The 118,916-nt window shown below is 30.6% G+C and overlaps 15 protein-coding genes and 1 long non-coding RNA gene across 18 annotated transcripts; 8 read left to right on the top strand and 8 right to left on the bottom strand.

Moving 5' to 3' along the window:
- Positions 1-6,732: 6,732 nt before the first annotated feature.
- On the bottom strand, positions 6,733-7,959 carry LOC130981728 (uncharacterized). The gene has a single exon (XM_057905384.1). The coding sequence runs from the start codon at positions 7,531-7,533 to the stop codon at positions 6,913-6,915; it is 621 nt and encodes a 206-aa protein (XP_057761367.1). The 5' UTR covers positions 7,534-7,959; the 3' UTR covers positions 6,733-6,912.
- Positions 7,960-23,665: 15,706 nt separating this feature from the next.
- Positions 23,666-25,072, top strand: LOC130981537 (uncharacterized). Its single transcript, XM_057905122.1, has 2 exons — positions 23,666-24,278; positions 24,360-25,072. The coding sequence occupies exons 1-2, from the start codon at positions 23,666-23,668 to the stop codon at positions 25,070-25,072; spliced, it is 1,326 nt and encodes a 441-aa protein (XP_057761105.1).
- Positions 25,073-25,791: 719 nt separating this feature from the next.
- Positions 25,792-27,102, bottom strand: LOC130981538 (serine/threonine-protein phosphatase 7 long form homolog). The gene is made up of 3 exons (XM_057905123.1): positions 26,486-27,102; positions 26,320-26,401; positions 25,792-26,241 (listed from the first exon to the last, which is right to left on the bottom strand). The coding sequence occupies exons 1-3, from the start codon at positions 27,100-27,102 to the stop codon at positions 25,792-25,794; spliced, it is 1,149 nt and encodes a 382-aa protein (XP_057761106.1).
- Positions 27,103-28,920: 1,818 nt separating this feature from the next.
- On the top strand, positions 28,921-31,410 carry LOC130979709 (septum site-determining protein minD homolog, chloroplastic). 2 transcript variants are annotated; one of them, XR_009086714.1, is made up of 2 exons: positions 28,921-30,200; positions 30,373-31,410. XR_009086714.1 is itself a non-coding variant. In XM_057903235.1 (1 exon), exon 1 carries the CDS (start codon positions 28,994-28,996, stop codon positions 29,999-30,001), a length of 1,008 nt encoding a protein of 335 aa, XP_057759218.1. In that variant the 5' UTR covers positions 28,921-28,993; the 3' UTR covers positions 30,002-30,358. The 2 variants fall into 2 exon arrangements, 1 of the variants encoding a protein (XP_057759218.1); XM_057903235.1 differs by lacking the exon at positions 30,373-31,410 and having other exon boundaries at positions 28,921-30,358.
- Positions 31,411-36,773: 5,363 nt separating this feature from the next.
- LOC130982039 (beta-carotene 3-hydroxylase 1, chloroplastic-like) lies at positions 36,774-39,478 on the bottom strand. Its single transcript, XM_057905872.1, has 7 exons — positions 39,009-39,478; positions 38,694-38,753; positions 38,518-38,589; positions 37,955-38,089; positions 37,514-37,639; positions 37,094-37,150; positions 36,774-36,988 (listed from the first exon to the last, which is right to left on the bottom strand). Exons 1-7 carry the CDS (start codon positions 39,402-39,404, stop codon positions 36,887-36,889), a joined length of 948 nt encoding a protein of 315 aa, XP_057761855.1. The 5' UTR covers positions 39,405-39,478; the 3' UTR covers positions 36,774-36,886.
- Positions 39,479-50,011: 10,533 nt separating this feature from the next.
- LOC130982912 (probable polygalacturonase) lies at positions 50,012-53,951 on the top strand. Its single transcript, XM_057907047.1, has 6 exons — positions 50,012-50,124; positions 50,290-50,613; positions 51,080-51,200; positions 51,316-51,490; positions 51,778-51,848; positions 53,254-53,951. The coding sequence occupies exons 1-6, from the start codon at positions 50,083-50,085 to the stop codon at positions 53,949-53,951; spliced, it is 1,431 nt and encodes a 476-aa protein (XP_057763030.1). The 5' UTR covers positions 50,012-50,082.
- Positions 53,952-54,359: 408 nt separating this feature from the next.
- Positions 54,360-55,232, bottom strand: LOC130979853 (probable serine/threonine-protein kinase At1g01540). Of its 2 annotated transcripts, XM_057903398.1 has the most exons (4): positions 55,159-55,221; positions 54,940-55,039; positions 54,638-54,844; positions 54,360-54,551 (listed from the first exon to the last, which is right to left on the bottom strand). In XM_057903398.1, exons 1-4 carry the CDS (start codon positions 55,161-55,163, stop codon positions 54,501-54,503), a joined length of 363 nt encoding a protein of 120 aa, XP_057759381.1. In that variant the 5' UTR covers positions 55,164-55,221; the 3' UTR covers positions 54,360-54,500. The 2 variants fall into 2 exon arrangements, with proteins under 2 accessions (XP_057759381.1, XP_057759380.1); XM_057903397.1 differs by having other exon boundaries at positions 54,940-55,232.
- A 58-nt stretch (positions 55,233-55,290) lies between these two features.
- Positions 55,291-56,283, bottom strand: LOC130981539 (probable serine/threonine-protein kinase At1g01540). Its single transcript, XM_057905124.1, has 3 exons — positions 55,933-56,283; positions 55,639-55,743; positions 55,291-55,528 (listed from the first exon to the last, which is right to left on the bottom strand). Exons 1-3 carry the CDS (start codon positions 56,280-56,282, stop codon positions 55,291-55,293), a joined length of 693 nt encoding a protein of 230 aa, XP_057761107.1. The 5' UTR covers position 56,283.
- A 641-nt stretch (positions 56,284-56,924) lies between these two features.
- On the bottom strand, positions 56,925-60,647 carry LOC130983069 (glutaminyl-peptide cyclotransferase). Its single transcript, XM_057907244.1, has 11 exons — positions 60,231-60,647; positions 59,703-59,759; positions 59,574-59,609; positions 59,064-59,128; positions 58,715-58,778; positions 58,352-58,469; positions 58,122-58,219; positions 57,925-57,995; positions 57,657-57,684; positions 57,407-57,461; positions 56,925-57,252 (listed from the first exon to the last, which is right to left on the bottom strand). The coding sequence occupies exons 1-11, from the start codon at positions 60,507-60,509 to the stop codon at positions 57,137-57,139; spliced, it is 987 nt and encodes a 328-aa protein (XP_057763227.1). The 5' UTR covers positions 60,510-60,647; the 3' UTR covers positions 56,925-57,136.
- A 4,921-nt stretch (positions 60,648-65,568) lies between these two features.
- LOC130983068 (heat shock protein 83) lies at positions 65,569-68,617 on the top strand. Its single transcript, XM_057907242.1, has 3 exons — positions 65,569-66,012; positions 66,105-66,385; positions 66,866-68,617. Exons 1-3 carry the CDS (start codon positions 65,733-65,735, stop codon positions 68,417-68,419), a joined length of 2,115 nt encoding a protein of 704 aa, XP_057763225.1. The 5' UTR covers positions 65,569-65,732; the 3' UTR covers positions 68,420-68,617.
- A 2,393-nt stretch (positions 68,618-71,010) lies between these two features.
- LOC130981540 (putative F-box protein At5g55150) lies at positions 71,011-72,222 on the top strand. The gene has a single exon (XM_057905125.1). The coding sequence runs from the start codon at positions 71,011-71,013 to the stop codon at positions 72,220-72,222; it is 1,212 nt and encodes a 403-aa protein (XP_057761108.1).
- Positions 72,223-80,270: 8,048 nt separating this feature from the next.
- On the bottom strand, positions 80,271-84,018 carry LOC130979123 (protein REVEILLE 6-like). The gene is made up of 8 exons (XM_057902487.1): positions 83,666-84,018; positions 82,674-82,731; positions 82,146-82,269; positions 81,871-82,038; positions 81,598-81,699; positions 81,182-81,291; positions 80,997-81,056; positions 80,271-80,752 (listed from the first exon to the last, which is right to left on the bottom strand). Exons 1-8 carry the CDS (start codon positions 83,893-83,895, stop codon positions 80,654-80,656), a joined length of 951 nt encoding a protein of 316 aa, XP_057758470.1. The 5' UTR covers positions 83,896-84,018; the 3' UTR covers positions 80,271-80,653.
- A 4,949-nt stretch (positions 84,019-88,967) lies between these two features.
- On the top strand, positions 88,968-105,626 carry LOC130981541 (heavy metal-associated isoprenylated plant protein 39-like). Its single transcript, XM_057905126.1, has 3 exons — positions 88,968-89,166; positions 89,529-89,604; positions 105,358-105,626. Exons 1-3 carry the CDS (start codon positions 89,161-89,163, stop codon positions 105,624-105,626), a joined length of 351 nt encoding a protein of 116 aa, XP_057761109.1. The 5' UTR covers positions 88,968-89,160.
- Positions 93,159-104,281, bottom strand: LOC130980017 (uncharacterized). Its single transcript, XR_009086852.1, has 7 exons — positions 103,967-104,281; positions 103,764-103,846; positions 103,168-103,270; positions 102,260-102,413; positions 102,035-102,131; positions 101,329-101,436; positions 93,159-99,970 (listed from the first exon to the last, which is right to left on the bottom strand). It is a non-coding gene; the product is annotated as an uncharacterized LOC130980017 (long non-coding RNA).
- Positions 105,627-107,428: 1,802 nt separating the features above from the next.
- LOC130979450 (heavy metal-associated isoprenylated plant protein 12-like) lies at positions 107,429-108,515 on the top strand. The gene is made up of 3 exons (XM_057902897.1): positions 107,429-107,665; positions 107,799-107,874; positions 107,988-108,515. Exons 1-3 carry the CDS (start codon positions 107,660-107,662, stop codon positions 108,305-108,307), a joined length of 402 nt encoding a protein of 133 aa, XP_057758880.1. The 5' UTR covers positions 107,429-107,659; the 3' UTR covers positions 108,308-108,515.
- A 5,684-nt stretch (positions 108,516-114,199) lies between these two features.
- On the top strand, positions 114,200-115,598 carry LOC130982732 (heavy metal-associated isoprenylated plant protein 12-like). The gene is made up of 3 exons (XM_057906807.1): positions 114,200-114,401; positions 114,878-114,953; positions 115,065-115,598. Exons 1-3 carry the CDS (start codon positions 114,396-114,398, stop codon positions 115,403-115,405), a joined length of 423 nt encoding a protein of 140 aa, XP_057762790.1. The 5' UTR covers positions 114,200-114,395; the 3' UTR covers positions 115,406-115,598.
- Positions 115,599-118,916: the final 3,318 nt, after the last annotated feature.

The raw sequence follows: 118,916 nt of genomic DNA on the forward strand, positions 1-118,916 counted from the left end.
ATAAATTATAATATCAACTAAACAATTAAAATAAATAAAATTTAAAATTATTAATTAATTAAAATTTATAAACAAATTTAATAATTTTAATAGCTTATATACCAATAGAACAAGTTAAATTTTTAATAATAAATCATAAAAAAATTTTAATAATAATTATAATTGCTATTTTATTAAAAATATATTTTAGAGATTATAATTAATATATTTGTAATTTAAAAAAAAATATATTAATTACTTAACGACCTTATCAATATGCATTAAAAACTTTACAAATAAAAAAATATCTTTTAAATAATAGTAGTTTTTTATCTTTAATTAATGTAATATCCGCTTTGACAAGGAAAGATGAGCATGTTTCTTTTAGGAATTCAAAACGTATACACCTTTTTCATATATGTTAACCTATGAATTTTGCAATATAAATTTAAGTTGCTTAAATTTGGAAAAGTTACACTAATAGTATCATTCCGCAATTTGACATGATTCTTAACTTGTTATATATTATATAAATGTCCATTTTATATTACTTGATTTTTTATTGGAGTATACAAAATATATACAAATAAATTATATTTAACAAAAAAAAATTAATTATAAATTAAAAAATTATTATTTTCTAAAAAAATAAAAATTTATTTTTATGTACTCTCATGTACTCTTATATATTTATATAAAAAATTAAATAGTATAAGATAGACATCTATATAATATATTACAAGTTAAAAATCATATCAAATTATAGAATGATACTGTTAATATAATTTTTCTAAATTTAAACAACTTAAATCAACAGTGTAAAATTCATACGTGTTAATATACTTGATGAAAGCATATAAGTTTTGAATACATGCTCATCTTTCTTTGCCAATGAAGATATCACCGTAATCAAATGTAAGAAACTACTATAGATAGCCGGTGGATATTACGATATTTTTACATTATTTGGAGTTTCAAAATTTTTTTATATTATTTATATTATAAAATTATTAAATAATTAATGTATTTTTTTATAAAATTACAAACACGTTAATTATAATTTTTAAAATATATTTTTAATAAGATAGTAATTAAAATTATTATTGAGATTTTTTTATGATTTATTATTGAAAATTTAAGGAAATAAATATTTTTAATTTTTTTTAATAAAAGAGAGAGTAAAGTATAATCTTTATATACTATTATTTTTTAGATGAAGTTTGTTAGTTTGACATTAATTTAAAGAGGTATTAAATTTAGGATTCAATTTAGTAAGCAACATTATATAAAAGACATTTTATCTTTTTATTAATATTTAATTACAAACTAAAAAATTATTTTTTTTAAAAAAAAATATAACTTATTTCTATGTATTTTTATGTACTCTTATATACTCCTATAAAAAAATTAAATAGTATAAAATAGACATCTATATAGTATATTATAAATTAAGGTTATCAATAGTAGTTTCTCACATTTGATTATTGTGATGAGCATGTTTCAGATTAAAAAATTATATACCTTCTACATGAATGTTAACACGTATGAATTTTGCACTATTGATTTAAGTTGCTTAAATTTAGAAAAGTTATACTAATAGTATTATCCTGCAATTTGATATAATTTGGTGGATGTTATATACTCCTATTGTTTAGGATTTTAAAATTTTTTTACATTATTAATATTATAACAATACAGTAGCACATTGTTATAAAGGGTATTATTTTATTAGTAGAACTTTTAACGCATATTGATAAGATTATTAAGTAATTAATACATTTTTCTTGTAAAATTACATAAACGTTAATTATAATTTTTAAAATATATTTTTAATAAAATGGCAATTATAATTATTATTGAAATTTTTTTATGATTTGCTGTTGGAAATTTAAGGAGATAGGTTTTTTTAAATTTTTTTAATAATTGAAAGAGTAGAGTGTGATCCTTTACCATTAATTTTATAAGTAGAACCAAGAATAAATATAAAAGAGAGAGCAGCGAAGAGTTAAAGACCACACTTTACACTTTCAATTTTTTTTAACAATTAAAAAGATCCATTCCCAAAATTTAACATGTTCGATTGGTATATAAATTATTAAAATTATTAAATTCGTTTATAAATTCTAATTAATTAATAATTTTAAATTTTATTTATTTTAATTATTTATTTGATATTATAATTTATCTCATAAAACTTGTCTTATATACTATTTTTTTCATTTGTAGCATTGTGATTTTAAAATTATATACCAATAGAACAGGTTAAATTAGCGATAATAACTAAAATTATATTTTGCTTAACTTTATAAATTATAATAAATAAATTTGATCACATAAATAATTATATTTTTGTCAATATATTATTGTTAACATTTTTTGTTTTATCTATTCGTCATATTAATTTTGATCTGAAGTGAACTTTACTAATTTAACATATTATAAGATATCAAACAGTTAAAAGAAGTTAACAATTTTGATTTTTTTTTTCTCAATTAACAAGTAATTTGAGATGAAGTTTGTTAGTTTGACATTAATCCAAAGAAGTATTAAATTTAGGATTCAATCCAGTAAGCAACATTATATAAACGAGATTTTGCCTTTTTATTAATTTTTAAATAAATATTTTAGCATTTTAAAATTAATTTTTAAAAGAGATTATTTATCTTTTTAAATTCAAATATAAATGTGTAATCTTTAAAATAATTAAACTCTAATCCTAAAATGGTATACTTTGTCTTTTTATAATTAAACTAATTTTAAAATTAAATTAAATAGTAATTCATGCATATAAAATAAACTCAGTTTAAAATTATAACAATGTCTTAAATTGAATTGGGTTATATGTATATCTTATTTACAATTTTATGTAAATCGAATTATTCTAATTTAATAACACAATAACTTTAATAATTTCACTCTCGTTACTTGCCCAAAATGCATGCTAAAAGATGAATCAATTTTTCATGTTTTGTTCCAATATCCTCTGTCTTCAATAATATGGAGTCTAAACTTAATAATGCCTGACTTATGGCGGAGAGAAGAGGAGACTTTCATCAATTGGTGACAACGAGCCTTATTTTGGGCAGCGACTCAAATCGAAGGTAGACAAAAGATCCTCTTCATCGCAGTACTGTGTTGGAGCACTTAGAAAGCGATGAATATGTGTGTCTTTGAGAAGCTAATAAACCCAGCGTCAGAAATAATGTAAGGAATCAGCAGTCTAGTGCGTGAACTCAATAGCTATACTGATGGATGCTGCTAATTTCTCTTTATTCTTACTTTACTCTTTCTTAATTTTTTTGCCTTCTAATCACATTTGGTGATAATTGGGAATACCTAACTTTTTTTATATTTTTTTATAGAAACAACTTTATTTTATTATAATAAATAATATTTATCTTTTTGAAAAAAAAAAACACAATAACTTTAATTGTATATTGAATATTTTTTCATCTTATAGTTACTTAAAAATTAGGAATGTGAAACAATTTTTTTTCGTTAATATTTACTTAAAAGACAAAGCAGGTTGATTGTCAAACGAACTTAAAAATTAAAATATTAATTTATCTTATTTTATGACGAGCTAACATGCTAGTCTATTTATCTCTCGGAAAAATGTAATTAAAATTAATCTAATAAAAATTATTAAAAATAAAAAATCAATCATTATTTAAATACAAATTTTTCATAATCTTTTAAATTTTCAACGTTAATAAAATTGTTTATCATAATACAGGAATGGACCCACGCATAAAGAAGAGGGGGCATTTGCCCCACAAAGAAAAACTAATACTTATATATATATATATAACTTATTATATTATGTTTATTTTAAAATAAAATATAAATAATTTTTTTGTAGTTTATATTAAAAAATATTTTATTAAATTTAATTTAGTATAAAAATAAATAAATAAACTCAAAAAATAGTGATAATTAATTTTATTATATTAGTTAATTAATTGATAATTAAATTAAAATTTAATTTTTTAATTAAATATAATTTAAATTATTAGTGATTTTTTAAAAATTATTTAAGATAAAAAAATTACTTATATGTTAATATACTGTAATTATTTTAGTTAAAAAATTTATTTATACCATAAAGATTATAATAAGTAAATTTGACAATTAAATATAAGATAATAAAAAGTAAAATAATTATTTAAGTAAATATATAAAAAAAATAATATTTAGTCATGTTAAAAATAAAAAAAGTTGTTATAAATTATTTTTTTATTATTTTGAATATTATATTGTATGTATAAAATCATATTTTTATTGTTAAATGGAATTCAAATTCATGATGAATTAGTCCTTAACTTGTTGGGTATCGTAAAAAGCTAAAAAAAAAATCTATACCTAAATTTTATTATATTTTTGCCCTCACTACTAAATTTTTCTGGATCCGTCACTGCCATAATACCTATTCTCAAATTACTACAAATAATAAAAAATTATTGATTTTAAATTAATTTTTCACAACTAACAACTTTAAAACAATCACAACATTTACTATACAATATAACACAAAAACAGAAACATAGTTTTGTGATAAAAAAAAAGTATTTATTTAAGAAACAAGACCACATATATGTGGAAGTGCTAAAAAAATTAATAAAAAATAAAAAATAAAATAAATAAAACAAATAATCAAAAAAATAAAACAAAAAAAGAAAGGCGTGTGTTTGTATATCATAATTTTATTTTTGTGTGTATATATCACTAGTGTTTTATTAAAAAAAACTCTGATCCGACGCTTGGTTCATCCCATTCAATCTCGATAAAATTTTATAAATTTTACAATGTGGCTTGCTGAATTTTTTTTAATTTAACAAGCATCATCTTTTAGTGATTTGTTTCGACTTATTTTAATATCCTTATTAAAATTATATTTTAGTTATTTAAAATCAAAATTTAATTTTAAACATTTTAATTCCATTAAATAATATTTGTTCTAAAAGAGTCTTAACAACATATATCCTAAATAGGATATTTTAAATGCCTTTTAAACACATTAATATTAAAAAAATTTCTATGTCTCTTTAATTAATCTTTAAATATATATTTTAAAGTTATTCCTCAAAAGTGGTAATTTTATTATTCTAAATTCAAATATAAATTTTTAATATTTAAAACAATCAAACAACTTTAATTTTAAAAGGACATTTGTGTATTTTAAAAATTAACTAAAAATACGTTACTTTATTAACATAAATCATATTTTTAATTCAAATTAAATAATCTTAATTTTAAATGATATTTTACTTTTTTAAAATTAACAGTAAAAAGATATTCTTATTTTTTTTATTTTTTTTATTTTTTATGTTTTCATTATAATAGTTCAATATCAATTTTAAAATAAAATAGCCCAAAACGAAAATAATAAAAAATTCTTAATCCAAACAAATTTTAAATAAAAAATTATAAAATTATTTTTTCTTTGATTTATTACTACTACCGTCTTTAATTTTATCCCACTATAATTTTAAATAAAAAAATAATTCCAACTTAAAATGGGTTTGCGACAAAAAAAAAAAAAGTATTTTGATGGTTCAATGTTAAAACACTATTGGATTTAGCTCAACATAAAACAAAAATCAATAAAAGAAAAAAATTTTTTCTTTCTCACATTTAAGAGTTTTTTAAAACTATTCTTAAAAAAAAAAGAGTTTTTAAAACTTGAAAGACAAACTCTTACTCTTTCTTTTACTCACGGAGTTTCCATTTATTTTTGGAGCACTAAATCGCATTCTAATATTAATACTGGTTTGAATAGGTTTATAAGTTATGTTTTATTTTTAATTTATGAAAAGATATAGTGTTAGTGTCTGATATAATTTTTAAAATCGAATTACAGCTTTATAAAAAATTATTTTAGTGCTTATGAAAAAGTTAAAAGATTTACTTTTCTCAAATAAATTTTTTTTATCATTTCTCTCTTAAAATAAACACTTTTAGAACTAAAAACTCAAACACAAAATAACTTATTTATAAATTACTCTTAATATAAATATTTATTGTTTAAATTATTTTTTTAAAAATAATTTAATTAAACTGGTTATCCAAATTGAGGCTAAGTACACTCCTTCTAACTCAAAATTATGTTGGCAAATATCGAAGTTAATTGAGTGATTCTTTTGAAAAATGTGACCATTTATTGTTCTAGATGGAAAGTGCTTACGATTCAACACTTATAAGTTGTAGAAATAAAACAAAGATTCAATTGCTATAGCGTTATATATATCATTACAAACCTTTCATAACAAGTAACAAAATCCACAAATGATAACATAATCCAAGAGACGAGGAGGGTAAATATAAAGGTGGATATTCCAATAAAGTTTTTATAATTATCTTTATATAAAAATATTTTATTTTAATTATTAAATGATAGATAAGAATTTAGAATTTGATTTTTGTATACTATATAAAAATGTCATTTTTGTTTAAAGTATGACAAAATAAATAAATCATACTTTTTAAACCAAAATCATGATAAAAAAATACATTTTTGTTTAAAGTATGGCAAAATAAATAAATCATACTTTTTAAACCAAAATCATGATAAAAAAATATTTTTGATATCTTCGTTGAAATAAAAACATAATCTTTATTGGAGTAGTTGTCAAATATAAATTGGAGGGTCCATTTGTGTCTATAGCTTCACTATTTTAGAAGTAACTCCACACGGTAAATTAGGAGGCATCGAATTACAGTTAAAAGATAAACAATCAATAACAAAAAACAAGGTGACAAAGCAAAGCAACATGTTAAGCGTTCAAACACAACTGAAGCAAGAAATGTTCTGACAAGACTCTCATAGTATAGTCATAATATATACACACATCTCCAGCAAAATAAAAAAAGCACAAAAACACAACAACACGGTTAATATTATCACCATCTCAGTCTCAGCATTCCCTTCTTTCCTCAGAAGATAATCCTTTCCTCATCAGCCTCAGCAATCTGCAGCGACGAAACTGCTTGTGCGGCGATAAGATCAGCGGAGAAACCGGCGCGCCCCCATCCTGTTGCATCTTCATATAGTGGTTTTTCATGTGCATTCCTCCCGAGAGGCTCTGATGAGAATGTCCACCCTCCATTTTCAGCAGCTCCCCACTTGCAACCATATCTGTATGCATCAGTGACCCAACCCCTTGTTTCCACAGACCATGTGCCGCCGTATAGATGAGGGAAGCAAGCTCTCTCTCCACCCACGAAGATGTCAAGATTACGATCGCAGTTCCAGGTCTTGCATGTTTCATCGTTGATAACAACCTTGCACGAATCCTCCGAGTCTTCACCGAGCAGAACATGCAGAGCAACGGCCTCGGCAATTGCAGCGCCCTCCTCATCTAGTCTTTGTTGTTCCTCTTTCTTCTTCTGTTTCTTCTTCTCCAATTCGGAAATGATGGCGGCAGACGTCGCGAGAGCTTTCTCCAAGCGCCTTTTTTTCTTCTCAGCCTGCTTGAGACGATCCAACTCGTCTTTCACCTGCTTCTTCTTGGCCTTCCTCACATGTTGCCCTTTATTACATGCCATGGTATCCATAGAATATAACTGCGTCTAAATACTAAATTAACTTTTCTGAACTCCTTTTCCTTCAAGATAAATTCTTTAGTGCTGTATACATATTTCTATAACTTTTTTCCCTCTTTCCCTAAATTGTAATGCTAAATATATTCTAATTAGTTGAAGTATTTAGACTAATGCTACACAGTTGATGCAAACGAAACAACTACACCCACTCAGGCCTATATGAGTACCTCATCTTGCGAACAATGCAATCCCAAACAGAAACAACAGGAGACAACAGAAGAGAAAATTCATAAGCACTCATAGATCCATCCCTTGGTCTCATTCTTCCTAACTTCCCACAGCCCTTGCACTTGCCCATCCTGAAAAGGCCAACAGCTCTACAAGACTAATGAAATATCTGCACGCTGCTGTGACACTCCGGTTCAGGTACACCCTTCCCGACTGCAGTTAAGTAAACACACATAATGCAATCCATCAAAATCAGAAGATGATAGAAGTGCTTTAAGAAATAGAGAAACATGATTCATTCACAGATCAAGTAAGACAACTAGATGGATAAAGACTAAAAAAGGCTAACATCAAATAGTACATCAAGCTCTTATTTGTAAGCCAAATCTTTGTTGAGGACTGGGAGAAAGGCGGCATAAAATGCAATCTAAATGTTTAGATCTATATCAGTCCTAAATAAATAAATAAATAATTCAAATCTGGTAGCAATCTTTCCCTTTCACATGAAACAACAAAAGGCAAAGATGAATACAAGTCAAACAGACAACTGGTGTCCATAGTGCTTCAACTACCTAAATCCTCTATCGATTCATTCTAAAGTCACAAGCCACCAATAACATGTCGGCCTAACAACCTATGTCCCCAAAGAACAAAATAAGAATCACTTAAAATAACATTATTTATTGTGAGTGTGTCCTTTAATGACTTATATATAATGTAAAAGCATGACGAATTATTGGCCAAAACAAAAATCTGACCAAACCTCAGGCCAATTATTCATGTTCTCTGTGATTGATTTGATGATTTTCCCAAAAAAAAACTCCAACACCACAATTCCCCCAATCTGATTTAGCACAAATCCAAAACAGAATAAATCATTTACACCTCTAAGGAGATCAGATCCACCCAATTAAGAAGCAAAACATGAAGAAATTCACTTTCTACTAAAATTTAAACACAGCTCATATATTAAAAAAATACAAGATCTAAACAACCCATAATTCAAGGCACCTGTTTCATCAAAATCAATAGCACAAGCAAATAGTACAGACCTAGATCCAAAATTACCCAAAAATGTTCAAGTATCACAGCCCGAAAGGGGAAAAAAACCAACCGATGAGATCAAAATCAGAAGAAAAAGAACAAAAAACGGCAAATTTGAATGAGAAAAAGAGAAATCAAACCTGAGGGAATGGCATAGAGAGCAAAAGGGGGGTGAACCTATCAGAGTGGTTGAAGACGGAAGTAAGAAGAAATGTTGTTGGTGGTGGTGGTGGTGGTGATGGTGATCTAAATTGTGGTTGGATCTGAAGAAAACGTAGACGGGTAGGAAAAGAAAGTGAGAAGTTATGTGCTTGAAAGAGAAAAGAGAGAGAAAGAGCGAAGAAAGAGAGAGAAAGCGTGGGTGTCTGAGGAGAGAGATATATGAATGAATTAGCGATAACGTGAGGTGAGACGGGAGAAGGAGAGGGTAATCGTGTGAAGGGCCAATAGGAAGTAGACACGTGGCGGGGTTAAAAAGGAGAGGCAAGTGTATTATAGTATGTGACTTTTGTTGGAACGACACGTCGTGTTTGTTGGGCTTTGGAATGGACACCCCCACCCTACTGGGCCCATGCTCTCTCACTGACAACTTGGACCACGTGGCGTAATCATCTACCATTATTGGCAAATTAGTCTATTAGTTAATAGAAGATTTAACTAATTTAAGTTGGTCGAACTGCTTAGACAAGCGTTAGAATTTAGATCCCATCTTATATATGCAGCAAATTTATTAACTATTGACAGACATTTAAATAAAATTTAAATCCACGATATATAATTATTAATTTATCGATATCGTAAAGTTATATAAAACCAAAAAATATATAATAGAAGATTTAATTATATTATGTAAATTTTAATTTTTAATAAAATATTTCTTATAATATTCTTAAAATGTAATTTTAAAATACATATTAATAATATCCATTAATAAATACTAATTTGTTTATTAATTCTTTATGATATTAATAATAAATTTAAAGTTTACTAGAATTGTAATTTTTTATAACTTAATTGAGTTTTCAATTTAAATTTTAAAGAAAAGAAATCTAATTTTTTTATTAATTATATGTAATAAAAAATATTTTCAGAAGACTATATATCTAATTTTTCATATCTTCTTTATATATGAACATTCTATAATTGTAAATTTGTAAGATCTCTTTTTTTTAAATGAAAAAAAATTATGCAAGTTTATCTACTTCAACAATTTATTCATCTATAGATAAAATGTATTCCAATATCTACTAATTTTTTTTCCACCACTTATAACAATTGTTCAATTATTTTTTCGATGTAATATAAGAAATGGGCTTTTTTATATAAATAAATAACAGAAATATTTTATTTTTCAAAATATACATAAAGAGAAATGCTTTCGAAAATGCGTAGAGTCATTTCAGGGGAACACATGCGAATTGGATTTATACTCCAATTCATGTGTGACGACCACGAATTGAAATTGGCATGGCAGGTTGAAAAGCTGCGGCTCTAATACGTTGCTGGCATGCACGAAATGGCTCACATCACCACTAGCGCACACGAATTGGTCGACTTCAGGGGCAGCGGCAACAAAGTGGACCAATGCACTGACGGCGTCCACGAAATGAGTATTTCGTTCTTGGAGGCCACGAAGTGGGTGGTCAAAGCTACCAATTTTCAGCAAACACCAGTATCCGTACGAGACAGGCATTGGTTATGTTGGATGACAAAGGACACTTGGGAAGGAAGCTGGGATACATATAAAAGGGTGAAGGGGAGGGGACCTTATGCATTCGGTTTAAAGGAAAAAGGGGTTTTAAAAAAAAGTGGTGGTGGTAAAAAAAAATTGTGTTGTGGTTTTAATCTTTTGTGTTGTGTTTGAAAAGAAAAAAAATTAACATGAGTGGGGGTGGGGTTAATGTGGAAGAGAACCTTAATCGGTTAGACGAATTTCATATTGCGGCACATTTGCTTCATAAGGTTAGTTTAACTGTTTAAGTAAAATTTTTTAATTATATTCTTGTTTTTGTCGACAAATAAAATTGGTTAAAGTATTTTTTATTATATTCTTATTTTTTTTTCTTCTTTTGCAGCCCACACGTGTTCTCACTCCTCATGGCATATTTGTTGACGTTTTCATGTCAGATTCTGCAGATCTAAGCATGGAAATTAGGTAGCAGAGGCTTGAGTTTTATTTTAGATGAACATGATTTTACCATGCTTCCTTAATAAAGCGCTTCAAGTATGACAATCCACTTATAAGCGCTTTTGTCGAACGATGGCATCCTTAAACTAACACATTTCACCCCCTTGGGGTGAGTGTACCATAACCCTGGAGAATGTTGTAATGCAATTAGGTCTACCTGTTGATGGCGAGCCTGTCAGTGGTACTTTGAGGTCATAGAACAAGTTCCACTAAAAAGATCTTTAGGAATAGTATCAAAAACTTCTTGATGAAGTTCCAGCTGGCCACGTAAGGACAACAAAATTCAACATAAAGTTGAAGTGGCTCAAGAATCGTCTTCAGCAGATGCCGCTTGATTTACGAGACAATGCCCTCATGCAGTATGCACATTGTTACATACTGTACTTGTTGGGAGGCGTGCTACTACTGGACAAGGCCAACAATATGGTCCATGTTTAATATCTTCCGTTATTGGTAGATTATGATGCCATCAGTACCTACAGTTGGGGTAGTACCGTTCTTTGTTGGTTATATCGAGCTATGTGCTTAACGTCGTTCTTTGTTCGTTATTCGACAGGTTTGACCATTTCATCCCTCAGCAATCATCCCTACATACCCCAACAGATATTGATCTTGTCCTCAACCGCTCTGATACCATCACTCAGCCTGCTGTGGCGGGGAGAAGGTCCGTCTCAATTGGTGACACCGCCGGATCTGTGCTCCGACCGTACGATGCTACGCAGATGTAAGGCCGACGTCTTTCTTAAGCCGGGGCTGATGCTAACGTGGACGATGACGAGGGTCATGATGGTCGTCCTCACCGTGACATTCGAGCTCCTGCTTGTGGGACAAGTGGCAAATTGGGACACGACCACCATTAGTTGTGTGGCTTATATATTTAGTATTCTGTTGTAACACTTAGTTCATTTACTTTTCCTTCGCTTGAGTATCGACTTCATCCTATTGTGTTAGTCATTCGATGTTATGCTATTTCTTTCCATTCTATCCATATGTCGGTTCCACCGTTTGTTGTTGAATTTTATGTTGTGTTCCTATCTTTATGTGATGTATGTACGTAGTTTTAGTAACGATGGTTCCCCATGTACTGCCAACTATGCAATAAATACAACAATGTGGTAAATTAAACAACAACGCGACATAACATGAAATAAAGCAACAATAACGAGTTTACATAATTCAATAGAAACATGCTCAAATATTGCACTAAACTGATACATTAAACAGAAATGGTGGTATATTAAGTGGCAGAAATATGCGGACAGTGTCGCCTAGTATGCCTTGGTGTCTTGCAAAGTCCGTAACGCTTACCTGGGCCCGACTCAATCTCGTCCATCTCATTACGAATCCTTATAGACATCGGACGTCCTTCCATTATACATCGTAGGTGGGGGTTGGGACGTACACGTTGTACTTCGTATGGGGGCCACATCTTCTCGTCCGACATTAGTTGGAATTCCATCTCTTAGACCTAGAACACATTCTCAACCCGAAAACTCCCTCGACATATTGCTGCCATTCGAGTCTTGCAAATGTGCATGCGGCTAAAGCATGAGCACAGGGGTAGTGCAACACTTGGAAGTAACCACAGCACACCTCCGATGCTCAAGGTAAACGCGAAACCAAGACTGCACCCCTACAGCTACTGTCTCATCAACTGTGAAGATTGAAGTAGCTCTGTCATACGACGTCACAAGCATCTAGGAAATTTCCTCACGGTTTGCTAATATCACTTTTTGCTATAATTGCGAGAACACCTGACCGCATGCGATCTGTGCTTGTGCCTGCCAACCCTTGTTCACAAATAATTCATTAAGGCAATGATAGGTAGACTTGACAATTGCACAGACTGGTAAATTTCTAGTGCCCTTGAGGACGGAGTTGATACACTTAGAAAGATTGGTCGTCATGTGACCATATTGATGACCGTCATCGCGGAGCTGTAGCCATTTATGTGGCTCTAACCCTTGGATCCATGCCATCATCTGCGGAGATGTTACAGGATCCTCGCCGCTGATTAACTATAGGTAGTACTGCACTTGCTCTTGCGTCTTTAAATACGTGGCGTTAACCAAGTGTCTTTTGGATTTCTTACTGTTGAAACTTGTTGTGAAGTAGGGATGGCAGCAGAACCCGTACCCGCGGGTACCCGCCCCGCTCCTACCCGGTCGGGGCGGGTTTGAACCCGACCCGGAGCGGAGCGGGTCTGAACCGTGGCAGGTTGATGAGCGGGGCGGGACGGGGTCGGGTTCAGGCTAAACCCGCCCCTACCCGCCCCGGAGTATATATATACCTTTTATGATTAGGGTTAGTTTGGAAACAGTTCTCACCTCACCGTCACTCTCACTCACTCAGTTAGCCAGTTAGGGTTAGGAACCCCTTTGCTTTGCCCTTCAGCTTCTTCTCACCGTCACTCTCACTCACTTGAGTCACTTCCTCTCCTCTGTTCGACTGTTCCTCAGCTCTTCTCCAAGAGACCAAGACCATAGTCCATAGTGAGTCCTCTCATCACTCATTCACTCTCAGTTTCTCAGTTTCTCTTCACTTCACCCTCAGTTTCTCTTCACTTCCTGTTTCCCCAAAAAAAAACCCTAGCCTCCTCCACCGCCGCCGCCTTCCGTCGCGCCCAAAAGCTTCGTCTGTTCGTCGTGCTCTAGCCCCTCTCCTCTCTCCTCGTTCCCCTGTTCCTCGTCCATTCTTCTCGGCTCTCGCTGCTCAGTCGTGCTTTGCCCGCCGTCTCGCGTGGAGCTCGTCGCCGTCGTCCGTCGTGCTCGTCCCCGAAGGTAATGGCTTCTTGTCCGTCGCCTTCGTCGAAGCTTCTTCGTTATTTTTTCATTTTTTTCAGAAATCATATTGAAATCCTGATTCCTGAATGATTAGCTTTAGATCTGCACACTGCTGTAGTTCTTCGTTTTTTTTTTAATTTTTTGTTCAGAAATCATATTAACAATCCTCAATGCTCACTGCTCACTGGTCAGTGGTCACTCCTCATTCCTCAATGTTCAGAAATCATGTTAATGTTATGTTCTTCGTTTTTGGTTCCTTAATTTTCTTCTCTAATTTTACTATTTATTTATGTTGAAAAATTGGTTCAACGAGACTATCATCTATTCTGTGAATTTTCCTAATGCAGATCACTTCAGAGAAGTTTTAAGTAATTACAACATTGATAAATTTGAAAAACTGAAGTCTAGAATGATTCAAGCTGTAGATGATATGCTTGGATATGAAATTCCATAGCTTTTAAAGAAATTCAGAAATCCTTATGATTAATTATTTTCTTTTCTTTAAAAGCTCTGAATTTAGATAAACAAGTACATTATCTGTGGACGTGAAAGAGTCTGTTTAGGCTTTCATCTTCAAAAATTCCTAATGTTTGGGATTTATTAATTGCCATTGTCATATATGCTTTTTCTTGAGTGTGAGATTCTAATGTTTTAACTTTAAATTCTTTATAAAAATTTGATTAGTTTCATTTTCATTCTCTAGTGTCAATATTTGCCTATTTGGTTTCAGTACATAGTAGAAGTTTGTAGAAAAGGGAGTTCTTATTTTAAAAAATTTCTAAAAACAATTCTATGACCTGTTTTGTTTGCTTTATGACTGGATGAAAGGGCACCACCATATGAAGAGAGATTTTTATCATGTAGGCACTTACCCATAAAACATTGTAGTACTTTTAAGAGGGATAAGGGCGTCCGTAAATGGTGCTGATATGTAGCAGTAGCACTAAAATAGGGATGTTATCTAAGAAATCATCCAAACCTTCAGAAATATCTTTAAACTCCGTAAGTAGCAAAAATTTTTTTTTTAATTATGAAAAATCACTTTTTTAATTTTTTTGAATTCTCTTTTATATTAATGTTGTAATTTTTTATTATGGAATTAAATTAATAGTGATCAAACATTAGCTTTTTTTAATTTCAAGTTATTGATATTGTATAAATCTTATGTTTGTATCAAACATTAGCTTTGGTTCTGGTTGTGGTTGCCTGAATGCCTGCTGCATAGTTCAATGACTATGTCAAGTGGTTTATGTGGTTTATTATGATTTTTAGTGTACTTCAATTTGTGTTTACTTATCTTAGTAGCTTAAACTTCCAATTCTCTACTCTTTTACTTATGCATTCTGATCTTTATGCATTCATTGGTTAGATTTATGTTAATTTTATACCCTCAGTAATTTTAATTTTATTGATATAGGTATTTTTCATGTAGGTTTGTTAAGATAATTTCATGGCTAGTAATGCTAGAGAAGACACACAAAGCAATAATTTTCCTACCGATATTGAAGTTGAAGTTCAGAGTAATGCTAATCCAATTAAGTTATTTGACATTGTATGGACCTTTTTAAATTTCAAGTTATTTGATATTATATGAATCTTATGTTTGTATTTTAATTTAATTATAAATTTTAAGTTTGTATCTTAATTTATAAATAAATGTGTAAAAAATAAAATGTCATTTAATTTTTATAGGGGCGGATAGGGGCGGGGCGGGTACCCGTGGGGGCAGGTTAGGGTACAGGCGCCTACTACCCACGGGTAGGGGCGGGGCGGGTAGTTGTGGAATGCAGGGAGGGCGGGGTGGGTGCGGGTAGGGCTAAAACCCGCCCCTACCCGCCCCACTGCCACCCCTATTGTGAAGTTAGAGGCGATATGTCGTACACAGTAAACATTGTGCTCCCATCCACACCCATCCCGCTTTAAAGCAGCCTTTATTATTGCATGCCTATCAGAGATAAGCAGAATTCCTGGTTGCCTCGCTACATGCCTCTTTAGATTGGTAAAGAAAAAGTACCATGAATCTGTATTCTTTCTTTCCACAATTGCGAAAACGATTGGCAGAATGTTGTTATTTCCGTCCTGTGCTATGCCCATAAGTAGGGTGCCCACATACTTACCATACAGGTGTGTTCCGTCTACTGAGACCACTGGCTTATAGTGCTTGAAAGCCTCAGCACATGAGGGGAACGACCAGAAAACCTGATGAAACATGACACTCTCACGGTCTATAGTGTTCCCGACATAGTAAGCCTCGTTTGTAGGTCAACAATTGTTCCTGTTGTGAAAATGCTTACTTAGTAAAATATATAAACCACTAAAACCACAATGAATAACCAAGCCCAATAAGTGTTCAATGCCAGTTATACCTGGGACGAAAGTTTGCAGGGCGTTGAAGTATCTCCACAGCTGGTCATACGAATCGTCCCAATTATCATAGATTTTGGAAATTGTCTTCTGCTTTACATGTCAAACCTTCTTGTATGAAATCTTGTACCCGTATGCAAATTCGACTGATCCTTGCAACACCTTTATGCAAATGGTCGCGTCAGCATGCATCATGGGGAATATATGCTGGCAGATGACATTGCTATCAAGTTGAGCTTGATCTTGAGATATCGAACTTGCCAAGCAACTATGAGGCCCTTGGTATTTTCGAATTTCCTAAAATCTGGAAGAACTCTATGACCCATACCATCCAACGACATTGATCCTTAAACTGCATGCATCGACATACATACCTACATTGGTCTGACTCTACCACCTTGTATTATGTACTCCTGCGGATGTTATAATTTTTAACAGCAAGCATCGTTGTCTCCCTATTGAGAAACTTCAACCTAATCTCGAGCTCCTTCTCACCTGACAAAGCATAGCTACTCGGTTTGTCTTCTGCAGTGGTCAACTGCATTGCACCAAGATTTAAAGACAAGTAGTGTGCTAGCGTGCTGCTGGATACACCACTACCCCCACCCCACCCCCTGATTCAACATGAATCGGAGGAACTGTCTCGTGTTGAAGCGACTAGGTTTCGGGAATAGCTTCTGTCTCATTACCGCTAAAATCTTCGATCTCATCTTCATGAGAAGTTTCTGCCATGCCATCATGATGATATATATCGAATCCAATAAGGTTGGAAGAGGGGTGCTTCACGAATATCTGTATTCTGTTTCGGCGTCACAAACGCGTTAAAGCTTGGACTATGGGCCTTACCAGTATCCCGACCCGGAACGAAATCCACCAATCCGAAATTCCTAACACCCTCCACATTATTAGAACTAGATGAGCTTCCACCCATATCATGAAGATTTAAACAAAGTTCCAACGAATAGATGCTTCCAATGCTGCGATGATAAAAAAACATCATCGAAATATGCTGATCAGATTTAATCTGCATTTTCTGATATGCAAACAAGTTAGCAACTGCAACTGGCATCCTGTGTAAGCTTCGTGATTTCCTTTTTTCCCACCATTTTGGTATTCATGAGAATCAAATTCTTCAACTCTTGTAACGATGTCTGTGGCAGAATCATTATCCAAAGGGGATCGTCACAAACAAACATAATACCTTCTGCCATATGAGAAATTTCTCCATTAGGGTATATGATCAAATATGCATTTTTGGAAGCCATACACACAGCAAAACTGAACCAACACCCACAATATTTTAGAGAGAAAGAAAGTAACTAGGTTGAGAGAAATTTTAGAGCTGGAAGAAAGTGCAAAAGAATGCCTCCTTCTGTGAATGGTGCACAAGCGTTTATATAGGCAAATTAGGAACGAACTTCGCAGGCGATACACCTGAAGGGCACCATTTTGCGTGTAGTACCATTGACTTGGAATCCAATTCGTGGATGCCCCACTAGAATTGGCCATTTTGCTGGCACCAGCCACAACATGGCCTCCCTACCCATTTCGTGGGCACCGACCCAGAAATAATTCCTGCCCCTGCCAGTTCCAATTCGTGGCGGCCAAACCTGAATTGGAGTATAAATCCAATTCGCATGAGCCCCTCTTGAAGTGACCTTGCGCATTTTCGGAAGCATTTCTCTTCATGCGTATTTTGGAAAATAAAGCATTTCTATTATTTATTTATATAAAAAAGCCATAAGAAATGGGTAGTACCAAGTATGATGAATTAGTCAGCTAATATGTCAAATGTGTTAGGAAATAAAGATTTTGTAGTAAGTTTTATTTATAATATATTAGGAACGAATGTTGTGGTGCATTTGACCAATTGTGTTTGTACCATGAGCTGAATATGTTCTCTAGAATAATGGTGGTGATCGAAAATAGCGATGGTGGTACTTAGTTTGTGGTGGGGTGACCGTTTTAGATGAAAAGAGTTTGAAAGTCAAAATAAATGATAGTTTGTCCATACAATAAAAAACATCTTTACGACGCAATTTATTTTTCACAAAAAGTATATATTTTTCTTTTTATTATCAAGAAATGAGATTTTTCTTTTTTTTCACTGTATTAACTCTCTCCTATCACGAGTATAAAAAATATTAAATTAATTAAATAGTTATTTACATACAAATAATAAATAAAAAAAGTTAATTATATATGTTGTGGTGCATTTGACTAATCGAATTTACACACTATGAGTCGAATATGTTCTCTAGAATAATAGCGGTGTTCGAAGATAGTGGTGGTGTTTAGTTTGTGGTGGGGTAGCCACTAATCACTTTAAATAGAAAGAGTTTGAGAATTAAAGTAAATGGTAATTTATCTATACAATATAAAAATCAGAAATTATTTTTTATATTGGAACTTTCTCGATGTTATGCAGATAAGTATAGTTAATAGAAATTGGACACGGATAGTGACGAGTGTATCTAGCAGGTGGCAAGAAGTTGGCACTGTCAGTTTGCAGTTGACGAGAAGACGCCAATTTCATCTCGTGGTTGGCAAGAAACAGGAGGCGCGACACGTATGCACAGAAGTTGCAGGTTCTGATATACATGATACGTTTTTCGTGACCAACGAAAAAGGTAGTAGAAAACACCCGTCAAACATACATGGAAGTAGATGTCCCTGGCCCGAGTCCCACCTCTTCTACTTCTATAAATTCGGGTCTTTTTTTTTTTCATTGTATCCGAAAAGAAACGTTTAAGTTATAATATTCTTAAAGTGAAACTGTAAGAAAAAGTACGAGGGAGAGATAAAAAAATAAAATTTATGTGTCTGTCTTTATAATGATAAAAATGTAGTTATTAATGAAAAAAGGTGTGATTTAAATTAAAATAATACGAAATTTAATTCTACCAGAAAATATATTATTTCACATCTAAACAATCTTTGATATGTAAGTTATTATTTTTTCAAAATTGTTTATATCAATATATACATGTTATATTATTAGTGTTGTTTTTCTTTTAATATATTAATATTATTGTCATTTTAAATATTTCATAAAATTAATTACGTAGGTTAATATTATGTTTATTTAAATAAATATCTGAATGTTAGTATTAGAAGATAAAATACTTAATAAAAAATGTATTTTTTTGCGTAGGATTTTTTTGTATTTGTAATTGTTATATATTAATATTATTATGTCTATTAATATGAAAATTACTTATTATTAATTTTAAAATATTAATAATGTGTAATACTCTGAAAATAATATGTTATTGTTGATTTTAAATTAAAGTTATATATTAGTAGTCATATTTCAAATTATAGTATATTATTAACATTAATGTATTTTTTTTATCTTCATGTTAGTAAAATATACTTATGTTAATATATTTATTTTAATTATATTATTGTAAATAAATTACGCAACACACATAAATATATTAGTAATAAATATAGTAATCGTTAAATTATTTTTTATATTCATGTTGGTCAAATATATTTATGTTATATTTATTTTAAATATATTGAAAATAAATAAATTAAGCAAAATATATAAATATATTAGTAATAAATATAGTACGATAATAATATATATCATTAGAGTTAAAATATATGTATGTTAATATATATGACATCATGTTATAAATACATATATGCGTTATTTAGATTTTATTTATTAATTTTTATACCAAATTTAATTACGAATATGTATTTACATACTAGTATGGTATATATTAATGTTACTAAATATATTTATATTAAAATATTTATTCTAAATATATTGCTGTACGCAACATACATAAATATATTATTGATATATATAGTATTATGATAATATATATCATTAATATTAACATATATATTATATGTTATGTTTATGGAAAATAGATACGTTAACTAAATTTTATTTGTTAATTAATTTAATTATGAGTATAATTTTTGTTATTTTTTTGTATGTTAGTCTAATTTTTTTTTATTTATACTCCATTTTAAGATGGAGAAAATTAGTCCTCCCAAAACAGTATAGTCAATTAATGACAAAAGCATTATGAAAGACCGAATTCTATCATATTTTTCAAATAGGAAGAGTAAACGGTAAATTATCTCTAATAACGGCATTAATAGACAAATAGCATACTATGTGTCTGAAATCGACAGTGTATTCAGTCTCACTAGGCATCTCACGAATCTCAAAAACTTCAGTATATCTATCAAACCAATGCACTTGTATATTTCATAATTCTTGTAAATTTGCCTGCAACTTCACAGTCGCAAATTTTGAGAAGGCATGTCCAGCATTGATGCGTTCTTGAATATTGACGCTCTTTCGGGTAAATAGCTCATTTAAGCGATAAAAGGTTATCCTGACCAATGATGTGACCGAGAGGTTACGAGCACCTTTTAACATAGAATTTATGCACTCTATCAGATTGGTTGTCATGTGACCCCAGGGATGTCCTTTATCAAAAGCCATAACCCACTGCCGACAATCAATAGTATCACACCATTGAGTATATATGCCTCTCCTCGATCCTGCAACTGCTGGTACTGCTCGTTGTATTATTGTTCTGTCTTACAATATCCTAGAGAAAAATTTGTTTTAATATAATATCACTCGTCAGCAATTCAAATAGTATATAGCAAATTTAAGTTTAACAAAGATCAACTCAATATAAAGAACATGTTTCCATGTTTATGATGATTTTTTACAAGTAAGGGACCTTGAATCTTCATAGGAAGTTTGACGCAATATGCCTAACACAATATATGAAATGCTCTCGGAGGACTCCACGCACCATTACATCTAGCCATTGCTGCATTGATATAGTCGTGCCTATAAAAAATAATACCGACACCGTCCCTCCTGACGACATTTTTTCGTAGATTATTCAAAAAAAAATATCATGCGTCAGCGGTTTCTCCTTCAACGATGACAAAAGCAAGTCGTACAATATTTTGGTTTCCATCTTGAGACACAACAACCAAAAGAGCTCCTTTATATCGCCCATACAGATGTGTGCCATCAACATGCACGAGTGGTTTGCAGTATCGGAACGCTCTAATGCATAGATAGAAGCTCTAAAAAACTCGACGCATTATCTTTACACTTTCCTCCACCTTAGATCCACGATATGCTAGTATAGTATCAACTTGCACCATAGATCCTGGGTTCTAAGCACACATTGTCACATACCATGCGGACAAACACTCATAAAAAACTTCTCAACCACCAAAGATTTTTGTAATCGACTTTTACTTTGCCAACTATGTTTTACGATAGCTTATCGTATAGTTGAATTTCGACAGAACATCTGTGGTCACAACGCGGATCTTCAGATATGGGTCGGCTTCAACTAGAGGTCTTATAGCGTCCACAATTGTGTCAGAATTTAGTTTCGAATGGTCTTGAGAAATTATATCCATAGTGCAAGTATGACTTCCATTGTATCGTTTAATTTCCCAACAACATTTTCTCTGAATCAAACTAACGCAAATCCGTCAATCACAACCTCTGCCATACTGTATGCATTTCGTATAAAACGTCAAAGACTCAGACTCAAACACCCTGTAATCGACACCCATGGAAGTAATATAATTCCTAATTGCCATGACTACAACTTCTCCAGAACTGAACTCCATTCCAACAGCAAACTCACCATCTTTTACAAAAAAATACCTGTGTATGTGGATTAACAATTTCTAAGTTCTAAAAAAAGTATATCTAAGGGTTTTTAATTTTCAATGATTTGTACAATATTTCATCAAAGCAGTCACAATATCTAGCAAAATAACGTAAGTTGGATTTTTTTTTATCTCATACAAAATAATCTTATGAAAAAGTACTCTCCAGTTGAGCAACATTTATCATTTTTAGATAGTGAGCAATTTTTGAAATATTTTAATTGGTAACTTAAAAATAAATATATTTTAAATAATTCAACAAATAAAATTAGAATGTATAACCAAAATTTGATAAATAAAAATAAAATTGTCTTGACAAAAAAATGATAGGCTGACATACCTGAGTTTGCCAACTCAAAAAATTCAGGTGCGTTCATAGCTTCAAGATCCAAAACACACATAGAAGATGGAATACCAAATGAATGTTGGCTTTTTACCGTGCTTGTTGCAACCTGAATTTTTATGTCGGTAGTCTTGTTTCCTCCCAACATACCATTGTTGGATAAGAACTCCTCTTTGCTGTCACTGTCATTTTCTTCCCAATCTGTGTTGCGCCTTTCATTTAGAAAGGATTCATCAACCTCGTGACTAATAGCCAACTCCTTAAATTCAATATACAGTTCGATCATCAACACATGAGCTTGATTCTATCGATAAATCATTAACATTTCTAACATGATGGCATCAGTCATATTCATTACTTGAAACTATATTACATCACTGAAAACTAACACAGACTGTTTGTATAAAATACTGCTAATTCTCTTTGACAAATTACCGTATATATATTGACATAGTCTATTTTATAACTCTACAAATAACATCATGTAAAAAATAACAAAAGATACTAGACTTACACAAATATATTTTACACTTCTATTTATATATGACATAATCTCACTTTCAAAATATACTAATAAACACACATTAGTTTCCATGATTTCAAAAAATAAAAACTTCTCAAGAAAACTCTCACATGGCGAGGACTTGTACAAAATCACAGCTTTAACTTTTCAATCAAAATGAATGTTGCTTCTGGAACACTAACTCTCTTATATAGAAAAAGAAAACTAAATTTTTATTATTTTTTAACAATTTTTTTTCTCAAAAAATAGTTAATTTTATCTAAAATAATATTAAATTATTATGCTTTTAGCAGTCTCCAAATTAGTAAAAATGTCCCATCATACAAAATTTATTGAGTTTAAATATTATTTTTTTCAAATACTTTTTGTAAATACAATTTTTTTAAGTAAATAAACCAATCTCAAACCCTACAAGATAGATTCAAAAAAATAAAAAAATGTTACTCATAATTAAGAGTCAAGAATTTGAATATGGGAAGCAAAGGGGTGTTTTGGCCAGAAATGGAGCAATGGTGTGTTTCACCCAATGATGGATGCAAGCCCAAAACGCAGGGGCGTGTTGCCTGCGACAAGTGGTACGTGTGATGAAGTGGCGCGGCAAGAGCTGGACAGGTGGCACAACGCAGGGGCGTGCTGACCTAGCACGCGGGGGCGTGATGGTGACGTGTGGAAGCTGGAATGGTCCACGTAGGCAACACGTGGGGGCGTGATGACCTAGCACGGGGGGGCGTGTTGGTGATGTGGCGAAGCATGAATGGTACAGAAAGGCATCACGGGGGGCGTGATGGTGACGTGGCATCACGTGGGGGCGTCATGGACACGTGGCCAAGCTTGATTGGTACACGAGGGCATCAAGTGGGGGCGTCCTGACACGTGGCAGTACGTGATTGGAGTTCGCAGTGAATGCTACTCTATATATAAGGCCGTGGCTGGGTTCATTTTCATTCTGAGGAAGTGTGAGAGTGTTGTTTGAGTGTGTTTCTGGTGTAATGGAGGATACCGCAAAGTTAGTAGTGTATCGCGACGGTGAGATAATACGTAATACTCATAAGGGAGTGAGGTTTGTGTGTCAGAATCCGTTTTTGTTTGTGGTTCCATGCACCATTACGTTTATGGAACTTCAGAACGGTCTCTGTCAAAGCATGGAGAACGGTACATTAATGAGAGTGAGCAGAATTCTGTACCGGAATCCGGTTATAGTTTTTGGTGGTCTAATACAGTTTGATACCATGCCAGTCACTGACGAAGTGACTATGCGTAATATGTTTCAAATTCACCGGCAGACTCAGATGCGACAGCCACAGATTGAGCTGTATGTTGAGTTTGAAACCGTAGAGGTGGAAGGGATTCAAAATGACTTAGAGGTGGAGGATGATAGAGCTGCAGTGTACGAGGGAATGAGTAGTGATAGCGAAGAGGACTTCGAAGCCACTTATGAAGCCGGTGACGAAGAGCATGATGGTGATGCGGGAGTTGAGACAGCAGCTGATAATGTAGTGGTTCACCCATCGAGCAGTCAACCGATGAACGTGCCACCTTTTATGCGTGAGTTGGATCTCGACGCCGTGTATGCACCGGAGTTTCTGGAATATTCAAACATAGGTACGTGATGACCGAATAATATGTTTTTTTTAAATATATACTTTGGATTAATTAATAAACGATGATGGGCACTTTCTGTAGGCGTTGCTGATCCCGAGGACGGAGAGTTCCGGATTGGAATGGAATACAGTTCTAGAAAGTTAGTCATGGCAGCAATTAGAAGTTACACTATCGCTAGAGGAGTTGACTACGACGTGTATGAGTCTGAGCCACAGACGTTCTATGCAAAATGCAAGATGTATGGGCGCGGGTGCGACTGGCTTATCCGAGCCAGCTTGATATGGAAAAAAGGTTGTTGGGAGATACGCAGATACAATGGTAGGCACACGTGCACGATGGGAGTGATTTCACAAGATCATTCCAAGTTGGACTCGGACACAGTTGCTGAGGCTATAAGGCCATTGGTCGAGACTGACCCGTCCATAAAGGTGAAAACTATAATAGCCGAAGTCCAGTCAAGGTTCAACTATACCATCAGTTACCGAAAGGCTTGGTTGGCAAAGCAGAAGTCCATAGCGAAAGTTTTCGGTGATTGGGAGGAGAGTTACCAAGCCTTGCCGTGGTGGCTCTCGGTTATGGTTCAGAAGATGCCTGGGTCAGTTGTCCAGATAGAAACACGCCCACTCTACAATGGGAATGAAGAGGCACAAGGGGTAAAAATACTTCATCGCGTATTTTGGAGTTTCAATTCATTGATGTTTAAGACCATGATAATGTTAACATTTACTGCCTTACTGAAGCAAACATACAAATTTTTAACTACTAATAACATTGGCCAACATACAGAACATTAAATACGTATTACATTGATACCCTAGTATGAAATCTAGAAACCCCAACCCGATGCTCACTTCTTACGGCCCATCCAGTTCAGTGCCTTACCCATCATGCTTAGACCTGGCTTTGACGGAGTATACCTATCGGGTGGATTTCGCTCCGTCCGTAGGTCATATGGGTGACCGGGAGCTGCGTCACCCATACCTGCAGCGGCCGACCCACCTGCCTCATCCCCAGGTGCCGACCCACCCGCCTTTGCCGGCAATGCCGACCCACCTGCCTCTGCTGGAGCAGATGCACCGGGGTTGAACTCGTCAACAAGTCTGTATGTCCGCCGAAGGAACCCACTATCACACGATGCACCCTCTGACGTGTGGTCGGAAGCAGGACGCTGCAAACTATGGCTCATACCTACTGATGCCCCACGTGGATCAGCTGAGCCTGACGGTGAATGCATAGCACTAAAATCTGACCAACCACCCAAACTAGCATTGGCCCAATTTTGTAGTTGCTGATCTCCGTGACCGGCGATGGAGAAGTCAAACCAATCATGACCGACTGGAATCGTCAACATCGGCTAAGACTGCTGTGAATGGTGGCTGTGCTGAGAGTGCTGGGAATGGTGGCTGTGATGAGAGTGATGAGAGTGGTGGCTGGACGCACATTGGTCCTGTGGCTGTGGTGGCTGTAGTACATAATAAGGAGCTGGCTCAAACACTGCAAACTGAGGTGGGACCTAAGGTGCAGGTAGGACCTGAGGTGAAGGTGGCTGCGGTGCAGCTGGCTGAGGAACATACGCCGTCAATCTCAGCATATGTCCGTATGAGCGCATGTACCAATCCCGATACTCCGGTGTGGGTATGAAATCCCAGGTCGGAAGGGGGTGCAGATCCCGCAGTCGAGCGTTTCGCCTATTGCCCCACTCCTCTATCCAACCCCCATGCAAAACTGTCCAGTCATAAAGCTGCACTCCGCGAAGAGCCATGCAATGCTGGTCCAGTGGAATGACCCTTGGTATTTGCGCGGAGGGGGGGGGCTGTGCGAACCCAAACTGACGCATAACTCGGTCCGCAGGGTGCCACTCGATACACTCGAATGACAACAACGGAGCAACGATATCACACACATCAAGATGTACATGTAACTCGCCGGGTACGATCATTCCTTCGTACGGCCGCCACTCAAACTGCCACAAATAATTCCAATGTCATAACCCTAACAGTAATGTATGGAACTAGGATTCATTAGAACCATAAATATTTACCTCCTGCATGTAGTCTATGTCATGCCTAAATGTCTCAACGGTCCTCTCTAACCATGCTGCGCTCCGTTCCGAATGACTCCACCTGAAACATGTGTATTTACGTAAATACCCCTAATTGAAACATGCATAATGAATATAATCTCTGACAAGAACCATAAATATTTACCTCATGGCAACTGGTATCTCAGCAGGTGGAAGGATATGTCTCGGTACAGGCGCAATACACGGCATTCGCTCCCACGCCCAAACAAACAACAGATTAAGAGGGCCATCCATCTCCTTCGTATCATATCGTGATGCACGGCATAGTGCTCTGTAAAGATGTGCAAGACATGCTGAACCCCAACTATAAGTATGGATCCGCTCGAAATCGCGAATCAACGGTAGATACTTCGCATGGGCGTATGCGGTCGACTTATCTGTGAATAGGGTCGACCCTAACAGACAGAAAATCTGACATCTCACGTATCTCATTATGAACTCTTCAGTATCCAACGGCTCTTCATCTCTGATACTTCGAACCCAACCAAGCTTTATATAGGATTTCGAATTACGACTAAGCACCGGTTGACGTCCGAATATTGCCATGCTCTGACTCTGAACGAAATCACTACTACTATCAGTCCATCCACTCACAGGCTCTCCATCAATTGGTAACCCAAATATATGTGCGACATCTTCCAATGTCACTGTAACCTCACCCACCGGCAACACAAAAGTGTGAGTCTCCGGCCTCCACCTTTCAACCAGAGCAGCTAACAACGGGTGAAATCCTCTTATCATCCCAATCCTAGATACGTGGTAGAATCCAGTGGCGCGTAAGTAGTTTTCGACCCTCGGATTCCAACTCTATGGCAGATCCAATTTACGCACCAACAAATTTCTGTTAGGCTGCATCAACAAAAATATATTTGTTATATTAGTTATAACTATTCATTTATTAATAAACAAATATTACCATATCTATTTATAAAATGTATGTGATCACTTCAATTAATAATATTATTTATATATTTATTTATTTTAATATTTTATTTATTAAAATTATTAACGTAGACTGCAGTACTATTAACATAGTTAAAATATTTTTTCTGATATTTTAATATTATAAATAACAACTTATATATATTTTTAATATTTATTTATTAATTTAACATTTATATGTTAAACTTTTGAATACGTTCAAAATATACATATTTATTTACTTACAGTATATATATCTTTTATTTTATTAGAGTATTATTTTTATATTTATATCGTAGAGAAATATATTTTTTTAAAAAATTTTACTATATCGTATAGTATATTATACTATAGTATTGTATAATATAATATTTTATTTTAGTATTTTTATATTAGAAAATTAATTTAAAATTAACAAAAAATTATTATTTAACATATTAAATAACAAAAAATAACATATAAAATACACGATAAATATATAATTTACCAACTTATATATATAGGATGATCCAAATAATTTATTATATGTTCCTTCGAAGCATTATAATTACGAACCATTCTTCAAAATAGATACAAAATAATATTTTTTTTTATTGCCTCTTATTTTTTTCACTCTATCCACTAACAACAACACCCTTCCCATACAACCCCTTCTTCCCTCTCACTAACACTCTTTCGAAACTCTCTCACAAACTAACCCTTTCTATCTTGTATATGCTTGTATATGGAGGTATGGAGGGAAATGCTCTTTATATAGAGCTTGAAGAGGCCACGCTTTGCTGTTTACCGGGGAACCTGTCCCCTGCATGCCAGCACCTGCAACACGCCCCCGAGGTGAAGGAACATTGGAACTCCGCGACGCCAGCTGCACCTCGCCCCTGCGCGGTGTCAGACGTGTGCATGGTCGCTGCGTCACCTCGCCCCTGCGTGGTGGTGACACGTTGGTCCGCCAGCTCCACCTCGCCCCTGCGTGGTGTCAGAAGCCTGCTTGGTTACCGCGTCACCTCGCCCCTGCGTGGTGGTGACACGTTGGTCCACCCCAGGGTCACCACGCCCCTGCGTGTTGATTGGGTATTCCACCACCCGGTAAATCACCCCAGCCTCCAATATTTTTCCAAAACACCACTTGCTTTTCCATAATAAAAATAAATTCTGCATAATTAACAAGCAATTTTCGCTTTTGCTTTATGTCATCTCTTTAATGACGATAAAATAAGTACCAGCACCATAAAATTTAACACTTTACATACCCATATTAAGAAACAACTCCAAAAAATTGTCCATATTTAATTTTTTTTCTCTAAAAAAACATTTTTGCAACACAAAATTTTCTTTTTATTATCAAGAAATGAGATTTTTCTTTTCCATTTTACTATATTAACTCTCTCCTATCAGCTAGTATAAAAAAATATTAAATTAATTAAATAATTATTCACATAAAAATAATCATTAAAATTTTATTAGATAATTTAATATATTTAATTAAATAATTTAATATAAACACACAATTATTTCAATTGAAAAATTATTTATTTATATTAATTAAGAAAACGTCAAAGCTCAAAAAAATAAAAAATAAAACAAATTCTGTGTCAATTTCGAAGCAAGCAATGTAAATTGTGAGCTAAAAAGAACATTTTTTATTTGTTGCTTTCGATATCACTGTGTCAGTGGTTACTCACTGTCACTGAGCTACCCTCTCAGCTCGGCGATGCTCTCTCTCCACCGTCTCCCTGGCGTCCCCACCGCCAAACCACCACTTTTTCCGTCCACCTCAACCTTCACCCACCCACCACGACGACCTACATTCCTCTTCCCCCAATCCAAAACCCTACCAAAACCCCCAAAATTCCACAAATCCCCCACCGCCCTCCTCCAGTGGAACCGCAAACCCCAGCTCTCCGGCGAAACCCCCCGCGTAGTCGTCGTCACCTCCGGAAAAGGCGGCGTCGGCAAGACCACAACCACCGCCAACATCGGCCTCTCCCTCGCCAGACTCGACTTCTCCGTCGTCGCCATCGACGCCGACGTCGGCCTCCGCAACCTCGACCTCCTCTTAGGCCTCGAGAATCGCGTGAACTACACCGCTCTCGAGGTTCTCAACGGCGATTGCAGGCTCGACCAGGCTCTCGTCAGGGACAAGCGTTGGTCCAACTTTGAATTGCTCTGCATTTCAAAACCTAGGTCAAAATTGCCCCTAGGGTTTGGAGGAAAAGCCCTAATTTGGCTCGTCGATGCTCTCAAATCGCGCACAGAAGGTTGCCCTGACTTCATCCTCATTGATTGCCCCGCCGGCATCGACGCTGGATTCATCACCGCCATAACGCCGGCGAACGAGGCAATTCTGATAACCACACCAGATATAACTGCCCTTAGAGATGCTGATAGGGTTACTGGTTTGCTTGAATGTGATGGAATTAGGGACATAAAGATGATTGTGAATAGAGTTAGGACAGATATGATTAAGGGTGAGGACATGATGTCTGTTCTTGATGTACAAGAAATGCTAGGGTTGCCACTGCTCGGAGCGATTCCGGAGGATTCGGAGGTTATAAGGAGTACCAATAGAGGGTACCCTTTGGTTCTGAATAAGCCTCCAACATTGGCAGGGTTGGCATTTGAGCAAGCAGCTTGGAGGCTTGTGGAGCAAGATACAATGCAAGCTGTCATGGTTGAGGAGGAGCCAAAGCGTGGCTTTTTCTCCTTCTTTGGTGGCTAACTAGAACACAATGAATCCAAGTTTGGAATGTTTTTTCAAATTTCAACTTTGCTTGTGATTGGTTTTTTGGTTCTGTTTTCAAGTTAGTGTGATTTTGTTTGCTTCTTATTTTAGGATGGAGTATTGCAAATTTGTTATCATGTGTAGGTGGTAGTGGGAGAGGAGCAAGGAGGAAGCTGTGTACAGTACAGTTTTGGGGGTTAGCAAAGCTTATATCTTTCTTTCTTCATTTGGTTTATTTCAATTGTGTTAGTATTCAGGATGATTTAGTTTAGGGTCACTTTTTGAGTTCATTTCTGCATTGTTAATCGGTTGCCTAATGGTGATTCAATAATATTGTTTTGTTCTACTCTTTTTTATCTACATACTAGGGTGTTGTTTATGCCTTGGAACATGGAACAAAATTCTCTCCTTGATGAGTAAGTTTACACTTCACCATGCATGATAAGTTCATTTTTGTTTCTAAATTCTAATGCAGCATGTAGTAGTGTGTCACTGATAAAAATCTGCTTAATATGATGCGAAACTTGATCCCTGCTATGATTTTATAATGTTATGGAAGGTTTGTCCGTCTCAGCAATTTATCAATCTCTGCGATCCTAGAATACTGCATATATGAATTATGAATCATGAGGCACCTTTTTCTTCTATAACATATTAAATTAGAATCAAATTCTGTTTATTGCCAAGGAACTCTTTTTTTTTGTTTTTTGGTGCATACAACACACACTCTCTACTCACACACACACACATTAAAGTATTAAACACTCTCTTTTTCACCAACAAAGATTCGAACTTATGTGGCACTTTTAGGAGGCAAATGTATTTGCCATTAGGATAAGCCTCAGCCACATTGCCAAGGAACTTGTATTGTAAACATAGCAGTTTTTTAGCAGGTTTTATTGTTTTTTAGGGTCAAGTTGATTCGTCATACGTAAATGGATAATTTTGGGCCGAAGTTTAGTTAATTAATGGTACATGAGTATATGCCTATATGATATGTAGTAGTATTATTGTTTTGACTCCGGAGTCTTGCATTTGTGCCAAAAAGTCCATTGGCCCAGTTAACTGGTCGAGACTCCATGGTTTCTGTTGGGCTCAGCTTGGTATTATTGAAAGCGACACCTCTTTATGTTAAAAAGTATTTGGTAATACTAATGACAAACTATTTGGTCTAAACTAACTTGGTTTGAGTTAGGCAAGTCCATTCCGAAAGTAAATGTGTTGCGATATTACTTTTTACATGTTTGTAACAAAACTATTGGCCACTCAGGATTATTCTTTTAACTATATCGTTATTTTCATCATAAAAAAAAACTATATCATTACTTCATACATACATGCACCGTTGTGGTAACTATTGGATATTTTTGCGTGTACATTAAGGTTGATAAGAAGAAGAAAATCATGGTGTATAATTGTTTTTAATGACTTGTGACTTCTAACATTTTCTCTTTCCCATTTACCACCGCAATTTGGATCAATTAATGAACCCATGTTAATTACCAAGTAGTGAATGATGGATGTGCTCCTTTAGATAGAAAAAGCAGCATCAAAAGCCTTTGTGATTTGTGTTGTGTCACATCATTATCTTTGCATCATAGCAACATGTATAGAAATAACTATTTTCTAGCTTTTATACTTCATTTACATACGTATACGGTATACATGCCATTTTGTCTATAAGTCTAATTCTAAATATCTAATCCATTGGGAAGAAGAAAATCAATTTCTATTTTTGACAAAGCAAAAGAACTTCATATAGCTAAGGTCATTTCCAATAATATTTTTTTAGATACACTTTTGTCTGTAAGTCTAATTCTAAATATCTAATCCAGTGGGAAAAAAGAATATCAATTCCTATTTTTGACAAAGCAAAAGCAATTTCATATAGGTGAGGTCATTTCCAATAATATATCTTTTTGGATACCTAGAATTAACTACCAAATTCAACCCTATGTTTGTTGGCCGGTTGGTTTCTGTTTCTAGTGAAAGTTGTAGCATATTATATGACGAGGCTCAATAGCTAACCTACACTTGGTCAATTGACACGTGATACTTTATGTATGATTAATTGATTATGATTTATGTCTAATAAAAATCCTACGATAATTTCTTACATAAACAATATTTATAAACTAACCTTTCATTTAATTCTCTTATTTGGATTCAACAACGTGACTACTATAACTCTACATGTATTATAGAATACGATCATGGAAAAAAACATTTACCATATATACAAGGTTTAATTATTATGTTAGTTTTTATAATTTTATCAAAATTTTAATTAAATTTTTATGTTTTAATTAGGTTTTTTAGATTATTTTTTATTTTATAATTATGTTTTTTATATAAAAAATATTAAAATTAATAGAATATTTTTAAAAAATATATAATTAAAAATCTAATTAGATTTTTAATGGTAGATATATTTAATTTGCAAAAAAAAATTCAATTAATTTTAATTTTTTTATATTTTAAAAAAATATAATTATAAAATTAAAAATAATATAAAAATTTAATTAAAAAATATAAAAATTTAATAAATCTATAAGAATTAACAGAATAATTAAACCTATATACAAATGCATACTTACAAAAAAAAAAAAAAAAAACGGTGATTAATGGATTGAGAATAAATTTCTGTATGAACTCATGAGTAAGAAGACTTTTTAAGTTACATGTAACCCTTTTGACCTTAATAATGTTTAGTTTTTTTTCCCCTAAATAAATCAATGCAATCAATAATGGATAGGGCCATGGGTGGATGTTCCTCTAAATATGACAGGTATACATTAAAAATGGAATCACCCACCAATGGATTATTTGGAACTATTCAGAAAAGTGAAATGCATGAATCACTAGGGTTGCTTTTCTCCAATCAAAAGAGAAAAGGGAAATAATTGGAGAAAATGTTTGCGCTATATTTAGCTTACACGTATCTCACACAAAAAGGAAACGAGTTAGGTTCATGTGAAAGGATAAAGTAAATTAAAAAAATAAAATTATATTAACGAAAGTGAAGATTATATTAGTCCAAGCAACAATTACCCACCCATGATTAGACATGCAAATATGCAATATGGGTTGCATGTGGATTGATTTCATAGGGTTAATAATTAACATATTTTATAGGGTAAAGCTATGATGAGAAGAACCAATCGTCATAAACCATATAAGATGATGATTAATACATTTATTAATTATTAAAACAAGTACATTATTCAATGAATCAATGTAATACGCTTTATTTTAATCTATAATATTTTATTTAAAAATTTGTTATTGGTCAATAAATAATTATATACACAAGATAAAATTTAAATATCCGATACTTTATTAAACGAACGAATGAGTTGACAATTTAACTAATCCAAATTGATTATAATACACTTTTATTTAATACTAATAAAGTTTACTATTGGTATTAGGATTTAGGAGGGGAATATGTAACCTGAAACAAGAAGAAAAATATTTGAATTAGAAATCATACAAAATGTGATTATTTTTCATGTCATGAAACACTCAATAACTTAGGATTCGTCAACTATATGGAGATCAATTTTAACAAAGTGCTTAGTTCATGGAGCATCGTTATTATAATCTGATGTTCTTCCATTCATATATAGATTTTTTATTTTACTTACCTCCTTCCTCAAATCTAGTTGTGTATCTAATATCCCACTTACATTGAACAAATTCATTGCAAGTCAAATATTCACTATTTTCGAAGTCAAAGTACATGTCCTTAGAGAAACGAAACCTTTTTCTATATATAAAAAAAATAGTTTATGCAAAGGGAAGCTAGTTGAGATTTACCAACCTTTGGCTTAGTATTTGATCTAGATTAGTGAGATATGCATTTGAATACTCAAATTCAATTTAAAATTCTATTTCTTATTATTATTTAATGTTTATTGATAATTTGTTTTTCATTTAATTTAAGCATGTATATACTATTAACCGGTTACAACTTACAAATTAGCATCGACTCATTGTACGCAAGCTAAGTCATCAACGTTATTTTTTGCTCAATATATTGAAGTTACGAAAAGATAAACGTTCTCCTTATATGAAGGACATGTAATTTGATTTGGTTACGAAATAGATTAATTTTTTTAAGTTGAGAAAATAATAAAATAAAAAATTAGTTATTTTTAAATTAAAATAATAATTTTGTTATTGTTCATATCTTGACCTAAAGCCTAATTCAGGCCCAACTAAGTTCAAAGGCCCAATCTAAAAGATTGGCTTCCACCACTTGTCCGACCTTCCCAAAGAGATTAGATCGACGAAGTCAGGCAGCTCACACTTATCCAAGTGAGTAACTGCCTCCCCCAAACCTCTCACTCACTTCTAGAAGAGAGATCTCAACAAACCTAAGATAAAGGGATGATTATCCACCATCAGAAGTGGAACTACTTCAACGGTGGTTATTGGTTCAACCCCTATAAATACACTGACACACTCAGATAAATTTAAGTTCCAATATACTACAAATCTGCTTTAAACCTATGCTAACTTAGGCATCGTAGTGTCTTGCAAGTACCACCTCCATCTCTTCAACACATAACTCGAGAGCTCAACAGCCGAACTGATGCTTTCTCCAAGCTAACAAGTACCAAACCGGGAGGAAATAATAGAAGCTTGATACAGGAAACTCTCCGGAAGCACACAGTTACGAAGACAGACAACAAATTGGACGTCCTACCTATCTCAGGCTTAAACCTGGGATGGATGACTCCTCTAGTCAAATATTTGAAATTCGACATTATTTTCGAGGAACAAAAGGAAGCCAAAAAACTCAAAAAGGAAGCTCAGAACTATACTTTGGTGCGAAGTGTCCTCTATAGAAGGGGGATATCTACACCATTGTTGAAGTGCGTTCCGACCTCTAAGACAGAAGAAGTCTTGGAAGAAGTACACAACGGAATTTGTGGGAATCATCTCGGAGCAAGGTCACTAGCCAGAAAGGTGATACGAGTCGGGTTCTTCTGGCCGACTTCACAAAAGGATGCAACCAACTTCGTTAAAAAGTGCCAACCTTGTCAGATGCACGCAAACTTTCATGTCGCTCCCCTCGAAGAGCTTATCAGCGTGACTTCTCCTTGACCTTTTGAAAAATGGGGATTGGACCTGCTCAGACCTTTTTTCCAAATTCTAGGAGACATGTTAAATACTTGATCGTGGGAGTAGATTACTTTACCAAATGGATAGAAGCAGAACCACTGGCCACTATCACGGCACAAAGACGTCGAAAATTTCTCTACAGAAACATAATCACCCAGTTCGGAATTTTTCATTCTATCACCATAGATAATGGCACCCAATTCACAAATTTCACATTCAGAAGTCTGGTATCTAGTATGAAAATTAAGCATCAGTTCGCCTCAGTGGAGCATCCTCAAGCCAACGGACAGGCTGAAGCCGCCAATAAAGTTATATTGGCAGGATTAAAAAAGAGGCTGCAGGATGCAAAGGGAGTTTGGGCTGAAGAGTTCCTTCAAGTACTATGGGCTTATAAAACAACACCTCACTCCACAATTGGGGAAACGCCATTCAGACTTGTCTATATGGAATAGAAGTCATGATCCCAGTAGAAATCAGTGCACAAAGTCCAAGAGTAAGATTTTATGATAAAGTCGATAACATTCAAGTCCAAAAAGAAGAGCTCGAATTACTCCCAAAGGTCCGAGAATAAGCACAAATAAAACAAACAGTCATACATGAAAATAAAGTGGAATTCCGACTCGATCACTCTCTCACAAGAAACCTGATTCTTAGGACCATATGCAATTATTTTGTATTTAGCTTCATCCTCAATAGAATTACAGATTTTATGATACTTACAAAGTTCTTCTATGAAAACACTATCAACAAAAAGGTTGGATACGAAAACAAAAAAATCTACCCATCGCAACGAATTTTTAAAAATCTAAAAAGACTTAAAAATAAAAATTGAAAATATAAGAAGGAATACCTACATTATACAAAGAAAAGAAACCATCAAAAATAAATTTGAAATGAAACAATTCTCTTCAAATAAAGTAAAAGAACAGTCAACAACCATAAAAGAAACGATTTTTGTAAAGAAAAATTTCAAAATTTCTTACTGTGAACAATGAAGGTACAATAAAACCTACTCAGAATCTCCCTCTCAATCATTCTACATTTTTTTTAATTTAAAAAAAAAATATATTTCCTCAATTAAGAGTAAGACTCAATAGCAGAATTGGCTGTGCTTTAGTGCCTTGTGAGTAGTGAGTGCCCCACAAAAGGACACATGCCATGAACTGTTTCCTCACTCATCCCATCCCACTTGGGGCTACATGAATCCAACGTCAAAATAAATAAATAAATAATAAACCCTCTATTATTAATTTATTTGGATACAAAATAATGTTATTTGAAATTATTTTAATCATTATTTATTACTAATTCTCATCATATACACAAAATGAAGGCTATTAGTAGTTTTATTCACTCTTTTCTATTATATTATTAATGTCATCTACATTTAAATTGAGTTCAAATGTTATTATTGCTTCACACAAAAAAGTGAAAAACATGTTTATTGCATGTATATTTCTCATGCCTCCATTGTCTTAGCAAAGACTAAAGAGCCAAAATTGAAGGCACCAATTATTTTTGCACAACCCTTTTTTTATTACTTTTCTTGACCTCTTTCATACTTTTTTTTCCTTACACTATATATGCTGCTACATAATAATAATAATAACAATAATAATAATAAAAAATAAATAAATAAATAAAAAGAACTGTACAAATGATAGCAAATTTCCATTTCATTTCATTTGATTTTTCTCTACAATGATATATATAATTCTTTAAAACAGCTTTTCTGGTCAACGTTTGAATTTGTCATGAACTATTTTTATTATTATTGTTATTATTATTATAAGATTTTGTTCTCCTACTAATCTCTTTCTCAAGCTCTTCTAACCCTCCCACTTCTTCAATTTCCTGCACCACAAGAAACATATGTAAGCATCCAAAAATATAATAATTTAAAATGAAAAAAATAATAATAAAGGGAGAAATAAACAAGAATATATGTAACTCTCTAACCTTTGGTCCCAAAAAGAGGCCATATGGCACCCCATTGAATTTGTCCGAATGGTGAAGCTGAAATAAATAAATAAATAAATAACAGACAAATTAAAGAACAAAATCTTGATCTCGGTACTGTATCAGATAATTTTCACAAATAAACAAACATCAACATGTGTTTCCTCCCTATGTTCCTATTAATTAAGTGAAACCAATCATAGCCTAATATATAGTATAGCATCCATAAATTAGGGAAATTATAATGTTACTTCAATGCTGCTATTTTTTCTATAAATTCATAGAAACATACAATGGATAAAAAAAAATGTAATGAGTGACATTATCAAAAATAGGAGAGGAATAATTATCATTTCTCCATAAATTAACATGAATTGAATTAAGAAATTGAAGATGTAATAGATGAATTAATTAGTTTACTTTGTGAGCAGCAGCAACTCTTCTGAAGTAGGGAACATTGGCAATGGGACCTACAGGGAATCTCCTATGAACCAAGCCATCGTGCACAAACATGTAAGCCATTCCAAACACTGTGATTCCAAGACCCTGCACCATTATACTCAAATCAATTAATTAATAAAGAAATTCAATTCTGACTGTGCATTCATTTTTTTAGATTATCATTCACACGATAGATATAAAAAATAGTTATTTATATCGTGAAAATTGTTAGTTGTCTTTACGTGAAGTTGATAGCTAAAAACTGTTGAATGATTTGAATATTCGACTGAATTATTATCTAATGATTTTCAACTGTCAACTTCACGTGAATACAACAATTCAATTGTCACCAATTTATATTTAGGCAACAGCGCTTAATAAAACAAAAAAAAAGTAAAAGATTATTATATATATACTTACAGCACCAAAGCAGAGGCCAGGGACTAGTCCCTTGTGGAAGAAACCGAAGGAGAGAAGAGCAATGGCAGGAACAGCGTTTATTATTGCAAACACATCGTTCAATTCGAAGGGTCCATCTCTTGGTCTATGGTGGGACTGCAATTTTATTCAAACCAAAATTTCACTTCTTTTTGTCCTTTGCTTTATTCTTTTTTAAGATAGATATCATATCACATACTTTACACTGATTTGTTGATCACGGATTCGGAAGGATAAACCAAAATCACAATCATTCTAATTTCAATACTTATACTTTGAGTTTGGGCCTTGCATTTGTAAAACTATTAAAAAAATTATGACGAAAACTCACACGATATTGTCTTCGCAAGTGAAAATAACAGTTTAAGACTTTGAAATCAGGATTAATATAATACATGTTTAACCAAAAGGTCTAAAAGTAAGACTAAGCACCGACAAAGTCTAAATTGAGATTATGAATCTTGATTCTCTACTGTGTTTTGGAAAGCTTCATTTGGAAGTTATAATTAAATAAATAAAAATTAAATTAAATCAAATTAAATTACCTCATGCATGTGCCACAAGGAAGCATGCCAGAGAGCTCTGTGTGCCCACCTAGCCCAAAATTCCATACCCACCTGAAACAATATCATCACATATCATATGCTATACCCAAATTTCACATAGAATTGGAAGCAATCAAATTCTGAATATGTAAAATTTTGTAATGTAAGGGGCTTACAGCAGCACCAACGGAGAGAGCAAATGTGCCAAACATTTCAGACAATGGAATTTCTCCACCCTACACCAACCACCAATTCTCAATTTCAGATTAACTAACACATGCTTGAATTATTCTTAATTAAAATCAAACGGAATTCAATAATTTTGATGCTGACACTGTAAGAATTCATTCGCGGAATGCACGTATGGTTACTGTTAGATAACAATTTAGTCAAATTATATAACCATTTTTAAGATAACTGCACGTAAGTCTGGAATATTATAAAATAGTGTGAAAATTGTGAAAGCAGTTAATCACATATTACATAATTACCTGAAATTGCCATGCGAATCTATAATAAACAGCGAAGACCGCCATGGAAGTGATGCCAAAGCTAGACATCATGGCGGTAATAAGGTACGTTAATCTCTCAGACTTCTTCCTGGCCAATCTCTCCGCGACACGTGGCGGAACCAGCTGAGGATAAACCACAACGGTTTCTTCTTCGTCCTTTTCGCTTTCCGCCACGTGGCTACTGGCGGTTTTCTTGGGGTCCTCCATGAGAACACAGGCAGTGAACTTTATAGTTGCGGGCTTCTGGTGTGTTCTGAAGAAGGAAGCAGGCGTTGGAGTGTGAGGATTGAAGGATTGGTGTTTGTTGTGGTGGTGGTGGTGGTGGGGACGGAGGAGGGGCTTCCAGGCAATTGCGGCGGAGAGTCCTGCCGCCATGGTGGGTTTAAGTTGTGAGGCTCTGAAGAGAGAGAGAAAGAAGTGAGTGGTGATGGTGAGAGGGGAAGAGAATGAAGGAAGGAGAGGGGGGTTTTAAAGGGAGAGAAACAACAGAGACCACTACTTTGATTTCTGTTTTGAACTTTAATTTCCACCTCTTTCTAATGTGGACCCTATGCTATATGTTTATGTATTTTATGTATTTATTTATAAAAAATTGTTCGACTACTAGTAAAATTTATTTTTTTATTATTTTAATTATTAATATTTAAAAATATAAAAAAATACATTGTTAAATTATTAAAAAATTAAATTAATAATTAAATAATAAAAAAATAGAGTGAATATTCAATTTGGTTTCTGAAATTACCTAAAAAGGATTATAAGGTTGTTGATTAAAAAAAATATTCAACTCAATTTTTGATCTTCTTTTTTTGGAACTGATTAATCTTGTGCAAAAAAAAGTAATTTATTTTTTTTCGGCACAAAGACTAATCAGTCCCAGTCCCATAAAAATAAAATTTAAGAGTCATTGGATATTTTTTTTATTAAAATTTTGTTGTCTTTTAAAATAATTGTGAGGACTATTTAAAATTTTTTCTCTAAAAAATAATAAATTCTGATATATAGTTTCTAGTATTTTTTCTGTTTATACTAATTAAACCCTTCATTCTATAGTAAAAGAATAAGTAAAAGTGTAAAACCCTTCATTCTTGGCTATACATTATTCAAACTTACTTCTTTTCCAAACTGCCTTTATTTTATTTTATAGTCTACCTACCGTGCCTTTTTGGAGTAAGCTTTTATAGAAAACATATAAAATTAAAACTTTAATATATTTATTAAATCAATTTTAACATTTATTAATCATAATTTTAACACATATTTTTAAAATATATGATGGTTAAATTTTTATTTTGTTTCTAAGTAATTTTTTTAAATGTCCTCAAGTTATATTTTTATTAACTATTTTTAATAACTTGATAAATATAAAAACAGAAAAATTTAAAAATCAATATTTTTATATATTTATTTTAGCCAATATTTAGTCCTCATAGAAAAAGAAAAGCTTCTTTATATATATAAAGATATTATGACATGATTAAGTACGGTCTAAAATAATAAAATTTAATAACTCTCTAGAAAAGTTATAATTTAATTATTAGTTAAAAAATTAACATTATTTTTTATATATATACAGGTATTGAATAGAATCTTTAAGGGTATCCAACCATCCATGTGCTAAAATTGGAAATGAAAGGCACTTTTACTCAAGTACATGTACTTAGCTCTGGTACTTATTATTATTATTATTATTCGAAAATACGATCTATACAAAAAAAAAGTCATTAAATTAATTATTTAATTCATTTTTAATATATATTTTATATAAACAAATAGCCAATTTAATAGTTAATTTTGTATATACATGTATGTAACATGTCTTATTATTTTTTTTGTTTGTATTATTTTATTGTATATAATTTAATTATATAATTATCTAGTTAGAAAACTTGATACCTTGATCGTGATCCAATCTTCAGAATCATTTTGGAAATTTGGTCGTAAGCTGTTTTTAGATTGATTGTATAAGTTCAACTAAAAAAAAACAAGGGAAAAAGTATCTTTTGATTTGTAATTTATTTTCTTTAATATTGTCATCCAGGATAAACGATATGTAAGAGTGTTCTTGAAAGAATTCTAAATTAAGTGTAAAAGTTTAGGATTATTCAACAAAATACGAGAGTGAAATGTGTGAGAAATTTTAGATAGATTCAAATATTCAATACAAAATGTCTTCGAAAAAAATCTATAGTAAGCATATTAATTAATCCTTCAAATTATAGTTACTTGACAAAGTATTATTATATTATATATATTGTTTAAGATTGAGTTATGTTGTAATAATTACATAATAAAACAGATACATTGTCTAAGTATATATTATAAGATAACATTAAAAAAACGTAATTTTTTTTATAGAACTCTAAACTCTTATTAATAAGTCCTATTCGAACAAATACATATTTAAATGTCGGAATGTGTTTTAACATATATTCACACGTGCTATACTATAAAAAAATATAAAATATCTTGATTGAAGTTCATATATACTATAACATTAACATATCATGATTATTTTATATTAAAATCTTAAAAGTAAAATGTTTCACAAATATTTTTAGAAGTATTAAAATTTCAAAAATATCTGATAACAAACAAAATTAATAAAAAATAATTAAAATTTATTTTATTTAATATTTATTAATTATTGTTAGAATTAATAAAAATAAATTTAGATCTAATTATATTTATTAATTTTAATATATTATTTGTGTAAAATAATTTTACATGTATATCTAATTATATAATATCACATTAATAAAATAATAACATTTTATATTGAAAAACGAATACAATTTTATGATTATGTAAAATACTTTAATCGGTGTGTCAAAATTAAACTTGGTAAAAAAAACGCGTTATTTATTTGACGTTCATAATCCCTATGAGTATGAATTAGGATACAAAATAACCTAATTAATTAAAAATGTCAACATCTACTACAACTCAATAGACATGTAGTTCCAAAGTGCAAATTGTAAAAGATCACTAGAGATAACGATAGAATCATGTGTATGTTAGGCTTTCCTACCAATTTGTCTCCGGCCATGGAAAGTGTGAAATGTGTTTAAGCTTTAAAGTCATGACATTCAATTCAAGGACCGAAAACGGTGATGCGGCCTTTCTATAACCAATAATTCTATTATTATATTATACTATATTTTCCAAACAAATACTACTTTCGGTGTTTTAAGCCAATCCATATCATTTCGATAAATAAAATTTGTACTATTTATTTGTACATTTTTTAGTACAAACGGTAATTTTTTTTAGTTTATTGATTATTCGTTATTTTTTAATAATTTAAGTGGTTTATGACTAATGAGTTTTTCTCTCTTCAATCGGCCGTGTAATTGATTTCATAGGACACTTTTTAACATCAAGCTAAGCTACAAAGCCTACATATATACAACAAAGTCTGCATTTAATTACTTCCATACAACTTCATTAACATTCCATTTAGTACGTTTATGTTCTTTTTATGAAAAAAAAAACCTAGTTATTATATATTTAAAAATATTATTTGTACATCAAAATTAATTATTAAAATTAATTATTATATATTTATGTATATATATATATAGTTTAATTTATTTTTAATATATATTTTTTTATTGATAATTAATTTTAATAATTAATTTTAAAATATATTTGACATAGTTGTTATATATTATATTCCTCTGCTTTTCTTTTTTTTTATTCTATTACTTTTCGGTATATCATAATTAAATTTAAAAATTAATGTATCTCCAGATTAAACAATGTTTTACTATTTGAATTTGATTTCATTCAAAGATATCAGAAATTTGATTTGACTGAGGAATAATGTAAGGCTTTGGAGACGGTTACATTAATTAAGGAGAGGAATTATTTGAGGTTCACATTGTGAGTTGTGACATCAATGACGACAGAGATTTTGGGTTCTATATAAACAAACCACATCAGCATCACATGATCACTTTACTCTGATACCGATTGCGATACTAGTATACATACAACGTATGTACCCAAATACAATTTTAATTTAACTATTTAAGGGAAGTCTACGTTATACTACTATATAGGTTGAAGGGTAATAATTAATTAATAACCAACCAACATTTTGAGATATACATAAACATAATAATATTAATAATATAAACTGGTGCTTCACAATAATTATATTTTTCATAAAGATAAAGAAGTAAAGTACGTAGTACTGTATGTATAGTAGTGTTACTTCATCAATGTATTTCTACCAAGAGATATTATTTCAAGATTTAGTTTAACAATTTTTATCAAAAAACATGCTGCGTGGTGTTCTAACTAACATTCGTCTTATTATATAATAGTATCGTTCAGCTTGATATATAGTTGTGGGGGACACACCACTGTTGTGTTGTTCTTATTCTTACTTATACCTAATCCAACCCCACCCAATATATATAATTAAGAATCGAATTCATTTTTGTTAATAGACCGGAGCAAGTAAATTATTTCACTCAGATAAAATACCTAAAATATTTTTTAATAATTAAAATTTTATATATGTGTTCGGTGTTGGATACCGGACAAGTCGGGTAGTTATGAGATGGGGGAGGATGCCTTGTTCGCGGTTGTGCTAAGCCCGGATTTGCCACGTAGTCGAGCTCCCGTTCTGGAGGGAAAGGAGGGGGGTGCCACCTGTAAAGACACTCCGACGCTCTAGTCAGCTAGTGTGCAGGCGGAGGAAAATGATATGGAAAGGTGACGTACCTCGGGGGAAGAGCCAATCTTCCCTTTATATACATGTCAGTAGTGGGCCCCTCATGGGGACAGGCCCATATTCTCAAGGACGATGTCCTGCAGCCGTGTGTGAGCCGCACAGGACACGTGTCCGGATCGTAAGAGGGACGCGGAGCCGGGCCGGGTGGAGCTCGGGCCGGATCGACCCGTCGGTTCCTTGGGCCAGGCCGCAACAATATGTAATCGATTAAATTGTATCATTTTTTTATAATTAGATCGGACAAATTAATTAACTAAAAAATTAATAAATTAAATTTTAAATTAGTCTAAATTAATATTTTTTTATAAAAAATAACTACAATACTTTATTATAAAAAATAATTAAATTACTCATATATATATATATATATATATATATATATATATATATATATATATATATGAGAATTCCAAATCTTAACCCTTCTCTTCTATATATTTAGAGAGGATGAAAGACAAAAAAAAAGGATGAAAGCTTATTGATCGGAAAAAGGAAAGGGACTTATTAGACCTAATTGAGAAGGAGATAGAAAGGGATCACCCGACGTTATCTTAAGTGAAAGAGGCTTGTCGCAAAACAGAAAGCTTAGTCTCAAGTCTGAGGGTAAATGAACGGAATTTCTATTTCATTCAGAGCCCGGCCAGTGACAGAAAGAAATAGACGAAGTTTAATTAGTACGAGATCGCTTCACATCTCGTAGTGCTTACACCTCTGATATATCGAAGTTCTGTTCAAAAACCTCGTCCGAGAACTTGTACAGAGAAGAAGAATTTTTTGCGGCACAGCAGTTCTTCCATGCCAAAAATTGCAAAAAACATCTTTAAAAAAAGACGTTTTAAACGTCTTTATTTGAGTGACTCCCAATTAGTTTTGTATTTAATGTTTTAATTAGCTTGAGTTAGTTTAGTAATAATTAATTTATTAATCTGTCTAAATATGTTAGAAATTTGAATTATGCTTTATATATGCAGCAACTTATTAATCAACAACAAATCAATAGATTGTCAAATCAAACTAAAAAATACTATAAAAAATGTTTTTGTATTTATTATTGTTTAATTATATAGTAAAAAAGATATTTACCATGTAATAATACTGGAAATTGATATTCAATATTCCCCTTAAATATGATGCCCCTATAACACACTTATTCACACTTCCACTATTAGGTTATATAATTTTAATAATGTATGTATAAATACCATCAGATGAATAAATTAAACTATGTCTTATTAAAATTAAAATTTCAATGAATATAATAATACAACGTATAAACTTTTTATATTATATTAGAATTTGAGATTAAATATGATTCTATCGTTATATGGTGATCATAATTGATGTATAAATTGGCTATCAATACAAATAATAACTTTATAAGCAAGAAAAAGAAAGTATATTAAAAACTTTACTTAAATATAACTTTTAAAAAAGACTAGAAAGCTGAAGTTGGAGTTACCGACCGACATATATACCTCATCTATCCAAGAGAGACCGAACTCGATTAAGATTGCACGAGATATACAACAAATTAAAGAAGATTAATTTAGATTAGTCAAAACAAAACATATGTAATGTATTTAATTTAATTTTAAAAGTTAGCAAAAAAAAAAAGAAAGAAGATATATATCTTCTAATTATAAATGATCTAAAGTCATATATGTCTTTAAAATATTTGTAATAAGTCCAAAAACTTAATCAGTTACACGACTGCTGAAATTTGCATAATAAATGATGATGATGCAACCGAACATGGTGCTAACTTCTCTTTTTCACGAGCTCTTTATTAAGATTTTAGCTAGCTTCCTTGAAGCAAGTACCAAGGAATCAATCTCATAACATCATTGCCTAAACTGTCCAAATGTTTTCATCAATGGTGGGGAATATAATAATCCACCTCCTTCCATTCCTTATCTAGAACCGAACCATGCAATAATTTTAGTTTCTTACATATCTTCTTTCTTGGAAAAGTGATATTTATAAGAGACTTTCATATTTAAATTGTCAAAGATTTTAGAGGATTTAAATATATTAAAATTAAAAAATATATGAATTTAATAGGATATTTATATAATAAAAAAGATAAATTATTTTTTTTTATATAATTTATTCATCTATAATAGTAAATGATTATTCTCTCTTTTCATCTAAAATTTGCTAAAATCTTATATTTAAATATATGAATATATTTATAGATATAGTTAAAATTCTACACACTAAATCAAACCAATGAAATTGAACATGTTGATGAAGTGAATTTAGATTATGTAAAATAAGCTTTAGTTATTTTGGATTTCGCTTTGAATTATAGACCAGGATATAAATAAGAAGTACCAGTCACATATGGATGATATCCTACCATACAATTTTGTCTATACTACTAAGAATATAATACTTAATACACTTTATTATTAAATTGATCATAATAAAAAAAATGCATCTACTTAATTAAAATTGAACTCATCTTTAAGGATGCCGTGGGCGATCACAGTGCCTCCCCAAAAGACATTGCTTCTCACACGCATTGCCCCAATTCACAACAATCTAGCAACAGTGACACGTGTCCCACATTCATACGTGTGCATGTGACAGATGGCATGTTCTTTGGACTCTGACCTTGTACCACAATTTGCTAGTGCTTGTGTGTGTTCAATAATCTCATCAATATAATGTGTCTCCCACTTTTTGTAATTTTCCTATTCTTGTTTTGATATTGTTATTTATTTGGGTGAACATAGCACTCAATAATCTACTTACTGTACTCAAATGAATTATGACCATATGTCACACTCTCCAGCCCCCAAGAATTGGAGAAGATAAAATTATAATTATGTCGCTACTTTTAAAATGTCACTTCCACTAAAAAGAGTATAGCTACTATGTTTCCACTAATAATTGTAGCCAACAAAGGTGTAAATGTGACTTGTACCATATTTGAATTGATAAATTGAATTGTTTATTTTATGCTCTCTTAGCTTATGACTCATATCATCAGCTACTTAAACTAAGTTTAAAGTTCCAAAACATTTTTCTGCTTACTAAATTTGAGTTTGTGATATTGCATGCCTTCAACCAAAGCCTCTCTATAAATCGTTGTACTACTTCATTGTATATTTTTGTGCACCAACACCAATAGTACTAGTTTTCTTATTTTTCTTACTATTATTTATCTGTTTTAATGTCGATGTAATGCGATATATAGAAATTCTTTGACTAAGTTCACCAATAAAATAATTTGACTATTCAACTGATAATAATAGTTTCGTAGATTTTCAAAAGTAGCAAAAATATCATACTCCAAGTGTGTGACCAGAAATATTCAAATAATAGAGAACTTCTATTTCGTCCGTAGTACAAAAGAGATATTTTCTCTTTTTTTTTTTTTTTTTGGTCGGTGGATTGGACAACCCCCAATCCTAGGTACCTCAATGGATTGGACAACCCCCAATCCTAGGTACACAACACACCCACACACTTCTCACACTTACCACAATATTCTCCCTAAATGCAACCGGTCGGGTTTGAACCTGCGACCTTTGAGGTGAGGAAGGGGAGATATGCCATGTGAGCTAAGGCTCATTGGCAAAAAGAGATATTTTCAAGCACAGTTTTTTCCCCAACCATTTAATTTTTTAATTTGTTTAGCGTTTTTTTTGGAAGCGGGCCTCGATGCACTAATGTTTTGTTTCTCTTGGGGTGTGTGAAATTTTCAACTCTAATGGACTGGTCATCTTAGGCCCATTATTAGGAGGCCCATATTACATCCTGTCCAGTACCCAAACGAAGCCCAATGTAGACCCCAACAAAAAGACACCATTAGATATGAGGCCCATAAGTCACATCACTTCTGGTCCAGTTTCCAAACGAGGCCCAATATGGGCCCCAACAAAAAGAAAGAAGAAATATCCAATAAAAAAAAGAAAATTAAAAGAGAAGAATGTTATTGTCATATTTAATGTCATATGCACTACCTTTATATACATCTTTCTTGTACACTTTTTAATTTTTATCTTAAAAATAATTAATAAAAATTGAGAAAAGATAATTTTGTTTTTATTTATACCATAAAGTAAAAGAAATGTATACAAAAAAGATGTACAAAAAAAGTGGTGCATACATGATTTTTCTATGGGAAAAACTTACTATTCCATAATTGTGGCACAAATACCTATCAGCGTTTGTTTTTGGAGACAGGACACGGAGACATAGATAGTACATTCTTAAAAAGCGTTTGGAAGCAAAGACATGGACACTGAACATATTGTCTCCGGGACAGTTTTTTATACTTTTGTGTCCACTCTTTTAGGAAGGACAATGATGGACACGGGATTTGGAAGAGGGACGCGAACTGTTTTTATGAATTTTTTTTCTTTGTTGTCCATGGTGCTATTTTTTATTATTCCACTGTTACCCCTTCTTATTTTTCCTATTTTGCGTTGTTCTCAGAAAGTACTTTTTTTACTCCATGCTCTTTTTCTATCTCTACGTTCTTTTTCTTTCTCTTTTTTTCTCAGGTACTCTCTCCTTTTTATAAAAATTTTTATTAAACTGGATAATTTCTTTTTTCTTATCATTCTTACTTCAACATCATTTTAACCTTATATTATATTATTTGATTTATAATAAAAATAATAACAAAAATAATTAGTCTGGAGACTTTTAAAAGATAAATATTATAAAGGTAAAATTGATATTTTAAAATGCTAAAAAATAATTTATAAATTGTAATTGATTTTATATAATTTAAAGAAAAATTAATTTTTTGAAAAGAAAAATAAAATTTTAGATAAAAAAAATTAATTTTCTAAATAAAAATAGATTTTTATGTGCAAAAATTAATTTTTTTCCATTTAAAAATGGATTCTTTTTTTAAAACTGATTTTGTATTTAAAATTAATTTGGCTTATTAACCTAAATTAAATTTTTTATTAATCAAACTCAGATTTTTTTTGTTAATATTAATCATATGTATTCCTACATATTAATAATAAATTAAAAAAAATAATTATATTTATAAATTTTATTTTAATATAAATACTATTATATAATTTTTTATTAAAATTTTTGACTACTTCAAATATTTTTTTCAAGTTCCCACTGTCTGTACTCCTACTCTCATTATTTATTAAATTAGTTTATACTAAAAAATTTGGAATCACATGGCTATTTTAGTCATTTTATATAATATTTTAGTCTTGTCCATGTGTATCCAAACATAATATTGGACATTACATTAGTGTCATATCCATCATATCCAAACACGATATACAAAACATAATTTTTAATGTCTCTGTCCTATTGTCTTTGTCTCAGTGTCCTGTTCTGTCGTGTCTTTACAAACAAACGCTACCTAAGTTGCTGTTGATAACCAATTTTGACCGCCAATGATTTCATAACGTGTTTTGTTTCTTGTTTTGAAATCTTAACGTTATAGGTTGGAATGAAACGAAGTTACTAATAAGAACAAGAGAATAGTTTTTGCCAAAAATGCCGAAATCCAACCACCACCAATTAATGGCAGCCTACAGTTATGGACAGTCTATGTCACTTAACCCTAAGTATATCAACCTAATAAGACCTTAGGTTTATTAATTGGAGCCTTTACTTTAGTTTTTTTTTGTGTGACGGAGCCTTTACTTTAGTTGACATGAAAGTAGCCATGCTGTATTTATTAGAGTTTAATTTTGATTTATTTAAGATGTAAAAATTTTTATACAATTAAATGACTTTTTAAGTAATAAATTTAAAAATTAGTTATTTTCATTAATATCACAATTATTTGTCTATATAAAAGTCATTTATATTGACAATATAAAAAATTAAAGATAGAAACTCACATACAGTTGTATTTGTATTCATATGAAGTTAATAGTTAAAAACAGTTAGATCATAATTTAGTTAAATTATCAGATTATCTAATGATTTTTAACTATCAACTTTTCATCAAAATTAAATTCTATAGAAGTATCACAAAAAAAAATATAACGGCAAGGACACTATGAACTATGAACATAGTTACATAGACTCATAGTCATGCATGTAGCATTATAGGACCGTGCTTCCCTTACACGTAACTGTAATTATCTACTTTATGTATTATGTATGTATGTAATGTGACTCATTACCATTACTAATTCTTTTCAACATGCTTCTATAACTTTCCGATAATCTCTCCTTAAATATATGACCCATGATTCCTACATTCCAACCATATATATGTATGGAGTATGGAGTAATAGTTATGGCCTAATTTCCTTTCTATATATGCCACAACACAAAAACTTGAAGCCTCAGTAGCATCACACTTCAATGGCAATCATCAATATGTATGCAAAATGCACAAACTCCTATGTAATCTTCTCTCTTTCCTTTTGTTTTATTTTCTTCTTTCTTGCACACACTGTGATTTTGGTAATGCACACTTTGATAATTGCTACCTACCTTGTTCTATATATATAGACAAGTAGAACTAGTTTCTTTACAATGATGTTTGAGATAAACTCTTGTTTTGCACAGGTTGTTGGGTTTATCTGCACAATTTTGTTGTTGAGATCAGTAGCAGAATGCAGAGAGGTCAATGGTGTATTGGAGAATCTTGAGTATCCTGCAATTAGTTGCAGAAAACACAGTGCAAGTTTGATTGATTTTGGTGGAGTTGGTGATGGCAAAACATCCAATACAAAGGCCTTTCAATATGCAATTGGGAACCTGAGCCATTATGGTTCTGATGGTGGAGCATTGCTTGTTGTGCCACCTGGGAAATGGTTAACAGGAAGCTTCAATCTCACTAGCCATTTCACTCTTTTTCTCCACCGTGACACTATCATCGTCGCGTCTCAGGTATTTAGCCCTACTAGTAAACACCCAATCCGATCCCTGGCAAAAAAGATTAAAAGAAGGCCAACAAAATAGTCAAAGATTTGAAACTAACAAGCCTAACCATTTATTTATTGAACAAATTTGTCTACAAGTTTTGTGTGGAATGACTAGTTTCAACCATGTTATGTTTATTGAAGACATTAGTTAGAAATTAGGATTAGTATGTAACAGTGTAACATTTGAATATATGGTTAACCTTTTGGTGTACTAATTAGTACTAGTTATTGGTATAATTAGTTAAGGTGCAGGCAAAGCTCATTGACTAAACATTTGTACAACAAAAGTAGAAATTTGGTTATCTAAATTTCTTTGTCCCTAACATCTCACCTAACTATGATTTCTTGGCATGTTAGTTTAACCCTTTTTTTTTAATATCTTCTCCAAATATATAGGCAATTTTATTGGTCATTGAGAAAAATATTGGCAGGATGAATCAGAATGGCCTGAACTTTCTGTACTACCATCATATGGTAGAGGAAGAGATGCTCCTGATGGAAGGTTTAGTAGTCTCATTTTTGGAACAAACCTCACTGATGTTGTAGTTACTGGTATGTAACCAGTATCTACTAGACCCATTATGGTTACTCCTGTTTAGATATTGTTGAGATCATGTCTCATTGGAAGTAAGTTTTAATATCACCAATTTTTGAATTTGTTCATAAGGTTATAATGGGACAATTGATGGACAAGGCTCTTATTGGTGGGATAAGTATCATAAGGGTGAATTGAAACTTACTAGACCATATATGATTGAGATTATGTTCTCTGATCACATTCAGATATCAAATCTCACTTTGATCAACTCCCCATCTTGGTTTGTTCATCCAATTTACAGCAGGTTTGTGAATAATTTTAGAATGTTATTTTGATTCGACAGTTTTACCCGTGCATCCAATCACGCAACGTCACATGAGTAAAAATAACAACCTTTTACATTGACAGCGTGAATGGTCATCTAAAATAATAGATATGATTAGACGACTGTGTAAAATGTTTTAAATTGTTAGTACATCAAAATCAAACTCATAATTTTATCTTGAATAGTTGAATCATTGTTATTTATTGGGTAATTTTGATGCACAATATGTTTTGTTGTTTCTTATCATACATGCACTATGTGTGCAGTGACATCATAATTCAAGGACTCACCATTGCTGCACCAACTGACTCTCCCAACACAGATGGAATAGACCCTGGTATTTTTTTTTTTTTTGAATTATTATAGGTTTCTTTCCACAATCCTTAACTATGAGAGATTTCTCTATTTTAGATTTTCTACTTACATATTTGTTTTGAATAAGAAATAGTTGAGATGTTTGCTTCATATTATATATATATGTGCAGTGACGGACCCAGAAAATTTTAGGAGTGGGGCAAAAAAAAAAAAAATATATATATATATTAAATAAGTTTTGTTAAATATTATTAATTATATGGAGATATAAAAATTAGAAAGAGTTAGGGAATACTTTTATTTTTAAAATACTATTCATTATATATAATTTATAAAAAAATATTTTTTTATTTCTAAAACTTAAAATTAAAATATTTTTATTAAACTATAGCTAACTTATTATTCTAACTAATTTTTTTATACACATTTAATAAAAAAAAACTGAATTAAGTCAATTAACTGGCATATTAACGCTTAATGATACATTAATATTTATAATTTGAAATTAGAATTATATATAAATACTAGAAAAATTAAATTTTTATATAAAAAGTATGTTTATATAAAATAATAGAAACATAATTTATAATTTTTTATTTCTTTTTACAATAATTAAATTTGTTATATATTTTTTAATTTAATTTTGATATAATGTTAGATGAAAGATTTTATACATCTGTTTAGTTATATATTGTAATTAAAATATTTTTTATCATTATTTTTAAAAATAAAAAATATTTTAAATTGGTAAATTAATCAGTTTATTTTAAAATTTTATATGCAACATAGGTACATATAATAGAACAAAAGATAAAAAAAATAAGTAATAAGGATGAATAGATTGAGAATAAAATAAAATATATAAAGTCACGAAAAAAATAAAATATTAAATTAATACCTAAACTATAATTGTTTGAATTAAAAATTATAATTAAAAATATAAAAAAGAGAAATAATAAAACTGAAAGATACATAGAATTATGGAGAGCTATATAAAAAAATTGGAGAATTTAAAATTTATTTTTTGATGAAAAGAAGATGACCACTAAATAAGGAATAGAAAAAGAAGGTTGAAAATATAAAAATAAGAAAAGGGTTTAAGAGAATGAAGGAGTAACGGTACAATAATTAAATTTGATTAGGTTAAATAATAATCAAAATGATAGAAAAATAAAAAAATAAATTTAAAACTTTAACTAATTGAATTTATTTTATTTGTAGTGGGGTCATTTAAAATTTAAAGTGGAGGCATATTATATATAACTATGTTTTTAAAACAAAAATTAATAACACCGTGGGGGCAAGTGTCCCCTCATTGTTGTGCTTGGGTCCGTCCCTGTTAATATGTGTTTTCAACTATTACTACACACTAATTATATTGGTTGAAAATTCAACCACCAATTATTCCTTCTCTTTCTCTTTAACAGATTCTTGTACCAATACAAGGATTGAAGACTGCAATATTGTCTCTGGTGATGATTGTATTGCAGTTAAGAGTGGTTGGGATGAGTATGGAATAAAATTTGGAATGCCAAGCCAACACATAGTAATTAGAAGGCTTACATGTGTATCCCCTGATAGTGCTATGATTGCATTAGGCAGTGAAATGTCTGGTGGAATCCAAGATGTTAGAGCCGAAAACCTCACTGCTATCGATACTGAATCGGCCGTTAGGATCAAAACTGCAGTTGGTAGAGGAGGATATGTTAAAGACATATTTGTTAAGGGAATGAACTTGAACAACATGAAATATGTGTTTTGGATAACAGGTTCTTATGGATCACACGCTGACAATGATTTTGATCCAAAAGCACTTCCTGATATTAGTGGCATAAACTATAGAGATGTCATAGCAGATTACTGCAATTATACAGCAAAACTTGAAGGGATTCCTAATGATCCTTTTACAGGAATCTGTATATCTAATGTGAGTACCACAAATAGTGACATGAAGAAATTGCAATGGAATTGCACTGATGTTGAAGGTGTTTCAAGCAATGTTAGTCCTGTCCCTTGTGAATTGCTATCACAGAAGGAAGAGAAGAAATTTGATTGTCCTTTTCCAGATGAAAAACTTCCCATTGAAAGTGTGATGTTGAAGACTTGTTCCTTTAAAAGTGTCTAATTCTTATAGTAATATGATTATGAATGTAGTTACATTTTGAATCCAATATCCATTATAGTAAAAACAGTATTGTGATCTATGTATTTAGGAGATTTTAGTGAAATGAAGTTGTATTACTATTACAATTTACAAATATATAGTGACTATTTTACAAAAATTTATTTGCTATTCAGCTTTATTCTGCTTTATGCTGTTTGACAACAAGGTTCAATTTGTCTTTAAGCCTGTTTAAACTATGTTTTCCAACAAATATAATGCATAAGGAGCAAGAGATTTTATTTTTCTGCAATCTAGCCTCACACACCTTCAAATGATGATTATGTCCCTTCACTTTGAACTAAGATTAGAAAGAAAATATTATTCCCATCTTAGTCAAATAAAGATCTAAGCTCAAAATACATCATTATCATGGACTTAAACTGAAGTAAATTGAGAATCATTTGAAAACATTGAAAAAATACAGTGATTTTCATGCCATTTTCTACTAGTGGTTGCTGCTGCTTAGCCTTCTATTTCTCACTTGAATAAGTATCCTCAAATCTTGTGGCTTTATGGAGTGAAATTTTGCTCAAAAGAATCCATGGCAATGTGGTGTTCCTTCTGTCAAGGAGGAAGAGGGAGTCAAAAACAGGACAAAAGTTTGTAAATTTCTAAAATGGTAAAGACCGAAAAGTGGTTGTTCTTACATAGAAAAGAAGTTGGTTGGACTCAAGCATTTGAACAACATCTTCCATTTTGAGTTTTGGATTCATGTCAAGATCTACACACCATAGAGCAAGCAAAATAATTCGCTTTAGAACTATGGAAGAAGGCTTTTTGGGCAATTTCGGATCAACCAAGTCCGAAATCTTGCCACTGGAAATCATTGACTTGAACCAGTCCACTATATAGGCCTGCAATTTTGATGTAGTCATGATAACAAGTTCATTATCTCAACCATTCTAAGTAGTTATCAAAACCAATAACTCATGAATCCAATATTGTTTACCTGTGGTTGACTGTGATGTGATGGAAATGGAATCCTTCCTGATATAATCTCCATTATAAGTATTCCGAAATCATAAATGTCATTACTCTCAGTGAAGTTACTAGTGGACCACATTAATATAAGAAAAATCAATTTTAAAATAATTAGCAGTTAATGGGAAATTGAATACAATTTCAAATTAATTCATGAAGATTTAATAATCTGACCCCCAATGTTTACCTCATAGAGTGACTAGAATTAGAACTTTGAAGCTTAAAAAGACCAAAATCAGAGATCTTAGGATTCCATTGTTGGTCAAGTAATATATTCCTAGATTTTATGCTGCCATGGATAATCTTTGGTTCAACTTCCTCATGAAGGTATGCAATTCTGCAGAAGTAAATTCTTCATATCATACACATTATTGTAAACATAAATTTCTTTAACAAAGTTGTTACATAACATGATTTCGGGGTCGGATTCGCACCCATGTGCAACAGCTTGTAGAATGTGCAATCTGATAGACCATGTTAGAGGGCTCAGTGATCCTTGAAATTCATGAAGCCATTTATGCAGATTTCCATTATCTATATATTCAGATACTAACAGCCTGATACAGAAAGCCTAGCCTGTTAATTAGTTAGTATATGAAATATGAATACTATATAGTATATACTATAAGATAATATAAATAGACCTCTTTGGTTTAATCATTAAAACCTGCAAGTTCTATTAGTAGAATATCCTATCAATTTCACAAGCCTCTTGTGCTTGCCATTTGCAGTTAACTCCACTTGTGAAGCAAAAGAATCCTCAGGTTGGCAACTAAAACATGTAAACAAATCAAATAATAAAACAATCACACCATTATTAAGGAATGCAGAGAATAACATATAATCTTCACTAGCAAGGTTTATGTAATATACTCTCCCCTTTCCAAAATAACATGAACTAAATGTATCGTGTCAAGTGAAAGATATTTTGGAACAGATGGAGCAACAACTTTGTTTATACCTGTGACAAGGTAGCTTCTTCACAACCACCTTCATATTATTAGCTAACAGACCTCTATAAACTGTTCCATTGTCCCCACTTTCAATCACATTTCTTTCAGCAAATCCATTTGTAGCATCCTCTAACTCCTCTACCTGAAAGTGCTGACACATAACTCCTTTGAACTCTGGTGAGTCAGATTGGAGTAACTCAGCACCATCATGATCATCAAGATCATCTTCACTTGATAAATACTCAAGAGTTCTTCTCAAGTTCTGAAAAGTTGCATGATGCTGATGAAAGCAACAATGATCTATATTTGTCAAGGGATGAAGATCTATGAAGAACACTACTGAGGCGCCTGCAGACATCTGATTTGGATAAAGAGAAACGTGCTTTGTAGGATTCTCGACGACGAGGATGATAGTGTATGCAGCAGATGCATATGATTATACATACTGTAAGAATGAATGCTGCAATGGAAGATACAAGCAAAACCCATAATGGTATTCCAAAGAATATTGGTGTTGATAGCAATGATGAGAGCTTCTGCAGTTTCATGATGAATGATAGAATAAGACAAAAGGTAAAGAAAGATAAAAGTGAGAGTTGCACTCAGCAACGTTTGAATTTCAGTTATATATATATGGAACAAAACCACATGGAAAATCGGAAATATTGATGCTAGTTAGTTACTGTAAGGTTGAGTTTGAATTGGAGACTGCTATAGTATGTGATTTATGAAGTGATCTAAGCTATTTGGTAATGTTTTTATTTTGAAAAAAAAAAAGTTAAATTCTTTCAAACATAGAAAGCCTTTTTTAATTGTATAACAAAAAAAAAAAAAAATTTAACCTCACTGTATGTCCGATATTATTTTTTTTTTAAGCTGTTATTCCGGCAGAAATTTAAACCAAAACAAAATTAATAATGGATATCATCATATCAATATATAAACTAGCAAAACATTAATCAAAATGTAATATAAGTTTAAGAAAATTGTTTTCAATATACAAGACTTTCTGCACTACAAATTATATATTAAACAACTAAAGTACGTTAACATATATGAATAACGTTAATTTTGTAACATAATAGATAGCATTTTCCACATGTTACTTACAACCTTATCCCAACCATATACAAAAGAATGGATATTATATTATATCCCCTCCCAAAGTATATTTGCAAATAAAGAAAAACCCCAACATCCAAAGAGGTAACATTATGTAAATTTGAATGGCTGACGCAAACAAAGCTGCTCAATGATCCCTTCATCAATGGGTTTATTTATAGGAACAACCTTGATTTCATACAGCTTTGGCCACAATTTTCCAGTCACTGCAAGCAATACATGAGTTACATAAACTTGCTGAAAACGAGTTGGAACGAACAATAAATAAATAGAAATAGAAGGGCTTATATATAATCTTTGGAAATTTGACCGCAATTCTTTTTGAATGAACAAAAAATAAACCAAAACGTTGGAGCTTACCAAAAATTCTTTTCTGCTGACGATCCCATGCTATCCCATTCAAAACATCAATAGCCTAAAATGTAAATGCATAAGCAATGAGTCAAATCCAACAGTTACCTCTTGAAACAATTCGATCTAATAAAAACGGAACAGAGGATTATTAATTCAATCCCATTATTAAAATGTAGCTGCAACACAGGCATGCAAACATATGCATAGGATCCAAAAAAATCTTGTTTAGAGAGATCAAAAGGTTCAGGTTACTTACAGTATACCCGGCATCAATTAGTCCTTTCCTGCATATTGTAGACAACATGTGAATGTAAGCAACAAATGACAAACATAATTGTTAGAGTTCTCCCCTATTTGGTCCTCATTCCTCAATAGATAATCAAGTTGGAACTTGAACGATCATTTTTAGCACATTGTTGCCATGTAATGATCAAATTGGTGTTTACTTTAATCATTATATCATTTATTTACTCATAAGCACTAAGTAGTTAGTCTGTATATAGACAAGAAAAAAGAAGTCATGCCTTAAATTTGGGAGGAGAATCCATCCAAGAACACGGCCATCATTCGGAGAGATTCTTACAATACAATCGGTCTGCATAGTAAAATATCAACCTCAAAGTCCAGCTTAACAAAGAATCTTGGGCCAAAAGCATGATGCATATAAGATCAATTTGCTTTAGCTTTAACTACAAAAATAGTTAAACATAAAATGACATACTGTAAAAACATTCGCCCAAACTTCACCATCTATATATTCCAATTCATTGAGATTATACACTTGCTGATCCTTATAGTAGATAGTATGCTTTGATAAAGCTACATAAAAGAGGGTGAGTTAAATTCAATGAAAGTACATGACAAGCAAAGGTAAACTAATTAAAGGTTGGAGAAGAGACAATGCATTTAAATGGAGAAAAGGAAAGGAATAAAATCTCATTAGAGGCAGACCTTTAAATGTTCGAGGGTCAAGTTGATACAATGTTGAACTGCCATCACTTCCAAAGAGGACTTTTCCATCAGTCGCCAGACCCCAACCATCTTTCATCTCATGATTGAATGTCCCTAACTACAACAATTGTAAAAAAAAGATTTCAGAAATCTAACTAGTTGGTTTAATAGTCATCTTGAGACATATGAAATAACAAAAGATTAAGAAAGAACAAGAACATGATCATGTAGCAAATGCAAACCAACCACAATCTGATCATGCTGTGATCTCCTTGCAGAGTCCTATTGAATCTAAAAAATGGAAGCTACTTAATTTATGACAAGAAACAAATGATTGTATGACTGAGAAGGTAAAGCACAAACTTCGCCTAAAGTTTTCTGGTCATATATGAAACCAACTTTCTGCAGCCAAGTTACTTGGAACAACCTACAAAATATGCAACAGTAACTTATTAGAATCAGAGTATCAAACCAACATGCAAGTGTTAAAGAAAACAACTAAAACTGCTTGGCATCAAATGTATAAGCTAATAACACATTAAGAGACCCTAGGTAAACATCCCCTACAACACTCCTTAACACATGGACATTCACCCTTTCCTTCTTTTACTACTGCCTAATCATCAACAGTAGATTTTTTTTTTAATTTATCTGCATATGCATCGTGTATCAAAATAGACCAAAAAAGAAAATGTCAATTTTCATCACATACCTTTTATCAAGTAGAGTTAAACCTTCTCCAAATAAAGAATCACCCATCCTCTGCAGCTCCTCCACCTTCATGCAATAAAAATATAGATGTTTACAAATTACAATAGCTTCCATATTGTGCAATATACAATCAAGGGATGCACTAACAATATACATATCTATGCCCCAATTGAAATGTCTAATTACCAATTTCATACCTAAGCGGTGGTACATCTTTATCTTTAACATTCAGTTTAAGTTACTTTTTTCTCAAATTAGGTCCAGTAGTGTACTTGTCTAAAATTTCTCATAGTGTTCTAAAGTCTATAAAGAAAATTACTTCATATAAGAGAAATTATATCTATACCATTGCAACATACAAGTAGATGCATAAAAAAAGGGCATGTCTCTTGATTGAACCAATTTGCTTGTCACCAATTGTTATTCTTATGAATGAATAATAATTTGAAAACATATGGAACCGAGTATCTAAACAAGCATGCAAAATTGTTTAAGAACCAGGGTTCTATACCTTGCCTGTATGAAGAGCAACTCTTCGGACAGATGACTGAAACAACAAATAATTAAAACAATTAATAATTTTGTCCTATCACAATGCGTGAGTAAAAGGAAAACTAGGAAAGGGAAAGAAGCAACATACCCTGCCATATAAACCAGTAGATTCAAATAAGGTGTCATTTCCAGCATAAAGAAGGCCCTGAAAGCAGGAAAGCCATTTTTACCCGCAATTAGACCTTAAATAATAACTAAATTAACATATTGACATTCCATAAATTATATAATGCATGCTGAACAATTTTCCCAAATTCTTACAGAGTAACGTCTCCTTAATACAAAGTTTGTTGTTCACTATCATTAAGATGACTATGTGCTAATGAAGTTCTCAAGTTCATTGTTGAATTTATTCTTACTTTTATGATCACACAAAAGTTTGATATGCTTTTTTTTTTATCTAATATGGACATAGAAGACAGACTAGAATCAAATTTTCAGGTTTTGGACAAGCCATTTAACAACCTTGAAGCACAAACACAGCATTATCCAAATTATTTGCAAACAAATACATTAAATCATACCAATTCGCAAGTCGCAACCATATAATTCTAAACAGGGGAAAAGTGATCATATAAAATATTCGAAATCCATAACCAAAAAAAAATTGATTTGCCTGGGTGAAGGCTTCTGGGTCGTGAGGGAACTCGTTGACCACGTTGACCATCTCATAGGAAACATAATTTCCGAATGCGCGCCATTTGTTCGACGAAATGAACAAGAGAGCCGCGACGGAAACAAAGAGAACCCCCGAGAGAAGTACGGAGACGGTGGCGTAAGGACGACGAGCCTTATTGCGGCGTGGGGGAGAATTAGCAGCAGCCGCCATGGAAGAAGCTTGTGGCGCTGCGAGATGTTCACGGTGCCTCTTCTTCTTCAGCGATCTGGCTCCCATGGAAGCGGTGGCTTTTCATTGAAGAGAGTAAGAGACAGAAAAGAGTGAAGTGAGGAAGGTTATTTGGCGGCGCACGATAGCACGGAAATCAGCAATGGTGCTAAAATGCGCCAGCTAATTTGTGTCTGAGTGTTTGGGGGTAGTTAGTACTTATTAGTTTTCCGTTTCGGAGATTTGGTATTAATAGCTCGTTGACTTTGTGACGGCTGAAAAGAAGGACGTGTCACGTAGTTGGATTAATCAGCTGCGGCCAACTCCACTATAAGCCTATGCCGTGTCACGGAGTTGGATTTATTAAACCACTTTTTTATTTTAATTCATGACAATAATAAAACTTTTTTACGTTTATAAATTCATTTCAACAAAATATACAAATTTAATTATAATTTTAATCTTTATCTTAATTTTTATTTTTATCTTTATCTTATTATTTTTATTTTGCAAAGACATAAAAGATTTCAATGTTCATCAATTAGAAATAATTAGATTTAGTTTGAATAAATAATTTAAATATTTTTAAAAAAAATTAAAATATAAAATTTTTTATTAATAATAATTTATAAATAAATTATTTTATATTTAAATTTTTAGTTATAAATAAATGTTTAGTTTGTCTTTTTTTTGTTTTGATATTCTTCTAATAATCAATATAACTATAGCTTACTTTAATAAAATTTTTACTTTTTTTTAACAGCTTATGAAAATAATATTTTAAAGGATAATCTTTCAAAAACTCACAGCACCTATATTTAGTAAAATCGAAATAAAAATAAATTTTAATAAATATAAGCATTACAATTATATTTATTGATAAAATATTTTTTAAAAATAAAAAAGCATATTTATAATAAAAAAATATTTTTTTTTAAATTTTAAAATTTTATATAATATAAATATTAAAAAATTATTCTATAAGTTCATGTAAGAATTGAAAGATTGAAAAAAAAAATAATTTTTATGTCAAATTTACCTAAATACTACTATGTGTTATTAAATAATGGACTTTATAAAACATTATTATTATTTAATAATACTAATAAACATAAAACATTATTCTACTTTAGTAAGCCAACAATAACCTAATGTTTGTCTTGTATTTTAAGATTAAACTTTAATTTTGAAAGAGAATTAGATCCTTATCCATTAGCTCAAATATAAAAAAGTAAGCATCTCTCTTTTTGTATTTAATTTCATTAGTATTTTTGTTTTTTTAAAAAAAAGAAGCTCAAAAAAATATAAATAGAAGAAGTTCATACCTAGTGTATGTCTCTATAGTATGGGTGGAACTTGTGAAGATTAAAGTGAGAAATTAAAAATATATAATGTGTGAAGTGCATGAAATTTGTGAAGATTAGGATGAAAAATTAGAAATATATTAAAATTCTAAAAGTGTGTGCGAATAAATAAACGAAAATTGGTGTTGATAATTAATAAAGATAATTTTAGATATTTATTATTATATAGAATTATATTAGACTTTTAAATTTTATAAGTACAAACTAAATTTAAAAGACTTTTTTATGAACTTTCAAAAGCACATTTAACTTTTAAATTTATTACAAACATAAAATAAGGTGTTTATACTTTTCTCTACAAATAATTTTACCAAACTTTCTGACTCATCCCCTCCCCCTCGCCAAGCCTGAAGAAAGGAGCAACTTAGATACCTCTTTGTTAACTATATTTCAGGTTTGCTAAAAGGGTCCTTGGGCCCAATCAATCTCTATACTCTTGATGCAATGGACTCCCCCACTAAACCGAAGCCAATATTTATTATAGTAAAAAAAGTATTGTAATCTACATAAGTAGGAGATTTTAGTGAAATGAAACTATATGGAAGTTGTATTCCTATTACAATTTACAAATATATATAATGACTATTTTACAAAAATTTATTTGCTATTCAGCTCATCATGCTGTGTGACAAGAACTATGCTTTTCAACAAATGCATAAGGAGTAAGAGATATTTTTTTCCTGCAATCTAGCCTCACACACCTTCAAATGATGATTATGTCCCCTCACTTTGAACAGAGATTAGAAAGAAAATATTATTCCATCTTAGTCAAATCAAGACCTAAACTCAAAATATATCATTATCATGGACTTAAGATGAAGTAACTAGAGAATTATTTGAAAACATTGAAAATATACAGTGATTTTCCTGCCATTTTCTACTAGTGGTTGCTGCTGCTTAGCCTTCTATTTCTCATTTGAATAAGTATCCACTAATCTTGTTGGAGTATGACTTTGTGGAGTAAAATTTTGCTCAAAAGAATCCATGGCAATGTAGCGTTCCTTCTGTCAAGCAATGGTGCTAAAATGCGTCAGTTAGTTTTTGTTTTTTTGGTGACTTTTTTTTGTCAGTTAGTTTGTATTTGTCTTGACTCTTGAGTAATTATTAATTTTTTGACTAAACAGTTAAATTAGTTTTTCAAAAAATTACTTATTTTTTAAATTAGTCATCGAAAGATTTTTTTAATTAAATTCATTTTTTAAAGATTTTAAATGAGTCATTTTAGTCTTTTTGTCACTTTTATTATTAACGGTATCAAAATTTATTGATGTGGCACATTAAGTGTCACTATAACACACATAATCATCTTAAGCGGTTAACATGATCATTTTAAAAGATTAGATCAAATCAATCATAAATTGAAAAATTCAAATGTTTCAAGTTTTGTAAAATCACTTAATGTTTCATATCAACAAATTTTGATACAGTCAATAAAAAAATAAAACAAATAATATGAATAATTTAAAATTTTTAAAAGACAAATTTAATTAAAAAAATTATTTTAAAAATTAATTTAAAAAACAAGTGAATTTTCATCTAAAATTTGACTATTTTCCTTAGTTTTTCATTTCTAAAATTTGAAGATATTAAGGTAGCATGAAAGAAGGCACTAAATATTTTTGATATGCTAGTTGTGTAATACATATAAATGAAGTTTTAGGTGTGTAATGCCTAACTATGGGACTCATAATTGGTTTAAAAAAAATCGTTTGTATCGATTTATTTAAAATTGTTACCATCCATTTGAGTGAAGAGGAAGAATAATTAGAAAGCTTTTGATCAACAATTAATGGCTAAAATTAACTTAAAAAATGAGAGTAACGATTTTATGGTTGTAGAAATTCTGGAAAAAAAAATTTGTCTTAAAATCGTTAGTCTCATTTTTACAATTTTTTTTGTCCTTTTTTAAAATCGTAAGTCATGATTTCTTATGACATTGAAAACACTTATATCAATACATTACACCAAATTAGTATAATACCAATGTATTACATTCTTCCGATTGTAATATTAAAAAAAATTAGGCGAAAGAAAGATGTAACACAAAAGATATTATTTAAATTGAAAAATTGTCGTGGTTAATTCTATTATAATTTTATTTTTAAATTGCATTCCATAGTAATGAATTGTTATTGATTAATGATTATTTAAATTATATTTTTAAAAAATTATAAAATAATTAATTATTAATTGCAGTTGTTAAAAGTTAATTGGTTAGGAGTTATTTACCTATATTCTTTTTAAGCAGTAAGACAATACCGGCCTGCCTTTATGGGCTTTGACCTCAATTGATGAGAAGTTTTTGGATTTAAGTTTTAATGATGATCTAACCCAAAAAAAATGAGGCTTCACATTCTACAAAATGAATGTTGGTGAGGCTTTTACAGAATGAATGTTGGTATGAATATGATTTTGCAGGATTAGTTTTGAATAAAATGAAATTGGTGTTAATGTACTTTGTATTTGTATATTTTTTTTTTGTTAGATATGATTATGAAAAAATGAATATGATTTGGATAATGTTATAATTAGTAAAAAAAGAATAATTTATATAAATTTTATATTAAATTTGTCACTTTACAATAAAATAAAATATATTTAAAAAAACATAAATATTATTTTATGAGTTAAAAATAAAAAATATATAGGTGTATAATTTTCAAAAGGCATATAATTAATATAAATATTGATTTTAAGTAAAATATATTAATTTTAAAATAATTTAGATTAAGATGAATAAATTTTAACAAATAAATTTAAATGTATACATACTATAAAAAATACAAGAAAAATATGATATTTATGTGATATAAATTTAGTAAGGTAAGTAGGAAAGTAAATTTCTGAGTGTAATATTGTAGATTTGTAGTAGTTAGAAAATGTGTATAAAATGATTGTAGTGTGTATTGACAAAAAAATCATATAAAAATTGTTTTTCTTTTTTTATTTTAAGGAAAAGAAGCTTAACACTTGAAAACAAAGTGGAGCACATATATATTGTCAATCTACCATAAATTTCGTCCAAAAATATGTAAGAGAAATTGTATTTAAATTAAATATTTTTTTTAATAAATTAGACCTCTTTTTTAGACGCCAATACTAAATCATTTTACATAAATAGTATTATAATAGTCATCGTAACTACTTAAGGTAAATTATAATTTTTGGTGATATTATATTAATAAAATTGATTTAAAATAAAAATATGTTGAGATTTAGCTCTTACATTTAAAATTAGTAATTTATAATTTTGGATTTCATGCAAAAACATTTAAAAAATAAAAGAGAACTGGTATTTAAGTAAAATAATAGTTTGGAATCATTTTAAATTACATGAGATCAATTTAAAGAAAATAAAAGAGTAAAATCAGAAATAATTAATTTTATATGATAAATTTGATTCCAAAGAAACTTAAAATAATTTAAATTAATTTCTTAAAAATATAAAAAAATTAATCCAATTTACTTCTTAGTCCTTTCTATCCACACAAGAGTAGAGATTTTATTTAGCGGTCTAGTCAAGTTTGTGAAAACAAAGAACATTCGAGACTCGAGAGTAAGTTTATAGAAAGTTCGCGAACCCCATTCGCGCGAAATTTCCGATCCGCACTTTAACCAACGGCAACGGCATCCACGTCACAAACGACACCGTTTTTGTCCCCCGAAGAAACTAACCCGCGCTATTTGAAAGAAAACGTTTAAATAAATAAAATAAAGTAAAAAACGAGGATCTTTCTCTCGTTCCGGAGAGAAGTAGAATAATCCAGAACCTCTCTGCTACTATAATAACCCCTTCCCTCTGCTTCCTTATTCGCCGAACACGCAAAACAACTACCAATCTTCTCTGCGCTTCGCTATTCTCATTCTCTCCACGCTTCGCGCTCTATCTTTACCTGCAATTTGCCAATTTCATTCGAGCTCGTTAACAATGGCGGATGTACAGATGGCAGACGCTGAGACATTCGCATTCCAAGCGGAGATCAACCAATTGCTGAGCCTCATCATCAACACTTTCTACTCCAACAAGGAGATCTTCCTTCGCGAACTCATCAGCAACGCTTCCGATGCATTGGATAAGATCCGATTCGAGAGCTTAACTGATAAGAGCAAGCTCGATGCTCAGCCGGAGCTCTTCATTCGTCTCGTCCCCGACAAGGCCAATAAGACTCTCTCAATCATCGATAGCGGAATTGGAATGACCAAAGCAGGTACCGTAAAATGCACTTCCAATTTTGTTCTGAATTCAGTCACGTGCTGTTTCTTTGAGTTTGATTACTGATTTGTGTGCGTGTGTGTGTAGATTTGGTGAATAATTTGGGAACAATAGCGAGGTCTGGGACGAAGGAGTTCATGGAGGCGTTGCAGGCGGGTGCTGACGTCAGCATGATTGGACAATTCGGTGTTGGGTTCTACTCTGCATACTTGGTTGCCGAGAAGGTGATTGTGACCACCAAGCATAACGATGATGAGCAGTACATTTGGGAATCACAGGCTGGTGGCTCATTCACTGTGACCAGGGATACCAGTGGGGAGCAACTCGGAAGAGGAACCAAAATCACCCTCTTCCTCAAGGAGGATCAGGTAATACAGACACCTCAGCCCCATTTTGATTTCAATTTGCTCAGAAGTTTGATATTTTTGCTGTCGTTTTCTTCTGTATTGGATATGGTTTTATTCTTTGATTGGTGTTTTTATCTATATGATATGGATATGTTTGGGTTAATAGGTTATTTGACGTGTTATATAATTCACCAATAGTAATATTTGATATGAAGTTCAATGAGTTCGAAGAACTCAAAAAATAATAATGGATAATTACGAACACGTCGAAATTGGAATCTTAGGAGTGTAAGGAACAACATAAATTATTTCTGTATGAATTTATTTAGAAACACAATTAGGTCTGCACATCAATTTGATTCATTAAGTGCGTGCTTAGTTTTTAAACTTTAGGGGAACATTTAAAATGTTTCAGGAATTTTTAAATTGAAAGTTGCTTTAATTTGAGCTTGCAACCGGAGATGATGGCTGAGTGATTGACATTGTTTTTGGTTTTAACAGCTGGAATACTTGGAGGAGAGGAGGATTAAGGATCTTGTGAAGAAGCACTCGGAATTCATTAGTTATCCCATTTATCTATGGACTGAGAAGACGACCGAGAAAGAGATCAGTGACGATGAGGACGATGAACCCAAGAAGGAGGAGGAAGGCGATGTTGAGGAAGTTGATGAAGAGAAGGAAAAGGATTCCAAGAAGAAGAAAAAGATCAAGGAGGTTTCTCACGAATGGCAACTCATCAACAAGCAGAAACCAATCTGGTTGCGCAAGCCGGAAGAGATAACCAAGGAGGAATATGCATCCTTCTACAAGAGCCTCACCAATGATTGGGAAGACCACTTAGCAGTGAAGCATTTCTCAGTTGAAGGCCAGCTTGAATTTAAGGCAATTCTCTTTGTCCCCAAGAGAGCACCCTTTGATCTGTTTGACACAAGGAAGAAGCCAAACAACATCAAGCTTTATGTCAGAAGGGTGTTCATCATGGACAACTGCGAGGAGATCATTCCAGAGTACCTTAGCTTTGTTAAGGGTGTTGTCGACTCCGATGACTTGCCACTCAACATCTCGCGTGAGACGTTGCAGCAGAACAAGATCTTGAAGGTGATCAGGAAGAACATTGTGAAGAAGTGCATTGAGATGTTCAATGAGATTGCTGAGAATAAGGATGATTACAACAAATTCTATGAGGCTTTCTCCAAGAATCTCAAGTTGGGTATCCACGAGGATAGTCAAAACAGAGCCAAATTGGCTGATTTGCTCAGATATCACTCTACAAAGAGTGGAGATGAGATGACAAGTTTGAAGGACTATGTTACTAGAATGAAGGAGGGCCAGAAGGACATTTACTACATCACTGGAGAAAGCAAGAAAGCAGTGGAGAACTCACCCTTCCTGGAGAAGCTCAAGAGAAAGGGATATGAGGTGTTGTTCATGGTGGATGCCATTGATGAATACGCTGTTGGACAATTGAAGGAGTATGAAGGTAAGAAACTGGTTTCAGCTACAAAGGAGGGATTGAAGTTGGATGATGAGACAGAGGAAGAGAAAAAGAAGAAGGAAGAAAAGAAGAAGTCATTTGAGGACCTCTGCAAAGTTATCAAGGATATATTGGGAGACAAAGTTGAGAAAGTTGTGGTGTCTGACAGGATTGTTGATTCACCTTGCTGTTTGGTCACTGGTGAGTATGGTTGGACTGCAAATATGGAGAGGATTATGAAGGCTCAGGCCTTGAGAGATAACAGCATGGCTGGCTACATGTCTAGCAAGAAGACTATGGAGATCAACCCTGACAATGGCATTATGGAAGAACTGAGGAAGAGGGCAGAAGCTGACAAGAATGACAAGTCAGTAAAGGATCTTGTGCTGCTTCTCTTTGAGACTGCTCTTTTGACTTCTGGTTTCAGCCTTGATGATCCAAACACCTTTGCTGCAAGAATCCACAGGATGTTGAAGCTGGGTTTGAGCATCGATGAGGATGAAACTGGTGGGGACGATGCTGACATCCCGCCACTGGAAGAGGATGATGCCGAGGAAAGTAAGATGGAGGAAGTCGATTGAGTGCCAAAGGGTCTGTGAATTAGGTTGATAATGGGTATTGGAGTCTTAGCCGGTCAAACTATGTTTTGTTCCTGTGTTTGTTTTAGTGTTGTAATCTTGTGATGTGAAAATGTGTTCTCATGGAGTCTGCTATTTTGTCAAATTAATATAATATACATCAATGGAAAAGAGAAAAAGCGGTTTTTCCTTCCGAATAAATATTATTGTACATCAGTATTTAGTTTGGTAAATGTTATGGCATTTAAAAGGAAAAGTATAAAAAGTAGTATCTACTTATTAAAAAAACTAAAAATTAATATTTAATTTAAAAAATATAAAAATAAATATTTTTTAAAAATAAAAATTATTACAAAAATTAAATTAGATAAAATTTAGGTACTAATTATAAGCACAATAGAATTTACCATTTAGTTTTTAGTGCCTTTAATTTGGAAAGGCAAACTTTAAGAATGAGGGGTAATAGAAGCTAAGTTGAAAAAATAAAAATAGGTTAAAAAAATACTATGGTTAATGACTTAATATATCAAAACTAAATTAAAATAATAATCTATTGACAGTTTTTTTTGTAAGTAAAAACGATTGAAGTTAGGATGTAATCACATCTTAGCTCGATTAATTTTTATGGTGTACAAAAATTTTACACAATTATTATATTGTATAAGAAATTTCTGGTAGAATTATCTAAGAAGTATAAAATGTGAAAAATAAGTGAGTATTTAAAAAAATTTATTTTCTTTTATATAGTTAATGATAATTATTTTATTTTATCTGACTAAAATAATAAAAGTTTGTGAATTTAAATATTCAATAATTATCTCATCTTTATTAAAATAAAAGAGCCATTTAAATTTAAATAAAAAATTATACAACCGATTTAAACCATTAAAAAGAGAGTCACCAAAAAAAAAACCATTAAAAAGAGGCAAAATCCTGAATAATCGGATTGGAGGCCGTTCCAGTGTGAGATCCAAAAACCGGATCCGTAACACATCATTATCATTGTTTAGAAAAGTGGTTTTACATTCACTTATCTATAAAGTGTTTTTAAAAAGCTGAAAGCATATTTCCAGCTTTGATTTGCTAAACTTAAATTTTATATTATCTTCGGCCATTTTATGTTTTAACTTTCTTTTACTGATGCCCTTAAGAGATGAAATTCAAACCTTGCTTTTAGTAATAGATCAGATTCGATCTTTTTATATTCCCTTAAAATAAATATAAGATTTAGTTTTCATGTATAATTGATCAATAAAAAATATTTTGTACCTAACTGATTACGTATTTTTAGATTATTAAAAATATTTTTCATCATGCAATGATTGTTTAAAATAGGAGATATAATTAAACGGGTAAAATATTTTATACAAAAATGAATATTATCAATTTTGTTATCCTGAAAAATAAATTAAAAAAATTTTGAACTAGATTCAATCTTATATTGCCTCAGAATGAGCATAAGTTTTAAGATCAATCAATCTAACAGTATTTTATATATATTTTATTGCATATTTTGATGTTAATAAAAATAATTATCATTTTAAATTTATTATATAAATAAAATTTTTGTTAACATGTGTCTTTAAAGTTATTATTAATAGAAGCTTTTGATTTTTTTTAATAAATACAAAATAAATATATTTAAAATTTAAATTTTTTTGTATTTTTAATAAAAAAATTTCAATGTATAATTTTAACATATATTTTTTGGATATAACTAATGATCATTCAAACTAATGAATATAACTAAATAAATATATAAAATATTTTATACAAAATACAATCAGTGAAATAAAATTAACTACAATTAATTTTGTTACCCTAAAAGTTAAATAAAAATTCTGAACAATAAATAATGATACAGATCCCAAATTTCCAATATGACCATGTGAGGTAGCACTGTATAAGATAGATTCCAAAGTCAATTAGTCATATTTGACTTTATAAGGTGTGTGTAATTCAAGTATTATTTTGTTATAAATATTCTATTTTCATGGGAATCAAAGATAATGAAGGAGAAGGTGGGAATTAAAATGATGGTATTTTAATTTCTAGGAATCAAACTTACTTAAAAATATCTTTTCAAACTTTGAACCAAACATAGAAACATAATATTCCTATCTTAACATTCCTAGAAATTATTTATAATTCCTTCAATCACACACACCCATAGTGTTTTCAAAAAAGACTAGTTATCTTATAATGAGTTACTCAAATAGCATAGTTTTTCTGTACATAATTAAGAAGTCGTAGATTTAAATTTTCTATCTCTGATAAAAAAAACACTAATTACCCTCCTCAATTAAAAAAAAGACTAATTATCCTTCTCAATTTAATTTTAAATTTAAAATTTGAAATTTAAAATCAAATAAAACGGAACAGAATCTACCCACAACAAACAAAAAGAAACAGAAATATGTGGATACGTATCAAAATCAGAACAAAATAAAAATAAAAAATCAAACGGAGATAGACTTTATCTATATATAATGTTAAGCCGTGCAAGTTTTTTTTTTATCAATCCAAGTCCTTAAGCTTCTGTGCAGTTTGCGTCTCTCTTGATATCTGAGAATAACATAACTTGAGTCTGAGATATGGGTGACATTGATGGATGGGCAAACATTCACCATGACATCTTAAAGGAAATTGCGAAGCACTTCTATTCATACGATGATTTCATCCAACTACGTTTAGTTTGCAAGCAATGGAGCTTGAAACTTCCAGAGATCTCCAGCAAGATTTTGTGGCTGCTGGTACCTGAATCTTTCAGTGATTATTTTTCTGAGGACGACGAGGGAGGCTACCATCTCATGCAACGAATTGCTGATGAAGTACGACTTGATATTCAGTCTCTTGATGAGGCCAAGATCCACCATCTCAACCTAGCAGAGATGCAGAACAAATTGATCCGTGGTTCTTTTGGTGAATGGTTGATCGTCCTAGATATATATCAAGGTTCGATGTGTATGTTAAATGCATTTACAAAGGTCCGTTTAGATCTTCCTCCAGTATCAACTTTTCCGGATATAATTGACTACAATCCTAACAATTATGGCTTGGAATATACTGTTCGGGATTTGGGTGATGACGATATGGATGATTACCACGAACCTTACATAAATTGTATTCATGTTTGGAAGGTTATTATAAATTCATGTCCTATCAATGACAATGAAGATTTTATGGCAGTGGCTATATACGGACCTCGTCGTACATTAGCCTTTTACAAACCAAATGATAAGAGATGGTTAGATCTTTCAACTAGAAAACAGGCGTTTGATGATGTCATATTTTTTGGAGAGAAGATATATGCAGTAGAAGAAGGTGGCCAGCTATACGAATTTGATACAAACACAAAGTCAGGGCCTGCAGGTGGTATTCATGAAGCCAAACCTCCCTCTGATGCTGCGGTGGGTCCTTACCAGCTTAAATATTTGGTTGGGTGCGCCAATGGAAGTTTATTGATGCTGGTGAGACATTTTACTAATGGTGAATCTCGTACTTACAAATTTGATATCTATGAATTGAAGAAGAATGCAAAAGAATGGTCCAGACTAGATAGTTTGGAAAATTACATAGTGATGATTGGATTCAACTCTTCTGTTCAAATACTGCCTGCAAGTATTCAAACCAAAGGAAATCAAATCTACTTTACAGATAACCTACTAGATTTGCAATCATGGGACTATGCCGAACATCAAGATATTGGCATCTTCGACTTGGACGATGGAAGTTATCAAAGAGTATTGTCCGATGTAAAGTTCATGTGTCCTCCTGTCTGGTGTTATTCTAGCTCATTACTTTAGTGTTTTTTTTTTTAAGATTATTTGCAAAGTGTTTGTTCGTGTTTATCTCCATTTTGTTATTATTCAGTACTGCTATTTGGATGAATATTATTCAAATTTATTTATAGATGAATATTCAAATTTATTTATAATAAAATATTAAATTTTTTTTGTCAGATATCAAATGCATATTTCTCTCCGTGACGGCGGTTTATAAAATTTGTGTATACGTAATATAATTCATACTATTTTATTAGTGAAGTCCATGGTAAAATTTGGGAATTGAAATCACTAATAATAACATAATAGATTCACATATAAATTAATCAAACTATTGAAAAAATTCAAGAAATTACTACTATATATACAAATAATATATTATAAATAGCAATGTTAAAAACTTTATTTATAACGATAATTGAGAATTAAGGAATATGAGCACACAAATTTTTAATAAATAGGGCCTTGCATGATGTAAATAATCGTTTAAAAGAAATAATACAGTTGAATAAATATATAATATAGTTCGTGTTAGATTATAAATTATAAATAGATGGATAGTGGTTAGATAGTTGTTTCTGGTTAATTTAATTTAATTTTTTTCATCAAAAATTGAAATTTAAAATAAAATAGAACTAAAGTAATCTACTCATAAGATAAAATAAAACATAAGATAATTTTAATTGAATTAGATTTTTTATATTTTTAATAAATTAATTTAAAGTATTTTAAGTTTTTTGGAATCAAATTTATCGTATAAAATTAACTATGTCTGATATTAGTCTTTTAATTTTTTTTAATTGATCTAATATAATTTTAAATGATTAAACATCTGGTTTTGCAATGATTTGGGTAAATACTTAGGAATTAATATCGACTATGCCAGAGCTTTTAGAAAGATGGCTCAGGAGGTTATTGAAAAAATTTCGAGAAAGCTCTCCAGTTGGAAAGGATGCCTACTGAATAAGGCAGGGAGGCTTTGTCTGGTTAAATCGGTTATGACCTCTATCCCGGTTTATGGAATGTAAATTTCTCTTCTCTCGAATTATGCATGTAATAAAATTGATTCCTTGATGAGAAAATTCTTATGGAAAGATCAAGCGACTGGCAAAGGGCTGCCTCTGGTCAAGTGGGAGGTCGCCAAAACTCCTAAAAGGGCAGGATGATTGGGTATTAGGGATACTTCCTGTGCTAACATGGCGCTTATGGGAAAGTTAGTATGGGATTGTCTAAATAATAGTGAGAAGTTGTGGGTGTAGGTTCTGAAGCATAAATATCTCAGGAATCAATCTGGTATAAACGAAAACAGTAGAAATTCTTCATCGGCTACTTGGAAGAACATTGTTAGTGCCTATGAGCATCTCAAGGAAGGGCTTCATTGGAATATTGGGGATGCCCACAAATCAGTTTGGTATGATGAGTGGACTCCTTTTGATAAGCTTTGCAACCTTGTTCCTTATATACATATTTCTGAATCAGATTTCATAGTGGCTGACTTGTGAAAAGGGGTGTCTTGGGAGGTTGATAGTCTTACCACGCCCATTTCGTATGAGATTAAGCAGTTTATTTGTGGTCTGAGATATCTTAGTTCGATTGAGTTTATTATAATAGTATTAACATATTCCTCCTTTGGCACAAGATGGGTAAAATATATATCACTTTTGAGAATAGTGTGCGAACTTGCACTATCCGCAAGGCATACATCTTCATTACATATCCTTGCCATTCTTCAAAAACAAATAATAATAAAATGAGTAGTATGCACAGTTAAATTGAGTATTTGATCAGAATTATTTTTCTAAGAAACACTGTACATAAAATAATGTCATATACTAAAATTTTATTTTAAAATTTGACACATTTAATAATTTCAAAATTCATATTAATATTTCATTATTTATGTACATCACATTTGAAACTTAAATACATAGAAAATAAAACTTAACAATAAGTTCTTTACATTATTTATTTACATATACTTCACAATCCCACATATTAAACTATTCCATCATTGATCAAATGACCAATATTTCCTTCAGGGTCCTCAAAGAAATCAGATACATCATAATGAGTGGTGGAGTTCTCAGCATCATTTGAAACAAAATTTGTTTCCTTTCCTTTGTCGTTCTTTTTCAAAGATGCCTGGTAAAGATCGACTAGGTGCCTTGGGGTACGACAGGTACGTGACCAATGGCCCTTTCCACCACAGCGGAAACACTTCTCCTCGGTTGATTTATTCTGCCCGATATTCCTTTCTTTGTCCCACTTCCGGTGAGATCCTCTCTTTTGAACATAATTCTTTTTCCTTCCATAATTTTTCTTGTTATTAAAAGCTTGCCATTTACCTCTTCTGGAGTAATGATTTGCCGCATTTACTTCAGGAAATGGGGCGGCGCCAGCTGGGCGCGCTTCATGATTTTTCAATAACAACTCATTGTTGCGTTCGGCAACAAGAAGGCAAGAAATTAACTCAGAATATTTTTTAAACCCTTTTTCTCGATACTGCTGCTGCAGAAGCACATTCGAGGCATGGAAGGTTGAGAAAGTTTTCTCCAACATATCATGATCAGTTATTTTTTCCCCACACAATTTCATTCGTGAGGTGATTCGAAACATTGCAGAATTATATTCATTTATAGATTTAAAATCTTGTAAACGCAAATGCGTCCATTCATACCGGGCTTGAGGAAGTATCACCGTTTTCTGATGATTGTACCTTTCTTCAAGGTCTTTCCAAAGATCTGCAGGATCTTTTAATGTGAGATATTCATTTTTCAATCCTTCGTCAAGATGACGACGGAGAAAAATCATGGCTTTAGCTTTATCCTTCTGGGATGCATTATTCTCAGCTTTAATGGTATCTCCAAGATCCATTGAATCAAGATGGATTTCAGCATCTAATATCCATGATAAATAATTGTTTCCAAATATATCAAGAGCATTGAATTCAAGATGAGAGAGCTTCGACATAATGAAAATATTACCTGAGTCTTCCTAAAAATTTGATCAGAGTCTCGTGCTGATAACGTGTTGTAAAATAAATAAAAGATATAAAATAGAGATGTATAAATAGAAGACTTTATTATTAATATAATTAGCTCAATAATTATTATATATATATAATAATATTATATGTTGTATTGTGTATATATATACAAAGATAAGAAAAGTATTAAAAATAAAGAGAGAGAGATTTGCATTTGATACTATCTCAATATAATAAAGATGGTTAATATTGCTATTAATATTATATGTAAAGAGTAATAGAAAATAGAATTTAAAATACTTATAAAATAAAAGAAGAGAAAGAATTGTAATAGTAATATAAGAAGAAGGGTATTTGATTGCAACATAAAAGAGAGAAGTATTCGTAAGAAGAGAGAGAGAGTATATTAGCTTTCTTTTTATTGCTGTGTATGTTTCTCTGAGGCAAAAGCCTCTATTTATAAGCTTTTGTGATGGTAGTTTGTCAAACTACATTAAATAAGATTCTTCTTCAAAACTTTGAGCCTTGTGGGGAAATGGTCATCCACCTAGGCTTTCTTATCGTAACAACCAACAACATTTTTTAACCTTAATTAGTTATACTCTGTTGGTAATTTGGTAGTTAGTTGCCTTTTTCTTTCCTAATGTATATATATCTAAACTGTACATGATAGATGATGAATGAGAATTATTTTTCACCTCTTCTCTTTAATCTAATAAGAGTTTGCTTAACTTCAGTAAAATATACTTTGATAATGGAGGTAATTTTTCAAGAATTTTGTATAATAATATTAATGTTTAAAAATTACACAAGGCAGAAAAATAAAATAAAAAGTTTTATTTTTTATTAATGATCATTATAAAAATGTCTAAGATATTCACCATGTTGACATTAAATGTTGTTTTATCATCTTCTATCATTTCATCATTTAATGTTATCTGCAACTATATATTTTCTTCCTTTCTCTTATTTTCAATTTTTAATAATAATGCTTTATAATTAGGTCTAAGGTGTTGCACGATAACACCCTAGCTCAAGTTTTCATTTTCAACGGACAAAGAAAAATGTTGTTGTTATTTATAACAGTACACTACATTAAATGTTTCAAAATTTAGTTGAAAAAAAACAAAAGAAAAACTTTAATAAAAATTAAAAAATTGAAAAAGTTTTGTTGATTGAAAAAAAGAGAAGAAAAAAATATATATAAGAATATTAATTACCTCCAATTCATGAATAGTAAGTTCCTTTGTATTATAAATCCGATTGCTGACAGAATTTGCAAATAGACTATATTATACTTAGTTTATAATTTATTTTTTTAAAAATTTAAATCAATTTAATTCAATATATTTTGTATGTACTCTTTTTGAGTACTAATTCAAATGACTTGTTTTTAGAAAAATAATGTACTTATTTAAAATAAATAATTTTAAATTACTAATTTCTTATTAAAATTAAAATTAATATTATTGTATAAAATTAAATTATATTAGAGAGATCGTTTATAAAAATATTTAATTTTTAAAAATTAAATTAATTTAATAATAAAAATTAAATTAATATTATTTTAATGATAATTTTTTTTATAATAATACACCTATGTCACTTATACAAATTATGAATTATCTCTATTCATATATGGGATGGTGGCGTAGTATGATCTTCCACCGGGAGCACCTTTCTTGCACTACCCGTTCATGCTCCGTAAAAAAAACCTAAAAATGTAAATAAGGATGTGACCAACGACTTTTATCTCTGACAGGCCGATTAGCTAATTTATGGCATTCACACATAATAAAACTAAAAGAGTATATAAAGAGTACATAAAAATAAAGAATATTTTGTTATGTATTTTTTGATTAATTGAATTATAAAAGTAAAATTAAATATATATAGAATATTATTTATAAAAAATAAAAATAAAGATAAGATAAAAGGATAAGATAAAATGATAAAAATTAAAATTAAAACTGAATTTTTATATATTTTATTAGACTGAAATTATAAATTATAAAATTTTTTTATTGTCATAATAGACTAAGATAGAAAAATAGTTTAATAACACGTGCATCATCAAGACCAAAAAGCAAACAAAAAGGCTCTTGAGAGAATATTTTGTACTCCCTAACAATAGCACTAAGATATTTTACATGCACTTGAAGTGAATAAAAATTGTTAATGCATGGATAAAAATACAAAATTTAAGTATAAATTAATTAGACGTGTTTAAAATATTTATATGCAAATGAATAGTTAAGACTTATATAATGTGTACACCAAAATATAAAATGATTATGTAATTATTATTTAAAAAATATTATGTGTACACCAAAATATAATCACTAAATTAGCGATTATATATTTTTATGTATATTAATTGACACCTTTTTTTAATTAAATAATGTCACTAGAATAATCAAACTTAACCTAGTAAAATAATCAAAGCTATAATATTAATAGATAAATATTCAAACTTATTTATAATAATAATAGTATATTAATTTTTTTTATCAGATATCAAATACATATTTCTATATATGATAATTGATAAATAATTATTTTTGTGTAAACATAACCTAATTAATATTATTGTATTAGTGAAGCCTATGAAAGAAGTTGAAAAATCAATTTTATTTGAATTTCCAAACAATTAATTTTATATATAGGTATTAATTAAAGAATAAGAATCTATATATAAAGGGATCAAATTCGTGAGTCATGCCATAAAATTATGCGAAAGGGTGATAGAAAAGAGGCTTAACAAGTGACACAAATAACAGAGAATCAATTTGATTTTATGCCAGACAGATCCACGCACCACTGAAGCTATATACCTGTTAAGAAAGATGATAGAGAAGTATTGTAGTAATAAAAGAGATCTACTTATAGTGTTTATTGATTTAAAAAAAGCTTACGATAAGATGCCAAGGGAGGTCTTATGGAAGGTTTTGGGAAGGAAGAGAGTAAGAGTTGCATATATTCGTACAACTAAAAACATGTATGCTGGGGCTACAACTAGTGTGAAAACTCAAGCTGATTTGGCAGAAGAGTTTCTTATTGGTATATGATTACACCAAGGATCATCCTTAAATTCATACCTTTTTACATTAGTCTTGTAAATATTCACAGAGCATATTAAAGAGCCTGTGCCATGGTGCATGCTTTTTGCTGATGATATCGTCCTTATGGGGGAGTAAAGGGAATACCTAAATAAGAAGTTGGATTTATGGAGAGAAGCTCTAAAAGTGTATGGTTTGCGCATAAACCGTAGCAATATGGAATATACTGAATGTAAGTTCGACCGTCGAAGGAAAAACCCTAATACAGAGGTGAAGATTAGAGAAAACATCCTACAAAAAGATAAAAGTTTTAAATATCTGAGTGCATCATACATGATAATTAAGAGATTGAACATTATGTAAATCATAAGATCTAAGCAGGTTAGTCAAAATGGGGGGTGCGTCTGATTTTATATGTCACAAAAAAGTGTTTTTAAAACTTAAAGGTAAATTCTAATGCACTGCTATCAGTCCGACTATGCTTTATGGTGTAGAGTGTTGGGCGGTCAAAGGAGAGCACGAGCATAAGTTAAGTGTGACAGAGATGAAGGTGATGAGATGAATGAGTGGTCATACACGATTAAATAAAATAAGGAACGAATATATGAGAGAGAGAGTTGGAGTAGTATCTATTGTGAAAAAAGATTGTATAATCGCATCTCAGATGGTTTGAACATGTGAGAAGAAGACGCACAGAGCACCCAGTCAAGAGAGTGGATGTGATGGAAGATGGACAAGGGGTGAAAAACAAAGGAAGATCTAGGAAGATCATACATGAGGTTGTCAATCGAGATCTACATGTAAATGGTCTCTCTATAGGCATGATATATGATAGAGCTCAATGGCGTCGTTTGATCCATAGTTGTCAGGATCGAACCGGTGATCGAATCGGTCAAGCTACTGGTTTATTGGTTTATTAGTTCAACCGATAAATCACTAGTTGAACCGGTAAACCCGGTATGACGTAAACAAAAATATAAAATAATAAAAAACTTAAAATTAAAATTTGAAATACATATCTTCACTAATATTTTATGAAAAATTAAGTCTTAAATTCTAAAAATAACTAATAAAAAATATAAAATTTGTCACTAATACTACAATAATATCTTAATTTGACACAATAAAAGTAACAATTAATTCACAAAGCCTATCATCTAATTATAATATCTGTAGATTTTAACACTAGTATAAAAACAAATAACCTTAATTACAATAATAGCATTGAAATCGATCCAAGCAAATTAATAAATTTTTAGTGAAATATATATTTATATTAATAATAGCACATAATTAAAATATAATTAATTCAAAAAATAGAGAATACAAAATTAAATTAAATTAAATATCTATAAAATTATGTAATTGAATGTATACTATATAATTACTATTTGTCTTATATAATAACAAGAAGCATGATGGTTGAGTGGCAAAGGGAGAATGTTGGTCCGAACCTTGGCTTCGGCATTTTGAAAAATTTTCAAAACAGACCAGTTCAGTTAGACTGGTTTACACCGGTTCTCACGGATTTTGACCGATTCTTATTAGTTCACACCGGTTCTCTTCCTTGAATGGTCCAAAAAATAAACCAAACCAGCTTAAGGTACGATTTACCAATTTTTTTGTCAAATCGAGCGGCCCAATTTAATTTTTATAACTATGGTTTAATCCATATAGTCGATCACATCTAATGGGACAAGACTTTGTTATTTTTTTATAAGTATTAATTAAATTATCAAGTCTTGCTAACAAATGTTTTAAAAATACTAGTTAATGATATTATATTAAAAAATTTGTAGAAAATACATAGTAAATTATTAGAACACTCTTTAACTTAAATACAAGTATTATAAATAAGAGGAAGAAGTGATTCGTCGGTAGATATGGCGCCAGAATGACAAAAATGGTTCAGTAGGATGAAACCCTTTTGAGATTCAAAGGGTCTTATGGTGTGCAAACTGCAAACATATCACTTATGTGGTTCTACATTTTAGTGATGACAATCAAATAGATAAAGAAAGTAATCGAGGAAACAAAATACATCAAATTAAACCTTGCAAGTAGATATTTGATGTTTGGTTAATCATAATATAATACATACATACATCTTAAGTACTGTACAAGTGTACAGACCCTACACAAAACTAGGAAAACTATACACTCATTATTATTTCCCTTTTACAACATTGTAATGGTAATTGATATATACAAAGAACACCAGAATGAATGAAGGAAACTAAGGCTTTGCTTAGCCAAGATGCTGTGCAGATAGCAATTACAAATCACAGTAGGACATTATACTAGGCTGTGACTTGTGCCTTTCAGCTTGTTTCCTTTCCAAGGAATCTTGCATAATCATGCAAAATTGTGAACCTCCGATGAGGTGTTTTCCCTTTCCAACACCAATCTAGGTAGCAGCACTCTTCAACTGATCATCCTGAAGTATATCTGCATTGATGTAGTCATCTGTATCAAGTTCAACCTCGTATGTTGAAAGAACCTTCCTCTGCATGAATTACAACAACATGCGCAGTTGTAAGGAAGCTGACCAACAAACATGTTAAACTATTTTCAATTATTAATAACTATTTCTCAATTCAACTAATTTCATCTAGACTTTTCTTTTCTCCAACTATATCTCTTGTTTCATTTGATGACATATATCCTTATTACAGGTCCAGTAAAGACATGTAATCATTTTATTTTTCAAAGATATGGCAAGCCAGAGATTCAGTAGCATGAATACTTACATGGTCCTCAAAATCTGGGCTAGTTAAATTGACAGAGAGATTTCTCATCAACAACAGGACCTAAATAGAGCCAAGGTCATAGAAAGAATAGATTTGTCAGAACTGTTAAATCATAAATTCATTTATACAGTTGCTGAGCAGAATAGGATAGACTAGACTGAGAGAAGTAGAGAACATAAACATACCGTCTCAACATCTATACGGTCCATGTTTTTCAGTTTGTGCAAATGATCAGTTGTATTTGGATCAAATACACTGCCAATGAAGCTGTATACTTGAGTGAAATCGGGAAGCACTGCATTAGAAGAGTGCGGAAATTCATTATAATGGCAGTTAATCTATGTAGAACGTAGACAGCATAAAATAAATGAGTAACGATACAACAAAAGACAAACTTCAATGAGAGAGAGAGAGAGAGAGAGAGAGAGAGAGAGAGAGAATTAATCAAGGAACAAGAGCACATAAATTTTCAAATAGGATCTTGCATGTTGAGCAAAGTGGAACTTACATATACGCTTAAACATAACATTATCTGCCTCCATCAATACAAACTATATTTTTAAAGCCTTGATAATTGTAAACGAAAACCAAAAAACATTACCTCTTAGTGGAAAGCTACTATTCCCCTGTCCATTGGATTCATCACCTGGCTGCACTCTGGGGGTACTCTCACTGCTACCGGAAGGGTCGTTCACTTTTGGTACTGCAAAACAAGTTTGATAGGGGAAAACAAAATATTGTTACTGTCTCTCTTTTTTTTCCCCCCTGATAATGAGTAATTGAGTATCATAGTTTATAAACAAAATTTTCAGAAAATTTTGTCAAAGAATATATAAACAAAAATTTATATACAAAAAACTGTAGTATTTAATACCATGCAGTAAATTAGTGGTTTGCAAGGTGGAGTTTGACCATGAAGGCACCACAGTGTTCATAATAGGAGTTTTAAGCATTGTGGAGGGGTCATGTTTCAGGACATATCCGGACTCAAGTAAAGCAGATGAAGATTGAAAAGATTCTGATAGCTGTGAGAGTAAAGGAGCTGCATTAAACAATTACAGATTATTAAATATAATATAGCATTAAATTATGAGTTTACAGCACAAACACAGCATACACACAAACAAACATATAGTGAATGATGATGACCATTTTTGGAAGCCTTTTGAGGATAAGGATGGGCAGCTTTTCTTTTCGGCCTGGGTGGAGGAAGATGCTCACTTGTCCCACTCTTCTGAACTTTTATGAAGTATTTCTGTGCATGACTACGAATCTACAAAGTCAACAGATATTACGTTTTGAATTAAATTATCCATATAACAATGAACAAGCCTCAACAACTCATAAACATCTACAGTACATGCATACAAATGTTTCCCACTGGTTAAGCTGTTGACACTCAACCAGCAAACGGCATGAAATACGTTCAAATATATTCCCCAGAAAAGATGTTTCTTCTAAGTTATATAAAAAAAAAAGTTTTCTTCCGCCAATGTATTGATGTTTCTGTAACCAACTAACCACATTCCAAGATATTATGAGAAGTTTCTTCCAATATACATTTTTCATGTGACGAGTTACTCATTTGAATGCAAAACCTAGACTAGAAACATGAAATATTTAAGAGAAACATTTCTGAAGAAGACACGTTTTTGTTTTCCTTTAGTTTGGAATAACCTGTATAACTGTCTTTGATCCAACAAATGCTCCAATCTTTTTCCAGTCACGATCAAACCTGGAAGCAGAAAGAAAAGATCAAAATATCAGGACGCTGCGAGACAATGACACCAAGCTTGAGAAAGCAAACGAAGAAACTCACTATGATTTAACTTGAAACACAATATTTTTCATGTAAGGCAAGCAATTAATGAAGCTTTCTACTTCTACCAATACATTGCAAGCAATATAAAATTTCAAATATCAAAATATATAATAATTGGAGAAGAATGTCCATATTTTTAAGGTTATGTGGTGTCACTAAACTTGCCACTGGAAAGAATTAGCTACTTCTCTTTAGTGCCTTGCTAATAGATGTTTCTACGAAAGTCCAATAACTGCTATGCAAAGAGCTATGCATCTGCTTAGCAATTTTTTGGCAACTTTGTAACTTGGCATACTCATTCCTTTGTTTCCCGTCTCTTTTCTTAATGGGAAATTCTTATCCTACTCCTAGTAATTTTTTTCTTATACTTCAAAACAGTAATACTTCCCTTAATACAACCACGTAAAATGAAAGGCATCATAGAATTGAACACCAAAAAGAAGTAACCAAGTCAACAACCCAAAATGCTTAAGTGTAGCTAGTGGAAAAGCTTAAGCACAGCTCAAAAGAACAGAGGCACAAATTTGATGAACCCAAGATCTTAACTCAGCTAAAAAATGAAACTTCACCATACTCCATTTGTTCATTTTCCAACATTTTCAGTTCACCCACTAATCAAATCAACCCTAAAATTTCCCCCAACCTAAAAACCCTAAAGTCTACACCTTAGCAAACAAAATATTCACATGAATTTTACACACCACACTAGAACTAACCAATGTCTCATACTCACCTAAAAACAGTCAAATTCATCGATTACATTTTTCCATAATCAAAATCAATAGAACAAAATAAAGCTAAAAATAGCAACAAAAAACAAAGGGGAAAACAAGGAAACTTTACTTACAGTTGAAGAGCTTCGAGGAACTTGTCGTGTTCGGGTTCAGTCCAATTCTCCCTGGACTTAGTGATAGTGTATGGCTTTCGGATTTTCTTTGCGGCGTCCTCCGCGGAGTTAGGGGCGGATACAGCGGTGGCGGCGGCAGTGACGGAGGCAAAGGGGGCGAGGCCGGGAAGAGCGGCGCCGGTGGGGTCCAAATAGAAGCCCTCCGGCGGGTTCGGGTTTTTGGATACCATCGAATTGGAATTGGAATTGGATTTCACGAATCACACAAATTTTTGGAGAGAAATTCGCGGTTCTAAATTCTAATTTCTAATAGCTGCGGCGAATTACAACTTGTCTTATTAGGTTAAAGGTTGTGGCTTGTTTTTGAAAAATTAAAAATTAAAAAAACTTAATTGTGGATAAATCGATTTTTTATTTTTCCTAGTCATTTCAAATTAAGAGTAAAGACACAACATACAAGGATATTGAAAATTAAAAAAAAATGTATTACTATAAAACTTTTGTTATTATCAAATTTCAATTTAGAACACGGTTGTAAGTTGTAATATTTTATTGGGTGACACTTTATTGTATATTTTACTAATAAGAATCTTCTATAAGTTGTTTAAGTACCAAGGGAACAAAATTTTGAGAAAAATATTACTACAAAAATTAACTATGATGATGGGACATGGGATAATTTAAGATTTTATAAAACTATTTTTTGAGTGTTGATTTTTCAACATAAAACCTTTTTTTTAGGTATTAGTCCTTTGTAGGGGTGGCAAACGGGCCTAAACCCGCCGGGTCGGCCCGCGTAACCCGCCAAAAAAGGCGGGCTGGGCTGGAAAATCGGGACCGCCAAATAGCAAAAGCCCGCCTAACTCTGATCGTTTAAACCGCGGGTTTTGGCGGGCTTTGGCGGGGCGGGGCGGGCTTCCCCGCCGGGCTAAGGTTTTTATTAGTGAGGGGGTATTTTTGCAATTTTTTTGTCAATACCTAACTTCTCCTAACCTAACTTACAAGAGTATGAAGATAAAAATTGAGTGTTTTGAATTATGTTTATGTTATTTTGGAGACAATATTTATAATTATGTTTTGGATTATATTTATTTTGCTTTGGAGAGAATATTTATACTTATATTTTGAATGAAAATTTAGTTTATAATTATATTTATTAGATATTTATAATTACAAAGACTTTAATGTTTGTGAATATAAAAAATATAATTTTTTATGCCATTAGAAATTATAAATTTATTAATATGATTGTGAAATTATATATATTACTTAGTAGTTAATAGTAAAAAAAAAAAAAAAAAGAGAAGCTTTGGCGGGCTTAGCCCGCCAGCCCGCCAGCCCGCAGTTAAGCGGGGCGGGCTAGGATTCTAGGACCGCCTCACTAGGCGAGGCGGGCCAGCCCGCCAAAAGGCGGGCTTCTGGCGGGGCGGGGCGGGCTTCCCCGCTTGCCACCCCTAGTCCTTTGAAACTCATAATAGTCAATTGGGTAATCCGATTTATTTGTGTTATTAAGAATTTCCTTTATTTATTTTTTTGGGTCCATGGAGAGGTTGTGGGCTTGTGCCTATGTGACTATGTGAGCTATGAGAGCATTGCCAAAATTAGTTAACTTATCTTATTTGATTTTAATTTTATTCCTATGTTTTTTCATATTTTTATGGTTGTATTTGCCTGAATAATTAGAAGCCTTAACTAATTTGAGTTTCATTGAATAACTATACAATAAAATTATCTCTTCGTATTTATGTTTCTCTTGTACAATATTTTTCCTTTTCTCTTGGTAGAATTTTAAGCCGAATAAGTGAATAACAAAGACTTTGATACCTGCAAATGTTTGCTAAATCGTAACATTCACCTCATTCATATTTAAGAGTAAATGACGAGTTAATTGAGTTGATCAAAGATTTAACCTTGATTAAATCACATTATTTTTCCAATTAATAAAGAAATCAATAATTGTTTTTAGCCACAAAATCTATATATATACACGGTAGTCCCTTAATAATTAACTAACTTTCATATGTCAGATACTAGATTTGGAATGATGATGGTCCACTTGAATGAAGATTCCTTGTTGGTGATGTAGAAATCGAAAATGGAAGGGACAGTTACATTGCTTGGAAACAAGAGGGTGTTACCTAGTGGACCATGATGTGAATGAGTGCAATGCAAGAAACAACTTGGATTTACTCAAATACAATGAAAATTTAAAAAAGTTAGTGATTTAGGATTTGTCTCATTTGTTCCAACATATTGGTTATCAAATTTGTTAAACGTAACATAATAACACCTAAAAAAATTAAGTTAGGTTGATCTAATTGTTAGTTTATTAATCTGCTTAAATAAATATTGGAGATTTGAATTCTACCTTGCACATATAATAACTCATTGATCAACGATAAATTCTTAAATGAAACTCCGATTTGCGACCTATTTAATGTACTTTTATCTCCAAACAAGTGATATTTACTTGCAACAAGAGGAGCATGAAAACAAATTCCTATTTATTTTGTCTCCAATGTTAAAAATTAATTCGTTACAAATTTAAACCACGCTTAAGAATTTTGAATTAATTAATAAGTTGCAGTATATATAAAATGAGATTTAAATTTGCAATATTTATTCAAGTAAACGAGTTAAAGTAACAATTCAATCAACAAATAATTTTTTTAGTTTACCAAATATGAGTACAAACACAAACACTTCCCAAGAAAAGCTCAAAAAGGCTTTATTAAGCAGGCCATAATCCCTTCACTAGATGTTTGTACACTCTTCTTTTCTTTTCTTTTTGTCAGATAATTTTTATTTTGTACGTGTAGATATGTTTTGATTTTGGGGTCTAAACTCTGTAGTCGTAATCATCTCTAGAAATCTTAGGCCCCAAACAAAAAATTGAGCTTGAAACCATTCTATCCATGATGTGGGCTCTGTGTTTCCTTGACTTGCGCTAGTCTTTGTTTCAAACTTTCAACTTTGTTTTATTTTCATTTTTCAAGAACAACAAGGTCTTAATAAATAAAATAAAATAACATATTGTAATTAGTAATTGTCATGAAACCACTCATTCTAAAAGTTTAAACTGATAGGAGAAGGTAATATTAATGGTTATATCGTTAACATTCCCTCTGAAGCAAGATTTTCTATTCTTTTTCACTTTTTTTGGGTTCTCTAAGTATCGAACTCTTGACCTTTTGGACATAGAGCTCTGATACCATGTCATGAAACCACTCATCCCAAAAGTTTAAGCTGATAAGAGAAGGTAACATTAATAGTTATATCTCTAACAGTAATGTTAATGAATCTATGATGGTATGATTGACTGATTAATGTGGACAAAAATAAATTAAATGTTACTTTCACTGCTCAACGAATTCAACAAATTTAGCTCCATAATAGAATGAGAACAAAAGGTAATTGTCAATTAATGGGACAAATGTACCTTCAAAACATATGCGATTTTAATGAATGCATTTCCATCCTGTTTTGTAAATATAGTTGTAATTTTATTAGAGGAGTGTTAAGGCCAATAAATTTTATAATTTATAGTTATTAATTAATTATTATTAGTATTTTTAATAATATAAAATTATTCATTTTTCTTTTGATAATAAGATACCGATCAAATTTTAATAAAAATATTTGTTCCTAGACTTTTTTTTAATTATAATGTGTTGACAAAAGTAAACGTGTATGCTTGCTTAGTCATATTCTTTATAATTATAGTCCATGTCCGTATCCATGTATGCCTTTGGGCTTTGAATATGGACCGAGTCAGCTAGCTTTCAATGGATCAAAGATGCATGATGCATGCGCCAAATCATGAATTGTTGTGGTAAAGCTTTCATGATCATTTTTTTTTTTGCCAAACTAGGCAAATAATTAAGAGGAGTCCTACATATATAAGTTATTTGGTGTACAAGTTATATAAGTTGGGAGAAATTTAACAAAAGATATGCTGACCCATATATGATTTTCATGGTGTGTTTTGCGTTCCTCTTTCTCCTCCTCCTCTTTCTTCTTCTTCTCTTACTCTTCTTTTTCTTCCTCCATAAAAATGAGTTTCTTGCCGCGTTTTTTCTTTGTCTTTTTATTTGTTGTATTATTTGCGTTTACTAGTATTCTTGTTTTATTTTTTTTCGATTTTTATGGTTTCTGAAATCAAGTTTTGAAATCGTTTTGAAGATAATGAAACTTCAGAAATATACCCAAACAATTACAGAAATACACCCAAAGGATTACAGAAGTACACCTAAAGAATTACAAAAATACACCCAAAATTCGTTGAAGTACACCTTATGCATAATTCATAACTCTTCCTCTTTCTTCTCCTCATCTTCTGCTGTTTCTTCTTCGAAAAAAGAGAAGAAAAAGAGGAGGCATGGAAAAAGAGAAAAAAAAGAAGAAAAAGAGGTGAGAAGAAAATCGTAAAAAACGCATGAATATAAATAACTTGTATGACTTGTATGGAAAAACACTTGTATATAGAAACAATAATTAAATGCTTTATCACTGAGAGTATTATTAAGTATTATTAATCTCAAGGTTTTTGTTAATTTTTTTCGCTTATAATATTCTCTAATGTTTAATCCGTTGCAAATCTGATATTCATTCAAGAATTTGTTGCTGGCCAATAAATTGATGCATACACTATGCGGGGTCTCAAAATTTTTGTTAGTTAAACATATAATAATTACATCTAAGTTTTGATTGGACCACACAACCAATTAAATTTATTAAGAAATTTGGTTAACATGTATCTTAAAATTATTAAAATGATCCATTAAAAAATGATAAAAAATTTAAAATTTAAAATTTTAATACATTGCTGTCTATTTATTAAAATAACAAATTTAAATATTTTACTAATAATAATATTAATATATCTCTTTAAAAAAAAATACTAACTAAACTCTCTATTTTTAAATTACCTATACCTACTTAATTGGTAATTACACTCTTGCCAATAGTGATGAAAAGCAACAAAGTCATTAAGATATTAGATAAGTATTTTAAAAATATTGATATTTTAGTAATTTTAACTATTAATTTTTATTATAATATATATATAATTACTAGTCAGGTAGCTTGCTAGAAAGTTCCCAACAGAAAGGATCCATCCACGAAAAAATAGTAGTATAAAGACTAATAAAGAGGCTACAATAATATCAATTTATTATTGTTTGTCTCTTGACTTGGGGGTTGACTTGACTTCTTCATCATTGGCTTCTCATCACTTTCCTAATAATCCTACCTAGCTATAGTACCTATAGTACAGGGCAATTCACACTATTTAAGAGGTTCGTTCTTCACCACCCTTCAACTAAATTAACACACCATATCTCATCTAATATACACTAGTACGACCGTTACTTCATCAAGTTCCCCAAGCTCATCTTATTTTAATTAGCCTATAGCTTCCTTTCACCCTTTGAAATTTCATTTCAATAATCTTGCTTTAAACTCTTACAAATCATCAAACTCATCACAAGATAGTAATGAAGGTTTGTTAGAATTATATTGTGCATCATCAATCTTTAACCAATATAATCTAGCATGTTATGTCTCCATTTTTCATCACCTAATCAGTGCAACTTGAGTTTTAATTAGGATCTTTTGTACAAGTGTTTTAAGAATATAAATTAAGAATACTAAAAAAATTTTGAATGAAAAAATAATTTTTTTTAACCAATAATCTAAGTATACTATCTTTAACTGAATTAATTAATTAATTTGCTTTGTTTCCATGCATCAGGACCTTTTTTTTTTTTTGTATATGATAATAACATGCTTAGATTTATTTTGGCTTATATAAAGCTTAAAACTAAGAGCTATTATTAATTTGATTTGTTCTATTAATTAACAGAAAGCAGTGTTCAAGTTAGACATAAACGGTGACAAAGCCAAGCAAAAAGCTATGAAGGCAGTCTCTGGCATCCAAGGTATTCAATCATTATTTCAACTTATTATTGACTAATTAATATATTTAATTTTAATGCACTGTCAATATGAAACAGCTTTACAAGTGGATCTAATTATGTAATGCTATGCAAGCAAAAATAATTTTTTACATTCACTGCATGAATAATTATCCAAATGAACAAATATAATTGAATAACTTTATAAAAACGTGGATTGCCACATGCACATATACTTCTGACGTGTTAACTGTATGTATCTTCTATATCTATTGCTGTATAAACTAATAAACATTCAAGTCAGAAACTGGCTATAATATCTAAGAAGGATTATTGTGTGCCTTTCTGTAGGAGAATGGGATCAGCAATTCAATGGATGTTTCAGCAACTGTGGCTAATCTCAAGTCTGATAATAATTCTCAGTGCTCTGTGGTGTGTATTTAAAGTTTTACATTAAACATATGAAGGACATCTATGGATAATTAGTTTATTGTCAACTAACCCAATATACACGTATGTATTCCACAGGATGTTGTGGAGGATTCTGTCACAAGCCTCAAGTGCAAGACCCCAACTAGGAGAGCTCTCAATGGGGTAAAACATGCAGTGTCGTTGAACATTGACAATGAAGAAGATTTCCAACTCTCCACTAACAAGTTAGGCCAAAAGGGTGGCAAGAAGAGGCAAAAGATGCAGACCATTGAATGTGATAATTAACCCTAATCAATATTTGAGTATAGTTGGGAAATTACACATGATGCGTTGCCTTTTGGTTATATAATATATCAACCAGTATTAATTTAAGTTTGCTATCGTTTTGAGTACTAATGTATGCCTTAATGAACAAGTTATTTGGGTCTTTTAGAAATATTGTAATATGTGATAACCAGTATTGATTTATATATGCTAGCATTTTGAGTACTAATGTATGTCTTCATGGACAAGTTATTTGTGTTTTTTGGTAGTATTGCAGTATGTATTGTGATGGATTAAACACATGAATTAAGACTTTGGAAGGTACTAATAGCAAGTATAAATTATCAACAATGTCTATAGATTTATAAAATTCAGACGTCATACTACCATAACCAAGGCTTCTATTTCATACTTGAAATCACAGATATAGCGGCTTATGCATGTCTGAAATAAATTGATCTGCATGACTATATAAATGCCAAATGAATTTTAATTGCTAGACCTAATGGATTTCTGATATAAAATGATCTGCATGACTATATAAATGCTGAATGAATTTTAACAGGTTAAAACTTCATTAGATTTATATAAACCCAAATTGTAGTGAATAGTAGTAGACTCCATTTTCCCAGAAATATAATTTTTTTCCAAAATCATGCCGTGTTTTGTTTTCTAACATCGAGAATAAGAAAGTTCACAATGGTGTGATCTGTTGACTTTATAAATCTTTGCAGGATACTCACTGCAAATTGCCTAAGAAGTAGACCCATGAAAGTTTTGAAGTTTCATCTATATTTCAACCTATCCGTATAAAAGTATTGACGTTATTCATAGGTGGAGTGCATTTGATGTGTAAATGAATAGGAGGAAACACAAATAGATAGTCACTACATGTAACATTAGTGCAATAAGTATAGTATTAGTTTAAATATGCAACTAATTTGGTAGAACTTACTTAATGCATGGCTTCCGTTTAGGTGAATTAAAAGAAAAACTCCAGTGCCTTCGTCATACCTGATAAAAAGGGAAGGCTAATTGATGTCATAAAAATTAATACTGTCATGGGGTGGACCAAATTTAAATTGAATTAATCAATCCTGGTGATTAGCCAACAAATTTGGACTCATCAATTATAATTAACGTAATTCAGTTACTTAATTAATATAATTAGCTTATACCATTTGATATCTATCTTAATAAAACCTTAAATAATTTGTGATATATTTGTCGTGTAGTAGATAAAACCTTATATTGTTATCTACATGTCCTAATGATTCAAACAAAGTAACATTGGATGTAGATGTTCCATTACAATAATGATAGCTATTCATCTAACTTTATTACTTTATTATATATTTGTCAGCATATACACTAGCCACTTAGCTTTTTTTTGTATACTAATAAAATAGTCATAACTATTTAACTTCAAATTTGCATATCCATACAATTGACTTTTGTTTTAGTCAGGTAATAATTTATAGAAAGCAATCAAGTATTCTACGAATCCACATATGACAAGGCATCGATAAAATTGATAATCATCAATCTTCAAACTCTGGGGAAGACATTTGTTCAACATTGACCAAGTCCAATAGTCAGGAATTCCTAAACATATGAAAGTATAGCTGCACACAAAACCTTTCCTAAATAGTGAATGGGATGCATGCATAGAACTTTGGATAGGGAGATCAATTTAGTTCGTTATGAGATATTAGAAATTTTTCCTAAATCTATGAAGCTAACTTTGAACTTCATCAAGTTCATATCTCGATGTTAGTCCTGCTACATGTTTCATGCCAATTATATTTTCTTTTTCAATTCCGAAATCAAAACATGGCTAATGACAATGAAGAATATAGCGACACCCCATGTACGACAAAATATCTTTTCCATGGAAAAAATAGTTCGACATACCACAAATTTTTAATAAAAATATTACTTTTTTATTTAAAGGATTGATTAGCCATATTAAATTAGTTATACCTGTGAAGATTAAAATTCGTAGAACCCACTTAAAGAAACTTACTAAATACATCATGTATATAATCGCACTTTAAGTATTACCATTTTTTTGATGCAACTGATTTTATTATTGACTTTAGTTAGCGTGTTCTCAATACATATGACAAGCCATCGATAGGATTGATAATCACCAAATTTCAAAAGCTAGGGAACAAATTTGTTAAAGTTTGACTAAGTCCAATAGTACGGAATGCCTATCAAGATCCCGCTGCACACAGACATTTTCCTAAATAGTGAATGATCTGAATCTATATACCATTGGATAGGGAGATCAACTGTGTACGTTATGAGGAATTAGAAATTTTCCTCAAATCTATGAAGCTAAAAGTTTTCTCCAAATCTATGAAGCTAACTTTGTACTGCATCAGGTTCATAGCTCCATGTTAGTCCTCTGACATTTGAAGATTCAAATAAAATTACACATTTCAATGCGAAAATCAAAACCTTGCTAATCTGAATGAAGAAGGCACTGAGACCCAATGTACAACACAATTAGGATTGAATTATAAATAAAGTTATGATTATTCCAAATTAAATTACGTCTAAATATAGTAATAATAAAAAATAAAGTAGTTTTCAGTTTACGATTATATATCTATTAATATATAATAGTTCCTTTTTATATATAAGGTTGTGATTATTCCAAATTAAATTAATTATATTTTTTTAGATTGAAATTCGTAAAAACCCACTTAAAGAAAGGCACTAAATCCGTCAAGTATGTAATGGCAGTTTATATATTACTGTTTACCTTAGGAATTGATTTTATTATTGACATTTTATAAAAGAAATAACTTATAATATTGGATAAAAATATTATATAAGTAATAAATGTATTAAGAAAAGTGTTTAGGGTTTAAGTCTTAGTACTTAGGGTTATATCTAAAATGCTTTATGGTTTAAGTCTTGGTGTTAAAAAATAGTTGAGCTGCATCATAGGTTTAGGAAGTACAATTTTTTTAGAAAAGTACAAGTTAAAAATTTTTCCTTAAAGAAAACCAGTTGTGGTTGCTGCAACTCATATGCTTTATAGGCAGCAGAACTTGAATATACAACAAAGAAAAATCTACTAAACAAGATAAACAATACCATGTTACACCATATTCAGCTAAGGCACTTTAAAATGAAACCATTTGCTAGGTCAGGGCTATATAAAAAAAATTGTGATTTAGCTTTTGAATTCCCAGTTAGGTACGTGTCCAAAAGTGCAGGTATCTATGCTAATGACCAACAGATAAACTGCTCACATGATGGGTTCACAGAGCTATGTGTCATTGGAGATGATGACACATACCTTATTAATAAAAACGTGTGCTGAGAATAGAGTCAAAGGATAAAGCAATTTTGAATAAAGCAGTTATTCCTAAATAATAATCAATTGTGAGTGACCATTGGTCAATACAAGGTATGTGTGGATAAAAACTCGCATCAATGCAAATATACAACCGTTTAAGGAGGTTTATCCTAAGCAAATCATATCAAGTAACTGCTGGACAAAAAAGGTTTGAACCTTATTTCGAGAATTACTTTCATAAAAAATTTTCTTAAAATAAAAATGAAACTTAGGCTATACTTATATGATATTTCAACTAATAATTTATTAGAGTGGATTACAACAGCATGTATGATATAAATTGATCTGCATGACTGTATAAATGTCAAATGAATTTTATTTGCTGGCTTCTATTTCATACTTGAAATCCACCCATATAGGGCCTGGTGCATGTCTGGTATAAATTGATTTGCATGACTGTATACATACCAAATGAATTTTAATTGCTGGACCTAATGCATGTCTGATATAAAATGATCTGCATGACTATATTGCTGAATAAAATTTAACTAATAGTAGACTCCATTTTCCCAGAAATATTTTTTTTTTCCAAAATCATGTCGTGTTCTGTTTTCTAACATCGAGAATAAGAAGGTTCACAATGGTGTGATCTGTTGATTTTATAAATCTTTGCAGGAATTCCTAAATATATGAAAGTATAGCTGCATACAGAACCTTATACTAATTAGTGAAAACATGTGCTGGAAAAGGAGTCATAGGATAAAGCAGTTTAGCATAAAGGAGTTATGCCTAAATAATAATCAATTGTGAGTGACCATTGGTCAATATAAGTTTTTTATGGATAAAAACCCTAAACCCTTGCAAATACACAACCGTTTAATACGTTTAGTTTATCCCTAGGCAAATCATATCAAGTAAGATCTTATCACAAAAGGTTGGAACATTATTTTCAGAATTGCTTTCATCAAAGAATTTCTTAAAAATTAAAGAGATATCAGGCTATACTTATATCATATTTCAACTAATAATTTATTAAGGTGGATTACAGTAGCGGTTTATTTGTGAAGATACTAAGTCACCTATATTTTTAGTTACAATCACATTTTATTGGTCTGTTGAACTATAGAACATTGATTATAACAACAGAAGATTCATTAGTTCATGGTTCACTTAATTGCTTTATCAATTCCATTAGTAGCACACTTCTTGAAATATCCCAACTATGGTGGTGGATATCATATTAACAGAACTGCTATGCTATAATCATATAGATTATAATTAAAAGATTATGCTAAACCAAGTTGTTAAGTATTAAGCACTACTAATACTCCATATATTGAGAAAAGATATCTGCTAATGACATAACTATGGATCTAGCACCTTCAAAAAACATTACTTAAAAAGGACAACTTGGTGGGCTGAGTTTTCTCTTAAGGAATAATGTTAGAAAAACCAATAATAATTATGTTTCTGCTTGAGTGGGATTCCAACATATTTTACCATATATCCCCTAAATTAAAATACATTACTCATATTAATAGATGTTTTATATAGCTCTTTTGCCTTGCAATAAAAAATTATTTTTTTAAAGTAACCACACCCACGTCCTTATAGAAGGATTAAACAATTCTGCACATTCACACCATATAAGCTAATTATATAAATAGGTTAGAGTAAACTGTTGTGTGGTATTCCAATTGAGTGACCATTCCTCTAAGTCACTAAACCCCATTAGCCAAACGTTCAACCCCTTTACAGCCACAATGAGTGATATCCCACCAAAGAGATGCGATCTTCCATTCCTGAGTGATGATATTATCTTAAAAATCTTTGTGAAAACAGATCCAAAGACAGTAGGAAAGTGCAGAAGTCTGAGTAAAGCTTGGAATTCTAGACTATGCACCAACTTATTTATCAAGCAAAACTATAAGGAAACCAAAGACAGAGACCGAAGCATCATTGTTGGAATTGGGTCCCCCCCAAGTGATCAAAACTCAATGTGGTTTGTTCGAGCCTCAGTTGATACTGGGCGGCAGTTTAATTTCAATGTTCCGATAGAAATCAACCATTATGGCTTCTACTCAATCATAGGCTCCGACCATGGAGTCATTTGCTTGAGGATTTCCATGGGGGTCTCAATTCTAGGCTACTTATGTGGAATCCCCTCACCCGAAAGAGGCGTTTTGCACCAGACGAAGCTAGCAAGCACTGCTGCCACGTTGTATCTCTTTATGCCTTTGGGTATTTGGAAGATAGTGTGGAATACCGCATTGTGCATGTACACAAGCGACACTACTCTGACAGCACCATGTCCTGGAGTATTTATAGTTCAGTGGAAAGGGAGTGGACTCATAAAGGTTCATTTGAAAGCAATGTTCAGAAGCTTGGACCCAAATCTGTTGTGGACAATGGCGTCATTTACTGGATAGGTTGGGAACGACCTAACTTTCCTGAGCCAGTAAGCATTATCACATTCAAAAACGTGGATTGCCACATGCACATATACTACTATTTCTCCATAAGGATGACAAATATCCAACAGCAAAAGACATTGACAGAATTATATCAGCTGAGATACCAGATAAGAAGACAGATGCAGATTACTTTGAAGCAGTGGAAAAGCACATGATGCACGGCCCGTGTGGTTTGGTTAAGAAAGATTCACCGTGTATGGAAGATGGTAAATGCATTCGTCACTTCCCAAAGAAATTTGTTGATAACACAACCGTCGACGATGAAGGTTATCCGGTATATAGACGTAGGGAAGATGGAAGAACAATTAAAAAGTCTGGCATTGACCTTGATAACCGTTATGTGGTCCCTCATAACAGGCTCTTACTTATGAGATATGGGGCTCATATAAATGTTGAGTGGTGCAACCAATCAAGGTCAATAAAGTATTTATTCAAATATGTGAATAAAGGACATGACCGCGTCACAGCCTCATTCTATAAAAGTGCTACATCAAACACCGAGTTGGATGAATACGATGAAGTGAGCATGTATTATGATTGTAGATACATATCTCCATGTGAAGCAGCCTGGAGAATTTTTGGGTATAACATCCATTATAGAGATCCTTCTGTTGTGAGATTAGGTTTTCACTTACCCGATGAACAAAATGTGATATTTAAAGACCATGAAAATTTAGATGATGTGGTGAAACAAGCATCCGTCAAGGAATCTATGTTCATTGGATGGTTTCAAGCAAATAGGGATTATATGGAAGCTAGGTCATTGACATATGCAGAACTCCCTACAAAATTTGTATGGAAAGCAAAAGATAGGGTGTGGTTGCCTCGAAAAACACACAATGTTATTGGAAGAATCTTCTTTGTGCCTCCAGGTTCGGGTGAAAGTTACTACCTCAGACTACTCCTTAATTTTGTGAAGGGACCAACTTCCTATGAAGATATCAGAACCGTAGATGGTGTTGTTTATTCCTCATTTAAAGAGGCATGTTATGCACGTGGTCTTCTAGATGATGACAAGGAATATATTGATGCAATAGAAGAAGCTAGCCATTGGGGATCTGGAGCGTATCTGAGAAAGCTCTTTACTACACTTTTATTTTCTAATTCAATGGATAGACCAGAACATGTATGGGAAAAAACATGGACTCTACTATGTGATGATATACTTCATAGGCAGAGAAGACTACTTGATAATCCAGGTATCAATTGTTACTTCAATTCATGTTTATCATAATTAGATATTTTCGCTATCTCAATAGGTAAAAAATGATATTTTTGTAATTAATCAATAAATTTTATCACAACAGTTTTGCTATTCCAACCAACCACAATATAATAATGAATTAATTTTCATGAATCTGTATATTTGTATAATTGTGTAATGTTTAATCAAAATACAGTTGCAATAAATTTATAGGAAAATAAAGTAAAAGGATAACCAATTGATGGTAAGGGATAGGAATTTGTGACAAATATATCACTAACTTAAAAAAGAAGGCTCTTATGCTAATTAGACTAACATTTTTAATTTGTAATAAATTGTCCTGTCCTGGAAAATTGTGTTATCAATTGTAAGTCAAATCAGATACTTAATATGGTCAGCTTGGCTATTACAATCCTTATACAAGTCAGAGAGAAATTTTTCCACACATAGGTGAGTTATTACATTACACTGATTTGGATGAGACCTGTTATGCACGCAGATTTAGTTCTTACAGATGATGAGTTGAAGGAGCTAACACTCATACAAATTGAAAATATGCTAAACAGTTACAACAAGAGCCTTAGAGACTACCCACCAATGCCAGTACCAGATATGAGTCAATGTTCGAACCATCAACTAATAGCAGATGGTGTTAACAGGTTAATTTGTGATGAACTGCGGTATGACAGAAGGCAACTAGCCGCGAATCGTATTACTTATCTGCAAAAACTGACAGATGAGCAAATGATGGTGTACGAAAAAATAATGGAGGCAGTTCAGAGTGGGAAAGGTGGAGTATTCTTCCTGTATGGTTATGGTGGGACTGGAAAAACTTTTGTTTGGCAAACATTAGCTTCTGCATTGAGATCTCGATCACAAATTGTACTCACGGTTGCATCAAGTGGGATAGCATCACTTCTATTACCCGGTGGCAGGACAGCACATTCACGTTTTGCAATTCCACTCAATTTGGATGAATTCTCCACATGCAATATAAGACAGGGGAGCGCCTTGGCCGAATTGTTGATAAAAACAAAACTAATAATTTGGGATGAGGCTCCTATGGTAAATAGGTACTGCATTGAAGCTCTTGACAGGACGATGCGAGACATTCTAAGATTTAAGAATGTGAACAGTGAAATGGAGCCATTTGGAGGAAAGACAGTCGTATTTGGAGGTGATTTTCGACAAATACTACCAGTGATCCCAAAAGGAACTAGGCAGGAAATCGTTAATGCCACAATAAACTCATCGTATATTTGGAATAGCTGTCAGTTGTTGACCCTCACAAAAAACATGAGATTGAGAGTAGGTGATTCCACTGAAAGGTCGCATGACTTGAAGCAATTTGCTGATTGGATTCTAAGTATTGGTGACGGAAGTTATGGTACACCTAGAGATTCAGGTGAAAGAATTGAAATCCCAGATGACATTCTGGTAAAGAACTGGGATGACCCAATAGAGGCAATCTGTAAGGTAACTTATCCAGAACTATTTTCAGGGGAAAATCTTGATCAACATATAAAAGACCGAGCAATACTTGCACCAACATTGCAAATTGTGGAAGAAATAAACAATTACATGATGAGCTTAAATCCCACTGAAGCACATACTTATTATAGTTCTGATAAAGCATGCCCAATAGAGTCTAATAATGATTTACTGGCATCCATACACACTCCTGAGTTCCTGAACACAATCAATTGCTCAGGTGTTCCAAACCATCAGTTGACATTAAAGGTTGGAACCCCTATAATGCTACTTAGGAACATTGATCACTCGGCAGGATTGTGCAATGGTACACGTTTAGTTGTTACCAAGCTTGGAAAACACATCATAGAAGCACAAAGCAGCACAGGAAAAAACAAAGAACAAAGAGTGTTCATCCCAAGAATGACTTTAAGTCCATCCGATCATCGAATACCATTCAAATTTCAACGGAGACAATTTCCTATAATGGTATCTTATGCAATGACTATAAACAAAAGTCAAGGTCAATCATTGTCAAAGGTTGGACTCTTACTCAAAAAGCCTGTTTTTACGCATGGTCAGCTATATGTTGCAGTTTCTAGAGTCACAAACAAAGAAGGACTTAAGATACTACTAAGTCATGATGAGAAGAAAAAAAATGAGACGGATAATGTAGTATTCAAAGAAGTCTTCAGGAATGTCTGCTGAATGCATCAACAATGATCTTTGATATAAAAATGAGTGAGTTATTTTTGAAATAATGTAACCAAACTGAATCATGGATCTTCAGCACTTTGTCTGGCGGTAGAGAATGTTTCTTCAAGACACTAATCAGTTTGAATCATCTCCATGCACAAATCAGGTACTTAATACCATTTTGTCCGACATATTGTTAGTATGACCATTAGCAGCATTTTCCTTAAATCCAATTATTCCTCAAAACTTTCATGTTTAGAAAACTAAAGAGGATGAAACTATGCCTAGGTTGCACATGTTAGATTATATGTCTTATATCTAAAAAGGATAAATGAATTATAATTAATATTTACTCGATAATAAGGATAACACCCTAAACTCAATTATCATCACAAAAGAGATATAACACAACAAAATAAAAAACTAAATAGGTTAAACTAACCTCAATCTGTGTCATCCATCACAAAGGTTGCTCCCAACAAGATACTTCAGTCTTCAGTAATTAAAAAACCAGCTTATAATCAAATCTAGAAACTTGAAAAATAAATTCATATCAGAATTACATTTAAATATTTTCTTTGTCCGATCCCTGAGTCACAAATCATTGATTAGCAACATTGATTAGCAACAATAGCAACATTGTAACCAATAAACTTGCAAAAGCAATAAACTACAGTAACCAATAATTTTGATTTCTAATGTTAAATGAATATATTTGTACTTGAAAGATAACAAAGATAAACATAAATAATATCAAATCATCAAAATCACTATAAGGAAAATATTATCCTTATTCTTAGGTAAGTGAACAATGGGAAACTTGAACGTTGTCAGCCTAGATAGTTGCCTAGATTGTGATTTTGCAATATATATAAATTTTAAGCCACTGAATATTTTGAGACCAAAAGGATTGACATTAAGAAAAGAAAAAAACCTAATGAATATCACGAACAGAAGTTTTTCATCATTGTAAATTAAGTCTACTCATACATCAAATTAAAGAGCCTAAGGCCCAAAACAACAACAAAATGCAAGAACCAAAACAACAACAAAATGCAAGAAATATAATTAAGCGTATATTCTTATTGGAACATCTTGCTAAAACATGATAAAAGATTATATTCTTTAAATAAAGATGTGAAAAAAGAATATCTTGCTAAACCAACCTGTTATTCTCCCATTAGTACCAGATTCATACAGAAAAAATTGCACACTAAATTTAAGAAATGCTCACTAAATTTAAGAAGTAGAAGAATCTTTTTAGGATTTCAAACAAATTAACTACCATTTGTAAATTCTTATTGAAATTAAAAATATACAAACGGGCAGAATTCACCATATCAGAAGAAATAAGAATATTTCACAATGATTAAATTCATATGAAAGGAAAATTAAATGGCATATAGGACAACTCATTTTTTGAAGTTTTCATTTCCTCAACTGAGTAATAAATTGAAGACTAATTAGAAGATTGTCATTAAGTATCCTATTCTGCATCTAAAAATTCAGTCTCTATCAACACGGCTTAGCAGAAGTTATCAAAAGAACACTAGAAAAATCATAAAAAAAATTAAAATTAAAGCAAATGTGCTTTATAGCATTCCTAACACTTAACATAGTCAGGCCCAAAATGAAAAACATAGAAATCCAAAATTGTAACAAAGAAAATATACACAAAAAATATTGAAAATTAAATAAAATATAATAGAAAACCCATGAAAGGTACACCCTGTTGATATAATAGGCACCAATAAAAAAGCAAAATTGATACCCTAACCAAAGATCAAGATACAAAGCTTTTAACATAAAGGCTTAATGCAAAGTTCAAAATAACATATAAAATCAATGTCCAAAACATCTAAAACTTTTGGATAAATATACAAATCACTCACTTTGATCTTAAATCTTCTTGAACATCTCAACTTCAGCCTCCAGAACACTATCTTCTTAGATTTTATTATCTCTCGCAAGTCCTCTAATCAGAAAAATATGAAAAGTCCCTGCAAAATTACCAAGCGCCATAACAGATTTTCACTATAAATAATAAAAAAATAAGCATATTAAAAGTGGCGCATATAATATTCACGACCTCATAGTTATTGGATTTAGTATAAAGGCTCAAATCTCTCTCAATTTGTCCGTGTTAGCACTTTGAAATAAGTCCAGAATGATATGCATATAACTATACATTGAAGCTTATTACTGAAATATAAGTTCAAACTTCCATTTTTTTATTGGAGCAAAACAAAAAATATTATTTTAGTGTTGGATCCAATTAGTCAAAATAAAATGATATAACATTCAAATATTTTTATCCTTTCTTCTCTACATGTCATATTATTTTAAAAAATATTATTTCAAAATTCAATTCAAATTGTTTATTAATTTTATATAGTAGTTAATAAATACATATTAATTTCTCAAATTTCTATTGAAAATAAAAAATTTGGTACCTAAAAACTCATAAAATTGCCACTGAAAATAATAGCTTAACAGTCTCCCATGAATACACCAACAATATATCATTTTGACACTTTTAAATGACTCTTTTTATCCTTATTCAAGTGCTATATTATATTATCTTTTACAATCCTTTACCTTTAAGGCATCTTCATGTCCAATTCTTCCATCTGGATGAAATGTTATTGAGCGCACCCCTGCTCATGAGAGAACCTTTATGGAAACATTCTTACAACTGGCACAAAAGAAAACAAATGTTTAAAACCAAGAACATACATAGAGAAAAAGATCATTAGCCTATGAAATGATATTGCCATTCCAATTTCATTATACATGATATCAAGGAGAAGCTATGATCAGTACCTCTTCCATGGTAGTGCCAATATCAAGTCTGTGCAATTCATTCAGTGAATACTATGCAGTGAACCTTTGATGCCAGAATAATTTCACTACGAACAATTTCAGCAGCTTCATCAGCAGCCTTTGAACTTTCAATAGCCACACTACCGTCAGTATTCTGACATCAACGAAAACTCTTTTAAATTCATATTATAGAGTGTTCATTTTGGAATCTTGAAATAGAGATGCTTACATACTGAGAGTATGCACAGATTAATGCACACAAAAATATTTAAGAATTTGGCAAGCATAGGCTAAAACAAATATTGTCATACGGATAATACAAAATCACAAGATGCTACAATTATAAATAGTGATGCAAAAAAAAAAAATAAGCGATCAAATTCCCAAACAGTTGTAACATTACAATTCACAGATTATTCCAATCATCCATTTGCAAACTTCACTCATAAATCCTAAAAGAATATCTTCGCCACAAAAATAGAGTGGATACAGACAGAAAATGCAAAACAAAGAAAAAAGAGAGCAACTTTTTAGCCACAGTACGGTGTTCAAAATATATATATTGCTCATAATCAACGCTGTGAACTTCAAAAGTAAATCTAAAGAGGACGGAAACCTGAAATTTCAAAAATATACGACACAAAAGCCACAATTGGCCATCGAAACCAACTGTTTCTCCCCAAACATCATCCATACTCTTAGCCTAAAATTCAAAGAAAAAATGTCTCAATAATTGTATATGTATATTTGTATTTCTACAACATACCTTGAGGTACATCAGTTATTCCGCCAGAAACTAATGTTTTAAGTCATTAAGAACTCTCATTGAGACTCTTATCTTAGAACTTTAGCCACATCAAAGTTTCCATTCAGATCAAGTAATAAATATTACAAGTAAAGTAATGAACCTCATTATGGAGATGAAATATAATTGCAGTTTTCTTTCTTTAAAAAGGTTTCTATTTTTCTGCAACTTCATATAACTTCAAAGAAAGCTGCAACTTCACAAACCTGCTAAATCCAAACCATTAATTAGTCATTTATTAGCAGAACCAGAATAAGATTAATCAACTTGGTATAGAGATTACTAATTATATTAACTATATTTACTTTCTACGGTGATTTAATATTACTTTTAAAAGATTTCTGAAATTATTCATACTATCTAAATATTCACGGTATCTATGTACAATCTACTTATACTCACAATTTAATATTGAGCATCATACTATCATAAAGATAAATTTTTTTTCCCCATAAATATTTAAAGGGAATCCGTTTTATAGTTGCATGCATAGATCAAATAATGGTATCCGTTTCAAATTAAATTTACCGTAAATTAAACCAAAATATAAACTTATCATCAGTTCTAAAAAAAATAGATATATATAACAAATAAAAAGTACGATCAATAGATAATCAACAAAAATAGAAAAAAAATTAAGCACAAATTAAATAAATTTATAAATTAAAAAAAAAACAAAATAATACAAGCTTGAATTACTTCTGAAAAGCTAACCCATATTAAAATAGAAGCTCCATGCATCTACTTTTTCAACCCATTTTAAAATAGAAGCTCCGATGCATCTATTGATTCAGGAAATTAAAAGAAAGGGGATTAATACTTTGAATAAACTATACAAATGTATAGAGAATAATAATATCATTTTTACGCAAAACTTCATTTACACAACTTTATTAGTTTACCTTTTGCCCAAATTCGAACTCTTTAAACATCTTCTGAGCCAACAAAGCTTCTACTCGAAGAAAATAGTCAGTAGCTGAAAAAACCAAAGAGGCGGAGACTTCATTTAAAGGAATATTTTAGCCTTTTTGTTTCTGAAAAAACCAAACATCTTTCTATGCCTTTTTGTTTCTCTTGATGGATGTAGTAGGTAGGATAATTAATTATGAAGGAATGCTTCTTATCAAAAGTTAGTGGATTTCAATAAAAAGGTGGGTGAACCTTCTTCAACTAACAGCTGTAAACATTTAAGATACATCATAAGGACAAGTGTTTGCTTCAAATAAATACAACATTATTTAATTCTAACTTCACCCATTTTTTTTTACTTTTGATTATAAATTTTTTTATTTCTAATAAAAAGGTGATTAATCAAAATTCAATTAATCATATCCTTATACATTCAAATACCAGAAACTTTTACTTATCTAATATTATTAAATATACCAAATTCGTAATTATAGTTTTTATATTACAATTTTCCTTGGTCATTGATGTATATTGATGATTTTTGTTACAGTCTTACACATGCTCTATTAACTACTTATTAATAGTATATACTAATATATATATATATATATATATATATATATATATAACTTTTAAGTTTTACACTAATCACGTCTCCACAAATCTCTATTATAAAAATATGTGTGTTCTAAGTTCTAAGTACCAAAAGAATAACTAAATAAAATAAACTAAATCTTATAATATTAAATAGATAAAACAACGTAATTTATGTTCAATATAACACCGTAAAATATTTAATATATGGATTCTTACCTTAAATTTATTGATTATAATTAAAATCTTAAAAATTTATCATAATTGTAATTTATGATATTAGATAAAATTTTCAGAAATATAATATATTTTAAAAGGTAAAAAATAAATTTGATTTAACAGGATAAGATTAGATAATTTAAAAATTTTAAACTTTGAAAATGATTAATTTTATGTTAAAGATAAAAATTTTAATTCATAGATAAATATTAATCAATCTATTTCTCATATACAATTTTTTATATATAATGATTTTACATAAATATAACAAAACAACAATTAATAACTTAATAAAACATAATAAAATAATATATAAATTATACGTTATTTAAAATAACTCCTAAAAAGCAAATAAAATGTATTATTTATATATAAACTTTTATGTGTATATTATATTGAATAACAAACTAAAAAAAAACAAGATTATGGGATAAGCCGCGCGAAGCGCGGGGAACACACTAGTTTCATTTATGGACATACATAATTAGCTAGCTAGCTTGAAGAACAAATTGATTTTTACTTTATTTCAATTATTTTAACTTATTAAGTTGTTATTATTACAATTTTGTAGGAGTTGCTTCAGTGTCAATGGATATGGCAGAGAAGAAATTAACCTTAACAGGGGACATTGATCCAGTACATGTAGCAGGGAAATTACGAAAATGTTGTCACACAGAGATAGTTTCTGTTGGACCAGCCAAAGAGGAAGAAAAGAAGGCATCATCAGAAGAACCTGCTATCAAAGTTTTTGAAACCTATCCTCTTCATTATTATCAAGCCAGAGCACCTTATTATGTTTCAAGTATGGAGGAGAATCCTAATTCATGTGTCATTTGCTAAGTTCTGTAATATCATAGACAAATGGATCAAATAAAATACGAGACACTAAGAGTACGTTTTGATTCGTATACTTTTTTAAATATTTTTTTTTAGAATTTTGTGAATAAAGAAATAGAAGTTGAAAATAGAAAAATATATTTTTATTATTTTACCTTTTTTTTATAAAATTCTAAAAAAAATCATAAACCAAACACATCATAGTGTGTGTCAACAATGGAGTGAAAGGTAATTTCCTTGATTGCAATGTTGTTATTAACTCAATGGGAAAACAGTTAGATAGATGGTCTTATATTGCTGTTACTATATAGTTTGGAATCAATACTAAAATATATGTCAGTGACTATTGCAACCGACATTCACGAATAATGATTCAGGGTTTTATTTCATTTTCTTAATATTAAATAAATAAATTTATATATTTTTTAGAAGTTTTTAAAAATACAAATTTAATTTTTTATTTAAAAATTAAGAAAATGATTATAAAAATGAATTAAGACTCTTAATAATGTTTCTTGTATAATTATTTCAGAGGAATTGAACGAGTGGTTGATAGAGGATTTTTTATTTTATTTCTTTCAAATTGCTGCTATTGCAAACGCAGTTACCACTATCTACTTCTATTAATAATATTAGGAAGAAAAAGGGAAATTATCTGTTAATAGTACCCTTGAAACTTGATAGAATAAGTGATATACAGGTTCAGTTAGTTATATAGATAGTTAGTTTAGCTTTCTATTTATAGTAAGTTTTGTTAGTAATATAACTATTTTTAGTTAGTGATCTGTTCAGACTTCAGAGTCTAATATTTTATCATTGTGTAAGGCGCTCTGCTTCCTCCTATATAAGGCAGCAGTCTCATGTATCAAAAGGTAATTAATTCAATGCACACATTATCATTCAGTAAATCCACAAATATGAAATATCTCAGCTTTCTCTAAAATTTGTATATCATTATTATTTGTTTAATTTTTTTTCAATGTTTTATTTATTGGGATCTGTATATTATTTTCCTCTCAAATCACACATTAAACTGTTCAAATAGCATATCTCCAAATTAAAATTTTTGAAAAAGAAAATAGAATAATAAAAAAAAACAGAACATTATGTATTTATTTTTAGATACTGAAATTTGAATTATGAGATTGTGATTTAGTATTGTATTTGGTAATGATTTTATTCTCAAAATACAAAATTTCAATTTTTTACTTTTTTCAATACTTTTAAAAAGTCAGAATTCAAGAAATTGAGTGAAGACGAAAATTAAAATTTTAATAATATTCTTTTAAATAGATAAGAGTATTTTAGTAAATTTTTTTTATTTTATTTTTATACTTATCTTGAATCAAATAAAATACTAAGACATAATTTAATTTTGTATATATTATACCAAATATATTATACGGATTTAATTTAATTTTAATTTTTTAATTTTTAATTTTTAGTCTTTATTTTGTCGTGTCAATTTTTTTGCCAAATACAATTTTTAATCCATAAAAAATAATAATTTAACCAATTTATAGTATCTAAATTTTATCTAACTTATCTTTTATAATAAATTTTAAATTTTTAAAAATTATTTATTTTATATTTTTTAAATTAAATATTAATTTTAATATTTTTTTAAAATATTAGACACCACTTTTTAAACACTATAACTATCATAATTTTTTTACTTTTTAGCTTCTAGTCTTTTACCAATCAATGGACCTACCAAGTGCCAGCTAAGAATGAATGAATGAATACCAACCAAGCAAGCATCTAAGAAAGTTCCCTATGACTATCCTCATCATTATTGAGTTCTTGGGATCCATCCACGAAACCAATTTCCTACTACTTTTCCCCTTGACTCAGTTGACCCCTCTTCTCTTTCTACCCTCTTCTTCTTCCTATATAATCTTCCTCACACTTTGCTTCAATTCACCACCTTCACTTCAATTCTAATACACATATATTCCTTTGCAACTCCAATCTTTCTTATTAGCCTCTCTACTTAATTAGAGATCACAAGTTTCATTATCATTTCTTAATCAACAATGAAGGTAAGAAGCTTATACTACATTAAATAAAGTATATAATATGAGTATTTAGTTTATTATTAATTATTTAGTTTCATGTATGATATGTTAATATTATTGCTAATAAAATCTTTTATTGATTTGTGTTGTTCAACAGAAAGTTGTGTTGAAGTTGGATTTACACGATGACAAAACCAAGCAAAAAGCTATGAAAACTGTCTCTGGCATTTCAGGTACTTGAAATAATTCTACCATCTCTTATTTTATTTAGCACATTAATAAATAGAGAACATTAAATTGCATCTATATAATTTAATTTGTAATATTTATTTATTTATTTTTGCAGGGGTTGAATCAGTATCTGTAGACATGAAGGACAAGAAAATGAGTTTAATTGGTGAAATTGATCCGGTACATGTAGTAGGGAAATTACGAAAATGGTGTCACACAGAAATATTATCAGTTGGGCCAGCTAAAGAAGAGAAGAAGAAGGAAGAAGCTAAGAAGCCAGAAGAGAATAAGAAACAAGAAGCTGCAAAGATATTTGAAGCTTATCCACTTTATTACCAAATGAGACCAGCAACTACACAATATCATTATCAACCATACCATTATGCTACAACTGGTGGTGAAGAAGAATATAATAATGGCTGTGTGATCTGCTAGATTAAATACTATTATTATGGAATGATTATGATGAAGAATCACATGAAAATTGAAATTCTCATCAATGAGAATAAGTGTAATGTGTGCTGGATAAGTATATATGTTGGTACTTCAATTCATGGATGTAAAATTTTATGCCAAGTTTTGATTTGTTATATGTTATTCGTTATTAGTAATAACTAATGAAGTTTTGAGAGATTTTTGTTCAGTTCTATGGCGCACAAGTTTTTTTCTGATATACTCTGTTATAGTAGTCTTATTGGTGGTTCGGCTTTTTAGTTCCTTCATCATTGATTATAAATAATTATACACGTTTTATTAACCTTTGTGTTGAAAAGATTAAAGGCAAAGATTAGTACACAACGTTGAACCAACACAAACAGATAAAGGAATTAGCAAATGTATCTTTTAATTATTTCTCGAGTTCGATTCTCCTTAAAAAATATAAATGGAGCTTGTTTATTTAAAATGATAGTCTACTTTATATTTCTGCAATATTCGAAAAATTATTCGTTGGACTTTTGGCTTAATAGATATTCGGCCCGATAGATATTTTGGTATATATATATATATATATAATATTAAAAAATGATTAATTTTTTTGATAGCATCTTTTATTAACATATTTTTTATATATGTTTAATATACTCCTCTGTCCTCTCATCTTTCTTTTTGCATGTAACTTCAACCTTTTCTTTTTCACCATATATGTCATTCTCACTTTTTTATCCAACTTTTATTATTAAATTACTAATTATATATATACTCTTAATCTATAGAAGTGTTAAAATTTAAAAATGATTCTATTGTTAGCTCTCTTTATTTATTCAACTAATTTATTTGTGCAGGTTTTGTAAGAAGAGATTTTGGATAAGTAATTTCTGAGATTCATATTCACAAAGAAAATTTGGAGAAGTTTAGTTCCACCTCAAATCAAATTGTTCACTTGATTTATTTTGATAGACCGGATCAATATAAAGAATCGGTTAAATAGGCTGAAAATTTTATCACATAATGATAATTTGTGCGTGTTGTGCAAGAAAGATGTTAAAAATATACAGCACTTATTTGTTACTTGTGAGTACCTTTGACAGGTGTAATGTGCATGGATTTTGGAATTTGATCAGGTATGGATTACCCTCAGTACTTTGAAAGAATATTTTAAGAGTTAGAGATCAATGCCGATGAGAAAAAAAGGCGCAAGTTTTAGCTAATTGGGTTCTTCTAAACTATATGAACATTTGGTTACGGCATATCATATTTTAAAATAAAACAATAGAAATTATTAATTGTGTGACTCAAACTTTTTCATGTACTGCAGAATAGTGTAGTAAATAATTTATGTTGTTGATGGTTATGTGAAAAATGATATTAGAATTATTTATTCTTCTTTGTGCTATTTTTGGCTTTCTTTACTCTATTTTAGTGTTGAACTTTTTCTTCCCAAAAAAAACCTCTCTTTATTTCTTAACTGTTGTTTATAGCATTTTTTCTATGATATGAAGTTTAATGATATTACCTTTAGTTTAGTCTTAGCTTGATTTCGAATTTCTCAACATTGTACATTTAATTATTTAACTCTGCTGTTCTATATATTAAGGTAATATATATTATGCAAACTTTTCAGACAAGAGTACATAAGCCTCACTAAAAAACCATATATAATAGGTCCCACGTGCTCTTGTGATGAGATGAACTTAAACGTAGAGAATTCACAGAAACATTTTTTTATTTTATTAATATATTTTATTCATTTACTTTAACCATGTTATATGATCCCTATAAATTAAGAAAAGATAATTAATTACGCTATTTTTCTAATAGAAATATCATTACAAATCAAAATTAAATTATTCCAGTATTTTCGAAGAATAAATTACTATTTTTTATATGTTATCAGATAATAAACTTAATTATACATGTATGTAATACATAAAAAAAAAGGGGATGCTCCCATAAAGACGCATAAAACGTCTTTTTTTAAAGATATTTTTTAATAATTAAAATTTAATATATATAATCACTTAAACTGTATTATTTTTGTCAAAATTAGGTTAGACAAATTAATTTGACCCGAAAAATAGTGAATTAAATTTTGAATCGGTCTAAATTAATATTATTTTTTATAAAAAATGACTACAATACCCCTATTATATAAAATGATTAAAATACTTTTATTATATATATTAATTTTGAGAATCCTAATTTCTAGTCATTTTCTTCTCTGTCGTGTCGTTTTAGGGTTAGAATTTAAAAATTTTAAAATTAATATTATATAAAATAGGGATATTTTAGTTGTGTTTTATAATAAGGATATTGTAGTAATTTTTTATAAAAAATATTAATTTATATCGGTTTAAAATTTGATTTATTAATTTTTTTTACTAAACTGATTTGTCCAATCTAATTTTAATAAAAATAATATAATTTAATTGATTATATGTATTAAATTTTAAGTTTTAAAAAACATCTTTAAAAAAAAGATATTTTTGACATCTTTATCTAAGTGACTCTCAAAAAAAAATCTTTCTGCATATTTTGTTGGAATATAAAGGAGTTAAGTTTTAAATAATTAACTTTATGAGTTATAAAATATTTTGCACAATTATACAATGATATTTGTCTTTTAGACTATTATTTACGTGATTAATGTCAAAGATAATTATTTTTTATGATTTATCGTTACGTAATTAAATATACGTATAAAATTATTTTGTATTGATTGTACATCAAAATTAAATTCTTAACTTATTGTATCATTATATTTTTTTCTCGTTGAGCTATAAAACTTGATAAATTCTTGCGTAATTATTGATTATATTTAAGTGCACCTTGTATTATTGATGTGTGTTGCAAATAATTTATCCAAACTTTAACTATATGTTGCATTAGTAAATGTATATTTATTTTATATATATTAAAAAATTGTATAAAACAGACCTATTATCTATTCTTAATATATAAAAGTAGGTACATAGGTTTAGCCACATTGCTTCTAAGTTATTTTTCTTTTTCTATTAACGCCATGTCAGCACCAATACTTACTTGGCAAAATTTTAGAATCCACCACTCAAATCTTATCAAATCAACTTTTATTTTCACATAAAAAACATAAAAAATAACTAAAAAACACAATAAAAACCAACAAATTAACTTTTTCCAAATCAATCCTTATTTCTAAAATAACAAAAACACAAATTAATATTTACCCCAACAAAAAACTCTCAAAACCAAAGAGCTTATTACCTTTCTCAAATCCTCACCCTCTTAGCACATCTCCGTACCAAGATCCTACTTTCTCCATCCTCTTCCAGTCCTATCCTATTTCCTCCATCTTCTTCCAGTCCATGAGCCATTGTTTTTTCCTCAAAACAAATTGTAAATCGCGATGTCCATCTCCGGCGGAGTCGCATTGCATAAATTGCAGATATCAGGACAAACTCCATTCCTCCTCTTGCGGTTTTCTGCCAGAACTCGATTCTGGGTCTCAGACCAACGTTACTATTCGGCGCCACCAACGTAGGAAATTTGTCCCAGGTATCTTCCTAAAGATTTTCAACTTTGCCGTTTACTCTTCTCATTGTTTAATATTATTTTCAATAGCCCTATTTATTTGTGAACTCATTACAAGTAGCACACGTTTATGTATTTCTCTTTTTGTAAATGGTTCTGTGCATTTAAAATTATTGCTCCCTATATTCTATCGATTGCAATATTTCATCATCAAATTATAAATTGTTATTTTACATGTGGAGTACTTCTTTCACAATTTACATTTAGGTGTTCCTCTTTTTCAAATTGTTATTCCACATGTGTAGATGTGCAGTATTGCTTCCACAATTTACTTGAAATGGATTATCATTCTTTGACTATATCTTATTCTCTTTGTTGTAGAATGATTTGCAGTGGTAATGACAGACCGGAAGAGTTAATATCCAAAATTGCTAGATGAAAATCAATCAATCACTATTTAGTAAAATGTTTAAAAAAAATTAAAACAAAAAATTCTTATATATTATTATTCAATTAAAACATCAAGTACTAATTAAATGCAATAAACATACATTAAAAGTGTCATAATAATAATAATTATAAAAAATTTTAGTTACAAATATTCAAATTCTACAACTTATACATATTAAGACTCTTACTACTCTTCATTTCTTAATCTCTTATACTAATTGTCAAAAATCCTTAAATTTAATATAACATTTTTATATGTTTTTCATTCTCATTCATTTATTTTTTTCATTATTTACAAACAAAAAAACACAAAAAAAAAGACAAAATGTAGCTATTAATACAAATCGAAAAATAGAAAAAAAAAATACAGTTTTGTATAACTCTAATATAAATAACTTGTGTCTTTTTTAAAAATAAATAAATTCAAAATCTATTTATAATATGTTCTCTAAAATATTTTTAATATAAAATTTATTAAAATATACTATATAGTCTAAATAATTTACCTTTCTGCGCATTGCGCGGGTCTCACTCTAGTTTATATAATAATAATAATACATGAGAGAATGTAAACCTTTAATTTCAAAAGGGTACTGAAATAATTGTCATAAATTTTCAAAAATAGACCACTATTATTTGAGAAACAGAGGAAGTAGTATATCTAAACAGTATAGAGAAATTGCAAAGAACTTTACTGGAAGTGATTCTTCGCCGCAAAATTGGATTTGAAGCCATTACTCTCTCCAGGGTCACGATGACTTTCTAGCTAGTTTCTGTTGATCCGAAATTACACGGTGGATTCCCATTGACAAAACATCACTTTTGATGGAGTCATGAGAAAAGATTAAAGGAGAAAAAGACAATAACATTGCTACACCTTTTTCCTCAAATATATGATCGATTAACTTTAATTTCATGAAAGGAGAAATAAAGCTAATTAGGATTTGATAAGGGTGCATGCAACAACAATCAACGAGTCCACAAAAGCGTTGCGCGTTGAAGCTTGATACAAACATTATACAGATTATTGAAAAAGTCTTTTTATGCGACTTGGTCTTTCTATTAATGTTTGAATCATCATTCTTCATCAGATCAAAGTTTCCTTTGTTTTTTTGGTAAACATAAATTTCTAATATGTTGAATGAATTGCAACTATTAAGAGATGAATGTATTATATATACAGTTCCTACCTAACAATTTATGATTGGCGTGTGTTTATGCAAAACATATTGGTAAACATGAGTTTATTTGTCTTTATTTTTTTTATAGACTAAGTTATGCTAAATTTTTTCTAATAACATCTTTAAAATTCGTAAAAATAAAGGATTAAAGATCAATAAATATATTATGTAACAGCTTAAACCGAAGCTTGCTTCTTGACTCACTCGTCAAAATACATCATGCTAAGAAAAGATATTCATATCTTTATAAGGCATGATTCGTTTCTCTCTCCAACCGATGTGAGACCTTACATAATATATAGATTATATCAAATGGCATATATATATACAACAAATATACATATATGCTTTTCACTAATCTGTTCTCTACCGTGTAACTAACTAGTGGTAGCTATTGTAACAATTCTTAGCTTTTTAAAAGGGAAAAAGATAAGAGGGAAAAAGGCTTCAATAATAAGTATTTGTGTATTACACGCTTATGTTATTTCATGGATCACTTTTGTTAAAGCAATGGCTTTGAAGGATGATGATAGATGAAGGTGCAAATTTTGTACTATTCTCACAGCTTCCGCGTTGTAAATAGTGATAGACACATGATTGAATAGAGTGATGGTCATTTTTTTATTTAATTAAATCAATGATTTTGAGTTTAAGCTACTAAATATCTAATTAATGCTCTAATAACTTTACTTTACATACTACTCGGCTTGACTTGGGGTTGACTTGACTTGACTTGAATATATATTTTCACTTCACCAGCTAGCTAGAATCATCCTCATCAATTATATCTTCTATATAAGTGTGTCTTGCTCAAACTTAGCTTCATTGCAACACACATCATCACCACCTTCACCTACTTACAACTCTATCTACTTAATTACCTTAGCTTTCAATTTGCAATTGTGACAAAAAAATTTACTCAGCTCTCACAAATTTCATCAACAATGAAGGTCAGAATTATTGAACTCTAGGCTGGTTAATTTGATAAAAGTAAAGTATATTTTTTATTCTTGAAATTTGTTAAAAGTTTTAAAAATATTTTTAAATTTTATTTTAATTATATCTCAAAAGTTGCGAAATACATCAAATATATCTGTGGTAGCTAATTTTTCAAAAAATTTATGATTAATTCAGTAATAATTTTACAAAAATAATTTTTTACATAAACAAATCAGACATAGTTGTTATGCATTATTACTGAATTGGTCTTAAACTTTCTAAAAATTTAGCTATCAGAGATATATTTGATACAAATAAAAAATTTTAAAGATAAAACTAAAACAAAATAAAACTTATTAAGAATATTTTTAAAAATTTTGACAAATTTTAAAGACAAAATATATATTTTATCCAAATAATAATTACTTTGTTAATGTACGTACTATAAGTCCTAACATGTACCTTAATTTGTTAATGTATGTTTCAGAAAGTAGTTTTGAAGGTGGACTTTTATGATAATAGAACCAAGCAAAAAGCTATGAAGAAAGTCTCTAGCCTTTCAGGTATATATATAATTTATATTGATCTTAATTTTCTCTCTTTAATTTGCTAACACCTCTAATTATCAATCATATGTACAATTATTAAATTATATTTGTTATTTAATGTTGAAGGGGTTGAGTCAATATCTGTGGACATGGAAAACAAGAAATTTGCTATAATTGGGGAGGTGGATCCAGTAGATGTTGTAGAGAAGCTAAGGAAATTGTGTAATGCTGAAATGGTTTCTGTTGGACCTGCCAAAGAAGAGAACCCATATTATGGCATGGAATTTTTAACAAATATTAAATCATCATCATCAAATTCAGATCCAATCATCACATTCCATGAAGCCTATCCTCCTCTTAATTATTATTACTATCAAATGGGGCCACCACTATATAATAATAATCAGTGTTACTACAACTATGTTGGACATGCAGAAGAAGATCACCATGGTTGTGTTATTTGCTAGATTATTATAAAATTGCAGAAACTTTAATTTCAATCAAGGGTGTGTGTCCTACTATGTAATATATATATGCTGTAAGGATTAGTTTTGTGATGATGTTTATATTATTTGATTTGATTACACGTTGAAACTTTGATGTGGTAATGCTATTTTATTTCATAAGTCACTGGAATAAAGATGCGTGCATTGTTAGTTATCTCTGTAAGAATAATTTTGTTGCCTTCCTTATTGTGTTTGTTAAAAAGTTAAATGAAATTTGTCGCACTAAAAAACAACAAAAATATTATTCGTACACCAAAATCAACCATCAATGTATTTATGTATAAATACATATATGATTTAATTTATTTTCAATATATATTTATATTTCAGCATATATTTTATACTGATAATTAATTTTAGTGATAGATTTTCGTATACACATAAGATAATCTAAAATATAATTAACTATTTTTAAACTGGTAAGTCACAATTATATCTTCATTATAAAGTACATATGATATTTCAATAGCATGACTCCCTAAACCTAATTTTGCACAATGAAAAATCTATATAAAAGTCAGAGCTTTTTATCCTTTATAGTTTATAATGTCTTACCAATTTAAGTAATCAGTTGACACATGCTGTAACCTCAAAATAAAAAAAAAAATTTAATTAATGATTAGCAACAAATTTTTAAATAAAACTTAGATTTATAATAGATTAATTTTGACTTACTAAAAAATATCGTGAAAAATTAAAAGATATATAATATTATTTGTGTAATATTCTATCTGAAGCATACAATTTTTTGACTGTGCAAGGTAACCAAAATCAGCAATCAGAACATGACGGATGCTTTTTCATTCTTTGAATAAATACTAGTGTCAAATTATAGGTTTTTAGATTAAACACTTGAATGTTTGATAAAGTTGTATTGCTTTAAAAATTTTGAAAAATTATTTTTGTTAGATAATTTTAATATTTATATTAGATAAATATATTTTCAATAAATTATAATATAAAATAATTATGTCATAAAACACATATATATATATATATATATATATATATATATATATAAAATATGTTTGAGAAACTTTTAGCGTAACAAAAAATTATTAAAATTAAAATATTCTAAATCTAGCTACTTTTGATACAACTAATATTAACTAATATTATGTGTACATAAACAATAACTACTAAATTAATTATTCGTAAAAATATATATTAAAAATAAATTAAATAACTCATATATTGATCTATAAATATTTAGTAACTAATTTAATAACTGGTTTTTTTTATATAGTATATTTTTTTATTGAAAACCATTTTTTTTTCTTTTCAAAAAACTCTTGATTTTATTAAAATTGGTGTCAAGATATAAGAGGATAATATAACCCAATAACACGACATACATACTAAACATACTTATCGAAAATTTTACTGTCTAAGCCATCGTTTGAATTGAGAAAAAAATGATGGAAAAAAAGATAAAATGAAAGAAAATAAATAGAAAAATATATTTTATTTTATTTAGATAAAAAAAAAGGAAACAAAACTTTTATGTGGGTCTTACCAGTTACCACAAAAATTTTCTTCCTATCACTAGCCAAAAAACAACCGAGTGTGGGTGTTAGTTTTTGTATTTTTCCAATAATACCCTTAGCTATATATTGTTATTATTAATTGTTAATTACAAACTTAGTTTCAACTTTCAACACAGTTTGAATATGTTATTACAATATAAACTCACTTCTAAACATTACATTTATTAAATAAATAATTTATATTGTTGTATGAATTTATAAATTTTTATAATATTTCAAAAAGCAATTAAAATAAACAAACAAAAATATTTATATTTTATTTTATAATAAAAATAAATATGTCATTATTTTATGCAGTAACTATTTTTTATTGTCTTCTCTTCTTATTCAAATAATGTATAAATAAATAACCTTAATATAAAACTAAAATATATATTTTTTTACAGTATCTCCTAATCTAAAAGACCAAAAACTAATCCATCCTATGTAATAGACAAAATTTAAATTTCTAACATTTATTTAATCGAACTAATAAACTAATCACTAGATCCAACTTGGTTAACTAAAATCCGTTTCAAATAACTATAGATATGTACTCAAAAGTCAAAACTCATTTTTGTAGCCACTAAAGAATATCCTATATTAAATACGAAAACCAGTAGCACAAAAATATAGTTGATTGATAAATAAGGAAAAAGTCAAGTTCTACGAATGTGGCAGTAGGCCAGTAACACAGTAACCGATACAAGGACGCGGTTTTGTCTTGGGAATGGACTTGGAGAATAGAGACCCAAAGGCCGAAATAAATGTAAGATATTACCAAAATATCATTTTCGATTCAACACGTAGTTTCGTACTTAGCTAGTTAACTTTGGCTTTGTTTCTTTCTAAAATCAAGAATATATACAAAATTTTATATTCTTATATTTTATTTAATAATAAATTAAAATAAATTATAAAAATTTAATTTATTTTTTTATTTAAAAAAATTAAAATAAAAAATATAATAATAAAAAATTAATAAAAATAATAAAAAATAAATTATATTTTTATTAATATTTATATTTTTTTTATTATAATATACACAAAATATATTAATTTAATATTTTTAAATATAATATTTTTGTTTATATTTTATTTATCAAATATAATTTATATTTTTATTTTTCTATACCCTCTCCCTATAAATAATTACAGCCTTTTAGATGATTGATTATTTGTCTTTTTACTGTTTTGTCAATGCTTTGCTAGTTGCTGTGATATATTCGAACTAAATCGGTAAATCTTAATAGTTGCGTAATGTGCATGAGAATACTTATATTATTATTATTATATAGAAAACATAATATATAAATTTATTTGAAATTAATTACCGGTAAGTTTTTTTATTTGATTTTCATGTATACATATACAATCAGTATAAAAATTAGTTCACACAAACAATTAATGGTATATTACTATATCAACAAAAAAAAAAACTAATTTTTAAATTTAATTTAATTAAATGATTGTACAAAACTCTATACATTTTTAATACATGAAAATCATATTCGAACTTTTTTTTACGTCGCCATCCACTTATATTATCATATTAATTAGTCATTAGAGTCAATTCTTTCACATGCACACTATTAAGATAGTTATAATCATACTGATTAAATTCCATGTAAATTTAAAAATAAAAAATAGAAAATAGAACCAAAGACTAATAGTACTTCTTTTGAATCATCATCACATATGATATATATTAATTTCATATCATGACTGTACTACTTATACTATTTTAGATATTATAAGATTCCTATCATTCTCAATACATTCTACATCATATATGGCATAATAATATACTAATCGCCTCAATTAATTGTAACCAAGAAAATAAGTAAAATTCTTACTAATAAGTAACACATAACTATCATTACCATAATTGAAAAATAATAAAATATTTCTTGTACAATAGACCTACCTTCTTATTTGAAATTATT

The sequence above is a fragment of the Arachis stenosperma genome, chromosome 5, assembly GCF_014773155.1.
Source record: "Arachis stenosperma cultivar V10309 chromosome 5, arast.V10309.gnm1.PFL2, whole genome shotgun sequence".
Classification (NCBI taxonomy): Eukaryota; Viridiplantae; Streptophyta; class Magnoliopsida; order Fabales; family Fabaceae; genus Arachis; species Arachis stenosperma.

Excerpts from the sequence above, each read along its gene's own strand:
- LOC130981540 (XM_057905125.1), top strand. The coding sequence starts at position 71,011 with ATGGGTGACATTGATGGATGGGCAAACATTCACCATGACATCTTAAAG.
- LOC130981541 (XM_057905126.1), top strand. Across the intron at positions 89,605-105,357 it reads GGCAGTCTCTGGCATCCAAG|GAGTTGCTTCAGTGTCAATG; the intron begins GTATTCAATCAT and ends ACAATTTTGTAG.
- LOC130979123 (XM_057902487.1), bottom strand. The coding sequence starts at position 83,895 with ATGGTATCCAAAAACCCGAACCCGCCGGAGGGCTTCTATTTGGACCCC. Across the intron at positions 81,700-81,870 it reads AACCACTAATTTACTGCATG|TACCAAAAGTGAACGACCCT; the intron begins GTATTAAATACT and ends CTTGTTTTGCAG. Across the intron at positions 80,753-80,996 it reads GCCCAGATTTTGAGGACCAT|AGGAAGGTTCTTTCAACATA; the intron begins GTAAGTATTCAT and ends TAATTCATGCAG.
- LOC130981538 (XM_057905123.1), bottom strand. The coding sequence starts at position 27,102 with ATGATAAGAGGATTTCACCCGTTGTTAGCTGCTCTGGTTGAAAGGTGG. Across the intron at positions 26,402-26,485 it reads GAGATACCAGTTGCCATGAG|GTGGAGTCATTCGGAACGGA; the intron begins GTAAATATTTAT and ends CACATGTTTCAG. Across the intron at positions 26,242-26,319 it reads ACATAGACTACATGCAGGAG|TTTGAGTGGCGGCCGTACGA; the intron begins GTAAATATTTAT and ends TATTTGTGGCAG.
- LOC130979709 (XM_057903235.1), top strand. The coding sequence starts at position 28,994 with ATGCTCTCTCTCCACCGTCTCCCTGGCGTCCCCACCGCCAAACCACCA.
- LOC130983068 (XM_057907242.1), top strand. The coding sequence starts at position 65,733 with ATGGCGGATGTACAGATGGCAGACGCTGAGACATTCGCATTCCAAGCG. Across the intron at positions 66,013-66,104 it reads AATTGGAATGACCAAAGCAG|ATTTGGTGAATAATTTGGGA; the intron begins GTACCGTAAAAT and ends GTGTGTGTGTAG. Across the intron at positions 66,386-66,865 it reads TCTTCCTCAAGGAGGATCAG|CTGGAATACTTGGAGGAGAG; the intron begins GTAATACAGACA and ends TGGTTTTAACAG.
- LOC130979450 (XM_057902897.1), top strand. Across the intron at positions 107,875-107,987 it reads AACTGTCTCTGGCATTTCAG|GGGTTGAATCAGTATCTGTA; the intron begins GTACTTGAAATA and ends TTATTTTTGCAG.
- LOC130982039 (XM_057905872.1), bottom strand. The coding sequence starts at position 39,404 with ATGGCGGCAGGACTCTCCGCCGCAATTGCCTGGAAGCCCCTCCTCCGT. Across the intron at positions 38,590-38,693 it reads CTCTCTCCGTTGGTGCTGCT|GTGGGTATGGAATTTTGGGC; the intron begins GTAAGCCCCTTA and ends ATATTGTTTCAG. Across the intron at positions 38,090-38,517 it reads CCTTGTGGCACATGCATGAG|TCCCACCATAGACCAAGAGA; the intron begins GTAATTTAATTT and ends ATAAAATTGCAG.
- LOC130981728 (XM_057905384.1), bottom strand. The coding sequence starts at position 7,533 with ATGGATACCATGGCATGTAATAAAGGGCAACATGTGAGGAAGGCCAAG.
- LOC130981539 (XM_057905124.1), bottom strand. The coding sequence starts at position 56,282 with ATGTCTGCAGGCGCCTCAGTAGTGTTCTTCATAGATCTTCATCCCTTG. Across the intron at positions 55,744-55,932 it reads AAGAAGCTACCTTGTCACAG|TTGCCAACCTGAGGATTCTT; the intron begins GTATAAACAAAG and ends TACATGTTTTAG. Across the intron at positions 55,529-55,638 it reads TCTACTAATAGAACTTGCAG|GCTGTTAGTATCTGAATATA; the intron begins GTTTTAATGATT and ends TTTCTGTATCAG.
- LOC130979853 (XM_057903397.1), bottom strand. The coding sequence starts at position 55,053 with ATGTGGTCCACTAGTAACTTCACTGAGAGTAATGACATTTATGATTTC. Across the intron at positions 54,845-54,939 it reads CACATCACAGTCAACCACAG|GCCTATATAGTGGACTGGTT; the intron begins GTAAACAATATT and ends TCAAAATTGCAG. Across the intron at positions 54,552-54,637 it reads CCAACCAACTTCTTTTCTAT|AAGGAACACCACATTGCCAT; the intron begins GTAAGAACAACC and ends CCTCCTTGACAG.
- LOC130982912 (XM_057907047.1), top strand. The coding sequence starts at position 50,083 with ATGGCAATCATCAATATGTATGCAAAATGCACAAACTCCTAT. Across the intron at positions 50,614-51,079 it reads CTATCATCGTCGCGTCTCAG|GATGAATCAGAATGGCCTGA; the intron begins GTATTTAGCCCT and ends AAATATTGGCAG. Across the intron at positions 51,491-51,777 it reads GTTCATCCAATTTACAGCAG|TGACATCATAATTCAAGGAC; the intron begins GTTTGTGAATAA and ends CTATGTGTGCAG.
- LOC130981537 (XM_057905122.1), top strand. The coding sequence starts at position 23,666 with ATGGAGGATACCGCAAAGTTAGTAGTGTATCGCGACGGTGAGATAATA. Across the intron at positions 24,279-24,359 it reads TCTGGAATATTCAAACATAG|GCGTTGCTGATCCCGAGGAC; the intron begins GTACGTGATGAC and ends CACTTTCTGTAG.
- LOC130982732 (XM_057906807.1), top strand. Across the intron at positions 114,954-115,064 it reads GAAAGTCTCTAGCCTTTCAG|GGGTTGAGTCAATATCTGTG; the intron begins GTATATATATAA and ends TTAATGTTGAAG.
- LOC130983069 (XM_057907244.1), bottom strand. The coding sequence starts at position 60,509 with ATGGGAGCCAGATCGCTGAAGAAGAAGAGGCACCGTGAACATCTCGCA. Across the intron at positions 58,470-58,714 it reads ACCAGAAAACTTTAGGCGAA|TTAGGGACATTCAATCATGA; the intron begins GTTTGTGCTTTA and ends CAATTGTTGTAG. Across the intron at positions 57,996-58,121 it reads TTTGGGCGAATGTTTTTACA|ACCGATTGTATTGTAAGAAT; the intron begins GTATGTCATTTT and ends TTTACTATGCAG.